Source organism: Crotalus tigris, unplaced genomic scaffold, assembly GCF_016545835.1.
Source record: "Crotalus tigris isolate CLP2741 ecotype Arizona unplaced genomic scaffold, ASM1654583v1 scf7180000024473.799607, whole genome shotgun sequence".
Taxonomy (NCBI): domain Eukaryota; kingdom Metazoa; phylum Chordata; class Lepidosauria; order Squamata; family Viperidae; genus Crotalus; species Crotalus tigris.
The window spans coordinates 360,281-484,126 of record NW_024100644.1 but is presented as its reverse complement, the minus strand read 5'-3'; the positions used below and the strand labels follow the sequence as shown (position 1 = coordinate 484,126).

Sequence of the window (123,846 nt, the reverse complement as noted above, 5' to 3'; positions counted from 1 at the left end):
TGAGGAGATTCTTTGGGTCCAGATGTTTCCTCAATATGTAAATGGCAGTTTGGATATTTAGAAAGATTATTTTGAAGTTTCATTTTCAGATTTCTGCCATGATAGTAAAGGAAAAATGTTACATTTTTTTTTCTCAGAAGTCAGATCACCTTGCCAACAGGGAAGGTAAAACTGGAATTTTGAAGCCATTTTTCTTTATTTTCATTAGAATAGAATAGAATAGAATAGAATAGAATAGAATAGAATGGAATAGAATAGAATAGAATAGAATAGAATAGAATAGAATAGAATAGAATAGAATAGAATAGAATAGAATAGAATAGAATAGAATAGAATAGGTTAGTGGACTGGACTGGACTGGACTGGACTGGAATAGAATAGAATAGAATAGAATAGAATAGAATAGAATAGAATAGAATAGAATAGAATAGAATAGGTTAGTGGACTGGACTGGACTGGACTGGACTAGAATAGAATAGAATAGAATAGAATAGAATAGAATAGAATAGAATAGAATAGAATAGAATAGAGTAGAGTAGAGTAGAGTAGAGTAGAGTAGAGTAGAGTAGAGTAGAATAGAATAGAATAGAATAGAATAGAATAGAATAGAATAGAATAGAATAGAATAGAATAAGTGCAGAAGGAGATTCAGAAGAAATTGAAAACTTGGAGGTCATCTAGTCTAGCCCCCTGCTGAAGCAGGAGAACCTATACCATCTCAAACAAGTGACTGCCTAGTTTCTTCTTAAAAATCTCCAGTGATGGAGTGCCTACGATTTCTAGAGGCAAGCTATTCTACTGGTTAATTGTCCTCACTGTCAGAAAGTTTCTTCTTAATTCCAGGTTGCTTCTTTCTTTGGTTAGTTTCCAACCATTGTTTCTTGTCCTGTCCTCTGATGCTTTGGGCAATAACGTGACCTCCTCTTCTTTGTGGCAGCCCCTCAAATACTGGAATATTGCTGTCAAGTCTCCCCTATTTCTTCTTTTCTTCAGACTAGCCAAATCCAAGTCCCACAAGTATTTTTTGTATGTTTTAGTCTCCAGGCCTTTGATCATCTCAGTTGCTCTTCTCTGAATTTTTTCCAATCTCTCAACATCTTTTTTGTGATATGGTGACCAAAATTGGCTGCAGTATTCCAGGTGTGGTCTTACAAGGGTTTTATAAAGCGGTACTAATACTTTATGTGATCTTGATTCTTTGCCTCTGTTTATACAACCCAGGATTGTGTTAGCTTTTTTGGTTGCTGCTGCACACTGCTGACCCATAGTCAAGTGATCATCCACTAGGACTCCAAGGTCCCTCTCACAGTTACTGTTTTGAGCCAGGTCTCACCCAATCTATACTTGTACATTTGATTTTTTTTCTGCCTAAATGTAAAACTTTGCTTTTCTCTACACTGAAACTCATTTTGTTGGATAGGGCCCATTGTTCAAGTTTGTGAAGTTCTTTTCGGATCCTAAGTTTTTCTTCTGGGGTGTTGGCTATTCCTGTCAGTTTGGTGTCATCTGCAGTTCCCCTTCAATTCCCTCATCTAAATCATTTATGGAGATATTGAAGAGTGTTGAGCCTAAGACAGAACCTTGTGGTACCCCACTGCTTACTTCTCTCCATGTAGATGTAGTGCCATTGAGGACTACTCATTGAGTATGATTTGTCAGCCAGCTACAGATCCATCTGTTGGTGATGTTGTCTATTCCACCTTTTCCTAGCTTATCAAGGAGTAGGTTGTGGTCTACTTTATCAAATGCCTTACTGAAATCTAAGTATACTACGTCCACAGTATTTCGTCACTTTGTCAAAGAATGAAATAAGATCGGTTTGGCATGATCCGTTTTTAACAAACCCATGCTGGCTACTGGTTATAAATTTGTTTGCTTCTAGTTGTTCATAGATCTCCTTTTCCTCTTGCAAAGTGTCTTACTGGATAACCAGAACAAAAGAATCTGGTTCTTGTTGTTGTTAATTGCGAAGTCGTGTCTGATCCATCGCGACCCCATGGACAACTTTCCTCCAGGTCTTCCTGTCCTCTACCATCTTCTGGAGTCCATTTAAGTTCACACCTACTGCTTCAGTGACTCCATCCAGCCATCTCATCTCATCTCATCTGGTAGTGAATCCTAATTAGCTAATCCAGGATCTTGGGCTGAATCAGGTTGCAGAGCTGCTCTGAAGAAAGGAAAGTTTTTGTTTAGCATTGGATTCACTTCCTCTCACTGTGTCCCAGCAGTAATAGACTGCCGTGTCTTCAGCTTTTAGATTGTTCATTTGCAAGTACAGCTGGCTTTTGGCATCATCCCTTGAAGTGGTGAAACGTCCTTTAATTTTGTCTGAGTAGTAAATGCTAGATGAACTTGGATATATCTGTGAAACCCATTCCAGTCCTTTCCCTGGAGCCTGTCTCACCCAGCTCATGTAATAGCTGCTGAAGGTGAATCCAGAGGCTTGGCAGGAGAGACGGAGGGACCCTCCAGGTCTTCTCACATCCCCTCCAGACTCCACCAACTGGACCTCAGATTGGACACCTAAAAGGGAAAGTGTATCAAAAAGCTGTCCTGTATACAAGAATTAAAATGGAAACAACCTGAATACGTAGAGAGAAAACAATTACCTCTGAGGAATGCTAATAGGAACACCATGTTTAGCCACAGAATCATTTTTGCAACCTGTAATGAACTGAGAGGAGTTGATAGGATAGAATTGAGGAAAATGCACAACTTTGTGTTGCTGGGGTGTAGCCTTAAAAGGAAAAGCAATTGGCTCCTTTAAAGGGGAAATTGTGACTCGATTTACATATTGGTTGAGATAAAAGAGCTCGTCAGAGCATTCACCTTATAGTTTCCTTGCACAATTCCCTACAGTGATGATTTTCACATAAGTTTTCAGTTTTAAGAAAAATTAAAACAGCCATTACATTAGAATAATTAAAACCATTGCAGAATAAAGTAAACTGCACTAGCCTATAAAGTCACCAAGAATTGCCCATGACTAAATGATTAAAACAATAATTAAAAGAAAGACTTGGACAATGTCACCACTTTTGAAAAGTGATTCAAGGTTGCAGGTACTGAACTTGGACTAAGAATGTTTGAAAGAGACATGTTATAGGTAGAACATGAGAAGAGCAGCACATCTAAGGTTAGAAAAGATTTTACATTTTCTTCCCCTTTAATATGCCTTTTGAAAAAAACCCCAAAAGAATGGTGCATAGGTCAAGAGACAAGGCACAACTTATAAGTTAGGCCTCGGTTGGAGAAATCAAAGAGAAAATGACTGGTTTCAGCCTGTGGGAAGTTCTTTGCTTATTAAATTGGGTTTTAATTTGACCTTTGTATAAATACTTGTACTGCTTGATATTTTGTTGCTTTGTGTTGTGTTTGCATCAGTAGTTAGTTGCCCAGAGTTGATTTACCAAGATGGGTAGCCATACTCATTGAAATAATAATAATAATAATAATAATAATAATAATAATAATAATAATAATAATAATAATAATAATAATAATAACAACAACAAACAGACAAGCACCTGCAACATAACACCCCAGACTTAACAATTGTCGATAAGAAAGACAAAAAAGTCTGGATAGTGGACGTGGCAGTGCCTGGAGATAGCAGAATAGAAGAGAAAGAACTGGAGAAGATAACAAAATACAAAGACCTACAAATAGAAATAGAAAGACTGTGGCAAAAGCAAGCAAGGGTAGTACCAATAGTCATAGGCTCCTTGGGTGCAATCCCAAAACAACTGGAGCACCACTTGAACACCATTGGCATTGACAAATTTGCTATTAGTCAATTGCAAAAGGCGGCCTTATTAGGAACTGCTTCCATCCTGCGACGATATCTGTAATACCATCAAACATCCACATCTGCCTATCCCAGGTCCTGGGTAAGGATTCGATAGGTAGACAAAATGCCAAATCCAGTCTGAACATCTGGCTGACTGTGCAATGACCCATGATAACAACAACAATAATAATGGCAAGAATAATGGTAATAGCAATTGTAATAAAAATGTCATTTATTTCCTGTAGATTGAAAAAATACTAATAAATAACTTTGTATTAAAAAAAACAATTCATTTTTGCTCTATATTTTATAAAACACAGCTGCTTCACACTGAATTTTTATATATATATATATATGTCAAGAACTGCATATATATATGTGTGTGTGTGTGTGTGTGTATGTGTTTGTGTGTGTGTGTGTGCGTGTGTGTGTGTGTGTTGGGTGGAACATCCAGTCTTCCAAATGTAAAGCAATCTGTTCTGCATTTCACTCCATTCTAGGAGCATCTTTTGCAGGCAGACATCACTACTGTGAACACTGTAAATGTCAGCCACAAAATTTTGAAAAAAAATTGAATATATATATATACATACATACATACATACATACATACATACATACATACATACATAAGGGTTAAAGACCCAAGTGCCGTGCGATAGGGTGAGCTCCCATTACTAGCTGCAGCTCCTGCCCACCTAGCAGTGTTCCGTGCTCTTTGGCATATAGCCATGCTGGTCCCACGAGCGCAGAAATGTCTTTGGACAATGCTGGCTCCCTTGACTAAGAAATGGAGTTGAGCATTGCCCCCTGGAGTCAGAAATGACTGGACAAGGGAAGCCTTTATTATTATTTTTTACACATTATTAAAAGTTGTACAAAAAAAACTAAGAAAGACTAAGAGAAGCAACAAAAAAAGGAAGAAGAAAGGGAAAGATAAAAGTGTATAAAGAGAGAATGAAAAGGACTAGAAAAAAAAAGAAGCTTCTGACTACTTGTGCAGCAAATAAGTACATTAAGGATATTAACTCTTTATGTTTATAAAAAAGAGTACAGATTTTTTATGAAAGGCTTCCTAATCAAAAATATTTAATCAAACATAATCAAAAGATGTTTAACCATCTTTCCAAGCCCTGTCATCTTCACTAAACAGTCCTCCACTATGCTCCATTTCTGAGCATATAATAGTCTAGCTCAGGCGTGTCAACTCAATTTCATTGAGCGTCGCATCAGCATTGTGGTTTCCCTCGGGGTGGGTGGGTGGGTGTGGCCAAGGTGGATATGGCCTACTGGATGGGTGTGGATGGAGTGGGTAAGGCCTACTGGGTGGGTGTAATTTCAGCAGGCAGTGGGGCGCTCTCCTCACAGCACCGAGAGGTTGAGCCAGGAGGTTGAGCCAGGAGAGCTCACCAACTTTGCACCTTGCTGCCTGCTGAAACTGGACAGGTTGGGAGTGGGCGACCTGACATTTCTTTTTGGAGTTGCGCCACCCAGCTCAGCCTCTCGGCACTGTGAGGAGAGTGCCCCGCTGCCTGCCAAAACCCCTCCCCCAGAGCCCATCAAGCCGGATATGTGAAGTAGGCAAGGGCCATTTGCTGGCCATGTCCATTCACAAAAGGAATGCATGCACCTAGGAGGTGGGACTGACATGGCAGGGGCTGGTTCCTCACTGTTTCCAGACGTCCTTGTGGAGCTAAGACTGAATGTGTTTCAGCATATTTGGCCACCACAAAATTGTACATTGGTTCCTGGCCGGCCTGGGCCAGGCCAAGACAGTGGGGGCCGTTCCCTCACTGTTTCCAGGATGGCTTCACAGGCCACATGAAACCACTTCAGGGCCGCATCCGGCACCCGGGCCTTGTGTTTGACATATCTGGTCTAGCTGCAGATACCATATGTAAAAACAAAGACCGTTTTCTAATTGCCTTTCCATTAGTCCAGTGGTTCTCAACCTTTCTAATGCCGCGACCCCATAATACAGTTCCCCATGTTATGGTGACCCCCAACCACTTATACATCACCGGGTGCCAGGGGAGCTGGCCAAAGAAAAGGGGGGAAAAATGGCGGAAAGCCTTGTTTGGCGACCCCCGTGAAATGGTCGTTCGACCCCAAATGGGGTCCCGACCCACAGGTTGAGAACCACTGCATTAGTCCCAAAATAAAACTCTCTGGCTTCAATTCAATTTTAACATTTAACATCATGGGGATAGGTCCATGTATGTGTATACAGCATTTTTTTTGCATGTCCATCAAACTTTATAAATATTCCCTTCCTTTATAAATGTTACTTTATACATTCTATAGCTTTGCTGGTGACAAACACCAGATAAATCATTTTGCTCAATTGCATGGTTAGGACAGTAGCCTTGGAGAGGTGAAATTTTCAGAGAGATTTTCAGTGAACTATTATGGAAATAATATACATAAAAAAGATCATGCCTCCAAAATAGAAAATAAATAAATAAATGAGATTTGTTTTATTCCCTACCAACCCCCACCCACGGGGTTTCGTGTGACAACATTGCCCCCTAGTGTGAAAAATGAGGAGGGGATACAGACGTATCCTCAAAATGTGAATGGCTGTTTAGCTATTTAGAAAGATTATCCTGAACTTTCACGTTTAACTATTAGCACATAGGACAGTAGAAATGATTACATTTGAACAAATGTATATCTTGCTTTCCAATGTGGACTTTCTGTGGCTGATTTTTATCCAAAACTACAAAGTCTACAAGATGAAACTGTCAGATCCCCCCCCCACACACACACTTTTATTTCCCTGTTAAGCAAGGTGCTTGAGGGATTTCACCTGTTTTCACTCCCAGTTGTTAGTGGGAGGTAGGCCAAGTCAAGACACCCTTCTGTTTGGTATGAAGTTGTAGCTGAAGCTATCAAGGCAGGAAGACCGTCCAACATATTCAGTCCCAGAGAGCTTCTAGGAGAGGTGATTTTCAATGACCAATGTTTACCTCCCTTGGTTCAGCCAGACCTTCAGGATTAAGGGAAGAAGAGGGAGTCAAGCTATTTTCCAAGGGGCCTGAAGGCAGGACAAGAAGCAACGGGTGGAAACTAAGCAAGGAGAGAAGCAACCTAGAACTAAGGAGAAACTTCCTGACAGTGAGAACAATTAACCAGTGGAACAACTTGCCTTCAGAAGCGGTGAATGCTCCAACACTGGAAGTTTTTAAGAAGAGACTGGACAGCCATTTGTCTGAAATGGTATAGGGTTTCCTGCCTGAGCAGGGGGTTGGACTAGATGACCTCCAAGGCCCCTTCCAACTTTACTACTACGATTATTATTATTATATTAATGTAGGCAAAATGAAAAAGGAGCAACATATACAAATGAATTAAACCGAGGAGAGTTGTTAATACTGGGAATCAAAGAGGACTGAACTGCAAAATATACCAAGGATGAATTGTGGGACATGAGTCCATATTTGTACCTTTAAATAAATTTTAAGTTTTTTAAAGTACCCAGTTTCAAATACTGACCATAGATTTTTTTTTTCTTCCTACCAAACTGCTAACCAGGTTCCACACTGCTTATTCCAAGGCCAGTCCTGCACTTCCACTTGCCATCATGGAGATTTATTGGCTGCTCCAATTACACAAATTTAGCTCTCTGTAAGGAATTCAATTTGAACAGCTGCTCTGATGAGAAGGTTCTTGCTTGGCGTCAGATTCACTTCCTCTCACTGTGTCTCTAGCACAGTAATAAACTGCCGTGTCTTCCAGTTTCAGACTGTCCATTTGCAAATACAGCTGGCTGCGGGAATCGTCCCTGGAGATAGTGAAACGTCCCTTGACTTTGTCCAAGTAGTTAATCGGAGATGAGGATGTACCTATCTCTGCCACCCATTCCAGTCCTTTCCCTGGAGCCTGTCTCACCCAGTCCATGTAATAGCTGCTGAAGGTGAATCCAGAGGCTTGGCAGGAGAGACGGAGGGACCCTCCAGGGCTTCTCACATCCCCTCCAGACTCCACCAACTGGACCTCAGATTGGACACCTAAAATTGAAAGAGTTTCAGTGAGCTCTCCTTTATACAAGAATTAAAATGGAAAGGAGTTGAATAGGAGAAAACAATTACCGTGGAGGACTGCTAGTAAGGACACCAAGTTTAGCCACAGAAGCATTTCTGCTCTGTGTAATGAATGGTAGGGAGTTGATCAGAAAGGATTCGGGAATGCGCACAAATTTTGTTGTGGTGGGTGTAGCCTGAAATGGAAAACCAGCCAGCTCTTTTAAAGAGGGAAATTGTGACTTGATTTACATGTTGGTTGACATAAAAGAACCCACCAGTGCATTCCCCTTGGAGTTTCCTTGCAGTCTTGGTTTAACTTTAAAACTTTTCCGTTTTAAGACAAGTGAAAGCAACCTTTAAATCAGAGTATTAAAAACAAAGACTTGCAAAATTTTACCACTTCTCCAAAGCGATTTAAGGGAACAAATCTTGAACTAAGGACATTTGAAAGAGGCAGCACATCTAAGCTCAAGAAAGGTTTTATACATTTTTCTCTTTAAAATGACCTTTTGAAGAAACCCCAAAGAGCTGAATGCAGACCAAGATCATTTATTTTTTTGTTTTAGATGCTACTTTGTGCAGTGTTTTTATCACCTGTTACTTGCCCAGGGTTTATTCGCCAAGATGGACAGCCGTAAAAAATGAAATAATAACAGTTACAATAATAATGAATAATAACAACTGTAATTAAAAATGTTACTAGAAACGCATAGTGTAGACTATAATATAATAAACTAATCTTTGAAAGGATGGATGAATGGATGGATGGATGGATGGATGGATGGATGGATGGATGGATGGAGAGAGGAGGAGGGAGGGAGGGAGGGAGTAAGGAAGGAAGGAAGGAAGGAAGGAGGGAAACTTCAGAGTTCAGAATGAGACTGAAAAGAAACAGAAAAAAAGAATCTTGATATTTCTTCTGCAGCAAATATAAGCACATTTATAATATTAAGTGTGATTACAAAAAAAGAGCTCATGTTTTTCTATTATCCATTTTTTTCTAATCATCAAAACCACAAATCATGACTGTATGTTTTTTTCTGTTTCATGCAAAATTTATAAAGAATTTTCTAACACAGAATTTTAGTTTAGTGTGAAGATTCCATCATCTTCATTTTCTATCACTCCATTGTGGGTGGTGTTGAGTCTTTCCATTTGTGAGCATGTAATAATCTCCTTGCAGTTATCATATATAAAAGCAAAGTTTTATTAGTTTTTTTTTCTAGTTGCTTAGGTATTAGTCCAAAGAGAAAACTCTCTGCTTTCAATTATAGTTTTATCCTCAAAATTTTCTGGATTAGTGTACATATCTATTGTCATTTTTTAAAGCTTTTTTTCATGTTCACCAAACCTAGTAAAACATCCCTTTACATTTTTTTTTTCATTTCCATCAAAGATTTGAACTATCTTGACAGTTATTCTGATGACAAAACCAGAAATGATACACATCCTTTTATAAAAATTCACTGCTTCACAGGGAGGATTATAGCTTCCTGAGATGTGGAATTTTCTTGAGAGATTTTCAGGGAACAATTACAGAAATAATAACCAGTTATCACTCTTCCAAAATTAGACAATATCTGTTTAGAATTGACTTATTCCCTACCCCACCCTCATCCATAGGCCGGGGGGGTTTTGTGTGTCAACATTGCCCTCCAGTGTCAAAACTGAGGAGAGGGCACATCTTACCAATTCTCTGAGGAGATTTTTTGGGTCCAGATGTTTCCTCAATATGTAAATGGCAGTTTGGATATTTAGAAAGATTATTTTGAAGTTTTATTTTCAGATTTCTGCCATGATAGTAAAGGAAAAATGTTACATTTTTTTTTTCTCAGAAGTCAGATCACCTTGCCAACAGGGAAGGTAAAACTGGAATTTTGAAGCCATTTTTCTTAATTTTCATTAGAATAGAATAGAATAGAATAGAATAGAATAGAATAGAATAGAATAGAATAGAACAGAATAGAATAGAATAGAATAGTTAGTGGAGTGGACCGGAGTGGAGTGGAATAGAATAGAATAGAATAGAATAGAATAGAATAGAATAGAATAGAATAGAATAGAATAGAATAGAATAGAATAGAATAGAATAAGTGCAGAAGGAGATTCAGAAGAAATTGAAAACTTGGAGGTCATCTAGTCTAGCCCCCTGCTGAAGCAGGAGAACCTATACCATCTCAAACAGGTGACTGTCTAGTCTCTTCTTAAAAATCTCCAGTGATGGAGTGCCCACAATTTCTAGAGGCAAGCTATTCTACTGGCTAATTGTCCTCACTGTCAGGAAGTTTCTTCTTAATTCCAGTTGCTTCTCTCTTTGGTCAGTTTCCAACCATTGTTTCTTGTCCTTTCCTCTGATGCTTTGGAGAATAATGTGACCTCCTCTTTTTTGTGGCAGCCCCTCAAATACTGGAATATTGCTGTCTAGTCTCCCCTATTTCTTTTTTTCTTCAGACTAGCCAAACCCAAGTCCCATAGTTATTCTTTGTATGTTTTAGTCTCCAGGCTTTTGATCATCTTAGTTGCTCTTCTCTGAATATTTTTCCAATCTCTCAACATCTTTTTTATGATATGGTGACCAAAATTGGCTGCAGTATTCCGGGTGTGGTCTTACAAGGGTTTTATAAAGCGGTACTAATACTTTGTGTGATCTTGGTTCTTTGCCTCTGTTTATACAACCCAGGATTGTGTTAGCTTTTTTGGTTGCTGCTGCACACTGCTGACCCATAGTCAAGTGATCATCCACTAGGACTCCAAGGTCCCTCTCACAGTTACTGTTTTGAGCCAGGTCTCACCCAATCTATACTTGTACATTTGATTTTTTTTCTGCCTAAATGTAAAACTTTGCTTTTCTCTACACTGAAACTCATTTTGTTGGATAGGGCCCATTGTTCAAGTTTGTGAAGTTCTTTTCGGATCCTAAGTTTTTCTTCTGGGGTGTTGGCTATTCCTGTCAGTTTGGTGTCATCTGCAAAGTTCCCCTTCAATTCCCTCATCTAAATCATTTATGGAGATATTGAAGAGTGTTGAGCCTAAGACAGAACCTTGTGGTACCCCACTGCTTACTTCTCTCCATGTAGATGTAGTGCCATTGAGGACTACTCATTGAGTATGATTTGTCAGCCAGCTACGGATCCATCTGGTGGTGATGTTGTCTATTCCACCTTTTCCTAGCTTATCAAGGAGTAGGTTGTGGTCTACTTTATCAAATGCCTTACTGAAATCTAAGTATACTACGTCCACAGTATTTCGTCACTTTGTCAAAGAATGAAATAAGATCGGTTTGGCATGATCCGTTTTTAACAAACCCATGCTGGCTACTGGTTATAAATTTGTTTGCTTCTAGTTGTTCATAGATCTCCTTTTCCTCTTGCAAAGTGTCTTACTGGATAACCAGAACAAAAGAATCTGGTTCTTGTTGTTGTTAATTGTGAAGTTGTGTCCGACCCATCGCGACCCCATGGACAACGTTCCTCCAGGTCTTCCTGTCCTCTACCATCTTCTGGAGTCCATTTAAGTTCACACCTACTGCTTCAGTGACTCAATCCAGCCATCTCATCTCCTCTCATCTGGTAGTGAATCCTAATTAGCTAATCCAGGATCTTGGGCTGAATCAGGTTGCAGAGCTGCTCTGAAGAAAGGGAGGTTTTTGTTTAGCATTGGATTCACTTCCTCTCACTGTGTCCCAGCAGTAATAGACTGCCGTGTCTTCAGCTTTTAGATTGTTCATTTGCAAGTACAGCTGGCTTTTGGCATTGTCCCTGGAGATGGTGAAGCGTCCCTTCACTTTGTCTGAGTAGTAATTGCTAGATGTACCCATGCGTGCAACCCATTCCAGTCCTTTCCCTGGAGCCTGTCTCACCCAGCCCATGTTATAGCTGCTGAAGGTGAATCCAGAGGCTTTGCAGGAGAGACTGAGGGACCCTCCAGGTCTTCTCACATCCCCTCCAGACTCCACCAACTGGGCCTGTGACTGGACACCTAGAAAGAAATGGATTTCAGTGACATCTCTGTATATAAGAACAGCAAATTAAAGGAAATTCTAGAGAGGGAAGCATTACCTCGAAGGACTGCTAGTAAGAAGACCAATTTTGGCCACGGAGTCATTTTTGCTCTTTCTAATGAATGCAGGGGAATAGACAGTAAAAGACTGAGGAAAGAGTTCAAACTTTGTGTTACGGGAAACCACCTGGCTACTTGAAAGGAGAAATTGTGCCCTGATTTACATATTGTTTCAGATAAAAGAGCCCCTCAGGGCATTCACCTATAAATTTCTTTGCACACACATTACAAACATGATTTTCATGGCACATTATAGAAACACAGAGAGAGAGAAAGAGGTCGCTGTCTAGGGAGACCTTCAGTATGTTTTTTTCTAGGTATCAAAGACTTTGCTGTAAGAAAATGAAACATTCAAAGTTCCTCTTCCCTGTTTACAAGGTGATTCGGTTTCAGGAAAAAAAAAAAAGAGAGAGAGAGAGAGAACTGGAATGGAATGGAATGGAGTGGAGTGGAGTGGAGTGGAAGGGAAGGGAAGGGAAGAGAAGAGAAGAGAAGAGAAGAGAAGAGAAGAGAAGAGAAGAGAAGAGAAGAGAAGAGAAGAGAGTGCAGAAGGAGATTCAGAAGAAATCGAAAACTTTTTTTCTGCCACAATTATAAGTACATGTTCATAGTGACTCATACTTTATGATTACAAAAGAGTTCACCTTTCTCTATTATCCATTTTCTTTCTAATTTCAGAATCACAAATCATGAGTGCATTTTTTTTCTGTTTTATGAAAAATGTTTATAGAAACATAGTTTCCAATCAACAATGAATATATATTTTCTTTTTCCTAAACAAATAAGCTAGTAAGCCATCTCTGCAACTTCCATCATCTTCCCAGACAATCTTCCATTGTAGTCCGTGCTGAATTTTTCCATTTTTGAATTGGTTGTAGTTGCCCTGCAGTTATTGCATATAAAAACAAAGATCCAGGATCTTTTCTTTTCTTTTTTCTTTTGTTCTCTTTTGTTTCGTTTCGTTGTTTTCTTTCTCTTTTCTTTTCTTTTCTTTTCCACTGTCCATTAGTCTGTCTCTTCTTTCAATGATTCTTTATCCTTTAAAATCTTCTAGATGTTAAGAGGTCAATGAAAGCCCTTACATTTGAGTAAGTATATAGCTCTGTGATCTGGACATTATGGGATTGATTTTCCTTAGACACATGCAAAAACTACAACTACAAAGGATGAAGGCACCATATTTGTTTTCCACATTAAATTCCTTATTAAACAAGGTAGATGAGGGATTCCAATTTTACTCACCCCCCAGAGGTTAGTGGGATTGTAGAAGAAACTACCAAGCAACTACACCAAGACAGGAATACAGTCCAAAATATTTTATCTCAAAAGGGGAGGTTAGAAATTACCAACAATTCCCTCCCTTGATTCAGCCCAACTGATTAAGGGCATTGAGTGTATATCAATGCACAAGGAATAAAAAAGGAACAACATTGAGAAAGTAGCTAAACTCAGGAGAGTTGGCAGTACTAAGAATTAAAGATGCCTGAACTGCAAAATATATCAAGAAAGACCTGTAGGATATAATTCCATATTACTACCTGAAATTAACCTTTTTTATAAACTAATCAGTTGATTCTACTATCCAGAGACCTCCTTTTTTTTCCCAGGTGGCACACTGCTTACTCCAAGATCAGTTCTCAGTTTCTACCTAGTATCATGAAAATTTACTCACTGCTTCTCATTTCAATTAGACAAACTTAACCATCTACTGTATAATTGACACAATTTGGAAAATTGCTCTTGTGAGAAGTTTTTGATTGGCTTCAGATTCACTTCCTCTCATTGTGTCTCCCGCACAGTAATAGACTGCTGTGTCTTCAGCTTTGAGGCTGTTCATCTGCAGATATATCTGGCTTTTGGCATTGTCTCTGGAGATGGTGAAGCGACCCTTCACTTTGTCACAGTAGTAAATAGTACGAGAACTGGAGCTTATGTAAGCCACCCATTCCAGTTCTTTCCCTGGAGCCTGTCTCACCCAGCTCATGTAATAGCTGCTGAAGGTGAATCCAGAGGCTTGGCAGGAGAGACAGAGGGACCCTCCAGGTCTTCTCACATCCCCTCCAGACTCCACCAACTGTCCTTGAGACTGGACTCCTAAAAAGAAAATATTTTTTTTAAAATGAGATCTCCTGCTTAGAGGAGTAGAACATGGAAATAAACTGTATGTGGGGGAAATAATTACCTTTGAGGACCACTAGAAAGGACACAAGGTTGAGCCACATTTTCACTGAATGAATGGAGGGAATTGACAAGAGACAAGAGAGAAAATTGCACAAGGTTTATGTTCCTGGGTGTTGTCTGAAGAGGGAAACCATGGGGCTCCTTTAAAGGGGAAATGGTGCCTCGATTTACATATCTGTTGGGATAAAAGAGCCCTTGACAAACACACTTCTGTGAGCATCACTTGCATGTGCATTTTGTAATTAACATTGCACCCCTAAGAAAAGGATTGGGAGCCATTTATATTTCTGTGAATTAACAGGTGGAAGAGCAAATTTATTGTGTATTAAATAAAAGAAAAACCTGAAAAATACACAAAATGTATTAGTATCTGTAGTTTTTTAACTGTTTTATATGATAACTAAATATGATAACATGATCCTTTCACTTTGTTTCCACTTCCAGTCCAAGGTTTGAAATACCTAGATAAGTTTTTTCTGGTGGCTTAAATGCAAAATCTTTTAATAAAATTTCTCAGTTACACACTGAGTACTCCTACAATTTTCTTGATCATGTTTCAAGGAATTATTACAGAAATAGAATAAAATAAAAATATCCGATCTCCAAAACTGTTTTATATGTTCACTAAATATGATAATATGATTCCTTCATCTTGTTTTTATTTCCAACAAAGATTTGAAAGACCTAGACAGTTTCTCTGGCGACCAAAACCAACAACCCACCATTATATATATTTGTTTTCTGAGATTTTTGCGGGTGTTTGTTTGTAGGTCTTTGGTTATTTGGATTTTCTCCTATGCAAAATTGGAAGTGTCTTGGCAACGTTTCGATGAAGTCCTGCAGATGACGAATGGGGCTTCGTCGAAATGTTGCCAAGAAACTTCCAATTTTACGCTGGAGAAAACCCGAATAACCAAAGACCTACAAATATATATATCAGGCTCACTGTGAAGACTGTAGCCCACTGAGATGTTAAATTTTCTTGAGAACTTTTCAGTGAATTAATACAAAAATATTTTTTTTTAAAAATAATTATTATCAGTCCTCCAGAATTAGACAATATCTAATGACATTTGTTTTATGAATTGTGGGAAGATTTCCCTTGATTTGGGTCTCCAGCTGGGAAGCAGACCTTCGGCTCAGGCGGAAGAAATGATACAGAATGCCAGAAAGTAGGTTTGTTTACAGAAACCAGACGGAGTAATGGTACAGGGATGGTTTCTGGACTAGCTAGTAGTTTCCCAAGGTGAGGGGTCCTCTTCTTATACTCCTCAAGTTATTGAGATTATGATTTGGCTTTTGAAAAAAAAAGGTTCTTTTAATTCCATCTAGTTTGTGTCTGCATGGACCAGTAGCGATTAATATTGTCCTTGGGAAATATTTCTTTGTTCATGCAAATGTGTTTCTCTATATGGTTTATGTCTGTCTTGTTAGTGTTACAAAAGTTTTACCTAGTGAGGTTGATGGGTTTAATTGTTTTCTAAGACACGTGTTTCTTTTAGTTTGACAGTTTGCCCAGAATTGGTCACGACAGGGAAGGAAGAATGAGAGACAGGGAAAAAAAAAACAAAAAACTTTTCTTTCGACTTTAAAGTTTGGTTTGGCTTATCTCTTAAATGGTTCTTTTCCTGAGGTACCCCATCCTTCCTGGGTGCATCTACATCTGGGATGCCAGGTTTATGGGTCTGGATTTCCTTTGTAATATTTAATTGTAAAATTTCTTTTTCCAAAGGAAATTGCCCACTTGTTTCAGGGTTTGGACTAATTTTGATGTCTAAAGTGTTTCCTTTGGGTGCTCATGGGTAGCTATCTCCGACCCCACCACATGCATCCACAGTGGGATTTTATGTTACAACATTGCCCCCTAGTGTCATAAATGAGGAGGGAGAGCATGTTCCTAATTCTCCAAGGAGAATTAGGTGTTTCCTCAATTTGAGAATGGCAGTTTGGATATTTAGAAGGTTCACCCTGAGGTTTCATTTCCAGGCTTCTGCCATGATATTAAAGAACAATATTCCATTCCATCTTTTTTCTAGAACATAAATCACCTTGTAAACAGGGAAGATGAAGCAGATTTTCAAGCCATTTTCATCATCCTATATTTTCTTAGAGCAAACTCTCTGATGCCCAAAATAAACCATTCTGAAGTTCTCTCTAGACAGAGATCAATCCTCAATGACTAATCTAGTCAAGTTGAAGAGCTGCTCTGAAGAAAGGAAGGTTCTTGTCTGGCTTCAGATTTACTTCCTCTCACAGTGTCAGCCATGCAATGATAGACTGCTGTGTCTTCAGCTTTGAGGCTGTTCATTTGCAGATACAGCTGGCTTTTGGCATTGTCCCTGGAGATGGTGAAGCGACCCTTCACTTTGTCACAGTAGTAAATAGTACCAGAACCGGAGCTTATGTATGCCACCCATTCCAGTCCTTTTCCAGGAGACTGTCTCACCCAGTGCATTTCATAGCTACTTAGGGTGAATCCAGAGGTTTGGCAGGAGAGACGGAGGGACCCTCCAGGTCTTCTCACATCCCCTCCAGACTCCACCAGCTGGACTTGAGAATGGACTCCTAAAAAGAAATATTTTTTTTTTTAAAATGAGATCTCCTGCTTAGAGGAGCAGAACATGGAAATAAACTGTACATGGGGGAAATAATTACCTTTGAGGACTACTAGTAAGGACACAAGGTTGAGCCACATTTTCACTGAATGAATGGAGGGAATTGACAAGAGACAAGAGAGAAAATTGCACAAGGTTTGTGTTCCTGGGTGTTTTCTGAAGAGGGAAACCATGGGGCTCCTTTAAAGGGGAAATGGTGCCTCGATTTACATATCTGTTGGGATAAAAGAGCCCTTGACAAACACACTTCTGTGAACATCACTTGCATGTGCATTTTGTAATTAACATTGCACCCCTAAGAAAAGGATTGGGAGCCATTTATTTTTCTGTGAATTAATAGGTTAGAGGGCAAATTGATTGTGTATTAAATAAAAGAAAAGCCTGAAAAATACACCATATGAACTCTTATACATATGGTGTATACATTAAATGGCAGCTCAACTGCAAGGAATACTGTTTCAGCTAGACTAGTTAGCTCAACTCACAAAGTCAAACTTAAATCATATTATGACCAAATACACCCCCTTATTTGAAAAAGAATGATAAATAATTATCTTTGTATTATCCAAAATATATGTCTTTTCTTTGCTTTAGATTATCTGTCATAAAACCAGATGGGGCTTTCCAGTAAGGATTTTGGTGTCTTGAGAAATTAAATTCTTTTCAGATCCATTGAAAGAAACTTTAAAATCTTCTGGATTGCTGTATGTATTAATATCTGTATTTTTTTTAACTGTTTTATATGTTCAGTGAATATGACAATGTGATCCTTTCACTTTGTTTCCATTTCTAGGCAAAGATTTGAAATAACTAGATAAGTTTTTCTGGTGACTTAAACACAAAATCTATCTTTTTATGAAATTTCTCAGTTTCACACTGAGTAACCCTACAATTTTCTTCAGAATGTTTTAATGATTTATTAAGGAAATAATAATAATAAAAATACCTGGCCTCCAAAACTGTTTAATATGTTAACTGAATATGATAATATAATCCCTTCATTTTGTTTTTATTTCCAACAAAGATTTGAAATACCTAGACAGTTTCTCTGGAGGCCAAAACCAACAATCCACCAATGTGTATATATATAGATATGTATGTATGTATGTATGTATGTATGTATGTATGTATGTATGTATATCAGTTTCACTGTGAAGACTGTAGCCCACTGAGATGTGAAATTTTCTTGAGAACTTTTCAGTGAATTATTACAAAAATATTTTTTAAAAAATAATAATTATCAGTTCTCCAGAATGAGACAATATCTAATGACATTTGTTTTATGAATTGTGGGAAGATTTCCCATGATTTGGGTCTCCAGCTGGGAAGCAGACCTTCAGCTCAGGCGGAAGAAATGACACAGAATGAAAAAAGCTGCCAGAAAGTAGGTTTATTTACAGAAACCAGACGGAGTAATGGTACAGGGATGGTTTCTGGAGTAGCTAGTACTTTCCCAAGGTGAGGGGTCCTGTCCTTATACCCCTCAAGTTATTGAGATTATGATTTGGCTTTTGAAAAAAAAATGTTCATTTAATTCCATCTAGTTTGTGTCTGTTTGGACCGGTAGTGATTAATACTGTCCTTGGGAAGTATTTCTTTGTTCATGCAAATGTGTTTCTCTACATGGTTTATGTCTGTCTTGTTAGTGTTAGAAAAGTTCTATCTAGTGAGGTTGATGGGTTTAATTGTTTTCTAAGACACGTTTCTTTTAGTTTGTAGTTTGCCCAGAATTGCTCATGGCGGGGAAGGAAGAATGAGAGACAGGGGAAAAAACAAAAACAAAAACAAAGAAACCTTTTCTTTGGACTTTAAAATTTGGTTTGGCTTATCCCTTAAGTGGTTCTTTTCCTGAGGTGTCCCCCATCCTTCCTGGGTGCATCTACATCTATGATGCCAGGTTTATGGGTCTGGGTTTCCTTTGTAATATTTAATTTTAAAATTTCTTTTTCCAGAGGAGATTCCCCACTTATTACAGGGTTTGGACTAATTCTGATGCCTCAAGTGTTTCCTTTGGGTGTTAATGGGTAGCTAATGGTGCTAATGGGTAGCTATCTCTGAAGTTCTCTCTAGACAGAGATCAATCCTCATTGACTAATCTAGTCAAATTGAAGAACTGCTCTGAAGAAAGGAAGGTTCTTGTCTGGCTTCAGATTCACTTCCCTCACTGTGTCTCTCGCACAGTAATAGACTGCTGTGTCTTCAGCTTTGAGGCTGTTCATTTGCAGATACAGCTGGCTTTTGGCATCGTCCCTGGAGATGGTGAAACATCCCTTCACTTTGTCTGAGTAGTAAGTGCTAGATGTACCCATGCTTGCAACCCATTCCAGGCCTTTTCCTGGAGCCTGTCTCACCCAGCCCATCCAATAGCTGCTGAAGGTGAATCCAGAGGCTTGGCAGGTGAGACCGAGGGACCCTCCAGGTCTTCTCACATCCCCTCCAGACTCCACCAGCTGCACTTGAGACTGCACTCCTAAAAGGAAGATTTTTTAATGAGATCTCCTGCATCTAAGAACAGAATTTGGAAATAAAACATATAGTGGAAATCATTACCTTTGAGGATTACTAGCAAGGACACAAGGTTTAGTAACATTTTTGATTGCTCTAATGAATGGAGGGAAGCGATAGGAGAAGATTTGGGAAATATCATAAGGTTTATGCTTCTGGGTGTTGTCTTAAAAGGGAAACCATGGGGCTCCTTTCAAGGGGAAATGGTGCCTCGATTTACATATCTGTTGGGATAAAAGAGTCCTTCAGCGCATTGACAAGCACACTTTGTAAACATCATTTCCATGTGCATTTTGTAATTAATATTCTAGTCCTAAGAAAAGGGTTGGGACCATTTTTTTGTGAGATAATAGGAATGCTGCACATTAACTAACAGAAAAGACTGAAAAAATTTTATGGAAAATAAATGGCAGCTAAATTTCAAGGAACATTGTATCATTAGAATAGTTGGGCCACTCAACTCACAAAATCAAATTGAAGTGACATTGTGACCAAATACACCCTCTTATTTGAAGCAAAATGATAAATAATTCTCTTTGTATTATCCAAAACATTTTGTTTGCTCTAGGTTTTCTGTCATAAAGCCAGATAGGGCTACCCAGCAAGGATTTTAGTGCCTTGAGAAATTAAATTATTTTGAGATCCATTAAGAGAAATTGTAAAATTTTCTGGGTTGGTGTATGTATTCACCTCCATAATGTTTTAACTGTTTAAACGTTCAATGAATATGATAATATAACCCATTTCATTTTGTTTTCATTTTCAGCAAAGGTTTGAAATGTTTAAACAGTTTCTCTGGTGACAAAACCAACAATATATTATTTGATGAAAATTCTCAGCTTCCCAATGCACACTGTACCATCTTGAGACATGAAATTTTCTTGAGATATTTTCAGAGAATTATTACAGAAATAAAATAAAAACATAACTGGCCTCCAAAATATGTAATTACAGGTTTTTTTTACACCATACCTCACCCCTGCACACACAATGGGATTTCATGTAGCAACATTGCCCCCCATTGTCAAAAATGAGGAGGGGAAGCATGTTCCTAATTCTCCAAGGATTTTTTTTTTTTTTTTTAGTGCAGGTGTTTCCTCCATATGTGAATGGCAGTTTGGATATTTAGGAGGTTCACCATGACACTAATTTCCAGACTTCTGCTGTGATATTAAAGGACAATATTCCATTCCTTGTATTTTTTTTCCCTCAACATAGATCACCTTGTAAACAGGGAAGATGAAATGGGAATTTTTAAGCCATTTTCATCATCCTACATTTTCTTACGGCAAACTCTCTGATACCCAGAATAAAATATTCTGAAATTCTCTCTAGAGAAAGATCAATCCTCATTGACTAATCCAGTCAACTTGAAGAGCTGCTCTGAAGAAAGGAAGGTTCTTGTCTGGATTCAGATTCACTTCCTCTCACTGTGTCTCTCGCACAGTAATAGACTGCAGTGTCTTCAGCTTTGAGGCTGCTCATCTGCAGATACAGCTGGCTTTTGGCATTGTCCCTGGAGATAGTGAAGCGGCCCTTCACTTTGTCGGAGGAGAACTTTCCACTGGAATCATGATAGATGCGTGCAATCCATTCCAGTCCTTTCCCTGGAGCCTGTCTCACCCAGCTCAAGCTGTAGCCACCAAAGTTGTATCCAGAACCTTGGCAGGAGAGACGGAGGGACCCTCCATGTCTTCTCACATCCCCTCCAGATTCTACCAACTGTCCCTGAGACTGCACTCCTAAGAAGAAAAAGTTATTTTATTTCATTTTTTTAATGAGATCACCTGCATACAGGAGCAGAACGTGGAACTATATGGGGGAAATAATTACCTTTGAGGACTAGTAGTATGAAGAGAATGTTTCGCCACATTTTGCTCACTCTAATGAGTGGAGGGAATTGTCAAGAGAGGATTCTGGAAATAGCACAAGATTTATGTTGATGGGAGTTGTCTGAAAAGGAAATCTATGGGGCTCCTTTAAAGGGGAAATTGTGTCCTGATTTACATATTTATTGGGATAAAAGAGCCCCTCAGGGCATTGACTAATACATTTGTGTGAGCATCACTTCTATGTGCATTTTGTAATTCACATTCCAATCCTAAGAAAATGGTTCATTTCCAGCAAAGATTTAAAATATGCAGACATTTTTTTCTGGTGCCAATCATCAATGATACATTATTTTATTAACATTCTCAGCTTTTTGGTGAGTGTAAGGAGAAATTTCCTGACAGCGAGAACAATTAATCAATGGAACAACTTGCCTCCAGAGTTTGTGGATGTTCCAATGCTGGAGATTTTGAAGAAGTGATTGGACAACCTTTGTATGAAATGGAATACGGTCTCCTCCTTGAATGGGGGGTTGGAGTACAAGGTCCCTTCCAACTCTTTTATCCTCCTCATCCTCCCCCTCCCCCCTCCTCCTCCTTTTCTAAGAACAGACTATACAACCATTTGTCTGGAATGGTATAACGCAATGGTGGCGAACCTATGGCACAGGTGACAGAGGCAACACTTAGAGCCCTTTCTGTGGGCCTGTGCACTGTCATCCCTGTCCTAGGCCTTCAGCTGGGTTTTATAAAACCTTTTTGCTTTAGGCCTCTGCTGCTGTGTGCAAAAATAAAAAAGTTTCAATCAATCAGTCAATTTCAACTTCTCATGAGAAAAAATAATCTTGCAAAGTTAGAATTCATTGATTGAACTTTTTAGTCACACCCAGTCTGCCATTACTACCACAGCCACACCCACCCAACTGGCCACGCCCAGCCAATGGGCCACACCCAGCCAATGGGCCACACCCACCCAGCACCCAAAGATGCATCAGTGGGTTTTGGGTTACAGTTTGGGCACTCAGTCTCTAAAAGGTTCGCCATCACTGGTATAAGGTCTGCTGCTTGAGCAGAGGGATGGACTAGACAATTCCAAAATAAGAAAATATACAATTATACATATTTTATTCCCGAAAATACCTCTTCCAGATGTGTAGACAGTTTGGATTTTGAGACAATATTGCCTCCAGAATTAAAACTGAGGAAAGGACACATCAACCTCATTTTCTAAGGAGTTTCATTGAGAGTGCATATTTCCCCAATGTGTGTTTGGCAGTTTGAATATTTTGTTGTTGTTGTTAATTGCGAAGTCGTGTCCGACCCATCGCGACCCCATGGACAATGTTCCTCCAGGTCTTCCTGTCCTCTACCATCTTCTGGAGTTCATTTAAGTTCACACCTACTGCTTCAGTGACTCCATCCAGCCATCTCATTCTCTGTTGTCCCATTCTTCTATTGCCCTCAGTCTTTCCCACCATTAGATCCTTCTCCAGTGAGTCCTTCCTTCTCATTAGGTGGCCAAAGTATTTAAGTTTCAACTTCAGGATCTGGGCTTCTAAAGAGCAGTCGGAGTTGATATCTTCTAGGACTGACCAGTTTGAATGCCTTGCAGTCCAAGGGACTCACAGGAGTCCTAAAGTTCCATTTCCATCCTTCCACCATGATACTAAAAGATTACATTCCCTTCCAATGAAGCCAAATCATCTTGTAAATAGGGACAGGGTACTTGGATTTTTTTTTTTTTTGTTGTTGTTGTTGTTGTTTTCTTACAACATACTTTTTGAAACCCAGAATAAAACATCCTGAAGTTCTCTTTAGAAATCAATCAATGTTCATTGACTAATCCAGGATTTGGGACTCAGTCAAGTTGAAGAACTGCTCTGAAGAAAAGAAGGTTCTTGTTTGGCTTCAGATTCACTTCCTCTCACTGTGCCTCTTGCACAATAATAGACGGCTGTGTCTTCAGCTGTGAGGCTGTTCATTTGCAGATACAGCTGGCTTTTGGCATCATCCCTGGAGATGGTGAAGCGTCCCTTCACTTTGTCTGAGTAGTAAGTGATAGATGAACCCATGTGTGCAACCCATTCCAGTCCTTTCTCTGGAAACTGTCTCCCCCAGCTCATGCTAAAGCTGCTGAAAGGGAATCCAGAGGCTTGGCAGGAGAGACGGAGGGACCCTCCAGGTGTTTGCAGATCTCCTCCAGACTCCACCAACTGGACTTGAGACTGGACTCCTAAAAAGAAAGTTTTTTTTTTTAATGAGATCTCCTGCATAGAGGAATAGAACATGGTAATAAACTCTATGTAGGGGAAAACAATTACCTTTGAGGATTACTAATAAGGACACAATGTTTAGCCACATTTTTGCTCACTCGAAGGATTTGGCAACTAGCACAAGGTTTATGTTGATGGGAGTTGTCTGAAAAGGGAAACTATGGGGCTCCTTTGAAGGAGAAATTGTGTCTTGATTTACATATCTGTTGGGATAAAAGAGCTTCATATGACATTGACTAACACATTTTGGTGAACATACTTTCCATGCGTGTTTTTCAATTAATAATCAAACCCTAAGAAAAAAGTAGGGACTCGTTGTTTTTCTTATGAGTTTACTGAATATTCAATAAAACAAAGTCTTTTAAAATTTCAACGTTTCTCAAAGTGATGCAAGTACTTTTGAGTTCCATTGAGGAAAATTTTGAAATCTTCTTGTTTGGTGTATATATTAGTATCTATATTGTTTTAAGTGTTTTATATGTTCACTGAGTGTGATAATATAATCCTTTCATGTGCTTTCCATTTCCAGAAAAGATTTGAAATACCTAGATAAATTTTCTGGGATCAAAAACCCAAACTCTGTTTTTAATAACATTTCTCAGTTTCATATTGAAGCCTTCTGTGTTGTAAAATTTTCTTGAGAACTTTTATTTACAGAAATCAAATAAAAAAGGTATCTGGCCTCCAAAATGAGACACTATATAATGACATTTGTTTTATTCCCTTCCCCACCACCACCAGGGGCATAGAAAATGGGATTTCATGTAGCAACATTTCCCCCCAATGTCAAAAATTTGGAGGGGAAGCTTGTTCTTAATTCTCCAAGGAGATTCTTTGGGTCCAGATGTTTCGTCAATACATGAATTGCAGTTTGGATGTGTGGAAGGTTACTCTGATGTTTCTTTTCCAGACTTCTACCGTGATTCTAAAGGTCAATATTCCATTCCATTTTTTTTCTGAAGATAGATCACCTTATAAAGATGAAACTGGACTTTTCAAGCCACTTTCATCATCTTACATTTTCTTACAGAAAACTGTCTGATACCCAGAAGGAAACATCCTGAAGTTCTCACTAGACATCGATCAATCCTCATTGACTAATCCATGGTTTGTGGCTCTGTCAAGTTGAAGAACTGCTCTGAAGAAAGGAAGATTCTTCTTTGGCTTCAGATTCACTTCCTCTCACTGTGTCTCTCATACAGTAGTAGACTGTTGTGTCCTCTGGTTTGAGGCTGTTCATTTGCAGATACAGCTAGCTTTTGGAATTTTCCCTGGAGATGGCGAAGCATCCCTTCACTTTGTCTGATTAGTAAATGCTAGATGTACTCGTGCCTGCAACCCATTCCAGTCCTTTTCCTGGAGTTTGTCTCAACCAGTGCTTGTTATGATTGCTGAAGGTAAATCTAGATCAGTGGTTCTCAACCTGTGGGTCGGGACCCCATTTGGGGTCGAACGACTATTTCACGGGGGTCGCCAAACAACGCAGTCCACCATTTTTCCCCCCTTTTCCTTAGCTGTGCTACTCCCTTTTATTCTATTGGCTTTTGAAAGCCAATAGAATAGACTCTCTTGAATAAATTCTAATTCTATTGGCTTTCAAAAGCCAATAGGAATTGTCCAGGCTGTCTCTGCCCTGCTGAGCCCGCCAAAAGTCCCATTCTGCAAACATTGCTGCACCAGTTGAGTAGTCCTCGACTTACGACTGGTTGAGTATTCCTCAACTTACGACCGGTTGGGGGTCGCGGCATTAAAAAGGTTGAGAACCACTGATCTAGATCCTTGGCAGGAGAGATGGAGGGACCCTCCAGGCCTTCTCACATCCCCTCCATACTCCAAAAACCGGACTTGAGACTGGACTCCTTTTTTTTTTTTAATGAGATCTCCTGCATACAAGAGCAGAACATGGAAATAACTTTTACGTAGTGAAAATAATTACCTTTGAGGACTACTAGCAAGGACGCAAGGTTTAGCCACATTTTTGCTCACTCTAATGAATGGAGGGAATTGACATGGGAAAATGCAGGAAATTGCATATCTTGGTGGAATTTGTCTGAAATGGGAAACTATGGGGCTCCTTTAAAGGGGAAATTGTGTCTTGATTTACATATCTGTTGGGATAAAAGAGCTCCTCAGGGCATTGACTAATACATTTGTGTGAGCATCACTTCTATGTGCATTTTGTAATTAACATTCCAATCCTAAGAAAATGGTTCAGACCCATTTTTTTCCCTCTGTGGGTTAGGAGAAAGGGACAGTTTGCTAATACATTTCAGGGAACTTCCATTTGTGTTTTTCAATTAATCAATGGAACAACTTGCCTCCAGAAGTTGTGGATGTTCCAACACTGGAGGTTTTTAAGAAGTGATTGGACAACCCTTTGTGTGAAATGGAATACGGTCTCCTTCTTGAACGGGGGGGGGGGTTGGACTAGAAGATTTACAAGGTCCCTTCCAACTCTGTTATCCTCCTCATCCTCCCCCCTCCCCGCTCCTCATACTTTTTAAAGAAGAGACTGTACAACCATTTGTCTGGAATGGTATAAGGCAATGGTGGCGAACCTATGGCATGGGTGACAGAGGCGGCACTTCGAGCCCTATCTGTGGGCATGTGCACCATTGCCCCTGTCCTAGGCCTTCAGCTGGGTTTTATAATACCTTTTCGCTTTAGGCCTCCGCTACTGTGGGCAAAAAAAAAAAAAAAAAAGGTTCAATCAATCAGTCAATTTCAATTTCTCATGGGAAAAAAAATCTTGCAAAGTTAGAATTGATTGATTGAACTTTTTAGTCCCACCCAGTCTGCCATTACTACCACAGCCACACCCAGCCAATGGTCCACACCCACGCAGCACCCGACGATGCATAAGTGGGTTTTGGGTTGCAGTTTGGGCACTCAGTCTCTAAAAGGTTTGCCATCACTGGTATAAGGTCTGCTGCTTGAGCAGGGGGATGGACTAGACACTTCCAAAATAAGAAAATATGCAATTATACATATTTTATTCCCGAAAAAACCTCTTCCAGATGCGTAGACATTTGGAGTTTGAGACAACATTGCCTCCAGAATCAAAACTGAGGAGAGGACACATCAACCTCATTTTCTAAGGAGTTTCATTCAGAGCGCATATTTCTCCAATGTGTGTTTGGCCGTTTGAATATTTAGGATTATCCTAAAGTTCCATTTCCATCCTTCCACCATGATACTAAAAGACTATATTCTGTTCCAATGAAACCAAATCACCTTGTAAATAGGGACAGGGTACTTGGATTTAATTTTTTATTTTTTTCTTACAACACACTTTTTGAAACCCAGAATAAAATATCCTGAAGTACTCATTAGAAATCAATCAATCTTCATTGACTAATCCAGGATGTGGGACTCAGTCAAGTTGAAGAACTGCTCTGAAAAAAGGAAGGTTCTTGTTTGGCTTCAGATTCACTTCCTCTCACTGTGTCTCTCGTACAGTAATAGACTGCTGTGTCTTCAGCTTTGAGGCTGCTCATCTGCAGATACAGCTGGCTTTTGGCATTGTCCCTGGAGATGATGAAGCGGCCCTTCACTTTGTCTGAGTAGTAAATAGTACCTGAAGCAGTGCTTATGAATGCCACCCATTCCAGGCCTTTCCCTGGAGCCTGTCTCACCCAGTTCATGTCATAGCTGCTGAAATCAAATCCAGAGGCTTGGCAGGAGAGACGGAGGGACCCTCCAGGTCTTCTCACATCCCCTCCAGACTCCACCAACTGAGATTGGACTTGAGACTGGACTCCTAAAAAGAATATATATATATATTTGTAAATGAGATCTCCTGCTTAGAGGAGCAGAACATGAAAATAAACTGTATATGGGGGAAATAATTACCTTTGGGGACTACTAGTAAGGACAAAAGATTGAGCCACATTTTCACTGAATGAATGGAGGGAAATGACAAGAGACAAGAGAGAAAATTGCACAAGGTTTGTGTTCCTGGGTGTTTTCTGCAGAGGGAAACCATGGGGCTCCTTTAAAGGGGAAATGGTGCCTCGATTTACATATCTGTTGGGATAAAAGAGCCCTTGACAAACACACTTCTGTGGACATCACTTGCATGTGCATTTTGTAATTAACATTGCACCCCTAAGAAAAGGATTGGGAGCCATTTATTTTTCTGTGAATTATTAGGTGGAAGGGCAAATTTATTGTCTATTAAATAAAAGAAAAGCCTGAAAAATACACCCTATGAACTCTCTTATTTATTTATTTTATGGAAAAATCCCAAATACATTAAATGGCAGCTGACCTGCAAGGAATACTGTTTCAGCTAGGCTAGTTAGCTCAACTCACAAAGTCAAACTTAAATCATATTGTGACCAAATACAAACCCTTATTTTAAAAAAAAAAGATAAATAATTATCTTTGTATTATCCAAAATATATGTATTTTCTTCGCTTTAGGTTATCTCTCATAAACCAGGTTTATCGGTCTGGGTTTCCTTTGTAATATTTAATTGTAAAATTTCTTTTTCCAAAGGAAATTGCCAACTTGTTTCAGGGTTTGGACTAATTCTGATGCCTCAAGTGTTTCCTTTGGGTGCTAATGGGTAGTTATCTCTGACCCCACCACAGGCATCCACAGTGGGATTTTATGTTACAACATTGCCCCCTAGTGTCATAAATGAGGAGGGGAAGCATGTTCCTAATTCTCCAAGGATTATTTGTGCAGGTGTTTCCTCAATATGAGAATGGCAGTTTGGATATTTAGAAAGTTCACCCTGAAGTTTCATTTCCAGGCTTCTGCCATGATATTAAAGAACAATATTCCATTCCATCTTTTTTCCAGAACATAAATCACCTTGTAAACAGGAAAGATGAAACAGATTTTCAAGCCATTTTCATCATCCTATATTTTCTTACAGCAAACTCTCTGATGAATGAAACAAGCTGCCAGAAAATAGATTTATTTACAGAAACCAGATGGAATAATGGTAAAGGGATGGTTTCTGGACTAGCTAGTAGTTTCCCAACATGAGGAGTCCTGTTCTTATACCTCTCAAGTTATTGAGATTATGATTTGGCTTTTGAAAAAAAATGTTCATTTAATTCCATCTAGTTTGTGTCTGCATGGACCAGTAGCGATTAATATTGTCCTTGGGAAGTATTTTTTTGTTCATGCAAATGTGTTTCTCTGTATGGTTTATGTCTGTCTTGTTAGTGTTAGAAAAGGTCTACCTAGTGAGGTTGATGGGTTTAATTCTTTTCTAAGACACATGTTTCTTTTAGTTTGCAGTTTGCCCAGAATTGCTCAGGGCGGGGAAGGAAGAATGAGAGACAGGGGGAAAAAAAACAAAAAACTTTTCTTTGGACTTTAAAATTTGGTTTGGCTTATCCCTTAAATGGTTCTTTTCCTGAAGTGTCCCCCATCCTTCCTGGGTGCATCTACATCTGTGATGCCAGGTTTATGGGTCTGGGTTTCCTTTGTAATATTTAATTGTAAAAATTCTTTTTCCAAAGGAGGTTGCCCACTTGTTTCAGGGTTTGGACTAATTCTGATGTATAAAGTGTTTCCTTTGGGTGCTAATGGGTAGCTATCTCTGAAGTTCTCTCTAGCCAGAGATCAATCCTCATTGACTAATCTAGTCAAATTGAAGAGCTGCTCTGAAGAAAGAAGGTTCTTGTTTGGCTTCAGATTCACTTCCTCTCACTGTGTGTCTTGCACAGTAATAGATTGCTTGTGTCTTCAGCTTTGAGGCTGTTCATTTGCAGATACAGCTGGCTTTTGGCATTGTCCCTGGAGATGGTGAAGCGACCCTTCACTTTGTCTGAGTAATAAACAGTGCTAGAACCAGAGCTTATGTATGCCACCCATTCCAGTCCTTTTCCAGGAGCCTGTCTCACCCAATCCATCCAATAGCTGCTGAAGGTGAATCCAGAGGCTTGGCAGGAGAGACGGGGGGACCCTCCAGGTCTTCTGAGGTCCCCTCCAGACTCCACCAGCTGGACTTGAGACTGGACTCCTAAAAGGAATATTTTTTTTAATGAGATCTCCTGCATCTAAGAACAGAATTTGGAAATAAAACATATAGTGGAAATCATTACCTTTGAGGATTACTAGTAAGGACACAAGATTTAGTAACATTTTTGATTGCTCTAAAGAATGGAGGGAAGCGATAGGAGAAGATTTGGGAAATATCACAAGGTTTATGCTTCTGGGTGTTGTCTTAAAAGGGAAAGCATGGGGCTCCTTTAAAGGGGAAATGGTGCCTCGATTTACATATCTGTTGGGATAAAAGAGCCTTTCAGCGCATTGACAAGCACACTTCTGCAAATATCATTTCCATGTGCATTTTGTAATTAATATTCTAGTCCTAAGAAAAGGGTTGGGACCATTTTTTGGGTGAATTAATAGGAATGCTGCACATTAACTAACAGAAAAGACTGAAAAATTTCAGCCCTTCTCAAAATGATTCAAGGTAATAGAGATGAAACTAATTTACTTATTAGAGAAGATATAAAAAGGCTAGCACATCAGACTACAAGATAGCCTCCTTACACTTCCTTTGTTTTATGGAAAATAAATGGCAGCTAAACTTCAAGGAACATTGGTTCATTAGAATAGTTGGGCCACTCAACTCACAAAATCAAATTTAAGTCACATTGTGACCAAATACACCCTCTTATTTGAAGCAAAATGATAAATAATTCTCTTTGTATTATTCAAAACATTTTGTTTGCTCTAGGTTTTCTGTCATAAAGCCAGATAGGGCTACCCAGCAAGGATTGTAGTGCCTTGAGAAATTAAATTATTTTGAGATCCATTAAGAGAAACTGTAAAATTTTCTGGGTTGGTGTATGTATTGACCTCCATAATGTTTTAACTGTTTAAATGTTCAATGAATGTGATAATATAACCCATTTCATTTTGTTTTAATTTTCAGCAAGGGTTTGAAAGGTTTAAGTTTCTCTGGTGACAAAACCAACAATATATTATTTGATGAAAATTCTCAGCTTCGCAGTGCACACTGTACCATCCTGAGACATGAAATTTTCTTGAGATATTTTCAGAGAATTATTACAGAAATAAAATAAAAACGTAACTGGCCTCCAAAATATCTAATTACAGGTTTTTTTACACCCTAGCTCACCCCTGCACACACAATGGGATTTCATGTAGCAACATTGCCCCCCATTGTCAAAAATGAGGAGGGGAAGCATGTTCCTAATTCTCCAAGGATTTTTTTTTTTTTTTTTAGTGCAGGTGTTTCCTCCATATGTGAATGGCAGTTTGGATATTTAGGAGGTTCACCATGACACTAATTTCCAGACTTCTGCTGTGATATTAAAGGACAATATTCCATTCCTTGTATTTTTTTCCCTCAAGATAGATCACATTGTAAACAGGGAAGATGAAATGGGAATTTTTAAGCCATTTTCATCATCCTACATTTTCTTACGGCAAACTCTCTGATACCCAGAATAAAATATTCTGAAATTCTCTCTAGAGAAAGATCAATCCTCATTGACTAATCCAGTCAACTTGAAGAGCTGCTCTGAAGAAAGGAAGGTTCTTGTCTGTCTTCAGATTCACTTCCTCTCACTGTGTCTCTCGCACAGTAATAGACTGCTGTGTCTTCAGCTTTGAGGCTGCTCATCTGCAGATACAGCTGGCTTTTGGCATTGTCCCTGGAGATGGTGAAGCGTCCATTCACTTTCTCGGAGGAGAACTTTCCACTGGAATCATGATAGATGCGTGCAATCCATTCCAGTCCTTTCCCTGGAGCCTGTCTCACCCAGCTCAAGCTGTAGCCACCAAAGTTGTATCCAGAACCTTGGCAGGAGAGACGGAGGGACCCTCCAGGTCTTCTCACATCCCCTCCAGATTCCACCAACTGTCCCTGAGACTGCACTCCTAAGAAGAAAAAGTTATTTTATTTCATTTTTTTTAATGAGATCACCTGCATAGAGGAGCAGAACATGGAACTATATGGGGGAAATAATTACCTTTGAGGACTAGTAGTATGAAGAGAATGTTTCGCCACATTTTGCTCACTCTAATGAGTGGAGGGACTTGTCAAGAGAGGATTCTGGAAATAGCACAAGGTTTATGTTGGTGGGAGTTGTCTGAAAAGGGAATCTATGGGGGTCCTTTAAAGGGGGAATGGTGTCCTGATTTACATATTTATTGGGATAAAACAGCTCCTCAGGGCATTGACTAATACATTTGTGTGAGCATCACTTCTATGTGCATTTTGTAATTCACATTCCAATCCTAAGAAAATGGTTCATTTCCAGCAAAGATTTAAAATATGCAGACATTTTTTTCTGGTGCCAATCATCAATGATACATTATTTTATTAACATTCTCAGCTTTTTGGTGAGTGCAAGGAGAAATTTCCTGACAGTGAGAACAATTAATCAATGGAACAACTTGCCTCCAGAGGTTGTGGATGTTCCAATGCTGGAGATTTTTAAGAAGTGATTGGACAACCTTTGTATGAAATGAAATACGGTCTCCTCCTTGAATGGGGGGTTGGAGTACAAGATTTACAAGGTCCCTTCCAACTCTTTTATCCTCCTCATCCTCCCCCTCCCCCTCATCCTCCTTTTCTAAGAACAGACTGTACAATCATTTGTCTGGAATGGTATAACGCAACGGTGGCGAACCTATGGCATAGGTGACAGAGGCAACACTTAGAGCCCTTTCTGTGGGCCTGTGCACTGTCGTCCCTGTCCTAGGCCTTCAGCTGGGTTTTATAAAACCTTTTTGCTTTAGGCTTCTGCTGCTGTGTGCAAAAATAAAAAAGTTTCAATCAATCAGTCAATTTCAAATTCTCATGAGAAAAAATAATCTTGCAAAGTTAGAATTCATTGATTGAACTTTTTAGTCACACCCAGTCTGCCATTACTACCACAGCCACACCTACGCAATCGGCCACGCCCAGCCAATGGGCCACACCCAGCCAATGGGCAACACCCACCCAGCACCCAAAGATGCATAAGTGGGTTTTGGGCTACAGTTTGGGCACTCAGTTTCTAAAAGGTTCGCCATCACTAGTATAAGGTCTGCTGCCTGAGCAGGGGGATGGACTAGACAATTCCAAAATAAGAAAATATACAATTATAAATATTTCATTCCCGAAAATACCTCTTCCCGATGTGTAGACAGTTTGGATTTTGAGACAATATTGCCTCCAGAATTAAAACTGAGGAAAGGACACATCAACCTCATTTTCCAAGCAGTTTCATTCAGAGTGCATATTTCCCGAATGTGCGTTTGGCAGTTTGAATATTTAGGATTATCCTAAAGTTCCATTTCCATCCTTCCACCATGAAACTAAAAGACTACATTCCGTTCCAATGAAGCCAAATCATCTTATAAATAGGGACAGGGTAACTGGATTTTTTTTTTTTCTTACAACACACTTTTTGAAACCCAGAATAAAATATCCTGAAGTTCTCTTTAGAAATCAATCTATGTTCATTGACTAATCCAGGATTTGGGACTCAGTCAAGTTGAAGAACTGCTCTGAAGAAAGGAAGGTTCTTGTTTGGCTTCAGATTCACTTCCTCTCACTGTGCCTCTTGCACAGTAATAGACTGCTGTGTCTTCACCTTTGAGGCTGCTCATTTGCAGATACAGCTGGCTTTTGGCATCATCCCTGGAGATGGTGAAGCGTCCCTTCACTTTGTCTGAGTAGTAAGTGATAGATGAACCCATGTGTGCAACCCATTCCAGTCCTTTCTCTGGAAACTGTCTCCCCCAGCTCATGCTAAAGCTGCTGAAAGGGAATCCAGAGGCTTGGCAGGAGAGACGGAGGGACCCTCCAGGTCTTTGCAGATCTCCTCCAGACTCCACCAACTGGACTTGAGACTGGACTCCTAAAAAGAAAGTTTTTTTTTTAATAAGATCTCCTGCATAGAGCAATAGGACATGGTAATAAACTCTACGTAGGGGAAAACAATTACCTTTGAGGATTACTAATAAGGACACGATGTTTAGCCACATTTTTGCTCACTCGAAGAATTTGGCAACTGGCACAAGTTTTATGTTGATGGGAGTTGTCTGAAAAGGGAAACTATGGGGCTCCTTTGAAGGAGAAATTGTGTCTTGATTTACATATCTGTTGGGATAAAAGAGCTTCATATGACACTGACTAACACATTTTGGTGAACATACTTTCCATGTGTGTTTTTCAATTAATAATCAAACCCTAAGAAAAAAGTAGGAACTTATTGTTTCTCTTACGAGTTTACTGTATATTCAATAAAACAAAGTCTTTCAAAATTTCAACACTTCTCAAAGTGATGCAAGTTCTTTTGAGTTCCACTGAGGAAAACTTTGAAATCTTCTTGTTTGGTGTATATATTAGTATCTATACTGTTTTAAGTGTTTTATATGTTCACTGAGTGTGATAATATAATCCTTTCATGTGCTTTCCATTTTCAGAAAAGATTTGAAATACCTAGATAAATTTTCTGGTATCGAAAACCCAAACTCTGTTTTTAATAACATTTCTCAGTTTCATATTGAAACCTTCTCTGTTATAAAATTTTCTTGAGAACTTTTATTTACAGAAATAAAATAAAAAAAGGTATCTGGCCTCCAAAATGAGACACTATATAATGACATTTGTTTTATTCCCTTCCCCGCCACCACCAGGGGTATAGAAAATGGGATTTCATGTAGCAACATTGCCCCCCAGTGTCAAAAATTTGGAGGGGAAGCCTGTTCTTAATTCTCCAAGGAGATTCTTTGGGTCCAGATGTTTCGTCAATACATGAATTGCAGTTTGGATGTGTGGAAGGTTACTCTGACGTTGCATTTCCAGACTTCTACCGTGATTCTAAAGGTCAATATTCCATTCCATTTTTTTCTGAAGATAGATCACCTTATAAAGATGAAACTGGACTTTTCAAGCCACTTTCATCATCTTACATTTTCTTACAGAAAACTGTATGATACCCAAGAAGAAAACATCCTGAAGTTCTCACTAGACATCGATCAATCCTCATTGACTAATCCATGGTCTGTGGCTCTGTCAAGTTGAAGAACTGCTCTGAAGAAAGGAAGATTCTTCTTTGGCTTCAGATTCACTTCCTCTCACTGTGTCTCTCATACAGTAGTAGACTGTTGTGTCCTCTGGTTTGAGGCTGTTCATTTGCAGATACAGCTGGCTTTTGGAATTTTCCCTGGAGATGGCGAAGCATCCCTTCACTTTGTCTGATTAGTAAATGCTAGATGTACTCGTGCCTGCAACCCATTCCAGTCCTTTTCCTGGAGCTTGTCTCACCCAGTGCTTGTCATTGTTGCTGAAGGTGAATCTAGATCCTTGGCAGGAGAGATGGAGGGACCCTCCAGGCCTTCTCAAATCCCTTCCAGACTCCAAAAACTGGACTTGAGACTGGACTTCTATTTTTTTTAATGAGATCTCCTGCATACAAGAGCAGAACATGGAAATGAATTTTACATAGTGAAAATAACTACCTTTGAGGACTACTATCAAGGACGCAAGGTTTAGCCACATTTCTGCTCACTCTAATGAATGGAGGGAATTGACAGGGGAAAATGCAGGAAATTGCCCAAGGTTTTTCTTGGTGGAATTTGTCTGAAAAGGGAAACTATGGGGCTCCTTTAAAGGGGAAATTGTGTCCTGATTTACATATCTGTTGGGATAAAAGAGCTCCTCAGGGCATTGACTAATACATTTGTGTGAGCATCACTTCTATGTGCATTTTGTAATTAACATTCCAATCCTAAGAAAATGGTTCAGACCCATTTTTTTCCCCACTGTGAGTTAGGAGAAAGGGACAGTTTGCTAATACATTTCAGTGAACTTCCATTTGCGTTTTTCAATTGAAATCCCAGCCCTATAAAAAGAGTTGGAGTTTGAAACAACATTGCCTCCAGAATCAAAACTGAGGAGAGGACACATCAACCTCATTTTCCAAGGAGTTTCATTCAGAGCGCATATTTCTCCAATGTGTGTTTGGCCGTTTGAATATTTAGGATTATCCTTAAGTTCCATTTCCATCCTTCCACTATGATACTAAAAGACTACTTTCTGTTCCAATGAAACCAAATCACCTCCAAATCGGGACAGGGTATTTGGATTTTTGTTTGTTTGTTTGTTTGTTTTCTTACAACACACTTTTTGAAATCCAGAATAAAACATCCTGAAGTTCTCATTAGAAATCAATCTTCATTGACTAATCCAGGATCTGGGACTCAGTCAAGTTGTAGAACTGCTCTGAAAAAAGGAAGGTTTTTGCTTTGCTTCAGATTCACTTCCTCTCACTGTGCCTCTCGCACAGTAATAGACTGCTGTGTCTTCAGCTTTGAGGCTGCTCATTTGCAGATACAGCTGGCTTTTGGCATCGTCTCTGGAGATGGTGAAGCGTCCCTTCACTTTGTCTGAGTAGTAAGTGCTAGATGTACCCATGCTTGCAACCCATTCCAGTCCTTTCCCTGGAGCCTGTCTCACCCAGCTCATGTAATAGCTGCTGAAGGTGAATCCAGAGGCTTGGCAGGAGAGACGGAGGGACCCTCCAGGTCTTCGCACATCCCCTCCAGACTCCAACAACTGCACTTGAGACTGCACTCCTAAAAGGAATATTTTTTTAATGAGATCTCCTGCATCAAAGAGCAGAATTTGGAAATAAAACATATAGTGGAAATCATTACCTTTGAGGATTACTAGTAAGGACACAAGGTTTAGTAACATTTTTGATTGCTCTAATGAATGGAGGGAAGCGATAGTAGAAGATTCGGAAAATATTACAACGTTTATGCTTCTGGGGGTTGTCTTAAAAGGGAAACCATGGGGCTCCTTTAAAGGGGAAATGGTGTCTTGATTTACATATCTGCTGGGATAAAAGAGCCCCTCAGCGCATTGACAAGCACACTTCTGTAAACATCATTTCCATGTGCATTTTGTATTTAATATTCTAGTCCTAAGAAAAGGGTTGGAACCATTTTTTTTGTGTGAGTTAATAGGAATGCTGCACATTAACTAACAGAAAAGACTGAAAAATTTCAGCCCTTCTCAAAATGATTCAAGGTAATAGAAATGAAACTAATTTACTTATTAGAGAACATATAAAAAGGCTAGCACATCAGACTTAGAATCTTTACTACAAGACAGCCACCTTACCCTTCCTTTGTTTTATGGAAAATAAATGGCAGCTAAACTTCAAGGAACATTGTGTCATTAGAATGGTTGGGCCACTCAACTCACCAAATCAAATTTAAGTCACATTGTGACCAAATACACCCTCTTATTTAAAACAAAATGATAAATAATTCTCTTTGTATTATCCAAGGTGTTATGTCCCGAGCCTTGCAAACGGCTCGGGGCGTTTGCAGGCAGTCCCGGGCAGGTGCAAAGCTGCCCGGGACCAGACAGGCTGTCGCCAGCGCCGTGCGCATGCGCGGGGGCTGGCACGGGAAAAGTATCGCATTGACCCGGGAAATGCCTATGTAAGAAGCTGGGAGGTTTTGGGAGCTGCTAAGCCATCTACTTGTAAGCTGAACGCAGAATAAAGAAAACTGAGAACTACAACTGCTTCTCGTGTCTTGCATTCCCGCAAAGGACTCAACACTGCTGATGAAGGTGGGATTTCCATACATCGCCTGGAAAGGAAGAAGTGTAAGCTTACCCAAGTGAGTCCTGAGCGGCGGAACGGCGTCGACGCGGCAGCTACTCACCAATCCAGTGCGCATTCGGGGGTAGGCTGGCTGATAGACCCGTCTCCTGAAGATGGCAAAGGTTGGAAGGCTTTCGGAGTTTGACGTCTCACATCCAGAGCGGTGGGAGTCCTACGTAGCCAGGGTGGAGAACTACTTCAAGGCAAACCAAGTGAGAGAAGAGAGCTTGAAGGCTGCCACCCTGCTTTGTGTTTGTGGTCAAGACGCCTTCGAAATCGCAGAAAACCTTGCAGCACCTGTTCCAGTAGAGTCTGTCAGCTACGCAGATCTGAAGAAGCTACTGAAGGAGCACTTCCAGCCCAAGAAGTCCGTCATCACATGGCGCCACACCTTCGAGCAGAGGGATCAACGATCCGGTGAGTCGGCCAAAGAATACATCGCCGCATTAAGGAAGGCCGCCAAGCACTGCGAGTTCAAGGACCTCGAAGAACGACTGAGGGACCGATTCGTGTGTGGGTTAAGGCATCGAGATCTACAACAGAGACTTTTCGCTAAAGAAGAATTGTCCTTCCAAGATGCCTTAAGAGAAGTCACCGCAGAAGAAGCAGCAGGCGGCGCCGTAAAGAACATGCGGCCGATCAGAAACAGTCCAGAGGTTGCATCCGTGCACCAGGAAGACGTCCAAGGAAACTCCGAGGAGGATCTGGACGAGGAAGTCGACCGTCTCCACCCCACGAAGGAAGGAAATCAGAAGGGAAGCTCTTCAGCTCCACTCAAGTGCATTGGCTGTGGAGGTCGCCACAGGAGAACCGATTGCAAGTTCCGCTCCACTACCTGCCGGGCATGCGGCAAACAAGGACACATTGCAGCTGTGTGTCTGGGCCAACGAAAGGTACAACCTCAGGAAGAACTGAGCCTGAAAGGTACCAGGGTCCCCAGCCAGAATAGGGTAGGGTTTTGCGCTTCGCGAAGAAGCATCCTTAGGATAGGCACACACAAGCCCATTAAGAAAAAGCTGTCACTCAAGGTGAAGCTACAAGGGGTTCCATTAACTATGGAGCTAGACACAGGGTCTTCCCTTTCAATCATCTCCTTGCATACATTTAGGAAGACTTGTTCCGGTAGTGGGACTCAGGCCAAGTTAAGGCCTTCTGACATTGTGTTAACAGATTTTCAAAATTCAAGAGTGTGTGTTAAGGGGGAGGCCACCCTTAACGTGCAATACAAGAGTTTTGAAGGTCCACTAGACTTTTTAGTAGTAGGGGGTGAACGAACGAGTCTCATAGGACTCGATTGGTTTGAGGCCCTGGGGATACACGTCACAGGACTCAACAGCTTACAAACACTCGACCTACAGGAAGTCTGCAAAGAATTTGCAGATGTTTTCAGCCCCAGCTGGGCACATTCAAAGGACCACCTGTGTCCTTAAAGCTAGACCCCACTGTCACTCCCATTAGGATTAAAGCAAGAAGGGTCCCTTTTGCTTTAAAAAGTAAGATTGACACTGAACTAGACAAACTAATCCAACAGGGAATCCTAGAACCTGTTGATTCCAGCCCGTGGGAGACCCCCATTGTCACGCCTCTAAAGTCAAATGGGGACATTCGCATTTGTGCTGATTACAAATGCACACTCAATAAGGCATTGCAGCAACATGCCTATCCTGTTCCTGTGGTCAGTCACATCCTGGCCTCCCTCAAGGGGGGGGCGTGTTTTTGCAAAGCTTGACCTATCTCCAGCATATCAACAGCTGCCTGTTGATGATGATGCTGCTATAGCTCAGACTATTGTGACCCACAGAGGGGCCTTCAAGGTAAAAAGGCTACAGTTTGGAGTGAATGTCGCTCCTGGGATTTTCCAAAGCGTAATGGAAAACACACTACGGGGCATACCGGGGGTTTGCCCCTACTTTGATGATGTCTTAATTGCAGGAGACTCCACACAAATTCTAGCTGAAAGGCTAAGGGCTGTTCTGTTAAGATTCAGGAAAACAGGCCTCAAGCTCAAAAGAGACAAATGCAAAATTGGGGTGCCTTCTACTGAATTTCTGGGGTTCAAAATTGATGCTGCTGGGATTCACCCTGCTGAATCCAAACTAACTGATATTTTAGAAGCACCTAGGCCAAAGTCTAAGGCCGAACTTCAGGCCTTCCTGGGCCTCCTGAATTTCTACAATTCCTTCCTTCCACATAAAGCCAGTGTGGCTGAGCCTCTTCACAGGCTCCTAGACAAGCAAGCAGTGTGGCAGTGGTCACAAACGCATGAGGCTTGTTTTAACAAAGTCAAGGCCTTGCTCACTTCTAACAGTGTACTTGCACATTTCAACGAGTCACTTCCTATGTGCATCGCTTGTGATGCATCCCCTTACGGGGTTGGAGCTGTCCTGAGCCACCTCAGGTCTGATGGAACTCAGGTTCCTGTTGCATATTACTCCAGAACATTGTCTTCTGCTGAGCGCAACTACGCTCAGATAGACAGGGAGGCTCTGGCTGTGGTTGCTGGAATTAAAAAATTCCATGATTTTCTATATGGCAGGCATTTCACGGTCTTCACTGACCATAAGCCTCTGCTGGGACTGTTTACCACACGTAAGCAGACTCCCCAAATCATTTCCCCTAGAATGCTTAGGTGGTCTATTTTTTTGTCTGCATATGCTTTTTCTTTACTCCACAAGCCTGGGAAAGAAATGGGCCATGCTGATGGCCTCAGTAGATTGCCTCTGCCAGTAGTAGAAGCTGACCCTGCGCCAGCTGTCAACATTCTATCAATCCAAGCCTTGCCCGAGCTCCCTCTTAGTGCCAGGGATGTTGCCGCTGAAACAGTACAGATCACACACTTTCACGTGTCCGTTCCTGGGTTTTGTCTGGTTGGCCTGAGCACTGCCCTAGTCCTGAGTTTCAGAGTTTCTGGTCCAAAAGGAACGAGCTGTCCCTTTCTCAGGGTTGTCTGCTTTGGGGAAACAGAGTTGTGGTGGCCTGGTTTACATAAAGATATTGAGGCTAAGGTGCATGCATGCCACCTGTGCCAACGATCTCGCCCAGAGATGCCCCAAGCTCCCGTGCATAGATGGGAGGAAACACAGTCCCCATGGTCTAGGGTGCACATTGACTACGCTGGGCCCTTTCAGGGCCAGTTCTTCTTGGTTCTCGTTGACAGCCATTCCAAATGGCTTGAGGTTGTACCTGTCTCATCCACCACCACTGCAAAGACTATTCAGGTACTGAGGGGGATTTTTGCTGCACACGGGCTTCCAGATGTCATTGTGTCTGACAATGGCCCTCAATTCACTTCCTCCGAATTCCAAGCTTTCTTACAGGCTAACATGATTCGTCATGCTATGTCTGCACCCTTCCACCCGTCCACCAATGGTATGGCTGAATGTATGGTGCGCATCACAAAGGACACCTTGAAAAGACTCACCTACGGAGACTGGCATCACAGGTTGGCTGACTTTCTCCTTTCTTATCGCACCACACCGTCCACTTCTACAGGGAGAAGCCCAGCTGAACTTCGTTGGGGGCATCAACTTACTACTAAACTTGACCGGTTGCATCCAGACAGATTGCCTTCATCTACCTCACATCTTAGGGCACCTAGACAACTACTTGAGGGTGCCCCGGTCTGGACTCGCAATTACGGGCCTGGTCATACATGGGTCCCCGCTTCTGTCTCCAGGGTCACGGGTCCTCTATCCTACGAGGTAGCCCTAGACAATGGTCGTCTTGCGCAGGCACATCGACCAACTCCGCCCTAGGTGGCATCTTCCAGCTGAGACTCCTGGGTCTTTTCCAGGGGGGGAGGGGGACCCTTTGGAGCAAAGGGAAGGGCACGAGTTGCTGCCCATCTCCACTGATGGAGCCACTGACGGCACATTTCAAGCTTCCGCAAGTGCTCCGAAAAGGAATTCATGGAGCTTACCCACACAACAGGCACTCACGCCTACTCCAGCCAGGGAGTCACCCCGGGGGCATACTCACTGTCCACACACATCACACAGCACTCCAGTCACGGAGGATACCCGGGAGCATCCCAATAAATCATTCCCCGCAAGAGAGCTGGCACACAATCCCCAGAGTTGGCCTGACCTTACCCCAAATCCTACAGGGGGTCAAACATACAGGGAGGTGGTCGAGGAACCAAGTCCCAACTACAACACCTCTAGCCCAAATCAGGAAGTAACTGAATTTTGGGAAGGTACAGAATCCCACACAAGCCCGGATACAGAACGGGACTTAAGGGATGGACAACCCTCTGAAAGGTCTTGGTTGGACTTAGGAGGGTCTGCAGAAACGCCTAGCAGTGGCTATCACTTCAAGGGGCCCGAGGGCCTACAGCTAGGCGGGTCAACCAGGTCACAAAGTGACAGGAGCCCTGGCCTGACGAGCCCGGTGGGCAAGCAAGCAGGCCAGGCATTGGGGCAAAGTCCTTGGAAGGCACCAAGGCTTGATAAGGGGAACAGGCTCTTGTCACCCCTCAGTCAGGGAACACCTTTCAGAAACCCAGAACTGAGAAGGTCACAGAGAGCAAGGAAATCTCCTAAATACTTAGAAGATTACATAACATTGTTGGCTAAACAAAAGCCAGGTAACGATAGGAGCACTGGGAAGCAGAACGCTGCATAAAATAAATGATTATATGTTGGTAGTAGTTTTAGCCCGGGGGAAAGGGGTGTTATGTCCCGAGCCTTGCAAACGGCTCGGGGCATTTGCAGGCGGTCCCGGGCCGGTGCAAAGCTGCCCGGGACCAGACAGGCTGTCGCCAGCGCCGTGCGCATGCGCGGGTGCTGGCGCGGGAAAAGTATCGCATTGACCCGGGAAATGCCTATATAAGAAGCTGGGAGGTTTTGGGAGCTGCTCAGCCATCTACTTGTAAGCTGAACGCAGAATAAAGAAAACTGAGAACTACAACTGCTTCTCGTGTCTTGCATTCCCGCGAAGGACTCAACACAAAACATTTTGTTTGCTCTAGGTTTTCTGTCATAAAGCCAGTTAGGCCTTCCCAGCAAAGATTTTAGTTCCTTGAGAAATTAAATTATTTTGAGATCCATTAAGAGAAACTGTAAAATTTTCTGGGTTGGTGTATGTATTCACCTCCATAACGTTTTAACTGTTTAAACGTTCAATGAATATGATAATAAACCCATTTCATTTTGTTTTCATTTTCAGCAAAGGTTTGTAATGTTTAAACAATTCTTCTGGTCACAAAACCAATAATATATTATTTGATGAAAATTCTCAGCTTCCCAGTGCACACTGTACCATCCTGAGACGTGAAATTTTCTTGAGATATTTTCAGAGAATTATTACAGAAATAAAATAAAAACATTACTGGCCTCCAAAATATCTAATTACAGGTTTTTTTACACCCTACCTCACCCCTGCACACACAATGGGATTTCATGTAGCAACATTGCCCCCCAGTGTCAAAAATGAGGAGGGGAAGCATATTCCTAATTCTCCAAGGATTTTTTTTTTTTTTTTTAGTGCAGGTGTTTCCTCCATATGTGAATGGCAGTTTGGATATTTAGGAGGTTCACCATGACACTAATTTCCAGACTTCTGCTGTGATATTAAAGGACAATATTCCATTCCTTGTATTTTTTTTCCCTCAACATAGATGACCTTGTAAACATGGAAGATGAAACAGGAAATTTTAAGCCATTTTGGTCATCCTATATTTTCTTACAGCCAACTCTCTGATACCCAGAATAAAATATTCTGAAGGTCTCTCTAGACAAAGATCAATCCTCATTGACTAATCCAGTCAACTTGAAGAGCTGCTCTGAAGAAAGGAAGGTTCTTGTCTGGATTCAGATTCACTTCCTCTCACTGTGTCTCTCGCACAGTAATAGACTGCCGGGTCTTCAGCTTTGAGGCTGTCCATTTGCAGATACAGCTGGCTTTTGGCATTGTCCCTGGAGATGGTGAAGCGTCCCTTCACTTTGTCGGAGTAGAACTTTCCACTGGAATCATGATAGATGCATGCAACCCATTCCAGTCCTTTCCCTGGAGCCTGTCTCACCCAGTCCATGCTGTAGCCAACAAAGTTGTATCCAGAACCTTGGCAGGAGAGACGGAGGGACCCTCCAGGTCTTCTCACATCCCCTCCAGATTCCACCAACTGTCCCTGAGACTGCACTCCTAAGAAGAAAAAGTTATTTTATTTCATTTTTTTTAATGAGATCACCTGCATAGAGGAGCAGAACATGGAACGATATGGGGGAAATAATTACCTTTGAGGACTAGTAGTATGAAGAGAATGTTTCGCCACATTTTGCTCACTCTAATGAGTGGAGGGACCTGTCAAGAGAGGATTCTGGAAATAGCACAAGGTTTATGTTGGTGGGAGTTGTCTGAAAAGGGAATCTATGGGGCTCCTTTAAAGGGGGAATGGTGTCCTGATTTACATATTTATTGGGATAAAAGAGCTCCTCGGGGCATTGACTAATACATTTGTGTGAGCATCACTTCTATGTGCATTTTGTAATTCACATTCCAGTCCTAAGAAAATGGTTCATTTCCAGCAAAGATTTAAAATATGCAGACATTTTTTTCTGGTGCCAATCATCAATGATACATTATTTTATTAACATTCTCAGCTTTTTGTTGAGTGTAAGGAGAAATTTCCTGACAGCGAGAACAATTAATCAATTGAAAAACTTGCCTCCAGAGTTTGTGGATGTTCCAGCGCTGGAGGTTTTTAAGAAGTGATTGGACAACCTTTGTGTGAAATGGGATATGGTCTCCTCCTTGAATGGGGGGTTGGAATAGAAGATTTACAAGGTCCCTTCCAACTCTGTTATCCTCCTCATCCTCCCCACTCCCCCCCATTTTTAAGAAGAGACTGTACAACCATTTGTCTGGAATGGTATAAGGCAGTGGTGGTGAACCTATGGCACGGGTGCCAGAGGCAGCACTTAGAGCCCTCTCTGTGGGCCCGTGCGCTGTCGTCCCTGTCCTAGGCCTTCAGTTGGGTTTTATAAAACCTTTTCTCTTTAGGCCTCCGCTACTGTGTGAAAAAAAAAAAGGTTCAATCAATCAGTCAATTTCAGCTTCTCATTGGAAAAAATATCTTACAAAGTTAGAATTGATTGATTGAACTTTTTAGTCCCACCCAGTCTGCCATTACTACCACAGCCACACTCACCCAATGGGCCACGCCCAGCCAATGGGCCCCACCCAGCCAATGGGCCACACCCACCCAGCACCCAAAGATGCATAAGTGGGTTTTGGGTTACAGTTTGGGCACTCAATTTCTAAAAGGTTCGCCATCACTGGTATAAGGTCTTGCTCACTCTAATGAGTGGAGGGAATTGTCAAGAGAGGATTCTGGAAATAGCACAAGGTTTATGTTGGTGGGAGTTGTCTGAAAAGGGAATCTATGGGGCTCCTTTAAAGGGGAAATGATGTCTTGATTTACATATTTGTTGGGATAAAAGAGCCCTCAGTGCTTTGACAAACACACTTCTTGGAACATCACTTGCATGTGCATTTTGTAATTAACATTGCAGTGCTAATGTGAGTTAATAGGCGAAAGGGCAAATTTATTATGTATTAAATAAAAGAAAAGCCTGAAAAATACACCAAATGAACCTTCTTATTTGAAAAAGAATGATAAATAATTATCTTTGTATTATCCAAAATATATGTATTTTGTTTGCTTTAGCTTATCTGTCATAAAACCAGATAGGACTTTCCAGTAAGGATTTTGTTCTCTTGAGAAATTAAATTCTTTTCAGATCCATTGAGAGAAACTTTAAAATCTCCTGGACTGATGTATTTATTAGTATCTGTAGTGTTTTAACTGTTTTATATGTTCACTGAATATGATAATGTGATCCTTTCACTTTGTTTCCATTTCCAGGCAAAGATTTTAAATAGCTAGATAAGTTTTTTCTGGTGACTTAAACACAAAATCTTTTAATAAAATTTCTCAGTTTCACGTTGCGTTATCCTACAATTTTCTTGAGAATGTTTTAAGGAATTATTACAGAAATAAAATATACATATACATACATACATACATACACACATATGTATGATTAATAATGTCTGTAAAGATGTGACTCCTGGGTATATTCATAATAAAAATATAAATAACTTACGACCACCAGGAGGATCCAAGTAAGAAAATACTTTAATAAAACCAAGCTTTTGTTGGGCACTCCCAACATCGTCAGGGTTAAAAGCCGATTAGAAAAAACGCCTTAAATAAGGTTAGCTAATGCTTGTGCCCAGCTCCTAGAGCGTGTCATCGGTCCTAGCCAACTAATCTGTGTTCTGGTCGTTTCTGTGGCCTTTGCACTCCGCTCTCTTCTATCACTCTTTCGAATATTCCTACTTGTCCTCTCAATATTAGTTCTTAGATTCGTTAGAATCATTTCACCCTCTTCCTCTTCATTGATATTTTCTCCCATGCTATCTTTCCCTCTGCTGTGGGTTATGGGGGGGGGGTCATTTGATTTTATACTACCATGTGTTGCATTAGGATTCCAAACCTCTTTTCCCACCAACAATTGTGAGTCGATGGTCTCTCTTTGCTCCCCCTCCCCCATCCTCTTCCCCTTTCTTATATGGGCAGTATTAGTCCGGGTATCCTGCAGCTCAGCACCTCCGCTTTGTCCCCCACCTTCACACACTCTGTGTCAACTGCCCCTTGCTGTCCTGTCCATTGCTGGTGGTTGTCACCCCTATTTGGGGCAAATCCCTTGTATACCATCAGGGAAGCTGCCAGTTGTGGGTGTGAATGTATCCCATCTGTGATCTTCCGTTTGCTGACAGGGCGAGGGGGGGAGACATCTCCTTCTCTCTTGCAGCCCAAGCGAGTCGTAATTCTGCATCCTCTTCCTCTCCATACGGATCACTCATCTTGATTGGTATGGGCACCAGGCTCAAAAATCCCATTGCCAGCTCTCCTGGATCTCCTGCCAACACAGTCGGCCTCGCTCTTACACTCGGAGGGCGAGGATCTATTAAGATGTTGTCGGAAAGCACATGAATCTCCCACCCAGTGAGCTCTCCCTCCTCTGCCTTCCGAGGAGCACTCAGCTCTTAACGGATGCCTGTCCATCTTCGGCATCAATGGGCTCCTCAGCTGTGTGTCCGAGTGAGTCTGCTGTTGGCTGGATGCCAAGGGGATGTCCGTGGGCTGTTGAGGATCAATCAAAGTTTCATGTGTCCGTCCATACCGGGGGTTAAATACATTATTATTTCCTCGGTCTTGTAAGCCTTGGCTGGGTTGTTTGCAGCAAGTGGGGTGACGTTTCATACTCCATTTCCTCAGCGCCTGCTGTGTTGGGCAGAGATCTACGTGGCGATCGATTGAGTCCTTATCTGAAAACCAGGCTTCCTTTAATAGCCGGCCCCCTTTCATAGCATCACTGGATATAAACCGTGTGTTGTCAAAATCAAAATGGTGACCATGTTCCGCCATATGCGTCCACACTTGCAAATGTTGCTCGCCCCTTCTTACAGCCAGTCTGTGCTCATGTAAATGGGTTTTTAGCCATTTGGATATCTCGCCCACATAGTTACTTTGACAGTTTTTACAGTCAATTTTGTAAACCACCGCAGATTTTTCCATAGCGGGGAGTGGGTCCTTGGGGTGCATAATTTCGAACATAGTGTTTGATTGGGCTTATGGGTCACTTCTATATTATAGGGGGCCAACAGTCTGGCTGCTGCTTCAGAGACGTTATTAATATATGGCAAAGAGATACGTGTCTTCTGTGGTAGTGACCCATCCCTCTGCTGATTGCTTCGGGTTTGGGTATTGTGCCATGCCACTTTATAATTCTTAAAGGATACCCGTTCTGTTGACAAGCACAGAGGAGATGTTTCCTTTCCTTCGTTTTGGACTCAACTGTGCTGCAGTGGGAGTCAACGTGCTTAAATAACGTTCTAATGCAGCTGACCTTATGAGACACCGGGTGATTACTCCTGCAGTGGAGAATCCTGTCCGTATGGGTGGGTTTATGGTAAACACTTACTGCAGGCCACTTTAGCTGACTGTGTTCATATATATATATATATATATATATATATATATATATATATATATATATATATATATATATATGTTTTCTGAGGTTTTTGCGGGTATTTGTATGTAGGTCTTTGGTTGTTCGGGTTTTCTCCCACGTAAAATTGGAAGTGTCTTGGCGACGTTTCGACGAAGTCCCATTCGTCATCTTCAGGCTGGTGCTTTCAGCTTCGTGCCTCGAGCAGCAGTGTGTGGTCTTGGCTGTTTCTTCCTTTTAACTGCCAGTGGAGGTATGAACTGATTGGGTGGGAGCTTGGCTGTGTTCTGATTGGGTGGAGGTGTGTTCTGATTGGTTAGGGGCTTGGCTGTGCTCTGATTGGCTGGGGGGCTGGCTGTGCTCTGATTGGCTGGGGGGTTGGCTGTGCTCTGATTGGCTGGGGGAGTGTTCTGTTTGGTTGTGCTCAGGTTAGTCTGAGTTGCAGAGGGATTCAAGATTTTGGGCTGCCCTGCCATTCCTTGGCTTCGCGTTCGTGGTCGTGCTTCCTCTTCATGGAGGGTGTCAGTTTGCTTCATGTATGGATTGGGGGGGTTTAAAGTGGCTAATGATGCAGCTGTGGTCTGGCTTCTGGTTTGTGGTCGTGCCTCATAGTCAGTGTGGCTTTGGGTTTGTTTTTTGCGTGGATGTTTGGTGGTGACATCCTGTGTGGTTTTTGTGAGTGTGGGTCTGGTATCATTTTTTGTGTTAGGGAGTCGTTTGTCAATAAGGGCGGGTTTCCAAATGGCTGGTAGGCGGGAGGTATCATCTCGCTTGTTCATGCTGTGTGGGCGTTTTTCTATCTCGATGGCTTCTCTGATTATTCTGTTATTAAAATGTTCACTTTTGGCAATGGTTCTGGTATTTTTAAAGTCAATTTCATGTCCTGTGGCTTTAAGGTGTTGGACCAGGGAAGATGTTGGTTCCTCTTTTTTGACTGAGTTCTTATGTTCTTCAATGCGTGCACTTATTCTTCTGTTGGTTTGTCCGATGTATGTGGTGGGACAAGTGGTGCATGGGATTTCGTATACTCCTTGATTTTCTAATTCAATTTTATCTTTGGGGTTTCTAAGGATGGTGGATATTTTTCTGTTTGTGCAGAAAACAGAAAACCCCCCCAGCCAATCAGAGCACAGCCAACCCCCAGCCAATCAGAGCACACAGCCAAGCTCCCACCCAATCAGTTCATACCTCCACTGGCAGTTAAAAGGAAGAAACAGCCAAGACCACACACAGCTGCTCGAGGCACGAAGCTGAAAGCACCAGCCTGAAGATGACGAATGGGACTTCGTCGAAACGTCGCCAAGACACTTCCAATTTTACGTGGGAGAAAACCCGAACAACCAAAGACCTACATATATATATATATATATATATATATATATATATATATATATATATATATATATATACACACATTGCTTACTGGTGTACACCGCTTAGAGAGTGCTTGCACTTAAAGCGGTATATAAGTCTCATAAATAAATAAATAAATAAATATCTAAAGACATTTGTTTTATTCCCCCACGACATGTATCCACAATGGGATTTTATGATACAATATTGCCCACTAGTGTCAAAAATGAGGAGGGGAAGCATATTCCTAATTCTCCAAGGATTTTTTTTTTTTTTTGATGAAGTTATTTTCTCAGTATAAGAATGACAGTTTGGATATTTAGAAGGTTTACCCTGAAGTTTGATTTCCAGGCTTCTGCCATGATAATAAAGGACAATATTCCATTTCATGGTTGTTGTTTTTTTTCAGAACATTAATCACCTTTTAAACAGGAAAGGTGAAACTGGAATTTTCAAGCTATTTTCATCAATTTGTATTTTCTTACACCAAACTCTCTAATACCCAGAAGAAAACATCCTGAAGTTCTCTCTAGACAAAGATCAATCCTCAATGACTAATCCAGTCAAGTTGAAGAGCTGCTCTGAAGAAAGGAAGGTTTTTGTCTGGCTTCAGATTCACTTCTCTCAGTGTGTGTCTCGTACAGTAATAGACTGCTGTGTCTTCAGCTTTGAGGCTGTTCATTTGCAGATACATCTGGCTTTTGACATTGTCCCTGGAGATGGTGAAGCGCCCCTTCACTTTGTCGGAGTAGAACTTTCCACTGGAATCATCATAGATGCCTGCAACCCATTCCAGTCCTTTCCCTGGAGCCTGTCTCACCCAGTTCATGTGGTAGCTTCCGAAGTTGTATCCAGACCCTTGACAGGAGAGACGGAGGGACCCTCCAGGTCTGCTCACATCCCCTCCAGACTCCACCAACTGTCCTTGAGACTGCACTCCTAAAAAGAAAGGGTTTTATTTTTGTTTCATTTTTTTAAATGAGATCACCTGCATAGAGGAGCAGAACATGGAACTATATGGGGGAAATAATCACCTTTGAGGACTAGTAGAATGAAGAGAATGTTTTGCCACATTTTGCTCACTCTAATGAGTGGATGGAATTGTCAAGAGAGGATTCTGGAAATAGCACAAGATTTATGTTGATAGGAGTTGTCCAAAAAAGATAACCATGGGGCTACTTTAAAGGGGAAATGGTGTCTTGATTTACATATCTGTTGGGATAAAAGAGTCCCTCAGTGCTTTGACAAACACACTTCTTTTGAACATCACTTGCATGTGCATTTTGTAATTAACATTGCAGTGCTAAGAAAAAAGATTGGGACCCATTTATTTTTCTGTGAGTTAATAGGCGAAAGGGCAAATTTACTGTGCATTAAATAAAAGAAAAGCCTGAAAAATACACCAAATGAACTCTCTTATTTGTTTATTTTATGGAAAATCCCAAATATATTAAATGGCAGGTGAACTGTAAAGAATACTGTTTCAGCTAGACTAGTTAGCTCAAGTCACAAAGTCAAACTTTAATCATATAGTGACCATATAAACCCTCTTATTTGAAAAAGAATGATAAATAATTATCTTTGTATTATCCAAAATATATGTATTTTCTTTGCTTTTGCTTATCTGTCATAAAACCAGATCCCCTCCAGTAAGGATTTTGGTGTCTTGAGAAATTAAATTCTTTTTAGATCCATTGAGAGAAACTTTAAAATCTTCTAGATTGGTGTATGTATTCATATCTGTAATGTTTTAACTGTTTTATAAGTTCACTGAATTTGATAATGTGATCTTTTCACTTTGTTTCCATTTCTGGGCAAAGGTTTGAAATCTTTTTATGAAATTTTTCAGTTTTACATTGAATGATCCTACAATTTTCTTGAGGATGCTTCAATGAATTATTAAGGAAATAAGAATAATAAATAATATCTGGCCTCCAAAACTGTTTAACATGTTAACTGAATATGATAATATAATCCCTTCATTTTGTTTTTATTTCCAACAAGATTTGTGGTAGCTGCTGAAGGTGAAAACAGAGGTTTGGCAGGAAAGATGGAGGGATTCTCCAGGTCTTCTCACAACCCCTCCAGTCTCCACCAGCCTTACTTGAGATTGGACACCTAAGAAGAAAATGATATTTTTTTAAAAAAAAATGAAATCTCCTTCATACAAGAGCAGAATGTGGAAATAAACTCTATATAATGGAAATAATTACCTTTGAGGATCACTAGTAAGGACACAAGATTTAGCCACATTTTTGCTCTCTCTGATAAAATGGAGGGAATTGACAGGGCAGGATTCAGGAAATAGCACACGTTTTATGTTGGAAGGTGTTGTCTGAAAAGGGAAACCATGGGGAAGGGGAAATTGTGTCTCAATTTACATATATGTTGGGATAAAAGAGTGCCTCCAAACATTGACTAACTTGTTTCTGTGAACACAAGTTGCATGTATATTTTTCAATTAACTTTCCAATCCTCAGAAAAGGGTTTGGACCCATTTGTTTCTCTATTAGTCAGTGGTGGGATTCAAACATGTGAACAACTGGTTCTCTGTGTGGATGCCGCTTCCAGAAGTCCATTCTGGGCCTGGGCAACAAAAAATAGCTACCGGTTCTGCCGAAGGGGTGCGAACCAGCTGAATCCCACCACTTCTATATTTGTTGTACATTGACTAAAAGAAAAACCTGAAATATTTCAGCCCTTCTCAAAATGATTCAAGGTATTAGAAAATAAACTTACTTATTACACACCATATAGAAAGCTAGAACATCAGAGTTAGAATGTTTGCTACAAAATTGCTTCCTTAACCTTTGTTTATTTTATGGAACATCCCAGATACATTAAATGGCAGTTAAGCTTCAAGGAACACATTGAATGCTAGACTAGTTGTGTCCACTCAACTCAGAAACTTAATTCATAATGTGGCTAAAGACAGTCTCTCAACTGAAATAGAATAAAAAATAATTCTCTTTGTATTATCCAAAATATTTTGGTTGCTTGGGTTATCTGGTGTAAACCCAGCAGGCCTTTCCCAGTAAGGATTATACTCTCTCAGGAAGTTGTTATTTTGAGTTCCATTGAGGAAAACTTTGAAATCTTCTCGTTTGGTGTATATATTAGTATCTATAATGTTTTAACTGTTTCATATGTTCACTGAGTGTGATAATATAATCCTTTCATGTGGTTTCCATTTCCAGAAAAGATTTGAAATACCTAGATCAGGGGTAGGCAACCTCGGCTCTTTTATGACTCACGGACTTCAACTCCCAGAATTCCTGAGTCAGCTGACTCAGGAATTCTGGGAGTTGAAGTCCGTGAGTCATAAAAGAGCCGAGGTTGCCTACTCTTGACCTAGATCAAGGCTTTTCAACCTTTTCACCCATTGTACCACTTTTAAGATATGGCAATATCCGAGTACCACCAGTCGCCTAGCAAGGTGTCAAAAACTTGATGACCCCCCCAAAAAAGGAAAAAAGTGATAAAGTACAGGTAGTCCTCGACTTACAACAGTTCACTTAATGACTGTTTGAAGTTCCAATGGCACTGAAAAAGTGCCCCCCAAGCCACAGACGAGCAAGACACCTGTCTGCCCACCCAGCAGTGCTCTTCCTCCTGTCTGAGGTTTTCATTGTTGTGAGCATTTCTGTTGGGGATTGGCAGTGGAGGTGGGGTGGGGGGTGTTTAGTTTTTATTCCACCCATCTGCTGGGTGGTTGCAGCAGGTTTTGGTCACTTCACATAACCCTGGGACACTGTGACCATCATAAATATGAATCAGTTGCCAAGCATCTGAATGTAAATCACAAGACTCTGGAGATGCTGCAACATTCAAGCTGATTGGTGCTTCTTCTGGGCTCAGCAGAAGTGCCAGGATCAGCGCCGAGCTCCAGCTGGAGCCTGGCACTGATCCTAGCACTTCCGTTGAGCCCTGACAGCCCTGCAGCTCCAGACATCTCTCGCTCAGTCTTGTGCGGTGCTGTCACTGGTTCAGCTCATTCCCCTCCCCCGCCAATACTTTTCTAGGATGGTCGCATACCACCTGCCAGGTGCCAATGTACCACAAGTGGTACCCGTACCACTGGTTGAAAAGCCCTGCTCTAAACCACAATGAAATTAAAAACAATTTTGATGACATAAAAGGACATAACTTTACATTAACCTCACAACATAAGGATTTTCAGAAAATGAAAGAATTTAACACAGATGGAGGAAAACACACAAGACGTGACTGAAGCCTTGGAACTGGAAGAGATAGTCCACACCCTAGAATCACAAAACAAAGCTGAAGATAAGAAGAAAAGCCTGACAAAATGGATTATAGAGATACTAAAAATCTACGACTTAAGAGACAAAAAAAGATAAAAGAAATCAACATCTTACTTGATTTGTCTCTCCCATCCTTAACAACATCCACAAGAAAATGGCAAGACTTTTTAACTAAGTGGAATAGATGGATGAGAAAAGCCATTTGGTGAAAGAAAAAGGCTAAAATCAGATCCAAGGGATTAGAAGATTGGACTTATCAGAAGCAATTTTTAAAGATTAAGCATTTGTTTGAATATGGTTAAAATATAATAAGGTCTGCTCAACCAGCGATGAATGGAATACAGTGAAAATATTTTTTAATGATATGAGAAATGTAACTGTCTTATCAGATGCATTTTTTAAAGATTAAGTATTTGTTTGAATATGTTTAAAATATAACATGGATTACTTAATTAGTAAATATTGAATGGCATAGGGTTAAAAATAAAAAAATGGGGGATATAAATGAATTTTAGTTGGAGAGAAATGTTTTTCTTTCTCTTTCACTTCTTTCTTATTCTTTGTAGTATTGTATTGTGTTGTATTTATTTATTTATTATGATATGAGAAATGTAATTGTTGGGAGAATTATTGTGAGGGGAAACAGCTTAGATATTTAACCGTAAATTAATTTTGAGAAAATCTTGACAGATAAAAATGACTTCAGTTTTGTGGGGAAAAAGTCTAAATGAGAATGTTGAAAACAGGACATATAATGCAACCAAGAGGACTAACTAGAAAAGAGGTTTTGTATTGATGCTATTACTAATTGGATAAATGTTAGAAAAAATGTTTATATTTAACCTCTTTGTTACGAAAAATATTAAGAACTGTATTAACCTAATGTTTGCAAAAGAGAATAATATGGGAAGGAGAGAAAATCAAGGAAAGCTGTTATATAGAGTACGATATGATAGAAATTGACTATTATTGATTGTTGTGAAATGTGAACCCAGACAACATGCTGTTTACTAAGCACCAGGTTGTTAGTTTTTTTAAAAAAATCAAATATATATATATGAAATACCTAGATAACTTTGTCTGGTTTCGAAAACCAAAACTCCATCTTTTAATAAAATTTCCCAGTTTCATATTGAAGTCGCTTGCAATGTAAATTTCTCTTCAAAACTTTTCATTGAATTATTACAATTTCTAGCAGAGGTTTGAAATGCCTAGACAGTTTTCTGCTACGCTAACAAACATCAATTCTACATTATTTTATAAAACTTTGCACCTTCCTCATGAGCATTGTACTCTCCTGACATGGAACATTATCTTGAAATATTTTCAGGAAATTATTAAGGACATAACAAACAAACAAACAAAAAGTTATTGAGAACTTTTCAGTGAATTAATACAAAAATATATATATATATATCAAGCATCCACAATGAGACAATATCTAATTACATTTGTTTTATTTCCTTCCCCACCCCCACCAGGTGCATAGAAAATGGATTTCATGTAGCAACATTGCCCCCTAGTGTCAAAAAATGAGGTGAAGCCTGTTCCTAATTCTCCAAGGAGATTCTTTTGGTCCAGATGTTTCCTCAACAGGTGAATGGCAGTTTGGATGTTGAGAAGGTTTATCCTGAAGTTTCATTTCCAGGCTACTGCCATGAGGCTAAAAGACAATATTCCATTCCATGTTTTGTTTTGTTTTTTCTTGAACATAAATCACCTTGTAAACAGGGAAGATGGAACTGGAATTTTCAAATCATTTTCATTACCTCACATTTTCTTCCAGCAATCTCTCTCATACCTAGAACAAAAAAGTCCCGAGGTTCTCAATCAAAGGTGATCAATCTTAATTGGCTAATCAAGAGTCTGAGCATTGTACTCTCCTGAGATGGCAAATTTTCTTGAGACTCAGAGAATTATGATGGAAATAACAAAAATCAATCCTCATTGAGTAATCCATGGTCTGGGGATCAGTCAAGCTGAAGAGCTGCTCTGACGAAAGGAAGGTTCTTGCCTGGCTTCAGATTCACTTCCTCTCACTGTGTCTCTCGTACAGTAATAGACTGCCGTGTCTTCAGCTTTGAGGCTGTTCATTTGCAGATACAGCTGGCTTTTGGCATTGTCCCTGGAGACGGTGAAGCGACCCTTCACTTTGTCGGAGTAGAACTTTCCACTGGAATCAGTATAGATGAGTGCAACCCATTCCAGGCCTTTTCCTGGAGCCTGTCTCACCCAGCTCATGTGGTAGCTACTGAAGGTGAATCCAGAGGCTTGGCAGGAGAGGCGGAGGGACCCTCCAGGTCTTCTCACATCCCCTCCAGACTCCACCAACTGGACCTGAGACTGGACTCCTAAAAAGAATTTTTTAAAAATGAGATCTCCTGCATAGAAGAGCAGAACATGAAAAGAAACTCGACATAGGGAAAATAATTACCTTTGAGGACTACTAGTAAAGAGACAAGGTTTAACCACATTTTTGCCCTGTAATGAATGGAGGGAAGGAGAGATTTCAGGAAATAGCACAAGGTTTATGTTGGGGGTTGTTCTTTGAAGAAGGAAACCATGGGCTCTTTAAAGGGGAAATTGTGTCTCAATTTACATAACAGTTGGGATAAAAGAGCCCCTCAGGGCATTGACTAATATATTTCAGTGAATGTAACTTTCACGTGCATTTTGCAATTAATATTCCAATCCTAAGAAAAGGCATAGGAACTTTCCCCCCCCCTACAGGTTAGTAGGAGAAAGGGCCAGTTTGTTGTGCATTAAGTAAAAGAAAAGATTGAAAATATTCATCCTTTCTCAAAATGATTCAAGGTAATATAGAATAAAGTTACTCATTATAGATCATATAAAAGGCTTAGAAGATCAGAGTTAGAATCTTTGCTACAAAACTGCTTCCTTAACTTTTATTTATTTTATGGGACATTGCAAATACACTAAATGGCAAATGTCTATGGAGGTTGTCTGTCCTGGTTGTTCCTGGTTGTTCCAAACGTCCTTTTTTTGGGGGGAGGCAACTGGACTTTCTTGTGTTTGGACTGAGAACCTCCACAGGACTGAGAACCTCCATAGACATTTAGCGATGCACTTTGGGATGAACACCCTTCGAATGGTGAGAGAGTATGAATTGGATTTCCAGAAAACATTGCAGGCTACAGGAACCATTTGTGCTTCATTAGGAGATTCAGAAAGCACAGATTCATCCCCAAGAGCCCGTGCCTGTCTTCAACAGTGAAGGGACACAGGGCAGAAAACATCCTGCAGCCAGAAGGCTCCACACACATTTGCACTACTCAAGTGCCCCTGGTTTCAATGCGTCTCTAAAGCAGGAGTCTCTAACTTGTGGGCCGTGGGCCGACAGTGGGCCAAGGCCTGTTGGACAGCGGGCCATGGGAATGGCTGGTGAGTGTACGCATTTGTGCATGCAACCCCCCCACTTGCACTAATGGCCCCATTTGTGCATGTGTAGGAGTGCTAGTGTCACCGCCACCATCACACGGTCACTAGCAGCCCATTTGCAGGTGCTAGCGTCCCACTTACATGGATGTGCAGGCAGCAATGCCGAGGGTGTGCACAGTCTACTTGCACATGTACATGGATGCTGGCACTGCCATCGTGCATGCACTGTTTGCGCATGCCCATGCACACACTCATTTCTCTGCACTTTGCTTTCCCTCCAGGCAGTCCACCCAAAAGGTTGGTTAACTCTGCTCTAGAGGAATACAAATGAACATTTGTCTGCAAGCAATATAAATCCTTCCACTCGGTATCATCTAGTCAGAGCTGAAGAAGCTTCTTGGATGAGAAGCGAAACGTCTTCAAAAGAAACACAAGAAAGTCTAGTTGCCTTCTGAAAAAAGAAAAAAAAAGTATCTTTGGGACATTAAATGGCAGTTAAGCTTCAAGGAACACTTTGAATTCTAGACTAGTTGTATCCAGTCGACTCAGAACTTTAAGTCATATTGTGACCAAATACAATCTCTCAGTTCAAACAGAATGATAAATATCTATGTATTATCCAAAATATTTTGGTTGCTTTAACTTATCTGGTGTAAACCCAGACATGGCTTCCCAGTAAGGATTATTCTGTCTCAGGAAGTTAAGTTCTTTTGAGTTCCATTGAGAGAAACTTTGAAATCATCTGGATTGGTATAACATCTATAATGTTTTAATTGTTTTATATACTCACTGAATATGATAATCTAATCCCTTCATTTTGTTTTTATTTCCAAAAAACATTTGAAATATGTAGAAAATTTCTCTGGTGACAAAACCATCAATTCGCCATTTTATAAAGATTATCAGCTTCTCTGTGAAGATTGTAGCTCACTGAGATGTGGTATGTTCTTGATAGCTTTTCAGTGAATTAATAAACTGATACATTATTTTATTTTATACAGTTTTATTCCATTTATTTTATACAAATTCTCAGCTTCCCTTTGAGTATGGTGCCCTCCTGAAATGGCATTTTTTTCTTGAGACTCAGTGAATTATGATGAAAATAACAACAACAAACAAACAAACAAAAAGTCTGTGGTGTCAAGCACCAATGATACATCAAGGAGCGTTATAGGATCCAGAGAAGTGAAATTTTCTTGAGACCTTTTCAGTAAACTCTTATGGTCATTAAAAAAAAAAAAAAGCAAAACATTTTTTTGGGGCCACATAGAAGAGGGGGGTTAACCTATTTTCCAAAGCAGCTGCAGGCCGAAGAAGAAACAATGAATTTGGGTGGCAAATAATTTTAATAAATAAATAATCCAAATGATTCAATTTGTTCTTTTATCCATTCTAAACTCAGACATGGCTTCCGAGTAAAGATTGTAGTCTCTTGAGAAGTAAAGTTCTGTTGAGATCTTTAAAACTTCAAAATCTTCTGGATTGACATATACATTTGTATACATGTTTTTTTAGCATGTTTTCATGAAAACCAAAAATCATAATCTGTCCCTCTATGATCTCATTTACAACAAACATTTGAAATACACAGAAACTTTCTATGGTAACAAACACTGAGGATAAATCATTTTATAAAAATTCTCAGCTTCTAAGTGAGAGTTATAGGATCCTGAGAAGTGAAATTTTCTTGAAACCCCTTCAGTGAATATTATGGAAATAATAAAAAAAATAATTTTGCTACATAGAAGAGGGGGTGAACCTATTTTCCAAAGCAGCTGAAGGCAGAACAAGAAGCAATGGATTGAAACTAATCAAGGAGAGAAGCAACCTAGAAGTTAGGAGAGAATCCCCGATAGTGAGAACAATTAATCAGTGGAATAATTTGTCTCCAGAAGTTGTTCCAATACTTCAGGTTTTTAAGAAGAGATTGGACAACCATTTTTCTGAAAAGGTATAGGGTCTCCTGCCTGAGCAGGGGTTGGACTAGAAAGCCTCCAAGGTCTTGTCCAATTATATATGTTTTATTTCCTAACACACCACCTCTGGGTGTATACGCAGTTGGATTTGGTTACAACATTGCCCCCAGAATAAAACTGAACTGTTGACATATCTTCTTAATTCTCAATGGAGATTCTTTCAGAGCAGATGTTTCCCCAGTGAATGTCTGACAGTTTGGATATTTAGAACAATTATACTAAAGTTTCATTCTGATCCTTCCACTATGATACTAAAAGACTACATTCCAGAAGCCGAATCAACTGGTCCTTCCTAGTTGGTCTCGGCTGCCAAGGAGATGACATGAGGCTGGCTCCAGGTGTTGATCAATGCTTCATTGAGGGAGGGGTCTTTCCCACAATCCTTGAAGGAGGCGGTTGTGAGGCCCCTTCTCAAGAAGCCTACCCTGGACCTGTCTGACTTAAATAACTTCCGTCCAGTCTCCAATCTCCCCTTTTTGGGGAAGATTGTAGAGAGAGTGGTGGCGCTCCAGCTCCGACGGTCTCTGGATGAAGCAGATTATCTAGACCTTTTTCAATCTGGCTTCAGGCCCGGCTTCAGCACAGAAACCGCTTTGGTCGCGATGATGGATGATCTCTGGCCGGCCCGAGACAGGGGTTATTCCTCTGTCTTGGTGCTACTTGACCTCTCAGCGGCTTTTGATACCATCGATCATGGTATCCTTTTGCGACGACTTAAAGGGGTGGGAGTGGGAGGCACCGTTTTACGGTGGTTCTCCTCCTACCTCTCTGGCCGGTCGCAATCAGTATTGGTGGGAGGGCAGAGGTCAACCCCGAGGCCCCTTGAATGCAGTGTGCCACAGGGGTCAGTCCTCTCCCTCCTCCTATTTAACATTTATATGAAGCCGCTGGATGAGATCATCAGACAGCACGGGGTGAGGTTTCATCAGTATGCTGATGATACCCAGTTATATATCTCCTCCCCAAGCTCTCTCAGTGAAGCGGCCGATGTGATGGGCCGTTACCTCAAAGCCGTGAGGGTATGGATGGGGGTTAACAGACTCAGGCTCAATCCTGACAAGACCGGTGGCTTTGGATGTTGCCTCCCAAGGATCATGTTGACTGTCCAGTGTTGACTCTTGCGGGGGAAAATATACCCCCTTCGGAATGGGTTCGCAACTTGGGTGTCCTCCTTGATCCACAGCTGAATTTGGAACATCATTTGACGGCTGTGGCTGGGAGGACCTTTGCACAAGTTTGTCTGTTGCACCAGTTGCGACCCTACCTGGACCGGGAGGCTCTCCTTACAGTCACTCATGCCCTTGTCACCTCATGTCTGGAGTACTGCAATGCGCCTACATGGGGCTACCCTTGAAAAGTATTCGGAGACTACAGTTGGTCCAGAATGCAGCTGCGCGAGTGATAGTGGGTGCTCCTTGATACACCCACGTTACACCTATTCTCTGTGAGCTGCACTGGTTGCCTTTTGGTCTCCGGGTCCAATTCAAGGTGTTGGTTATTACCTTTAAAGCCCTATATGGCTCAGGGCCAGGCTATTTGCGAGACCGCCTACTACCTCATAGTTCCCTGCGTCCGATTAGATCCCACAGGCTGGGCCTCCTTCAGGTCCCATCGGCCAAGCAGTGCCATTTGGTGGGGCCGCGGAGGAGGGCTTTCTCTTTGATGGCGCCCACGTCTTGGAATCAGCTCCCCCCGGAGATTAGGACCGCTCCCACCCTGTTGGTTTTCCGTAAGCTGCTTAAGACCTGGATTTTCCGGCAGGCCTGGGGTTTATAACATCTGACCCCTGGATGACTGTAATTGTACTGTTTGTTTGTCATGTTTTATGTTGTTTTTATTGTTAGCCGCCCAGAGTCCTACGGGAGTGGGGCGGCTTATAAATTTTAAAAATAAAATAAAATAAATAAAAAGAGAAGTGGACTTGGATTTTTTCTTTATTTTTTTTTTCATTTTGTTACAGAAACCATTTTGATACCTAGAACAAAACACGCTGAAGTTCTCACTAGACAATGACCAAGCCTCTTTGATTAATACAGGACCTGAGTCTTAGGCAACTTCAAGAGCTGCTATGAAGAAAGGGAGTTTTTTGTTTGGCTTCAGATTCACTTCTTCTCACTGTGTCTCTGTCACACAATAATGGACTGCCATGTCTTCAGGTTTGAGGCTTTTCCTTTGCAGACATAACTGGCTTCTGGCATTGTCCCTGGAGATGGTGAAGCATCCCTTCACTTTGTCTGAGTAGAACTTTCCACTGGAAACAGTATTAATCCCTGCAACCAATTCCAGATGTTTCCCAGGAGCCTGTCTCACCCAGTGCAGATAATAGACGAAGAAGGTGAATCCAGAGGCTTGACAGGAGAGATGGAGGGACTCTCCTGGTCTTCTCACATCCCCTCCGGACTCCACCAACAGTGCTTGAGATTAGATTCCTTAAAAAGAGGGTTGTTTTTGTTTGTTCGTTTGTTTTTTATGTAATCTCTGCATACAAGAGCAGAACATGAAAATAAACTCTACACTGGGATAAAGTTACCTTTGAGGACTACTAGTAAGAAGACAAGATTTAGCCACATTTTTGCTCTGTATAATGAATGGAGGAGAGTTGACAGGAAGGGTTTCAGGAAACAGCACAATGTTGTATTTGTGGGTGTCTGAAAAGGAAACCAAAGGTGTCCTTTAAAAGGGAAATTGTGCCTCGATGTACATATCTGTTGGAATAAAGAAACTCTCAGGGCATTGACCAATACATGTTGGTGAACTAACTTGCATGTCCATTTTGTAATTAACAATCCAGTCCTGAGAAAAGGGTTGATCCCCATTTTTTTTCCTGTGAGTTAATAGGAGAAAAGGTTTGTCCCTAGTTTGCTGTACATTAGCTAAAACAAAAGCCTGAAGAGAAGGACCAGGGGAGATATGATAGCAGGGTTCCAATATTTGAGGGCATTTCACAGAGAAAAGGGGATCAACCTATTTTCCAAGGCACTTGAAGGCCAGACAAGGAATAACAGATGGAAATGGATCAAGGAGAGATTCAACCTAGAAATAAGGAGGAATTTTCTGACAGTGAGAACAATCAACCAATGGAACAGATTGCCTTCAGAAGTTGTAGGAGCTTCATCACTGGAGACTTTCAAGGATTGCCATCTGTCAGAAATGGTGTAGGGTTTCCTGCCTGGGCAGATGGTTGGATGAGCTGACCTACAAGGTCCCTTCCAACTCTGCTATTCTATTCTATTCTATTCTATTCTATTCTATTCTATTCTATTCTATTCTATTCTATTCTATTCTATTCTATTCTGTTCTGCACGTCTTAAAATGATTCAGGGTAATAGAGAATAAATTTGTTTTTAGAGAGGATATTATAAGGCTAGCACATCTGATGTTTGCTACAATATTATTCCCTTAACATTTCTTTGTTTTACGGAAAACCCCAAATACATTAAATTGCAGGTAAACTTCAATATGCTCTGTTTTCTGTTCTAAACTGAGACATGGCTTCCAAGTAAGGATTATAGTCTTTCAAGAAGTTACGTTTTTTTGTGATCCATTGAGGCAAACTTTAAAATATTATGGATTGGTATACATCTTTGTATGCATTTTTTAAGCATTTTTGCATTGTTCGCCAAATATGATAATATGTTGCACAATATTTTTTTCAAATCCAGCAAAGATCTGAAATTATATAGAACTAAGGAGAAATTTCCTGACAGTGAGAGCAATTAATCAGTGGAACGACTTCAGGTAATCTTGATGCTATCCCTCTGTTAATGCAGCCTAGTTTTAAACAGACTGATCAACCTGGATTTTTTTTTCATTTTCTTACAGTAATCTCTCTGATACTTAGAACAAAACAGTCCTACCTGAAGCTCTCAGTAGACAGAGATCAATCCTCATTGACTAATTTAGGACATGAGACTTAATAAAGTTAATGAGTGAAGAAAAGAAGGTTTTTGCTTTGCTTCAGATTCACTTCTTTGCACTGTGACTCTCTTGCACAATAATAGACAGCTGTGTCTTCAGCTTTGAGATTGTTCATCTGCAGATGCAGCTGGCTTTTGGCATTGTCCCTGGAGATGGTGAAGCGTCCCTTCACTTTGTTTGAGTAGTAAGTACCAGAACTAGTGTCTATGGATGCCACCCATTCCAGTCCTTTCCCTGGAGCCTGTCTCAGCCAGCCCACGTCAAAGCTCCTGAAGGTGAATCCAGAGGCTTGGCAGGAGAGACGGAGGGACCCTCCAGGGCTTCTCACATCCCCTCCAGACTCCACCAACTGTATTTGAGATTTGACTCCTAAAAAGAAAGGAGAGTTGTTTTTTTTTTTTGTTTAAAAAAAAAATAGATCTCCTGCTTTCCAGAGCAGAACATAGAAATAAACTATGTAGTGGCAATAATTACCTTTGAGGACCACAAGTATGGACAGAAGATTTAACCACATTTTTGCTCCCTGTAACAAATAGACAAAATTGATAGAGAGGATTCTGGAAATGGTACAAGGTTTATGTTGGTGGGAGTTGTCTGAAAAGGGAAACCATGGGGCTTCTTTAAAGAGGAAGTTGTGTCTTGATTTACATATCTGTTGGCATAAAAGAGCCATTGACTGATTCATTTTGGTGAACATAATTGCATGTGCATTTTGCAATTTACATTCCAGTCCTAAGAAAAGTGTCAGGACCCATTTTTTTTTTCCTATGTTAATAGGAGAAAGGACCAGTTTATTGTAGATTAAGTAAAACAAAGGCTTGAAAAAAATTAACACTTCTCAAAATGATGCAAGGTAATAGAGAATAAACTTAATTATTAGAGAGGATTTCGGAAGGCTAGCACATCTCAAGTTTGCTACAAGATTACTTTTCTTATATTTTACAGAAAACTCCAAATACATTAAATTGCAGGTAAGCTCATAGTTCCCTTCGTCCGGTTAGATCCCACAGGCTGGGCCTCCTTCAGGTCCCATCGGCCAAGCAGTGCCATTTGGTGGGGCCGCGGAGGAGGGTTTTCTCTGTGATGGCGCCCATGTCTTGGAACCAGCTCCCCCCCTGGAGATTAGGACCGCTCCCACTCTGTTGGTTTTCCGTAAGCTGCTTAAGACCTGGCTTTTCCGGCAGGCCTGGGGTTTATAAAATCTGATCCCTGGATGACTGTTATTGTACTGTTTGTTTTGTCATGTTTTATGGTGTTTTTATTGTTAGCTGCCCAGAGTCCTACAGGAGTGGGGCAGTTTATAAATTTTAAAAATAAAATAAAATAAATAAAATAAGCTTCAGTATGCTCTGTTTTCTATTCTAAACTCATGGCTTTCCAGTCAGGATTATAATCTCTTAAGAAGTTAAATTCTTTTGTAACCCATTGAGGCAAACTTTACAATCTTCTGGATTGGTGTATATATATTTGTATGGTGACAAATGTCAATGATTCATCGTTTTATAAAGATTCTCAACTTCTCAGTGAGCATTATAGATGTGAAGTTTTCTTGAAACTTTTTCAATGAACTATGATGGAAATAATAATAAAAAATGTTATGCTTCCAGAATTAGACAACATATAATTATACATTTTATTCCTTAACACACCTCATCTGGGTGCATAGGCAGTTGGATTTTCTGTGACAACTGTGTCCTCCAGGATCAAAAGTGAGGAGAGGACACATTTTCCTAATTTTCCAAGGAGATTCTTTCTGAGGAGATATTTCCCCAACTGCTTGGCAGTTTGGAAACTTGGAAAAGTTATCCTAAGGTTTCGTTTCCATCCTCCATCCTGCATCCTGCCATGGTACTTCGTTTCCATCCTCCATCCTGCCATGGTACTTAGAGGATTCCATTCCATTCCAGTGAAGCCAAATCAACTGGTAAAATCCATATGCATTTTCCAAGAAATTCAATTTCTTCCAGATTTAGGAATTTGTATTTGTAAATTGAGACATGGTTTCAGAGTGATATTATCATTCTCTTGAAACACATTGGAGAAGCTGTTAAGGAAGTAGCTGAAGCTATAATCAGCCTTGGAAATGAGGCCACATTTGTGCATGCTGATTTTATTTTCCTGCCCTCCTCTTCCCACATGTCCATCCTGACTGAATGTGAAAAGGGTACCTCCTGGTATCCTGGTGCTAGTGATGAAAACTATATGGAGACATCTAATTCTCAAAGGCATTCTTATGTTCCAGGGGTGGAAGAGAAGCTGAGAACAAATGAACAAAGCTGAGAACAAATCAGATCACAGTAGGATTCAGTTATCGGTGTCCTGTATTGAAGCTGAGAGGAGGACATTTTTCAGTGTGTTATGTGATCGCTATCAAGTTGGTGGGGTTTTTTTGTGTTCTTTCATTTAGTGAGCTTGCAAAACGTAATAAAATTAAAGAAATGGTGCAAAGAGTTGACTGGTTTCCCAGAAAGTGATGTAAAATAGTATTATTAAGTGAACAAGGCTACAGTTATAAAGAAATTAGAAGAAAAAATGGTGGAAACTTAACCAAAGGTGGCATTTCTACTGTACACTTTTCCCAAAATGTTTCCACAATTTTGGCCACTACTGTACATGTTAGAGATACAACAGGAAAAGAACAGCACATCTGAGTTCAAGAAAGATGTTGTAACTTTTTTTCTCCTTTCATTGGCTCTTTTGAAAAAAACTCAAATGAACTAAATGCAGACCAAGATCATTTTTATTTTGGTTAATAGTTTTTATTTATTAATTAAGTATCTATAGCCTCTCATCTCAATCAATGACTCTGGGCAGCTGGCAATTCCATATTTTGCTACTTTGTGTGGTGTTTTGATCATTTGTGAGTTGCTCAGGGTTAAGTCACCAATATGGGCAGCCATAAAAATTGAAATAATAGTAATAATACCCATAGTAATCCCTCCGTGTGAAAAAAATCCTTTCATTTTCTTTGCATTTTAATCAAAGATTTGAAGAACATTTATACATTTATGCACTTAAATATGAGCCAGCAGTGTGCTGCAGCTGCCAAAAAGGCCAACACAGTGGTGGGCTTCATTAACAGAGGGATAGAATCAAGATCTCATGAAGTATTAATACTACTTTACAATGCCTTGGTAAGGCCACACTTGGAATACTGCATCCAGTTTTGGTCACCACAATGTAAAAAAGATGTTGAGACTCTAGAAAAAGTACAGAGAAGAACAACAAAGATGATTAGGGGACTGGATGCTAAAGCATATAAGGAAAGGTTGATGGAATTGGGTATGTCTAGTTTAATGAGGAGAAGGACGAGGGGGGACATGATAGCAGTCTTCCAATATCTCAGGGGCTGCCACAAAGAAGAGGGAGTCAAGCTATTTTCCAAGGTGCCTGAAGTCAGGACAGGAAGCAACAGATGGAAATTAATCAAGGAGAGAAGCAACCTAGGACTAAGGAGAAACTTCCTGACAACTAGAACAATTAACCAGTGGAACAACCTGCCTCCAGAAGCTGTGAATGCTCCAACACCGGAAGTTTTTAAGAAGAGACTGGACAGCCATTTGTCTGAAATGGTGTAGGGTTTCCTGCCTGAGCAGAGGGTTGGACTAGATAGCCTCCGAGGTCCCTTCCATCATCATCATCATCATCATTATTATTATTATTATTATTCCAGACAGTTTCTCTGGTGACAAACCAGGTTCATCATTTTATAAAAACTCTCAGCTTCATGGTCAAGACTGAAGACTCCTGAGATTCAAAATTTTCTTGAACTATTACAGAAATATTGCAAAATAATAATAATAAAAAAAACATTTCTCCAAAATGAAACAATATCTAATGATCCTTGCTTTATTCCCTTTCCCACTGTGGCTGGGTACATAGGCCATGGGGTTTGGTGTGACAAGATTGCCCTCCAGTGTCAAAAGTGAAGAGAAGAAACATCTTATCAATTATCTGAGGAGTTATTTTGGCAAAGATGCTTCTTCAATATCTGCATGGCAGTTTGGATATTTAGAAAGGTCATCTTAATATTTCATTTCCTACCTTATGTCACAGTACTAAAAAAAAGAATATTCCATTCCAGACTTCTTCTTTTTTATATAAAGGTTTTTATTGAGTTTTATAAGGTTGGGGAAGGGACCAGGATAGGGATTAAGGTTTGGGGTGGGATTAGGATTGGGGTTGGGACAGGATTGGGAACAACATTGGGGTTGCCCCCCAGTAACATTTTCAAGTTTTAGCAAACAGACTATTATTTGGGTACATATGTTCAGTTAACACTAATTAATATAATAGTAAATAGCTGTAGTGAATATGATAAAACAATAATCATAAACAGTATCAGATCGTCAATACATATCGTTCTTCTTACTAATATATATTCAAAATAACAGATCACGTTCATTTCTCACTAGTTTGTTTTCCTAACCATTGGTAAAAATTTATCTCATGTTTCTGAAGCCAGATCATCGGTGATAGCCAAATCTGGCCCTAAGTTCTGCCTCAATTTACCTTCCCAATAAGCAACCGAGTTGGAAGATCATTTAAAAGTAGTTTTTTAGGATATCTTGATAAAATGGGATCTCTCTCTCTCTCTCTTTCTCTCTCTCTCTCTCTGAAAAAGGATAGAGAGAACCCCAAGACCCATCTTATATTCCCTGTTAGAGTTAACACAACAAAGAAAATGCAGGAGGAAAGTTGATGGGGCAGGATAAAAGTAATCTCCCCTTTACATAGGGAATCAGTTACATGTAGTCAAACCTGTTACATATTTGCAACCTATACTATCACACATGTTCATTAAAATGAAGTCTGATGTCAGAAGGGGCATACATTGCAAGGCAAAAGATTGCTTGGAGTTCACAAAAGAGAAAAAAAAACAGACCTCAATTTGTAGTAACAAACTTTTTTTTTCTTATCTGGAGATAATCTCAAGCCTATTTATCAATTTAGGGATGTTAAAAGCTAATAAACCTGAACATCATTTTAAAAAAAGCGAAAATAAATCAAATGAAAATGCAAAGTAACTGTGTTAGTTAACAAATTACAAAATAAATAACTGTGTTAGTTAACAAATTACAAAATCCACATTAGGTTTACCCTCACCTGGTAAACAAGGAAGCTGAAACTGGAATTTTCAAGCCATTTTTATCATTTTTCAGTTTTGGTGGGTAAAGTCTCTAACTGGATTCCTAGAACAAAAGATTCCTAAAATTCTCAATGGATGGTGATCCATCCTTATTGACTAAACCAGGATCCACAATTGAATCAAGTTGCTGAGCGGCTCTGAGGAAAGGAAGGTTTTTGTCTGGCTTCAGATTCACTTCCCCTCACTGTGTCTCTAGCACAGTAATAGACAGCCGTGTCTTCAGCTTTGAGGCTGTTCATCTGCAGATACAGCTGGCTTTTGGCATTGTCTCTGGAGGTGGTGAAGCGTCCCCTCACTTTGTCTGAGTCGTAAATGCTAGATGAACTTGGATGTATCTCTGAAACCCATTCCAATCCTTTCCCTGGGGCCTGTCTCACCCATTCCATATAATAGCTGCTGAAGGTGAATCCAGAGGCTTGGCAGGAGAGGCGGAGGGACCCTCCAGGGCTTCTCACATCCCCTCCAGACTCCACCAACTGGACCTGTGACTGGACACCTAGGAAGAAAGATGTTTCATTGACATCTCCTGCACACAACAATAGGAATTGGAAGGAAATGCTGTAGAGAGGGAAGCCTCACCTCCAAGGAGTAGTAAGAACACCAACTTTGGCCACAGAGTCATTTTTTGATAGGAAAGCATTCAAGAAAGTGCACAAGCTTTGTGTCAATGGGTGTGGCCTGAAAGGGGCAACCTGCAAGCTTCTTTAATGGGGAGTTTGTGTCCTGATTTACATATCACTTTGGATAAAAGAGCCCCTCAAGACATTCAGTTATACATTTATTTACACACCAGAAGCATGCTTTTTAAATTGCATTATATATGGACAAAGGGACACAGATAGACAGACATACACATACAATCAAAGCAGGCATGCTTTGTTATTATGGTTCTTCACATGACGAGCCAGATGCTTAAACTTAATTTGGCATTTTTATCTACCTACTGTATCCTTTCATTTCCAGGCTTCTGCCATGATATTAAAGAACAATATTCCATTACATCTTTTTTCCAGAACATAAATCACCTTGTAAACAGGAAAGATGAAACAGATTTTCAAGCCATTTTCATCATCCTATATTTTCTTACAGCAAACTCTCTGATAGCCAGAATAAAAAATTCTGAAGTTCTCTCTAGACAGAGATCAATCCTCATTGACTAATCTAGTCAAATTGAAGAGCTGCTCTGAAGAAAGGAAGGTTTTTGCTAAGCTCCAGATTCATTTCCTCTCACTGTGTGTCTCGTACAGTAATAGACTGCCGTGTCTTCAGCTTTGAGGCTGTTCATTTGCAGATACATCTGGTTTTTGGCATTGTCCCTGGAGATGGTGAAGTGGCCCTTCACTTTGTCTGAGTAGTAAATAGTACCAGAAGTGTAGCTTATGTATGCCACCCATTCCAGGCCTTTTCCAGGAGCCTGTCTCACCCAGCTCATGCCATAGCTGCTGAAATCAAATCCAGAGGCTTGGCAGGAGAGACGGAGGGACCCTCCAGGTCTTCTCACATCCCCTCCAGACTCCACCAACTGAGATTGGACTTGAGAATGGACTCCTAAAAAGAAAATATTTTTTTTTAAATGAGATCTCCCGCTTAGAGGAGCAGAACATGGAAATAAACTGTATATGGGGAAATAATTACTTTGAGGACTACTAGTAAGGACACAAGATTGAGCCACATTTTCACTAGATGAATGGAGGGAATTGACAAGGGCCAAGAGAGAAAATAGCAAAAGGTTTATGTTCCTGGGTGTTTTCTGAAGAGGGAAACCATGGGGCTCCTTTAAAGGGGAAATGGTGCCTCGATTTACATATCTGTTGGGATAAAAGAGCCCTTGACAAACACACTTCTGTGAACATCACTTGCATGTGTATTTTGTAATTAACATTGCACCCCTAAGAAAAGGATTGGGAGCCATTTATATTTCTGTGAATTAACAGGTGGAAGGGCAAATTTATTGTGTATTAAATAAAAGAAAAACCTGAAAAATACACAAAATGTATTAGTATCTGTAGTTTTTTTAACTGTTTTATATGATAACTAAATATGATAATATGACCCTTTCACTTTGTTTCCGCTTCCAGTCCAAGGTTTGAAATACCTAGATAAGTTTTTTCTGATGGCTTAAATGCAAAATCTTTTAATAAAATTTCTCAGTTACACATTGAGTACTCCTACAATTTTCTTGAGCATGTTTCAAGGAATTATTATAGAAATAGAATAAAATAAAAATATCCGGTCTCCAAAACTGTTTTATATGTCCACTAAATAAGATAATACGATTCCTTCATTTTGTTTTTATTTCCCACCAAGATTTGAAAGACCTAGACAGTTTCTCTGGCGACCAAAACCAATAATCCACCATTATATATATATTTGTTTTCTGAGATTTTTGCAGGTGTTTGTATGTAGGTCTTCAGTTATTCAGATTTTCTCCCATGTAAAATTGGAAATGTCTTGGCGACGTTTCGACAAAGTCCTGAAGATGACAAATGGGACTTCATCAAAACGTTGCCAAGAAACTTCCAATTTTACGCAGGAGAAGACCCGAATAACCAAAGACCTACATATATATATCAGGCTCACTGTGAAGACTGTAGCCCACAGAGACGTGAAATTTTCTTGAGAACTTTTCATTGAATTAATACAAAAATATTTTTTTAAAAAATAATAATTATCAGTCCTCCAGAATGAGACAATATCTAATGACATTTGTTTTATGAATTGTGGGAAGATTTCCCGTGATTCGGGTCTCCAGCTGGGAAGCAGACCTTCAGCTCAGGCGGAAGAAATGATACAGAATAAAAAAAGATGCCAGAAATTAGATTTATTTACAGAAACCAGATGGAGTAATGGTACAGGGATGGTTTCTGGACTAGCTAGTAGTTTCCCAAGGTGTGCGGCCCTGTCCTTATACCATTCAAGTTATTGAGATTATGATTTGGCTTTTGAAAAAAAATGTTCATTTAATTCCATCTAGTTTGTGTCTGCATGGACCGGTAGCGATTAAAATTGTCCTTGGGAAGTATTTCTTTGTTCATGCAAATGTATTTCTCTATGTGGTTTATGTCTGTCTTGTTAGTGTTAGAAAAGTTCTACCTAGTGAGGTTGATGGATGTTGAGTCCGTTGCGAAATGGTAAGACACGAGAAGCAGTTGTAGTTCTCAGGAAACCTTTATTCTTCAGTTCAGTTTACATTGGAATATGGCGGCAATGCCCAACTCTCTCGGCCTCCTTTTATAGGCCTTTCCCGGGTCAATCTGCTACTTTTGGCACGCCAGCACCCCCGCATGCGCATACGTACTGGCGACAGCCTGTCTGGTCCCGGGCAGCTTGCACCTGCCCGGGACCGCCTGCAATGCCCCGAGCCTGCTTGCAAGGCTCAGGACATAACACCCCTTTCCCACGGGCTAAAACTACAACCAATGCCATAATAATACACAACCCACTCTTAGTACAATGCTCTGCTCCCCCAATGTTCGGAGTTCCCCCCGTTTCCATTGCCTTAGTGTTTCTACCCTTCTACTGGCTCTGTTTAGCCAATAGTGTTATGTAATCCTCTAAGTACTTAGGAGATTTCCTCGCTCTCTGTGACCTCCTAAGCTCTGGGTGTCTGACAGGTACCCCTTGACTGAGGGGTGATGTGTGCCTGTTCCCCTTGTTAAGCCTTGGTGACTCCCAAGGACTGTGCTCCAATGCCTGGCTTCTTGCTTGCCCACTGGGCTCGTCAGGCCAGGGCTTCTTCCAGTGTATGACCTGGTTGTCCTGCCTAGCTGTAGGCTCTCTGGCCCTTCTAAATGACTGTCACTGTTGGGCATTTCTGTAGAACTTCCTAGGTCCATCCAAGACCTGTCAGGAGGCTGTCTATCCCCTGAATCCCATTCTGTGTCCGGGCTTGTGTGGGGTTCAGTACTGTCCCAAAACTCAGTTGTCCCCTGAGTGTAGTCACAGGTGTTGTAGTCGGGATTTGGTTCCTCGACCACCCCCCTGTATGTTTGCCCCCTTCTAGGGACAGGGTTTAAGTCAGGCCAACTAGGAGGAGTGTGTGCCAGCTCTCTTGCAGGGAATGGATTGTTGGGATGCTCCCGGGGATTCTCTCTGACTGGAGTACTGAGTGATGCGGGTGAGAAGTGATCATGCCCCCGGGGTGACTCCCTGGCTGGAGTAGGCATTGATGCCTGGGTTCTAGTTGGGCTCCATGACTTCCTGTTGGGAGCAATTGTGGAATCTTGGGATGGGCTGATTGTGGCTTCCCCATTGATGATGGGCATCATTCCATGCCCCTCCCTTTGCCCAAAGGGCTCCCCCTCCCCCCTGGAAAAGACTCAGGGGTCTCAGCGGGAAGAGCCGAGGTGGCACAGCAGTTAGAGTGCAGTACTGCAGGCCACTTTAGCTGACTGTGTTCAGCAGGTCAGCGGTTCAAATCTCACCGGCTCAAGATTGACTCAGCCTTCCATCCTTCCGAGGTAGGTAAAATGAGGACCCAGATTGTTGGGGGCAATGTAAAATATATATACATTGCTTACTGGTGTACACCGCTTAGAGAGTGCTTGCACTTAAAGCGGTATATAAGTCTCATAAATAAATAAATAAATAAATAAGGTCCCGTCTAGGGCGAAGTTGGTCAATGTGCCGATGCAGGACACGACCGTTGTCCAGGGATACCTCATAGGATAGAGGACCTGTGACCCTGGATATAGATGCGGGGACGCATGTATGACCAGGCCCGTAGTTACGAGTCCAAACCGGGGCACCCACAAGTAGTTGCCTAGGTGCCCTGGGGTGTGAGGCAGAAGGAGGCAGTCTATCCGGATGCAACCGGTCAAGCTTGGTAGTCAGTTTGCGCCCCCAATGAAGTTCAGCTGGGCTTCTCCCTGTAGAAGTGGACGGTGTAGTGCGATAAGAAAGGAGGAAGTCAGCCAACCTGTGATGCCAGTCCCCGTAGGTGAGCTTCTTCAAGGCGTCCTTGGTGATGCGAACCATGCGTTCAGCATACTGTTGGTGGATGGGTGGAAAGGTGCAGAAGTGGCATGACGAATCATGTTAGCCTGCAAGAAAGCTTGGAATTCGGAGGAAGTGAATTGAGGGCCGTTGTCAGACACAATGACGTCTGGGAGCCCGTGTGCAGCAAAAATCCCCCTCAGTACCTGAATAGTCTTTGCAGTGGTGGTGGAAGAGACAGGTACAACCTCAAGCCATTTGGAATGGCTGTCAACGAGGACCAAGAAGAATTGACCCTGAAAGGGCCCAGCGTAGTCAATGTGCACCATAGACCATGGAGACTGTGTTTCCTCCCATCTATGCACAGGAGGCATTTGGGGCATTTCAGGGTGTGAGCGTTGACAAAGGTGGCAAGCATGCACCTTAGCTTCTATGTCTTTGTCTACACCAGGCCACCACAAGTGGCTGCGTGCAAGAGCCTTCATTCGAACAATGCCAGGATGACCCTCGTGGAGGGAATCTAAGACCCTAGTCCTCATTGAGGTGGGGATGACAACTCTGTTTCCCCAAAGCAGACAACCCTGAGAGGTGGACAACTCATTCCTTTTAGACCAGAAACTCTGAAACTCAGGACTAGGACAGTGCTCAGGCCATCCAGACAAAACCCAAGAAAGAACATGTGAAAGTGTGTGATCTGTGCCTGATTCAGCGGCTACATCCCTGGCATTCAAAGGGGACTCGGGCAAGGCTTGAATGGAGAGAATATTGATGGCTGGCGCGGGGTCAGCCTCTATTACCGGCAGGGGTAATCTACTGAGGCCATCAGCATGGCCCATTTCCTTCCCAGGCTTGTGAAGTAGGGAAAAATCATATGCAGACAAAAAGATAGACCACCTGAGCATCCTGGGGGAGATGATTTGGGGAGTCTGTTTACGTGTGGTAAACAGTCCCAGCAAAGGCTTATGGTCAGTGAAGACCGTGAAAAATCATGGAATTTTTTAATTCCTGCAACGACAGCTAAGGCCTCCCTGTCTATCTGAGCGTAGTTGCGCTCAGCAGAAGACAATGTTCTGGAGTAATATGCAACAGGAACCTGAGTTCCATCAGATCTGAGGTGGCTCAGAACAGCATCTACCCCATAAGGGGAAGCATCACAAGCGATGCACACAGGAAGGGACTCATTGAAGTGAGCAAGTACACTGTTAGAAGTGAGCAAGGCCTTGACCTCATTGAAACGAGCCTCATGTGTTTGTGACCACTGCCACACTGCCTGTTTATCTAATAGCCTGTGAAGAGGCTCAGCTACACTAGCCTTGTGTGGAAGAAAGGAATTGTAGAAATTCAGAAGGCCCAGAAAAGCCTGTAGTTCGGCCTTAGACTTTGGTCTAGGGGCTTGCATAATGGCTTTTAGTTTGGATTCAGCAGGATGAATCCCAGCAGCATCAATTTTGAACCCCAGAAACTCAGTAGAAGGCACCCCAATTTTACATTTGTCCTTCTTGAGTTTGAGTCCCGTTTTCCTGAACCTTAATAGGACAGCCCTTAGCCTTTCAGCTAGAATGTGTGTGGAGTCTTCTGCAATTAAGACATCATCAAAATAGGGGCAAACCCCTGGTATACCCCGTAGTGTGTTTTCCGTTACGCTTTGGAAAATCCCAGGAGCGACATTTACTCCAAATTGAAGTCTCTTTAACTTGAAAGCCCCTCTGTGGGTCACAATAGTCTGAGCTATGGCAGCGTCATCATCAACAGGCAGCTGTTGATATGCTTGAGCTAGGTCAAGCTTTGCAAAAAAGCGCCCCCCCTTGAGGGAGGCCAGGATATGACTGACCACAGGAACAGGATAGGCATGTTGCTGCAATGCCTTATTTAGAGTGCATTTGTAATCAGCACAGATGCGAATGTCCCCATTTGCCTTAAGAGGCATGACAATGGGGGTCTCCCATGGACTGGAGTCAACTGGTTCTAGAATTCCTTGTTGGATCAGTTTATCCAATTCAGTGTCAATATTACTCTTTAAAGCAAAAGGGACCCTTCTTGCTTTAATTCTAATGGGAGTGACAGTGGGGTCTAGCTTTAAGGACACAGGAGCTCCTTTGAACGTGCCCAGCTGGGGGCTGAAAACATCTGCAAATTCTTTGCAGACTTCCTGTAGGTCGAGCATTTGTAGGCTGTTGAGCCCTGTGACGTGTATTCCCAAGGCCTCAAACCAATCGAGTCCTATGAGACTCGTTCGTTCACCCCCTACTACTAATATGTCTAGTGGACCTTCAAAATCCTTATACTGTACGTTAAGGGTGGCCTCCCCCTTAACACACACTCTGGAGTTTTGAAAGTCTGTTAACACAATATCAGAAGGCCTCAGCTTGGCCTGAGTTCCACTACCAGAACAAATCTTCCTAAAAGTGTGCATAGAAATGATCGATAGTGCGGACCCCGTGTCCAGTTCCATAGTTAATGAAACCCCTTGTAGCTTCACCTTAAGCGACAGCTTTTTCTTGATGGGCTTGTGTGTGCCTGTCCTGTAGATGCTTCTTCGTGAAGCGCAAAACCCCACCCTATTCTGGCTGGGGACCCTGGTACCTTTCAGGCGCAATTCTTCCTGAGGTTGTACCTTCTGGCAGCCCAGGCACACAGCTGCAATGTGTCCTTGTTTTCCGCACGCCCGGCAGATAGCGGAGCGGAACTTGCAGTCGGCTCTCTTGTGGCGACCTCCACAACCGATGCACTTGGGAAGAGCTGAAGAGCTTCCTCTTGGTTTTCCTTCCTTTGTGGGGTGGAGACGGTCCACTTCCTCATCCGGATCCTCCTCGGAGTTCCTTTGGACTTCTTCCTGGTGCACGGATGCAGCATCTGGGCTGTTCCTGATCGGCCGCATGTTCTTGATGGCGCCGCCCGCTGCTTCTTCTGCGGTGACCTCTCTCAAGGCATCTTGGAAGGACAAGTCCTCCTTGGCGAAAAGTCTCTGTTGCAACTCTCGATGCCTTAGCCCGCATACGAACCGGTCCCTCAATCGTTCTTCGAGGTCCTTGAACTAACAATGTCTGGCGGCTTTCCTCAGTGCGGTGATGTACTCCTTGACTGATTCTCTGGGTCATTGATCCCTCTGCTCGAAGGTGTGGCACCACGCGATGACGGACATCTTAGGTTGGAAGTGCTCCTTCAGTAACTTCTTTAGATCTGCGTAGCTGACAGACTCTAAAGGAACAGGTGCTGCGAGGTTCTCAGTGATTTCGAAGGCGTCTTGACCGCAAACGCACAGCAGGGTGGCAGCCTTCAAGCTCTCTTCCCTCACCTGGTTCACTTTGAGGTAGTTTTCCACCCTGGCTGCGTAGGACTCCCACCTCTCTGGATGTGAGACATCGAATTCCGAAAGCCTTCCAATCTTTGCCATTTTTGTATCAGGAAGGGTCTATCAGCCAGCCTACCCCCGAATGCACGCTGGATTGGCGGGTAGCTGCCGAGTCAACGCCGTTCCTGCCGCTCCGGACTCACTCGGGTAAGCTTACACCTTCTCTTTTCCGATGTAAGGCAATCCCACCTTCGTCGCCAGTGTTGAGTCCGTCGCGAAATGGTAAGACACGAGAAGCAGTTGTAGTTCTCAGGAAATCTTTATTCTTCAGTTCAGCTTACATTGGAATATGGCGGCAATGCCCAACTCTCTCGGCCTCCTTTTATAGGCCTTTCCTGAGTCAATCTGCTACTTTTGGCGCGCCAGCACCCGCGCATGCGCACACGTACTGGCGACACCCTGTCTGGTCCCGGGAAGCTTGCACCTGCCCGGGACCGCCTGCAATGCCCCGAGCCTGCTTGCAAGGCTCAGGACATAACAATGGATTTAATTGTTTTCTAAGACACGTGTTTCTTTTAGTTTGGCAGTTTGCCCAGAATTGCTCAGGGCGGGGAAGGAAGAATGAGAGACAGGGGAAAAACAACCCTTTATTTTCGACTTTAAAGTTTGGTTTGGCTTATCCCTTAAATGGTTCTTTTCCTGAGGTGTCCCCCATCCTTCCTGGGTTCATCTACATCTGTGATGCCAGGTTTATGGGTTTGGGTTTCCTTTGTAATATTTAATTGTAAAATTTCTTTTTCCAAAGGAAATTGTTTCAGGGTTTGGACTAATTCTGATGCCCCAAGTATTTCTTTTGGGTGCTCATGGGTAGCTATCTGTGACCCCACCACATGCATCCACAGTGGGATTTTATGCTACAACATTGCCCCCTAGTGTCATTAATGAGGAGGGGGAGCATGTTCCTAATTCTCCAAGGAGAATTAGGTGTTTCCTCAATTTGAGAATGGCAGTTTGGATATTTATAAGGTTCACCCTGAGGTTTCATTTCCAGGCTTCTGCCATGATATTAAAGAACAATATTCCATTCCATGTTTTTTTTTCCAGAACATAAATCACCTTGTAAACAGGAAGATGAAACAGACTTTCAAGCCATTTTCATCATCCTATATTTTCTTACAGCAAACTCTCTGATGCCCAGAATAAAACATTCTGAAGTTCTCTCTAGACAGAGATCAATCCTCAATGACTAATCTAGTCAAATTGAAGAGCTGCTCTGAAGAAAAGAAGGTTTTTTCCAAGTTCCAGATTCACTTCCTCTCACTGTGTGTCTCGTACAGTAATAGATTGCCGTGTCTTCAGCTTTGAGGCTGTTCATTTGCAGATACAGCTGGCTTTTGGCATTGTCCCTGGAGACGGTGAAGCGGCCCTTCACTTTGTCTGAGTAGTCAATAATACCAGAAGCGGAGCTTATGTATGCCACCCATTCCAGGCCTTTTCCAGGAGCCTGTCTCACCCAGCTCATGCCATAGCTGCTGAAATCAAATCCAGAGACTTGGCAGGAGAGACGGAGGGACCCTCCAGGTCTTCTCACATCCCCTCCAGACTCCACCAACTGAGATTGGACTTGAGACTGGACTCCTAAAAAGAAAATATATATATTTTTAAATGAGATCTCCTCCTTGGAGGAGCAGAACGTGGAAATAAACTGTATGTGGGGGAAATAATTACCTTTGAGGACTACTAGTAAGGACACAAGGTTGAGCCACATTTTCACTGAATGAATGGAGGGAATTGACAAGAGACAAGAGAGAAAATTGCACAAGGTTTGTGTTCCTGGGTGTTGTCTGAAGAGGGAAACCATGGGGCTCCTTTAAAGGGGAAATGGTGCCTCGATTTACATATCTGTTGGGATAAAAGAGCCCTTGACAAACACACTTCTGTGAACGTCACTTGCATGTGCATTTTGTAATTAACATTGCACCCCTAAGAAAAGGATTGGGAGCCATTTATATTTATGTGAATTAACAGTTGGAAGGGCAAATTTATTGTGTATTAAATAAAAGAAAAGCCTGAAAAACACACAAAATGTATTAGTATCTGTAGTTTTTTTAACTGTTTTATATGATAACTAAATATGATAATATGACCCTTTCACTTTGTTTCCACTTCCAGTCCAAGGTTTGAAATACCTAGATAAGTTTTTTCTGGTGGCTTAAATGCAAAATCTTTTAATAAAATTTCTAAGTTACACATTGAGTACTCCCTCTTCACACTGCAATTCTGCCCTTAAAGGTTGCTCCAAAAAGTTTATAAACCCTGCTTCTCCCGCAAATTCAGGAACCAATACTTGTGAAACTTCCTTGACCTTCTTCTGTTGATCCTTTTCTTTACAATTGTATGTTACACAGGTTGTCTTCTGCTCCTCCATATCTACTTGTTGAGGCCTCTCAAACTGAAGTTTCCCAATTTTCATAAATGTAAGCAATTCAGACTGCAATTCTGCCTTTTTATCTTCCAAAGCTTTAAACGTGGTAGGTAGCGATGAGCATATCACCAGGACCGAAGTATAAAAGTCTTTTGCTTTAGAAACAGTATTAAGACTATAACGTGTCCCCAAGTAACTCACCACCATTCCAGTCGGGACGTCCCATCTAAACAAAATTTGTCTCTTTTTAAGTTCATCTGCTAAAAAAGCAAACTCCTTTCTTCTTCTTAAAATTTTAGATGGGATCTCCTTTATTTATTTATTTATTAGACTTATATACCGCTTTAAGTGCAAGCACTCTCTAAGCGGTGTACACCAGTAAGCAATGTATGTATGTATATATATATATATATATATATATATATATATATATATATATATTTACATTGCCCCCAACAATCTGGGTCCTCATTTTACCTACCCCGGAAGGATGGAAGGCTGAGTCAACCTTGAGCCAGTGAGATTTGAACCGCTGACCTGCTGAACACAGTCAGCTAAAGTGGCCTGCAGTACTGTACTCTAACTGCTGCGCCACCTCGGCTCTTCCTTTGCACCACTAAGAAAAGGATGGGGAGCCATTTATATTTCTGTGAATTAACAGTGGAAGGACAAATTTATTGTGTATTAAATAAAAGAAAAACCTGAAAAATACACAAAATGTATTAGTATCTGTAGTTTTTTAACTGTTTTATATAATAACTAAATATGATAATATGATCCTTTCACTTTGTTTCCACTTCCAGTCCAAGGTTTGAAATACCTAGGTAAATTTTTTTCTGGTGGCTTAAATGAAAAATCTTTTAATAAAATTTCTCACTTACACACTGAGTACTCCTACAATTTTCTTGAGCATGTTTGAAGTAATTATTACTGAAATAGAATAAAATAAAAATATCAGATCTCCAAAACTGTTTTATATGTTCACTAAATATGATAATATGATTCCTTCATTTTGTTTTTATTTCCAACAAAGATTTGAAAGACCTAGACAGCTTCTCTGGTGACCAAAATCAACAATCCACCATTATATATATATTTGTTTTCTGAGATTTTTGTGGGTGTTTGTATGTAGGTCTTTGGTTATTCGGATTTTCTCCCGCGTAAAATTGGAAGTGTCTTGGCGACGTTTCGATGGTCCTGCAGATGACGAATTGGACTTCGTCGAAACGTCGACCAAAAACTTCCAATTTTACGTGGGAGAAAACCCGAATAACCAAAGACCTACATATATATATATATTAGGCTCACTGTGAAGACTGTAGCCCACTGAGATGTGAAATTTTCTTGAGAACGTTTCAGTGAATTAATACAAATTTTTTTTAAAGAATAATAATTATCAGTCCTCCAGAATGAGACAATATCTAATGACATTTGTTTTATGAATTGTGGGAAGATTTCCCGTGATTTGGGTCTCCAGCTGGGAAGCAGACCTTCAGCTCAGGCGGAAGAAATGATACAGAATAAAAAAAGCTGACAGAAAGTAGATTTATTTACAGAAATCAGATGGAGTAATGGTACAGGGATGGTTTCTGGACTAGCTAATAGTTTCCCAAGGTGAGGGGTCCTGTCCTCATACCCCTCAAGTTATTGAGATTATGATTTGGCTTTTGAAAAAAAAAATATGTTCATTTAATTCCATCTAGTTTGTGTCTGTTTGGACCGGTAGTGATTAACATTGTCCTTGGGAAGTATTTCTTCCAAGGAAAATTAGGTGTTTCCTCAATATGAAATGGCAGTTTGGATATTTAAAAGGTTCACCCTTAGGTTTCATTTCCAGGCTTCTGCCATGATATTAAAGAACAATATTCCATTTCATCTTTTTTCCAGAACATAAATCACCTTGTAAACAGGGAAGATGAAACAGATTTTCAAGCCATTTTCATCATCCTATATTTTCTTACAGCAAACTCTCTGATAGCCAGAATAAAAAATTCTGAAGTTCTCTCTAGACAGAGATCAATCCTCATTGACTAATCTAGTCAAGTTGAAGAGCTGCTCTGAAGAAAAGAAGGTTTTTGCTAAGCACCAGATTTACTTCCTCTCACTGTGTGTCTCGTACAGTAATAGATTGACGTGTCTTCAGCTTTGAGGCTGTTCATTTGCAGATACAGCTGGCTTTTGGCATTGTCCCTGGAGATGGTGAAGTGGCCCTTCACTTTGTCTGAGTAGCGAATAGTAGCAGCAGCATTGCTTATGTATGCGACCCATTCCAGTCCTTTCCCAGGAGACTGTCTCATCCAGCTCATGCCATAGCTGCTGAAATCAAATCCAGAGGCTTGGCAGGAGAGACGGAGGGACCCTCCAGGTCTTCTCACATCCCCTCCAGACTCGACCAACTGAGATTGGATTTGAGAATGGACTCCTAAAAAGAAAATATATATATATTTTTAAATGAGATCTCCTGCTTAGAGAAGCAGAACATGAAAATAAACTGTATGTGGGGGAAATAATTACCTTTGAGGACTACTAGTAAGGACACAAGGTTGAGCCACATTTTCACTGAATGAATGGAGGGAATTGACAAGGGCCAAGAGAGAAAATAGCACAAGGTTTGTGTTCCTGGGTGTTGTCTGAAGAGGGAAACCATGGGGCTCCTTTAAAGGGGAAATGGTGCCTCGATTTACATATCTGTTGGGATAAAAGAGCCCTTGACAAACACACTTCTGTGAACATCACTTGCATGTGCATTTTGTAATTAACATTGCACCCCTAAGAAAAGGATTGGGAGCCATTTATATTTCTGTGACTTAACAGGTGGAAGGGCAAATTTATTTGTATTAAATAAAAGAAAAACCTGAAAAATACACAAAATGTATTAGTATCTGTAGTTTTTAACTGTTTTATATGATAACTAAATATGATAATTTTAATTTGTCCAAGGTTTGAAATACCTAGATAAGTTTTTTTCTGCAATAATAAATATTTTCAGGTACACATTGAGTACTCCTACAATTTTCTTGAGCATGTTTCAAGGAATTATTACAGAAATAGAATAAAATAAAAATATCAGATCTCTAAAACTGTTTTATATGTTCACTAAATATGATAATGTGATTCCTAGACAGTTTCTCTGGTGACCAAAACCAACAATCCACCATTATATATATTTGTGTTTTTTTTAAAAAAAAATTATCAGTCCTCCAGAATGAGATAATATCTAATGACATTTGTTTTATGAATTGTGGGAAGATTTCCTGTAATTCGGGTCTTCAGCTGGGAAGCAGACATTCAGCTCAGGCAGAAGAAATGACGCAGAATAAAAAAAGCTGCCAGAAAGTAGGTTTATTTACAGAAACTAGATGGAGTAATGGTACAGGGATAGTTTCTGGACTAGCTAGTAGTTTCCCAAGGTGAGGGGTCCTGTCCTTATACCCTTCAAGTTATTGAGATTATGATTTGGCTTTTGGAAAAAAAAAAAGTTCACTTAATTCCATCTAGTTTGTGTCTGTTTGGACCGGTAGTGATTAATATTGTCCTTGGGAAGTATTTTTTTGTTCATGTAAATGTGTTTCTCTGCATGGTTTATGTCTGTCTTGTTAGTGTTACAAAAGTTCTACCTAGTGAGGTTGATGGGTTTGTTTTCTAAGACACTTGTTTCTTTTAGTTTGTAGTTTGCCCAGAATTGCTCAGGGCGGGGAAGGAAGAATGAGAGACGGGGATAAAAAAAACCTTTTTTTTCGACTTTAAAGTTTGGTTTGGCTTATCCCTTAAATGGTTCTTTTCCTGAGGTGTCCCCCATCCTTCCTGGGTGCATCTACATCTGTGCTGGCAGGTTTATGGGTCTGGGTTTCCTTTGTAATATTTAATTGTAAAATTTCTTTTTCCAAAGGAGATTGCCCACTTATTACAGGGTTTGGACTAATTCTGATGTCTAAATGTTTCCTTTGGATGTTAATGGGTAGCTAATGGTGCTAATGGGTAGCTATATCTGAAGTTCTCTCTAGACAGAGATCAATCCTCACTGACTAATCTAGTCAAATTGAAGAGCTGCTCTGAAGAAAGGAAGGTTCTTGCCTGGCTTCAGATTCACTTCCTCTCACTGTGTCTCTCGCACAGTAATAGACTGCCGTGTCTTCAGCTTTGAGGCTGCTCATTTGCAGATACAGCTGGCTTTGGGCATCATCCCTGGAGATGGTGAAGCGTCCCTTCACTTTGTTTGAATAGTAAGTACCAGATGAGCTTGGAGTTATGTAGGCCACCCATTCCAGTCCTTTCCCTGGTGCCTGTCTGGCCCAGTGCATTCCATAGATGAAGAAGGGGAATCCAGAGGCTTGGCAGGAGAGACGGAGGGACCCTCCAGGTCTTCTCACATCCCCTCCAGACTCCACCAACTGCACTTGAGACTGGACTCCTAAAAGGAATATTTTTTAATGAGATCTCCTGCATCTAAGAGCAGAATTTGGAAATAAAACATATAGTGGAAGTCATTACCTTTGAGGACTACTAGTAAGGACACAAGGTTTAGTAACATTTTTGATTGCTCTAATGAATGGAGGGAAGTGATAGGAAATATATAAGATTTAGGAAATATTACAAGGTTTATGCTTCTGGGTGTTGTATTAAAAGGGAAACCATGGGGCTCCTTTAAAGGGGAAATTGTGCCTTGATTTACATATCTGTTGGGATAAAAGAGCCCCTCAGCGCATTGACAAGCACACTTCTGTAAACATCATTTCCATGTGCATTTTGTAATTAACATTCCAGTCCTAAGAAAAGGGTTGGGACCTTTTTTTTTTTTGTGAGTTAATAGGAAAAAGGACCAGTTTGCTACACGTTAACTAACAGAAAAGACTGAAAAAATTCGACCCTTCTCAAAATGATTCAAGGTAACAGAGATGAAACTAATTTACTTATTAGAGAACATATAAAAAGGCTAGCACATCAGACTTAGAATCTTTACTAAAAGATATCCTCCTTAACCTTCCTTTGTTTTATGGAATATAAATGATAGCTAAAGTTCACTAGAACATCACTAGAATAGTTGGGCCACTCAATGCAGAAAATCAAACTTAAGTGATATTGTGACCAAATACACCCTCTTATTTGAAACAGAATGATAAATAAATATCTTCGTATTATTTAAAATATTTTGTTTGCTCTGGGTTATCTGTCATAAAGCCAGAGTGGGCTTCCCAGCAAGGACTTTAGTGCCTTGAGAAATTAAATTCTTTTGAGATCCATTAAGAGAAACTGTAAAATTTTCTGGGTTGGTGATGTATTCACCTCCATAATGTTTTAACTGTTTAAACGTTCAATGAATATGATAATATAATCCATTTCATTTTGTTTTCATTTTCAGCAAAGGTTTGAAATGTTTAAACAGTTTCTCTGGTGACAAAACCAACAATATATTATTTGATGAAAAGTCTCAGCTTCCCAGTGCACACTGTACCATCCTGAGACGTGAAATTTTCTTGAGATATTTTCAGAGAATTATTACAGAAATAAAATAAAAAACGTAACAGGCCTCCAAAATATCTAATTACAGTTGTTTTACTCATTACCTCACCCGGGCACCCACAATGGGATTTCATGTAGCAACATTGCCCCCCAGTGTCAAAAATGAGGAGGGGAAGCATGTTCCTAATTCTCCAAGGATTTTGTATTAGTGCAGGTGTTTCCTCCATATGTGAATGGCAGTTTGGATATTTAGGAGGCTCACCATGAGACTAATTTCCAGACTTCTGCTGTGATATTAAAGGACAATATTCCATTCCTTGTATTTTTTTTCCCTCAAGATAGATGACCTTGTAAACAGCAAACTCTCTGATAACCAGAATAAAATATTCTGAAGTTCTCCCTAAACATTAATCAATCCACATTGACCAATCCAGTGAAGTTAAAAAACTGCTCTGAAGAATGGCTGGTTTTTGCCAAGCTTCAGATTCACTTCCTCTCACTGTGTCTCTTTCACAGTAATAGATTGCTGTGTCTTCAGCAATCGATATTTGGAAGGTTTACCCTGAAGTTTGATTTCCAGGCTTCTGCCATGATAATAAAGGACAATATTCCATTTCATGTTTTTTTTTTCTTCAGAACATTAATCACCTTTTAAACAGGAAAGGTGAAACTGGAATTTTCAAGCTATTTTCATCATCCTATATTTTCTTACAGCAAACTCTCTGATACCCAGAATAAAACATCCTGAAGTTCTCTCTAGATAGAGATCAATTCTCATTGACTAATCCAGTCAAGTTGAAGAGCTGCTCTGAAGAAAGGAAGGTTCTTGTCTGGCTTCAGATTCACTTCTTCCCACTGTGCGTCTCGCACAGTAATAGACTGCTGTGTCCTCTGGTTTGAGGCTGTTCATTTGCAGATACAGCTGGCTTTTGGCATCCTCTCTGGAGATGGTGAAGCGTCCCTTCACTTTCTAGGAGTAGAACTTTCCACTGGAATCATCATAGATGCCTGCAACCCATTCCAGTCCTTTCCCTGGAGCCTGTCTCACCCAGTCCATGCTGTAGCTACCAAAGTTGTATCCAGAGGCTTGGCAGGAGAGAAAGAAGGGACTCTCCAGGCCTTCTCACATCCCCTCCAGATTCCACCAACTCTCATTGAGACTGCACTCCTAAAAAGAAAAAGTTATTTTATTTCATTTTTTTTAATGAGATCACCTGCATAGAGGAGGAGAACATGGAACTATATGGGGGAAATAATTACCTTTGAGGACTAGTAGTATGAAGAGAATGTTTTGCCACATTTTGCTCACTCTAATGAGTGGAGGGAATTGTCAAGAGAGGATTCTGGAAATAGCACAAGGTTTATGTTGGTGGGAGTTTTCTGAAAAGGGAATCTATGGGGCTCTTTTAAAGGGGGAAATGGTGTCTTGATTTACATATCTGTTGGGATAAAAGAGCCCCTCAGGGCATTGACTAATACATTTGTGTGAGCATCACTTCTATGTGCATTTTGTAATTAACATTCCAATCCTAAGAAAATGGTTCATTTCCAGCAAAGATTTAAAATATGCAGACATTTTTTTCGGGTGCCAATCATCAATGATACATTATTTTATTAATATTCTCAGCTTTTTGGTGAGTGTAAGGAGAAATTTCCTGACAGCAAGAACAATTAATCAATGGAACAATTTGCCTCCAGAGGTTGTGGATGTTCCAACGCTGGAGATTTTTAAGAAGTGATTAGACAACCTTTGTGTGAAATGGAATACGGTCTCCTCCTTGAATGGGGGGTTGGAGTACACGATTTACAAGGTCCCTTCTAAATCTTTTATCCTCCTCATCCTCCCCCTCCCCCCTCCTCCAGCTTTTCTAAGAACAGACTGTACAAGCATTTGTCTGGAATGGTATAAGGCAATGGTGGTGAACCTATGGCACAGGTGACAGAGGCAACACTTAGAGCCCTTTCTGTGGGCCTGTGCACTGTCGTCCCTGTCCTAGGCCTTCAGCTGGGTTTTATAAAACCTTTTTGCTTTAGGCCTCTGCCGCTGTGTGCAAAAATAAAAAAAGGTTCAATCAATCAGTCAATTTCAAATTCTCATGAGAAAAAAAAATCTTGCAAAGTTAGAATTGATTGATTGAACTTTTTAGTCCCACCCAGTCTGCCATTACTACCACAGCCACACCCACCCAATGGGCCACGCCCAGCCAATAGGCCACACCCAGCCAATGGGCCACACCCACCCAGCACCCAAAGATGCATAAGTGGGTTTTGGGTTACAGTTTGGGCACTCAATTTCTAAAAGGTTCGCCATCACTGGTATAAGGTCTGCTGCTTGAGCAGAGGGATGGACTAGACAATTCCAAAATAAGAAAATATACAATTATACATATTTTATTCCCGAAAATACCTCTTCCAGATGTGTAGACAGTTTGGATTTTGAGACAACTTTGCCTCCAGAATTAAAACTGAGGAAAGGACACATCAACCTCATTTTCCAAGGAGTTTCATTCAGAGTGCATATTCCCCCAATGTGTGTTTGGCAGTTTGAATATTTAGGATTATCCTAAAGTTCCATTTCCATCCTTCCACCATGATACTAAAAGACTACATTCCGTTCCAATGAAACCAAATCACGTTGTAAATAGGGACAGGGTACTTGGATTATTGTTTTTCTTTTCTTACAACACACTTTTGACATCCAGAATAAAACATCCTGAAGTTCTCTTTAGAAATCAATCAATCTTCATTGACTAATCCAGGATCTGGGACTCAATCAAGTTGAAGAACTGCTCTGAAGAAAGGAAGGTTCTTGTTTGGCTTCAGATTCACTTCCTCTCACTGTGCCTCTCGCACAGTAATAGACTGCTGTGTCTTCACCTTTGAGGCTGCTCATTTGCAGATACAGCTGGCTTTTGGCATCATCCCTGGAGATGGTGAAGCGTCCCTTCACTTTGTCTGAGTAGTAAGTGATAGATGAACCCATGTGTGCAACCCATTCCAGTCCTTTCTCTGGAAACTGTCTCCCCCAGCTCATGCTAAAGCTGCTGAAAGGGAATCCAGAGGCTTGGCAGGAGAGACGGAGGGACCCTCCAGGTCTTTGCAGATCTCCTCCAGACTCCACCAACTGGACTTGAGACTGGACTCCTAAAAAGAAAGTTTTTTTTTTAATGAGATCTCCTGCATAGAGGAACAGAACATGGTAATAAACTCTACGTAGGGGAAAACAATTACCTTTGAGGATTACTAATAAGGACACGAAGTTTAGCCACATTTTTGCTCACTCGAAGGATTTGGCAACTAGCACAAGGTTTATGTTGATGGGAGTTTTCTGAAAAGGGAAACTGTGGGGCTCCTTTGAAGGAGAAATTGTGTCTTGATTTACATATCTGTTGGGATAAAAGAGCTTCATATGACATTGACTAACACATTTTGGTGAACATATTTCCATGTGCGTTTTTCAATTAATAATCAAACCCTAAGAAAAAAGTAGGGACTCGTTTTTCTTATGAGTTTACTGAATATTCAATAAAACAAAGTCTTTCAAAATTTCAACGTTTCTCAAAGTGATGCAAGTACTTTTGAGTTCCACTGAGGAAAACTTTGAAATCTTCTTGTTTGGTGTATATATTAGTATCTATATTGTTTTAAGTGTTTTATATGTTCACTGAGTGTGATAATATAATCCTTTCATGTGATTTCCATTTCCAGAAAAGATTTGAAATACCTAGATAGGTTTCTCTGTGATCGAAAACCCAAATTCCATTTTTAATAACATTTCTCAGTTTCATATTGAAGTCTTCTGTGTTGTAAAATTTTCTTGAGAACTTTTATATACAGAAATCAAATAAAAAAGGTATCTGGCCTCCAAAATGAGACACTATATAATGACATTTGTTTTATTCCCTTCCCCGCCACCACCAGGTGCATAGAAAATGGGATTTCATGTAGCAACATTGCCCCCCAGTGTCAAAAATTTGGAGGCGAAGCCTGTTCTTAATTCTCCAAGGAGATTCTTTTGGTCCAGATGTTTTTTTTCAATACATGAATTGCAGTTTGGATGTGTGGAAGGTTACTCTGAAGTTTCATTTCCAGACTTCTGCCATGATTCTAAAGATCAATATTCCATTCCATTTTTTTTTTGATGATAGATCACCTTATAAAGATGAAACTGGACTTTTCAAGTCACTTTCATGATCTTACATTTTCTTACAGAAAACTGTATGATACCCAAGAAGAAAACATCCTGAAGTTCTCACTAGACATCGATCAATCCTCATTGACTAATCCATGGTCTGTGGCTCTGTCAAGTTGAAGAACTGCTCTGAAGAAAGGAAGATTCTTCTTTGGCTTCAGATTCACTTCCTCTCACTGTGTCTCTCATACAGTAGTAGACTGTTGTGTCCTCTGGTTTGAGGCTGTTCATCTGCAGATACAGCTGGCTTTTGGCATCATCCCTGGAGATGGTGAAGCGTCCCTTCACTTTGTCTGATTAGTAAATGCTAGATGTACTCGTGCCTGCAACCCATTCCAGTCCTTTTCCTGGAGCTTGTCTCACCCAGTGCTTGTCATGGTTGCTGAAGGTGAATCTAGATCCTTGGCAGGAGAGATGGAGGGACCCTCCAGGCCTTCTCAAATCCCCTCCAGACTCCAAAAACTGGACTTGAGACTGGACTTCTATTTTTTTTAATGAGATCTCCTGCATACAAGAGCAGAACATGGAAATAAATTTTACGTACTGAAAATAATTCTCTTTGAGGACTACTAGCAAGGACGCCAGGTTTAGCCACATTTTTGCTCACTCTAATGAATGGAGGGAATTGACAGGGGAAAATGCAGGAAATTGCCCAAGGTTTTTCTTGGTGGAATTTGTCTGAAAAGGGAAACTATGGGGCTCCTTTAAAGGGGAAATTGTGTCCTGATTTACATATTTGTTGGGATAAAAGAGCTCCTCAGGGCATTGACTAATACATTTATGTGAGCATCACTTCTATGTGCATTTTGTAATTAACATTCCAATCCTAAGAAAATGGTTCAGACCCATTTTTTCCCCCACTGTGAGTTAGGAGAAAGGGACAGTTTGCTAATACATTTCAGTGAACTTCCATTTGTGTTTTTCAATTAAAGTCCCAGCCCTATAAAAAGAGTTGGGACCCATTGTTTTCCTATGAGTTTATTGTACATTCAGTAAAACAAAGGCTTACAAAATTTCAATACGTCTCAAAGTGATGCAAGAGAATAGAGAATAAACTTTATTGGACAACCCTTTGTGTGAAATGGAATACGGTCTCCTCCTTGAATGGGGGGTTGGACTAGAAGATTTCCAAGGTCCCTTCCAACTCTGTTATCCTCCTCATCCTCCCCCCTCCTCCCTCCTCCTCCTTTTTAAAGAAGAGACTGGACAATCATTTGCTGGAATGGAATATAGTCTCCTGCTTGAGTAGGGAGATGGATTGGACACTTCCAAAATTAGAAAATATACAATTATACATATTTTATTCCCGAAAATACCTCTTCGAGATGCGTAGACATTTGGATTTTGAGACCACATTGCCTCAAGAAACAAAACTGAGGAGAGGACACATCAACCTCATTTTCCAAGGAGTTTCATTCAGAGCGCATATTTCTCCAATGTGTGTTTGGCTGTTTGAATATGTAGGATTATCCTAAAGTTCCATTTCCATCCTTCCACCATGATACTAAAAGACTACATTCCCTTCCAGTGAAGCCAAATCATCTTGTAAATAGGGACAGGGTACTTGGATTTTTTTGTTTGTTTGTTTGTTTTCTTACAACACACTTTTTGAAACCCAGAACAAAACATTCTGAAGTTCTCTTTAGAAACCAATCAATCTTCATTGACTAATCCAGGATCTGGGACTCAGTCAAGTTGAAGAACTGCTCTGAAGAAAAGAAGGTTCTTGTTTGGCTTCAGATTCACTTCCTCTCACTGTGCCTCTCGTACAATAATAGATGGCCGTATCTTCAGCTTTGAGGCTGTTCATTTGCAGATACAGCTGGCTGTTCGCATCGTCCCTGGAGATGGTGAAGCGTCCCTTCACTTTGTCTGAGTAGTAAGTGCTAGATGTACCCATGTATGTAACCCATTCCAGTCCATTCCCTGGATCCTGTCTCATCCAGCCCATGTTATAGCCGCTGAAGGTGAATCCAGAAGCTTGGCAGGAGAGACGGAGGGACCCTCCAGGTCTTCTCACATCCCCTCCAGACTCCACCAACTGGACTTGAGACTGGACTCCTAAAAAGAAAGTTTTTTTTTTAATGAGATCTTCTGCATACAGGAGCAGAACATGGAAATAAAAGATATAGTGGAAATCATTACCTTTGAGGATTACTAGTAAGGACACAAGGTTTAGCCACATTTTTTATTGTTCTAATGAATGGAAAAGGGACAGGGGAGGATTCAGGAAACATCGCAAGGTTTATGATTCTTGGTGTTGTCTGAAAAGAGAAACTATGGGGCTCCTTTAAAGGGGAAATTGTGCCTTTACATATCTGTTTACATATCTGTTGGGATAAAAGAGTCCCTCAGGGCACTGACAAACACACTTCTGTAAACATCACTTCCATGTGCATTTTGTAATTAACATTCCAATCTTAAGAAAATGGTTCAGACTCATTTCCCCCCCCCTGTGATTTAGGAGATTGGGACAGTTTGCTGATACATTTCAGTGAGTTTTTCAATTAAAATTCAAGCCCTATAAAAAGAGTTGGGACCCATTGTTTTTCCTATGAGTTTACTGTACATTCAGTAAAACAAAGACTTACAAAATTTCAATACTTCTCAAAGTGATGAAAGGGAATCAAGAATAAAATTATTTTTTAGAAACTGTATAAAAAAGCTAATAAAATTGCTACATACTTGCATTCTTAACCTTTCTTTATTTTATGGAAAACCACAAACACATGAACTGGTAGTTAACCTTCTAAGAACACCTTGTGAGCCAACGTGACTGGGTTCACCCAACTCATAATGTCAAACTCAAGTCATTTCATGAAAAAAAATACACTCTCTGAGTTCAAAAATAATGATAAATGATTCTCTTTGTATTATCTGAGTGATTTCAATAAGAGGTAGGCTCCAAAGTATTTTAATAAATAAATAATCCAAAATATTCAATTTGTTCTTTTATCTGTTCTAAATTCAGCTATGGCTATCCAATAAGATTGTAGTCTCTTGAGAAGTTCTTTTGAGATCTTTAAAACTTTATAATTTTCTGAACTGATGTCTATGTTTGTATACAATCTTTTGGCATTTTTGCATTTCAGCCAAATATGATAATACTGTATGTCTCTCTATGTTTTCATTTCCAGCAAATTTTTAACATACGCAGCCATTTTTTTTAATGCCAAACATCAATGATACATTATTTTATTAAAATTCCCAGCATTTTGGTGAGGGTAAGGAGAAATTTCCTGACAGCGAGAACAATTAATCAATGGGATAACTTGCCTCCAGAGGTTGTAGATGTTTCAACGCTGGAGGTTTTTAAGAAGTGATTGCTGGCTGTGGAATTCTGGGAGTTGAAGTCCACATGCCTTAAAATTGTCAAGGATGAGAAACACTGGTCACTAGACACTTCCAAAATAAGAAAACTGCAAGCTGTTGTTTTTTTTTTTTAAATGAAGTTATTTCCTCAGTATGAGAATGATAGTTTGGATATTTAGAAGCTTTATCCTGAGGTTTGATTTCCAGGCTTCTGCCATCATAATAAAGGACAATATTCCATTTCATGAGTTTTTTTTCCAGAACATTAATCACCTTTTAAACAGGAAAGGTGAAACTGGAATTTTCAAGCTATTTTCATCAATTTGTATTTTCTTACAGCAAACTCTCTAATACCCAGAATAAAACATCCTGAAGTTCTCCCTAGACCGTGACCAATCCTCATTGACTAATTCAAGGTCTGTGGCTCAGTGAAGTTGAAGACCTGCTCTGGAGAAAGGAAGGTTCTTGTCTGGCTTCAGATTCACTTCCTCTCACTGTGTCTCTCGTACAGTAATAGACTGCTGTGTCCTCTGCTTTGAGGCTGTTCATTTGCAGATACAGCTGGCTTTTGGCATTGTCCCTGGAGGTGGTGAAGCGTCCCTTCACTTTGTCGGAGTAGATTTTTCCACTGGAATCATGATAGATGCGTGCAATCCATTCCAGTCCTTTCCCTGGAGCCTGTCCCACCCAGTCCATGCTGTAGCCACCAAAGTTGTATCCAGAACCTTGGCAGGAGAGACGGAGGGACCCTCCAGGTCTTCTCACATCCCCTCCAGACTCCACCAACTGTCCTTGAGACTGCACTCCTAAGAAGAAAAGGTTATTTTTTAAAAAATGAGATCACCTGCACAGAGGAGCAGAACATGGAACTATATGGGGGAAATAATCACCTTTGAGGACTAGTAGTATGAAGAGAATGTTTTGCCACATTTTGCTCACTCTAATGAGTGGAGGGAATTGTCAAGAGAGGATTCTGGAAATAGCACAAGGTTTATGTTGGTGGGAGTTGTCTGAAAAGGGAATCTATGGGGCTCCTTTAAAGGGGAAATTGTGTCTTGATTTACATATTCATTGGGATAAAAGAGCCCCTCAGGGCTTTGACAAACACACTTCTTTGAACATCACTTGCATGTGCATTTTGTAATTAACATTGCAGTGCTAATGTGAGTTAATAGGCGAAAGGACAAATTTATTGTGTATTAAATAAAAGAAAAGCCTGAAAAATACACAGAATGAGCCCTCTTATTTGAAAAAGAATGATAAATAATTATCTTTGTATTATCCAAAATATATGTATTTTCTTTGCTTTAGCTTATCTGTCATAAAACGCGATAGGGCTTTCCAGTAAGGATTTTGGTCTCTTGAGAAATTAAATTCTTTTCAGATCCATTGAGAGAAACTTTAAAATCTCCTGGACTGGTGTATGTATTAGTTTTAACTGTTTTATTAGTTTTAACCGTTTTCAAGACTACTGAGATGTGAAATTTTCTTGAGAACTTTTCAGTAAATTAATGCAGAAATATTGTTTTTAATATATATATATATCAGGCCACCACAATGAGACAATATCTAATGACATTTGTTTTATTCCCCCATGACATGTATCCACAATGGGATTTTATGATACAATATTGCCTGCTAGTGTCAAAAATGAGGAGGGGAAGCATATTCCTAATTCTCCAAGGATTTATTTTTTTTTTGATGAAGTTATTTCCTCAGTATAAGAATGACAGTTGGATATTTAGAAGGTTTACCCTGAAGTTTGATTTCCAGGCTTCTGCCATGATAATAAAGGACATTATTCCATTTCATGTGTTTTGTTTTTTTTTCAGAACATTAATCACCTTTTAAAGAGGAAAGGTGAAACTGGAATTTTCAAGCTATTTTCATCAATTTGTATTTTCTTACAGCAAACTCTCTGATATCCAGAAGAAAACATCCTGAAGTTCTCTCTAGACAGAGATCAATCCTCACTGACTAATCCAGTCAAGTTGAAGAGCTGCTCTGAAGAAAGGAAGGTTTTTGTCTGGCTTCAGATTCACTTCTCTCATTGTGTGTCTCGTACAGTAGTAGACTGCGGTGTCCTCTGCTTTGAGTGTATTCATCTGCAGATAAAGCTGGCTTTTGGCATTGTCCCTGGAGATGGTGAAGCGGCCCTTCACTTTGTCGGAGTAGAACTTTCCACTGGAATCATCATAGATGCCTGCAACCCATTCCAGGCCTTTCCCTGGAGCCTGTCTCACCCAGTTCATGTGGTAGCTTCCGAAGTTGTATCCAGAACCTTGGCAGGAGAGACGGAGGGACTGTCCAGGTCTTCTCACATCCCCTCCAGATTCCACCAACTGTCCTTGAGACTGCACTCCTAAGAAGAAAGGTTTTTTTTTTGTTTTATTTTTTTTAATGAGATCACCTGCATAGAGGAGCAGAACATGGAACTATATGGGGGAAATAATCACCTTTGAGGACTAGTAGAATGAAGAGAATGTTTTGCCACATTTTGCTCACTCTAATGAGTGGAGGGAATTGTCAAGAGAGGATTCTGGAAATAGCACAAGATTTATATTGATAGGAGTTGTCCGAAAAGGATAACCATGGGGCTCCTTTAAAGGGGAAATGGTTTCTTGATTTACATATCTACTGGGATAAAAGAGTACCTCAGTGCTTTGACAAACACACTTCTTTTGAACATCACTTGCATGTGCATTTTGTAATTAACATTGCAGTGCTAAGAAAAAAGATTGGGACCCATTTATTTTTCTGTGAGTTAATAGGCGAAAGGGCAAATTTACTGTGCATTAAATAAAAGAAAAGCCTGAAAAATACACCAAATGAACTTTCTTATTTGTTTATTTTATGGAAAATCCCAAATACATTAAATGGCAGGTGAACTGCAAGGAATACTTTTTTAGCTAGACTAGTTAGCTCAATTCACAAAGTCAAACTTAAATCATATTGTGACCAAATAAACCCTCTTATTTGAAAAAGAATGATAAATAATTATCTTTGTATTATCCAAAATATATGTATTTTCTTTGCTTTTGCTTATCTGTCATAAAACCAGATCCCCTCCAGTAAGGATTTTGGTGTCTTGAGAAATTAAATTCTTTTAAGATCCATTGAGAGAAACTTTAATATCTTCTAGATTGGTGTATGTATTCATATCTGTAATGTTTTAACTGTTTTATAAGTTCACTGAATTTGATAATGTGATCTTTTCACTTTGTTTCCATTTCTGGGCAAAGGTTTAAAATCTTTTTATGAAATTTTTCAGTTTTACATTGAGTGATCCTACAATTTTCTTGAGGATGCTTCAATGAATTATTAAGGAAATAAGAATAATAAATAATATCTGGCCTCCAAAACTGTTTAACATGTTAACTGAATATGATAATATAATCCCTTCATTTTGTTTTTATTTCCAACAAAGATTTGTGGTAGCTGCTGAAGGTGAAAACAGAGGTTTGGCAGGAAAGATGGAGGGATTCTCCTGGTCTTCTCACAACCCCTACAGACACCTAAGAAGAAAATAATATATTTAAAAAAAAAAAAAAACCAAGACCTCCTTCATACAAGAGCAGAACGTGGAAATAAACTCTATATGGTGGAAATAATTACCTTTGAGGATCACTAGTAAGGACACAAGATTTAGCCACATTTTTGCTCACTCTGATGAAATGGAGGGAATTGACAGGGAGGATTCAGGAAATAGCACAAGTTTTATGTTGGAAGGTGTTGTCTGAAAAGGAAACCCATGGGATTCCTTTAAAGGGGAAATTTTGTCTCAATTTACATATATGTTGGGATAAAAGAGTGCCTCCAGACATTGACTAATATGGTTCTGTGAACACAAATTGCATATATATATTTCAATTAACTTTCCAATCCTCAGAAAAGGGTTTGGACCCATTTGTTTCCCTATTAATCAGTGGTGGGATTCAAATATGTGAACAACCAGTTCTCTGTGGATTCCGCTTCCGGAAGTCCATTCTGGGCCTGGGCAACAAAAAATTAGTTACCGGTTCTGCGTAAGTGATGCAAATCAACTGAATCTCGCCACTACTATTACTTAATAGGAAAAAGGGCAAATTTGTTGTGGAATAGATGGATGAGAAAAGCCATTTGGTGAAAGAAAAAGGCTAAAATCAGATCCAAGGGATTAGAAGATTGGACTTATCAGAAGCAATTTTTAAAGATTAAGCATTTGTTTGAATATGGTTAAAATATAATAAGGTCTGCTCAACCAGCGATGAATGGAATACAGTGAAAATATTTTTTAATGATATGAGAAATGTAACTGTCTTATCAGATGCAATTTTTAAAGATTAAGTATTTGTTTGAATATGTTTAAAATATAACATGGATTACTTAATTAGTAAATATTGAATGGAATAGGGTTAAAAATTAAAAAATGGGGGATATAAATGAATTTTAGTTGGAGAGAAATGTTTTTCTTTCTCTTTCACTTCTTTCTTATTCTGTGTAGTATTGTATTGTGTTGTATTTATTTATTTATTATGATATGAGCAATGTAATTGTTGGGAGAATAGCTTAGATATTTAACCGTAAATTAATTTTGAGAAAATCTTAACAGATAAAAATGACTTCAGTTTTGTGGGGAAAAAGTCTAAATGAGAATGTTGAATAGAGGACATATAATGCAACCAAGAGGACTAACTAGAAAAGAGGTTTTGTATTGATGCTATTACTAATTGGATAAATGTTAGGAAAAAAATGTTTATATTTAACCTCTTTGTTACGAAAAATATTAAGAACTGTATTAACCTAATGTTTGCAAAAGAGAATAATATGGGAAGGAGAGAAAATCAAGGAAAGCTGTTATATAGAGTACGATATGATAGAAATTGACTATTATTGATTGTTGTGAAATGTGAACCCAGACAACATGCTGTTTACTAAGCACCAGGTTGTTAGTTTTTTTTAACAAATCAAATATATATATATGAAATACCTTGATAACTTTGTCTGATTTCGAAAACCAAAACTCCATCTTTTAATAAAATTTCTCAGTTTCATATTGAAGTCTCTTGCAATGTAAATTTCTCTTCAAAACTTTTCATTGAATTATTACAATTTCTAGCAGAGGTTTGAAATGCCTAGACAGTTTTCTGCTACACTAATAAACAACAATGCTACATTATTTTATAAAACTTTGCAGATTCCTGGTGAGCATTATACTCTCCTGACATGGAACATTATCTTGAAATATTTTCAGGAAATTATTAAGGACATAACAAACAAACAAACAAAAAGTTATTGAGAACTTTTCAGTGAATTAATACAAAAAGAAAAAAATATATATCAAGCATCCACAATGAGACAATATCTAATTACATTTGTTTTATTTCCTTCCCCACCCCCACCAGGTGCATAGAAAATGGATTTCATGTAGCAACATTGCCCCCTAGTGTCAAAAAATGAGGTGAAGCCTGTTCCTAATTCTCCAAGGAGATTCTTTTGGTCCAGATGTTTCCTCAACAGGTGAATGGCAGTTTGGATGTTGAGAAGGTTTATCCTGAAGTTTCATTTCCAGGCTACTGCCATGAGGCTAAAAGACAATATTCCATTCCATGTTTTGTTTTGTTTTTTCTTGAACATAAATCACCTTGTAAACAGGGAAGATGGAACTGGAATTTTCAAATCATTTTCATTACCTCACATTTTCTTCCAGCAATCTCTCTCATACCTAGAACAAAAAAGTCCCGAGGTTCTCAATCAAAGGTGATCAATCTTAATTGGCTAATCAAGAGTCTGAGCATTGTACTCTCCTGAGATGGCAAATTTTCTTGAGACTCAGAGAATTATGATGGAAATAACAAAAATCAATCCTCATTGAGTAATCCATGGTCTGGGGATCAGTCAAGCTGAAGAGCTGCTCTGACGAAAGGAAGGTTCTTGCCTGGCTTCAGATTCACTTCCTCTCACTGTGTCTCTCGCACAGTAATAGACTGCAGTGTCTTCAGCTTTGAGGCTGTTCATCTGCAGATACAGCTGGCTTTTGGCATTGTCCCTGGAGACGGTGAAGCGACCCTTCACTTTGTCTGAGTAGCGAATAGTACCAGAATTGGTGCTTATGAATGCCACCCATTCCAGGCCTTTTCCTGGAGCCTGTCTCACCCAGTTCATGTGGTAGCTGCTGAAGGTGAATCCTGAGGCTTGGCAGGAGAGACGGAGGGACCCTCCAGGTCTTCTCACATCCCCTCCAGACTCCACCAACTGGACCTGAGACTGGACTCCTAAAAAGAATTTTTTAAAAATGAGATCTCCTGCATAGAAGAGCAGAACATGAAAAGAAACTCGACATAGGGAAAATAATTACCTTTGAGGACTACTAGTAAAGAGACAAGGTTTAACCACATTTTTGCCCTGTAATGAATGGAGGGAAGGAGAGATTTCAGGAAATAACACAAGGTTTATGTTGGGGGTTGTTCTTTGAAGAAGGAAGCCATGGGGCTCTTTAAAGGGGAAATTGTGTCTCAATTTACATAACTGTTGGGATAAAAGAGCCCCTCAGGGCATTGACTAATATATTTCAGTGAATGTAACTTTCATGTGCATTTTGCAATTAATATTCTAGTCCTAAGAAAAGGCTTAGGAACTTCCCCCCCCCTTACAGGTTAATAGGAGAAAGGGCCAGTTTGTTGTGCATTAACTAAAAGAAAAGCTTGAAAATATTCATCCTTTCTCAAATGATTCAAGGTAATATAGAATAAAGTTACTTATTATAGATCATATAAAAAGGCTTAGAAGATCAGAGTTAGAATCTTTGCTACAAAACTGCTTCCTTAACTTTTGTTTATTTTATGGGACATTGCAAATACACTAAATGGCAAATGTCTATGGAGGTTGTCTGTCATCAGACAACCTCCATAGGTTGTCTGATGACAGACAACCTGGTTGTTCCAAAGGTCCTTTTTTTTTTTTAGGAGGCAACTGGACTTTCTTGTGTTTGGACTGAGAACCTCCATAGGACTGAGAACCTCCATAGACATTTAGCGATGCACTTTGGGATGAACACCCTTCAAAGGGTGAGAGAGTATGAATTGGATTTCCAGAAAACATTGCAGACTACAGGAACCATTTGTGCTTCACTTTCAGATTCAGAAAGCACAGATTCATCCCCAAGAGCCCGTGCCTGTCTTCAACAGTGAAGGGACACAGGGCAGAAAACATCCTGCAGCCAGAAGGCTCCACACACATTTGCACTACTCAAGTGCCCCTGGTTTCAATGCGTCTCTAAAGCAGGAGTCTCTAACTTGTGGGCCGTGGGCCGACAGTGGGCCAAGGCCTGTTGGACAGCGGGCCATGGGAATGGCTGGTGAGTGTACGCATTTGTGCATGCAACCCCCCCACTTGCACTAATGGCCCCATTTGTGCATGTGTAGGAGTGCTAGTGTCACCGCCACCATCACACGGTCACTAGCAGCCCATTTGCAGGTGCTAGCGTCCCACTTACATGGATGTGCAGGCAGCAATGCCGAGGGTGTGCACAGTCTACTTGCACATGTACATGGATGCTGGCACTGCCATCGTGCATGCACTGTTTGCGCATGCCCATGCACACACTCATTTCTCTGCACTTTGCTTTCCCTCCAGGCAGTCCACCCAAAAGGTTGGTTAACTCTGCTCTAGAGGAATACAAATGAACATTTGTCTGCAAGCAATATAAATCCTTCCACTCGGTATCATCTAGTCAGAGCTGAAGAAGCTTCTTGGATGAGAAGCGAAACGTCTTCAAAAGAAACACAAGAAAGTCTAGTTGCCTTCTGAAAAAAGAAAAAAAAAGTATCTTTGGGACATTAAATGGCAGTTAAGCTTCAAGGAACACTTTGAATTCTAGACTAGTTGTATCCAGTCGACTCAGAACTTTAAGTCATATTGTGACCAAATACAATCTCTCAGTTCAAACAGAATGATAAATATCTATGTATTATCCAAAATATTTTGGTTGCTTTAACTTATCTGGTGTAAACCCAGACATGGCTTCCCAGTAAGGATTATTCTGTCTCAGGAAGTTAAGTTCTTTTGAGTTCCATTGAGAGAAACTTTGAAATCATCTGGATTGGTATAACATCTATAATGTTTTAATTGTTTTATATACTCACTGAATATGATAATTTAATCCCTTCATTTTGTTTTTATTTCCAAAAAAACCTTTGAAATATGTAGAAAATTTCTCTGGTGACAAAACCATCAATTTGCCATTTTATAAAGATTATCAGCTTCTCTGTGAAGATTGTAGCTCACTGAGATGTGGTATGTTCTTGATAGCTTTTCAATGAATTAATAAACTGATACATTATTTTATTTTATACAATTTTATTCCATTTATTTTATACAAATTCTCAGCTTCCCTTTGAGTATGGTACCCTCCTGTTAGGAGAGAATCCCCGATAGTGAGAACAATTAATCAGTGGAATAATTTGTCTCCAGAAGTTGTTCCAATACTGGAGGTTTTTAAGAAGAGATTGGACAATCATTTGACTGAAAAGGTATAGGGTCTCCTGCCTGAGCAGGGGTTGGACTAGAAAGCCTCCAAGGTCTTGTCCAATTATACATGTTTTATTTCCTAACACACCTCCTCTGGGTGTGTACGCAGTTGGATTTGGTTGCAACATTGCCCCCAGAATCAAAACTGAACTGATGACACATCTTCTTAATTCTCAATGGAGATTCTTTCAGAGCAGATGTTTCTCCAGTGTGTGTCTGACAGTTTGGATATTTAGAACAATTATACTAAAGTTTCATTCTGATCCTTCCACCATGATACTAAAAGACTACATTCCAGAAGCCGAATCAACTGGTAAAAAGGGAGGTGGACTTGGATTTTTTTTTTAAATTTATTTTTTTTTCATTTTGTTACAGCAACCGTTTTGATAGCTAGAACAAAACATGATGAAATTCTCACTAGACCATGATCAAACCTCCTTGATTAATACAGGATCTGAGTCTTAGACAGGTTGAAGAGCTGCTATGAAGAAAGGAAGTTTTTTGTTTGGCTTCAGATTCACTTCTTCCCACTGTGTTTCTGTCACACAATAATGGACTGCCATGTCTTCAGGTTTGAGGCTGTTCCTTTGCAGACATAATTGGCTTTTGGCATTGTCCCTGGAGATGGTGAAGCATCCCTTCACTTTGTCTGAGTAGAACTTTCCACTGGAAACAGTATTAATCCCTGCAACCCATTCCAGATGTTTCCCAGAAGCCTGTCTCACCCAGTGCAGATAATAGACGAAGAAGGTGAATCCAGAGGCTTGGCAGAAGAGATGGAGGGACTCTCCTGTCTTCTCACATCCCCTCCAGATTCCACCAACAGTGCTTGAGATTAGATTCCTTAAAAAGAGGGTTGTTTTTGTTTGTTTGTTTTTTATGTGATCTCTGCATACAAGAGCAGAACATGAAAATAAACTCTACACTGGGATAAGGTTAATAGTGGAAAAGGGCCAGTTTGCTGTACATTAACTGAAACAAAAGCCTGAAGAGAAGAACCAGGGGAGATATGATAGCAGGGTTCCAATATTTGAGGGCATTTCACAGAGAAAAGGGGATCAACCTATTTTCCAAGGCACTTGAAGGCCAGACAAGGAATAACAGATGGAAACGGATCAAGGAAAGATTCAACCTAGAAATAAGGAGGAATTTTCTGACATTGAGAACAATCAATCAATGAAACAGATTGCCTTCAGAAGTTGTAGGGGCTTCATCGCTGGAGACTTTCAAAGACTGCCACCTGTCAGAAATGGTGTAGGGTTTCCTGCCTGGGCAGATGGTTGGATGAGCTGACCTACAAGGTCCCTTCCAACTCTGCTATTCTATTCTATTCTATTCTATTCTATTCTATTCTATTCTATTCTATTCTATTCTGTTCTGTTCTGTTCTGTTCTGTTCTGTTCTGTTCTGTTTTGTTTTGTTCTGTTCTGTTCTGTTCTGCACTTCTTAAAATGATTCAGGGTAATAGAGAATAAATTTGTTTTTAGAGATCATCATCTCTAAAACATCATCTGATGTTTGCTACAATATTATTCCCTTAACATTTCTTTGTTTTACGGAAAACCCCAAATACATTAAATTGCAGGTAAACTTCAATATGCTCTGCTTTCTGTTCTAAACTGAGACATGGATTCCAAGTAAGGATTATAGTCTCTCAAGAAGTTATGTTTTTTTGTGATCTATTGAGGCAAACTTTAAAATATTATTGATTGGTATACATCTTTGTATGCATTTTTAAGCATTTTTGCATTGTTCGCCAAATATGATAATATGTTGCACAATATTTTTTCAAATCCAGCAAAGATCTGAAATTATATAGAACTAAGGAGAATTTTCCTGACAGTGAGAGTAATTAATCAGTGGAATGACTTCATGTAATCTTGATGCTATCCCTCTGTTAATGCAGCCTAGTTTTAAACAGACTGATCAACGTGGATTTTTTCATTTTCTTACAGCAATCTCTCTGATACTTAGAACAAAACAGTCCTACCTGAAGCTCTCAGTAGACAGAGATCAATCCTCATTGACTAATCTAGGACATGTTACTTAATAAAGTTAATGAGTGAAGAAAGGAAGGTTCTTGTCTGGCTTCAGATTCACTTCCTCTCACTGTGTCTCTCGCACAGTAATAGACTGCCGTGTCTTCAGCTTTGAGGCTGTTCATCTGCAGATACAGCTGGCTTTTGGCATTGTCCCTGGAGATGGTGAAGCGACCCTTCACTTTGTCGGAGTAGAACTTTCCACTGGAATCAGTATAGATGAGTGCAACCCATTCCAGGCCTTTCCCTGGAGCCTGCCTCACCCAGCTCATTTGGTAGCTGCTGAAGGTGAATCCAGAGGCTTGGCAGGAGAGACGGAGGGACCCTCCAGGGCTTCTCACATCCCCTCCAGACTCCATTAACTGGACCTGAGACTGGACTCCTAAAAAGAATTTTTTAAAAATGAGATCTCCTGCATAGAAGAGCAGAACATGAAAAGAAACTCGACATAGGGGAAATAATTACCTTTGAGGACTACTAGTAAAGAGACAAGGTTTAACCACATTTTTGCCCTGTAATGAATGGAGGGAAGGAGAGATTTCAGGAAATAACACAAGGTTTATGTTGGGGGTTGTTCTTTGAAGAAGGAAACCATGGGGCTCTTTAAAGGGGAAATTGTGTCTCAATTTACATAACTGTTGGGATAAAAGAGCCCCTCAGGGCATTGACTAATATATTTCAGTGAATGTAACTTTCACTGGAATATTAATTGCATTTTGCAATTAATATTCCAATCCTAAGAAAAGACATAGGAACTTTCCCCCCCCCCCTTACAGGTTAGTAGGAGAAAGGACCAGTTTGTTGTACATTAACTAAAAGAAAAGCTTGAAAATATTCATCCTTTCTCAAATGATTCAAGGTAATATAGAATAAAGTTACTTATTATAGATCATATAAAAGGCTTAGAAGATCAGAGTTAGAATCTTTGCTACAAAACTGCTTCCTTAACTTTTGTTTATTTTATGGGACATTTTGTGTTTGGACTGAGAACCTCCATAGGACTGAGAACCTCCATAGACATTTAGCAATGCACTTTGGGATGAACACCCTTCAAAGGGTGAGAGAGTATGAATTGGATTTCCAGAAAACATTGCAGACTACAGGAACCATTTATGCTTCACTTTCAGATTCAGACAGCAGAGATTCATCCCCAAGAGTCCAGGCCTGTCTTCAACAGTGAAGGGACACAGGGCAGAAAACATCCTGCAGCCAGAAGGCTCCACACACATTTGCACTACTCAAGTGCCCCTGGTTTCAATGCGTCTCTAAAGCAGGGGTCTCTAACTTGTGGGCCATGGGCCGACAGTGGGCCAAGGCCTGTTGGCCAGCGGGCCATGGGAATGGCTGATGAGTGTACACATTTGTGCATGCAACCCCCCCACTTGCACTAACGGCCCCATTTGTGCATGTGTAGGAGTGCTAGTGTCACCGCCACCATCACACGGTCACTAGCAGCCCATTTGCAGGTGCTAGTGTCCCACTTGCATGGATGTGCAGGCAGCACTGCCGAGGGTATGCACAGTCTACTTGCACATGTGCATGGATGCTGGCACTGCCATCATGCATGCACTGTTTGCGCATGCCCGTGCACACACTCATTTCTCTGCACCTTGCTTTCCCTCAAGGCCATCCACCCAAAAGTTTGGTTAACTCTGCTCTAGAGGAATACAAATGAACATTTTTCTGCAAGCAATATAAATCCTTCCACTCGGTACCATCTACTCAGAGCTGAAGAAGCTTCTTGGATGAGAAACGAAACGTCTTCAAAAGAAACACAAGAAAGTCTAGTTGCCTTCTGAAAAAAGAAAAAAAAAGTATCTTTGGGACATTAAATGGCAGTTAAGCTTCAAGGAACACTTTGAATTCTAGACTAGTTGTATCCAGTCAACTCAGAACTTTAAGTCATATTGTGACCAAATACAATCTCTCAGTTCAAACAGAATGATAAATAATTATCCAAAATATTTTGGTTGCTTTAGGTTATCTGGTGTAAACCCAGACATGGCTTCCCAGTAAGGATTATTCTGTCTCAGGAAGTTAAGTTCTTTTGAGTTCCATTGAGAGAAACTTTGAAATCATCTGGATTGGTATAACATCTGTAATGTTTTAACTGTTTTATATACTCACTGAATATGATAATCTAATCCCTTCATTTTGTTTTTATTTCCCAAAAAACCTTTGAAATATGTAGAAAATTTCTCTGGTGACAAAAACCAACAATTCGCCATTTTATAAAGATTATCAGTTTCACTGTGAAGATTGTAGCTCACTGAGATGTGGTATGTTCTTGATAGCTTTTCAGTGAATTAATAAACTGATACATTATTTTATTTTATACAATTTTATTCCATTTATTTTATACAAATTCTCAGCTTCCCTTTGAGTATGGTACCCTCCTGAAATGGCAATTTTTTCTTGAGACTCAGTGAATTATGATGGAAATAACAACAACAAACAAACAAACAAACAAAAAGTCTGTGGTGTCAAGCACCAATGATACATCAAGGAGCATTATAGGATCCAGAGAAGTGAAATTTTCTTGAGACCTTTTCAGTAAACTCTTATGGTCATTAAAAAAAAAAAAAACCAAAAAAGCAAAACATTTTTTTTTTTGCCACATAGAAGAGGGGGGTTAACCTATTTTCCAAAGCAGCTGCAGGCCGAAGAAGAAACAATGAATTTGGGTGGCAAATAATTTTAATAAATAAATAATCCAAACTATTCAATTTGTTCTTTTATCCATTCTAAAATCAGACATGGCTTCCGAGTAAAGATTGTAGTCTCTTGAGAAGTAAAGTTCTGTTGAGATCTTTAAAACTTCAAAATCTTCTGGATTGACATATACATTTGTATACATGTTTTTTTTAGCATTTTTTCATGAAAGCCAAAAATCATAATCTGTCCCTCTATGATCTCATTTACAACAAACATTTGAAATACACAGAAACTTTCTATGGTAACAAACACTGAGGATAAATCATTTTATAAAAATTCTCAGCTTCTAAGTGAGAGTTATAGGATCATGAAAAGTGAAATTTTCTTGAAACCCTTTCAGTGAATATTATGGAAATAATAATAATTAAAAAAAATGCTACATAGAAGAGGGAATGAATCTATTTTCCAAAGCAGCTGAAGGCAGAACAAGAAGCAATGGATTGAAACTAATCAAGGAGAGAAGCAATGGATTGAAACTAATCAAGGAGAGAGATTCCTTGACAGTGAGAACAATTAATCAGTGGAATAATTGTGGAATTATTGGAATAACTATTAGAGGAATAACTAACAGAACAAGAAGCAATGGATTGAAACTAATCAAGGAGAAAGATTCCCTGACAGTGAGAACAATTAACCAGTGGAATAATTTGTCTCCAGAAGTTGTTCCAATACTGGAGGTTTTTAAGAAGAGATTGGACAATCATTTGACTGAAAAGGTATAGGGTCTCCTGCCTGAGCAGGGGTTGGACTAGAAAGCCTCCAAGGTCTTGTCCAATTATACATGTTTTATTTCCTAACACACCTCCATTGTGTACGCAGTTGGATTTGGTTACAACATTGCCCCCAGAATCAAAACTGAACTGATGACACATCTTCTTAATTCTCAATGGAGATTCTTTCAGAGCAGATGTTTCCCCAGTGAATGTCTGACAGTTTGGATATTTAGAACAATTATACTAAAGTTTCATTCTGATCCTTCCACCATGATACTAAAAGTCTACATTCCAGAAGCTGAATCAACTGATTAAAAACGGAGGTGGACTTGGATTTTTTTTTTTTTTTTCATTTTGTTACAGCAACCGTTTTGATACCTAGAACAAAACATGCTGAAGTTCTCACTAGACAATGATCAAACCTCCTTGATTAATACAGGACCTGAGTCTTAGACAAACTCAAGAGCTGCTATGAAGAAAGGAAGTTTTTTGTTTGGCTTCAGATTCACTTCTTCTCACTGTGTCTCTGTCACACAATAATGGACTGCCATGTCTTCAGGTTTGAGGATGTTCCTTTGCAGACGTAACTGGCTTTTGACATTATCCCTGGAGATGGTGAAGTGTCCCTTCACTTTGTCTGAGTAGAACTTTCCACTGGAAACAGTATTAATCCCTGCAACCCATTCCAGATGTTTCCCAGGAGCCTGTCTCACCCAGTGCAGATAATAGATGAAGAAGGTGAATCCAGAGGCTTGGCAGGAGAGACGGAGGGACCCTCCAGGTCTTCTCACATCCCCTCCAGACTCCATCAACATTGCTTGAGATTAGATTCCTTAAAAAGAGTGTTTTGTTTTTTTTTGTTTGTTTTTTATGTAATCTCTGCATACAAGAGCAGAACATGAAAATAAACTCTACACTGGGATAAAGTTACCTTTGAGGACTACTAGTAAGAAGACAAGATTTAGCCACATTTTTGCTCTGTATAATGAATGGAGGAGAGTTGACAGGAAGGGTTTCAGGAAACAGCACAATTTTGTATTTGTGGGTGTTGTCTGAAAAGGGAAACCAAAGGTGTCCTTTAAAAGGGAAATTGTGCCTCGATGTACATATCTGTTGGAATAAAGAAACCCTCAGGGCATTGACCAATACATGTCAGTGAACTAACTTGCATGTCCATTTTGTAATTAACAATCCAGTCCTGAGAAAAGGGTTGATCCCCATTTTTTTTCCTGTGAGTTAATAGGAGAAAAGGTTTGTCCCTAGTTTGCTGTACATTAACTAAAACAAAAGCCTGAAGAGAAGGACCAGGGGAGATATGATAGCAGGGTTCCAATATTTGAGGGCATGTCACAGAGAAAAGGGGATCAACCTATTTTCCAAAGCACTTGAAGGCCAGACAAGGAATAACAGATGGAAATGGATCAAGGAGAGATTCAACCTAGAAATAAGGAGGAATTTTCTGACAGTGAGAACAATCAATCAATGAAACAGATTGCCTTCAGAAGTTGTAGGGGCTTCATCGCTGGAGGCTTTCAAGGACTGCCATCTGTCAGAAATGGTGTAGGGTTTCCTGCCTGGGCAGATGGTTGGACGAGCTGACCTACAAGGTCCCTTCCAACTCTGCTATTCTATTCTATTCTATTCTATTCTATTCTATTCTATTCTATTCTGTTCTGTTCTGTTCTGTTCTGTTCTGTTCTGTTCTGTTCTGTTCTGTTCTGTTCTGTTCTGCTCTGCTCTGCTCTGCTCTGTTCTTCTTAAAATGATTCAGGGTAATAGAGAATAAATTTATTTTTAGAGAGGATATTATAAGGCTAGCACATCTGATGTTTGCTACAATACATTAAATTGCAGGTAAACTTCAATATGCTCTGCTTTCTGTTCTAAACTGAGACATGGCTTCCAAGTAAGGATTATAGTCTCTCAAGAAGTTATGGTTTTTTTTTGTGATCTATTGAGGCAAACTTTAAAATATTATGGATTGGTATACATCTTTGTATGCATTTTTTAAGCATTTTTGTTCGCCAAACATGATAATATGTTGCACAAAGTTTTTTCAAATCCAGCAAAGATCTGAAATTATATAGAACTAAGGAGAATTTTCCTGACAGTGAGAGTAATTAATCAGTGGAACAACTTCAGGTAATCTTGATTCTACCCCTCTGTTAATGCAGCCTGGGATTGCACTGGCTTTTAAACAGACTGATAAATGTGGAATTTTTCATTTTCTTACAGCAATCTCTCTGATACTTAGAACAAAACAACCCTTCCTGAAGCTCTCAGTAGACAGAGATCAATCCTCATTGACTAATCTAGGACATGAGACTTAATAAAGTTAATGAGGGAAGAAAGGAAGGTTCTTGTCTGGCTTCAGATTCACTTCCTCTCACTGTGTCTCTCGCACAGTAATAGATGGCTGTGTCCTCTGGTTTGAGGCTGTTCATTTGCAGATACAGCTGGCTTTTGGCATTGTCCCTGGAGATGGTGAAGCGTCCATTATCTTTGCTTGAGTAGTAAGTACCGGAACTAGTGTCTATGGATGCCACCCATTCCACTCCTTTCCCTGGAGCCTGTCTTATCCAGCCCATCCAATAGCTGCTGAAGCTGAATCCAGAGGCTTGGCAGGAAAGACGGAGGGATTCTCCAGATATTTTCACCTCTCCTCCAGACTCCACCAACTGTATTTGAGATTTGACTCCTAAAAAGAAAGAAGGGTTTAAAAAAAAAAAAAAAAAAAAAAAATAGATCTCCTGCTTTCCAGAGCAGAACATAGAAATAAACTATGTAGTGGCAATAATTACCTTTGAGGACCATAAGTATGGACAGAAGATTTAACCACATTTTTGCTCCCTGTAACAAATAGACAAAATTGATAGAGAGGATTCTGGAAATGGTACAAGGTTTATGTTGGTGGGAGTTGTCTGAAAAGGGAAACCATGGGGCTTCTTTAAAGAGGAAATTGTGTCTTGATTTACATATCTGTTGGCATAAAAGAGCCATTGACTGATTCATTTTGGTGAACATAATTGCATGTGCATTTTGCAATTTACATTCCAGTCGTAAGAAAAGTGTCAGGACCCATTTTTTTCCTATGTTAATAGGAGAAAGGACCAGTATATTGTAGATTAAGTAAAACAAAGGCTTGAAAAAATTTAACAGTTCTCAAAATGATGCAAGGTAATAGAGAATAAACTTAATTATTAGAGAGGATTTCAAAATGCTAGCACATCTCAAGTTTGCTACAAGATTACTTTTCTTATATTTTACAGAAAACTCCAAATACATTAAATTGCTGGTAAACTTCAGTATGCTCTGTTTTCTATTCTAAACTCATGGTTTCCCAGTCAGGATTATAATCTCTTGAGAAGTTAAATTCTTTTGTAACCCATTGAGGCAAACTTTACAATCTTCTGGATTGGTGTATATATATATTTGTATGGTGACAAATATCAATGATTCATCATTTTATAAAGATTCTCAACTTCTCAGTGAGCGTTATGAAGTTTTCTTGAAACTTTTTCAATGAACTATGATGGAAATAATAATAAAAAATGCTATGCTTCCAAAATTAGACAACATATAATTATACACTTTATTCCTTAACACATCTCCTCTGGGTGCATAGGCAGTTGGATTTTCTGTGACAACTGTGTCCTCCAGGATCAAAAGTGAGGAGAGGACACATTTTCCTAATTTTCCAAGGAGATTCTTTCTGAGGAGATATTTCCCCAACATCTGCTTGGCAATTTGGAAACTTGGAAAAGTTATCCTAAGGTTTCATTTCCATCCTCCATCCTGCATCCTGCCATGGTACTTCATTTCCATCCTCCATCCTCCATCCTGCCATGGTACTTAGAGGATTCCATTCCATTCCAGTGAAGCCAAATCAACTGGTAAAATCCCTATGCATTTTCCAAGAAATTCAATTTCTTCCAGATTTAGGAATTTGTATTTGTTGTAAATTGAGACATGGTTTCAGAGTGATATTATCATTCTTTTGAAACATATTGGAGAAGCTGTTAAGGAAGTAGCTGAAGCTATAATCAGCCTTGGAAATGAGGCCACATTTGTGCATGCTGATTTTATTTTCCTGCCCTCCTCTTCCCACATGTCCATCCTGATTGAATGTGAAAAGGCTATCTCCTGGTATCCTGATGCTAGTGATGAAGACTATATGGAGACATCTAATTCTCAAAGGCATTCTTATGTTCCAGGGGTGGAAGAGAAGCTGAGAACAAATGAACAAAGCTGAGAACAAATCAGATCACAGTAGGATTCAGTTATCGATGTCCTGTATTGAAGCTGAGAGGAGGACATTTGTGCTATGTGATCACTATCAAGTTGGTGGGGTTTTTTTGTGTTCTTTCATTTAGTGAGCTTGCAAAACGTAATAAAATTAAAGAAATGGTGCAAAGAGTTGACTGGTTGCCCAGAAAGTGATGTAAAATGATATTATTAAGTGAACAAGGCTACAGTTATAAAGAAATTAGAAGAAAAATCGGTGGAAACTTAACCAAAGGTGGCATTTTTACTGTACCCTTTTCCCAAAATGTTTCCACAATTTTGGCCACTACTGTACATGTTAGAGATAGAACAGGAAAAGAACAGCACATCTGAGTTCAAGAAAGATGTTGTAACTTTTTTCTCCTTTCATTGGCTCTTTTGAAAAAAACCCAAATGAACTAAATGCAGACCAAGATCATTTTTATTTTGGTTAATAGTTTTTATTTATTAATTAAGTATCTATAGCCTCTCATCTCAATCAATGACTCTGGGCAGCTGACAATTCCATATTTTGCTACTTTGTGTGGTGTTTTGATCATTTGTGAGTTGCTCAGGGTTAAGTCACCAATATGGGCAGCCATAAAAATTGAAATAATAGTAATAATACCCATAGTAATCCCTCCGTGTGAAAAAAATCCTTTCATTTTCTTTGCATTTTAATCAAAGATTTGAAGAACGTTTATACATTTATACACTTAAATATGAGGCAGCCGTGTGCTGCAGCTGCCAAAAAGGCCAACACAGTGCTGGGCTTCATTAACAGAGGGATAGAATCAAGATCTCATGAAGTATTAATACCACTTTACAATGTCTTGGTAAGGCCACACTTGGAATACTGCATCCAGTTTTGGTCACCACAATGTAAAAAAGATGTTGAGATTCTAGAAAGAGTACAGAGAAGAACAACAAAGATGATTAGGGGACTGGATGCTAAAGCATATAAGGAAAGGTTGATGGAATTGGGTATGTCTAGTTTAATGAGGAGAAGGACGAGGGGGGACATGATAGCAGTCTTCCAATATCTCAGGGGCTGCCACAAAGAAGAGGGAGTCAAGCTATTTTCCAAGGTGCCTGAAGTCAGGACAGGAAGCAACAGATGGAAATTAATCAAGGAGAGAAGCAACCTAGGACTAAGGAGAAACTTCCTGACAACTAGAACAATTAACCAGTGGAACAACCTGCCTCCAGAAGCTGTGAATGCTCCAACACCGGAAGTTTTTAAGAAGAGACTGGACAGCCATTTGTCTGAAATGGTGTAGGGTTTCCTGCCTGAGCAGAGGGTTGGACTAGATAGCCTCCGAGGTCCCTTCCATCATCATCATCATCATCATTATTATTATTATTATTATTCCAGACAGTTTCTCTGGTGACAAACCAGGTTCATCATTTTATAAAAACTCTCAGCTTCATGGTCAAGACTGAAGACTCCTGAGATTCAAAATTTTCTTGAACTATTACAGAAATATTGCAAAATAATAATAATAAAAAAAACATTTCTCCAAAATGAAACAATATCTAATGATCCTTGCTTTATTCCCTTTCCCACTGTGGCTGGGTACATAGGCCATGGGGTTTGGTGTGACAAGATTGCCCTCCAGTGTCAAAAGTGAAGAGAAGAAACATCTTATCAATTATCTGAGGAGTTATTTTGGCAAAGATGCTTCTTCAATATCTGCATGGCAGTTTGGATATTTAGAAAGGTCATCTTAATATTTCATTTCCTACCTTATGTCACAGTACTAAAAAAAAGAATATTCCATTCCAGACTTCTTCTTTTTTATATAAAGGTTTTTATTGAGTTTTATAAGGTTGGGGAAGGGACCAGGATAGGGATTAAGGTTTGGGGTGGGATTAGGATTGGGGTTGGGACAGGATTGGGAACAACATTGGGGTTGCCCCCCAGTAACATTTTCAAGTTTTAGCAAACAGACTATTATTTGGGTACATATGTTCAGTTAACACTAATTAATATAATAGTAAATAGCTGTAGTGAATATGATAAAACAATAATCATAAACAGTATCAGATCGTCAATACATATCGTTCTTCTTACTAATATATATTCAAAATAACAGATCACGTTCATTTCTCACTAGTTTGTTTTCCTAACCATTGGTAAAAATTTATCTCATGTTTCTGAAGCCAGATCATCGGTGATAGCCAAATCTGGCCCTAAGTTCTGCCTCAATTTACCTTCCCAATAAGCAACCGAGTTGGAAGATCATTTAAAAGTAGTTTTTTAGGATATCTTGATAAAATGGGATCTCTCTCTCTCTCTCTTTCTCTCTCTCTCTCTCTGAAAAAGGATAGAGAGAACCCCAAGACCCATCTTATATTCCCTGTTAGAGTTAACACAACAAAGAAAATGCAGGAGGAAAGTTGATGGGGCAGGATAAAAGTAATCTCCCCTTTACATAGGGAATCAGTTACATGTAGTCAAACCTGTTACATATTTGCAACCTATACTATCACACATGTTCATTAAAATGAAGTCTGATGTCAGAAGGGGCATACATTGCAAGGCAAAAGATTGCTTGGAGTTCACAAAAGAGAAAAAAAAACAGACCTCAATTTGTAGTAACAAACTTTTTTTTTCTTATCTGGAGATAATCTCAAGCCTATTTATCAATTTAGGGATGTTAAAAGCTAATAAACCTGAACATCATTTTAAAAAAAGAGGAAATAAATCAAATGAAAATGCAAACTAACTGTGTTAGTTAACAAATTACAAAACAAATAACTGTGTTAGTTAACAAATTACAAAATCCACATTAGGTTTACCCTCACCTGGTAAACGAGGAAGCTGAAACTGGAATTTTCAAGCCATTTTTATCATTTTTCAGTTTTGGTGGGTAAAGTCTCTAACTGGATTCCTAGAACAAAAGATTCCTAAAATTCTCAATGGATGGTGATCCATCCTTATTGACTAAACCAGGATCCACAATTGAATCAAGTTGCTGAGCGGCTCTGAGGAAAGGAAGGTTTTTGTCTGGCTTCAGATTCACTTCCCCTCACTGTGTCTCTAGCACAGTAATAGACAGCCGTGTCTTCAGCTTTGAGGCTGTTCATCTGCAGATACAGCTGGCTTTTGGCATTGTCTCTGGAGGTGGTGAAGCGTCCCTTCACTTTGTCTGAGTATGTAATCCCAGATGAACTTGGATGTATCTCTGAAACCCATTCCAGTCCTTTCCCTGGGGCCTGTCTCACCCAGTGCATGTAGGAGCTGCTGAAGGTGAATCCAGAGGCTTGGCAGGAGAGGCGGAGGGACCCTCCAGGTCTTCTCACGTCCCCTCCAGACTCCACCAACTTCTCCTCTGACTGGACACCTAGGAAGAAAGATGTTTCATTGACATCTCCTGCATACAACAATAGGAATTGGAAGGAAATGCTGTAGAGAGGGAAGCCTCACCTCCAAGGAGTAGTAAGAACACCAACTTTGGCCACAGAGTCATTTTTGGATAGGAAAGCATTCAAGAAAGTGCACAAGCTTTGTGTCAATGGGTGTGGCCTGAAAGGGGAAACCTTCAAGCTTCTTTAATGGGGAGTTTGTGTCCAGATTTACATATTGCTTTGGATAAAAGAGCCCCTCAAGACATTCAGTTATACATTTATTTACACACCAGAAGCATGATTTTTAAATTACATTATATATGGACAAAGGGACACAGATAGACAGACATACACATACAATCAAAGCAGGCATGCTTTGTTATTATGGTTCTTCACATGGCGAGACAGATGCTTAAACTTAATTTGGCACTTTTATCTACCTACTGTATCCTTTAGGATAAAAGGGAGATTTGCACTTCAGTAAGTAAAAGCTTTAGGAATAGAAATATTATTTATTAGCCAAGAGTGTCTGCACATATAAGGAATTTGTCTGCAGTGCATAAGCTCTCAGTGTACCTACAAAGAACAAAGTTGACAATAGAATAGAGCTGGAAGGGACCTTGAAGTTTTTCTAGTCCAACCCCCCATTCAAACAGGAGAACCATCTCAGACAAGTGACTGTCTAGTCTCTTCTTAAAAACCTTCAGTAATGGAGCACCCAGAATTTCTGGAGGCAAGCTGTTCCACTGGTTGATTGTCCTCACTGCTAGGAACTTTCTCCTTAATTCCAGGTTGCTTCTCTCTTTGATCAGTTTCCTTCCATTGTTTCTTGTCCTACCCTCTGGTGCTTTGGAGAATAATTTGACTTCCTCTTCTTTGTGGCAGCCTCTCAAATACTAGAATATGGCTATCATGTTATCCCTATTTCTTCTTTTCTTTAGACTAGCCCAGTGATGGCGAACCTATGGCATGGGTGGCAGAGGCGGCATTCAGAGCCCTCACTGTGGGCACACACACCATTGCCCCAGTCCTAGGCCTTCAGCTGGGTTTTATAAAACCTTTTTGTTTTAGGTCTCGGCCACCATGTACAAAAAAAAAAAGGTTCAATCAATCAGTCAATTTCAACTTCTCGCGGGAAAAAAAAAGATCTTGCAAAGTTGGAATTGATTGATTTAACTTTTTAGTCCCACCCAATCTGCTGTTACCATCACAACCACGCCCACCCAATGGGCCACACCCACCCAATGGGCCATGCCCACCCAATGGGCCATACCCACCCGGCACCCGACGATGCATAAGTGGGTTTTGGGTTGCAGTTTGGGTACTCGGTCTCTAAAAGGTTCGCCATCACTGGACTAGCCAAACCCAAGTCCTGCAGCCGTTCTTCATATAAACCATAAGATACAATCATAAATCATAAGATACAAACAACAAGTGATAAATCATAAGATATCAATAGGAGAAGGCAGTAGGAAAGATGAGAAGATGAAAAAAGATCAGAAGATCAGAAGGATAACAGCAATGCAGCCCTACTACATGAATAAATATCCTTAGGCATAAGACAGTGCTGTGGGAGTTAGGTGTTTAGCAGATTGATGGCATGGGGAAAAAAACAACAACTATCTTTATGTCTAGTTGTTTTGATGTGCAATGCCTTATAGTGGCATCCTGAGAGAGGCATTGAAACAGTTTATGTCCAGGATGTGAGGGATTTGTAAATATTTTCTCAGCCTTCTTTCTGGCTGATGCAGTATGCAGGTCCTCAGTGGAAGTCAGGCAGATTGCAATGTTGTTATTGGTTTTTTTTTCCATAGTTCTAACTATTGTTGAGACTCTAGAAAGAGTACAGAGAAGAGCAACAAAGATGATTAGGGGACTGGAGGCTAAAACATATAAGGAACGGTTGCTAGAATTGGGTATGTCTAGTTTAACGAAGAGAAGAACAAGGGGGGACATGATAGCAGTATTCCAATATCTCAGGGGCTGCCAAAAAGAAGAGGGAATTAAGCTATTTTCCAAAGCACCTGAAGGCAGGACAAGAAGCAACGGGTGGAAACTCATCAAGGAGAGAAGCAACCTAGAACTAAGGAGAAACTTCCTGACAGTGAGAACAATTAATCAGTGGAACAGCTTGCCTCCAGAAGCAGTAAATGCTCCAACACTGGAAGTTTTTAAGAAGAGACTGGACAGCCATTTGTCCGAAATGGTGTAGGGTTTCCTGCCCGAGCAGGGGGTTGGAATAGATGACCTCCAAGGTCCCTTCCAACTTTACTATTATTATTATTATTATTCCTGAGTAGGATAGACAGATCTAAATTGTTCTTTTGTTTTGCGATAGTAAATATGTTTTGAAGAATTACCCTACTTTGAATTGAATTTCCTGGGGTGCTGGAATTCTCTTATTTCCTTTTTAATCTCATACAACCATGGACTGAATTAGTTGACTTCCAGGTCATTTAGTAGAAAGCAACCCTAACATTTGACAACCAGGTTTCTCTGCACACCTCTAACCAAAAGAGACTTTTCTAGCTAAACTGATATCAGGATCCCCTGTTCTTTTTTCATTATAGATTTATTCTACATGGTGGGGATTGCACGGGTACATTATTTATCCAAATCTGTTCAATACCAGTCTCAGGTTCTTTTAATAGGAGTTTCATTCCTATTGTCACTTGTTATAAATAACTCAGAGCAACAAATATACTGTATTTTCCAGTGCATAAGACGACTTTCTAAACCATGCAAATCTTCTCCAAAGTCAGGGGTCATCTTATACGCTGAGTCATCTTATACGCTGGAAAATACCGTATTTTCCAGCGTATAAGATGACTTCTAAACCATGCAAATCTTCTCCAAAGTCAGGGGTCATCTTATATGCTGAGTCGTCTTATACGCCAGAAAATACCATATTTTCCAGCGTATAAGACGACTTTCTAATCATGCAAATCTTCTCCAAAGTCGGGGATTGTTTTATACACCCAGTTGTCTTATATCCTGAGAAATGCTAACACAGTTGAGTTAGCAAGTTAGCAAAGGAGGAGAGCTTCAGGAAACAGGGGACTGAAAGTAAATTAATTTAGAAAGAATGAAAATTGAATATCCTATAGAAAGGGATAAGACAATTGAGTATTGGAAATATTACAATATTGTAATATAAGCTGCCCAGAGTCGCTCTCAATGGCAAGATAGACAAGGTATAAATCAATTAATTAAATAAATATTGAGACAAATAAGAAGGATTGAACGTGAAAATAATATGGAGAAGAAGCCTTCTAAGTAATTAAAATCTGGCCCCCATTTTTTTTTTTTTTGCTTTATTACAAGTCCATCAGAGATGATAAAAAAGATATCAACAAACATTTTAGAACCCTTAATATATCATTTATAGTTTCTTGAATATTACATAATAATGATAGAGAACTAGTACAGGTCGTTCTTGTGACGACCTGTGACCCCAATTGAGCCCACCATTTCTTTTACTAAGGGAAACATTTGTTAACTGAGTTTTGCCTCACGTTACAATCGCTCTTTCCACAACCGTTAAGTAGATGACTCTAATTGTAACCTAAAATGGGAAGCCAACTGGTTCAATTAAAGGAGAAATGGTCCTTTGATTTACATATTACTTTGTATAAAAGAGTCCCTTGATGCATTGATCTCATAAGTTTCCTTCCACACTCATTTTATGCCTGATTTTCTCATGACTTTCTGGTCCTATGAAAAATAAAGGTAGGTTCTTCTTCTTCTTCTTCTTCTTCTTCTTCTTCTTCTTCTTCTTCTTCTTCTTCTTCTTCTTCTTCTTCTTCTTCTTCTTCTTCTTCTTCTTCTTCTTCTTCTTCTTCTTCTTCTTCTTCTTCTTCTTCTTCTTCTTCTCCTTCTCCTTCTCCTTCTCCTTCTCCTACTCCCTTTTCTTTTCTTTTCTTTTCTTTTTTTTCTTTTCTCTTGTCTCCTGTCTTCTGTCTCCTATCTCCTGTTTCCTGTTTCCTGTCTCCTTTCTTCCTTCTCTTATGGAAATAACATAAAAAGTTATCATGCTTCCAAAACAAGACAATAAATTTAATGACACTTGTTCTATTCTATACCCAGTGGTGGGATTCAGCTGGTTCACACCACTTTGGAAAAACCAGTAGCTAATTTTTTCTTGCCAATGCCCAGAATGGACTTCTTGAAGCAGCATCCACACAGAGAACCGGTTGTTAACATATTTGAATCCCACCACTGTCCCTACCCCACCCCATTGGCTACATAGAGGCCATTGGGCTTCATATGAAAACATTGCCCCTCCCCCCGGTATCAAAAGTAAGAAGAGAACGTATCTTCCTAATTCTCCGAAGAGATTCTTTGGGTTCAGTGTTCTATTTCCTCAATATTTATATGACAGTTTGGATATTTAGAAAGATTATCATAAAATTATATTTCCTGCCGTAATGCTAAAGGACTACATTCCATTAGAGTTTCTTTGTGTGTGTGTGTGCATGTGTGTATGTGTGTTTATGAAGCATAATCACTTTGTAAATGATGAAGCTGGCACGGGAACTTTCTAAGCAGTGTTTAACATGTTCATGCAATTCCAGCAAACTGGATAACTAAAGCAAAAGAGTCTGAAATTTCTCCGTAAATGGTGATTAATTATCCTTCAGCAACCCAGAATCTGGAGCTAAACCAAGTCATCAAGCTGCTCTGAACAACGGCAGGTTTTTGTTAGGCTTCAGATTCACTTCCTCTCACTGTGTATCTAGCACAGTAATAGACTGCTGTGTCTTCAACTTTGAGGCAGTTCATTTGCAGATACAGCTGGCTTTTGGCATCGTCCCTGGAGGTGGTGAAACGGCCCTTCACTTTGTCTAAGTAGTAACCGCCAGTTGTAGAAACCCATTCCAGTCCTTTCCCTGGAGCCTGTCTCACCCAGTTCATGTAATAGCTGCTGAAGGTGAAGCCAGAGGCTTGGCAGGAGAGATGGAGGGACTCTCCAGGTCTTCTCACACCCCCCTCTGACTCAACCAACTGTACTTGAGATTGGGCTCCTAAAAAGAAAAGGATTTTAATGAGATCTCTTGCATATAAAATGAGAATATGGGCACAAAATCTCTATATTGAGAAAATAGTTACCTCTGAGGACTACTAGTAAGGACACGAAGTTTAACCACATTTTGCTCCTTGTAAGGAAGTGAAGAAATGGATAGAAAAGGATTTGGGACAGTGAGCAAAATTTGTACTTCCTCTTTTAAGAGGAAATTGTGTCTCAATTTGCCTATTGGATGAGATAAAAGAGCTCCTTCATGCATTCAGCTCATTCCCCCCTTTATGTCATTTTCCAGCCCTAAATAAAGCAAAGGAAACCTCTACATTTTAGTAATTAAAATTTAATTAAATCAATTAAAATAAAAGTTCTTCTGTTTATTAATCATGTACAATTCTTTTGCACATAAAGTACATGTCTTATTCTCAAATAAAAATAAAATAAGATAAATAAGATCACACAGAAATATCTGCACATGGATTAGTAGAGAACAAATGAAAGTATATATCATCAAAAGAGTAAAAGAACCAGATAAAGATAAATAACCTTTATCATTTTTTCCCCAGTGGGCATTCTGGCATACATTAAAAATTAAATTCTGTTGCTTACTCTCAAAGTGTACACATGCATAACACATACAAATATGCTACATACAACATATGTATATATCTACACCCTTACATATAAACTAACCAAAAAGAGAAGCAACCTAGAACTAAGAAGAAACTTCCTGACAGTTAGAACAACTGTCAGTGGAACATCTTGCCTCCAGAAGCTGTGAATGCTCCAACACTGGAAGTTTTAAAGAAGAAATTGGACAGCCATTTGTCTGAAATGGTATAGGGTTTCCTAACTGAGCAGGGGGTTGGACTAGATGACCTCCAAGGTCCCTTCCAACTTTATTATTATTATTATTATTGTTGTTGTTGTTGTTGTTGTTATTTATTTATTTATTTATTTATGAGACTTATATACCGCTTTAAGTGCAAGCACTCTCTAAGCGGTGTACACCAGTAAGCAATGTATATATATATTTACATTGCCCCCAACAATCTGGGTCCTCATTTTACCTACCCCAGAAGGATGGAAGGCTGAGTCAACCTTGAGCCGGTGAGATTTGAACCGCTGACCTGCTGAACACAGTCAGCTAAAGTGGCCTGCAGTACAGCACTCTAACTGCTATGCCACCTTGGCTCATTGTTGTTGTTATTATTATTATTGTATACATATACATATAAATTGAAACAACTGAAATACAAATGGACTGGTCACATAGCAAGAAGAACTGATGGCTGATGGACCAAGGTAGTCATAGAATGGATCGCATTTGATCAAAGGCATCCACAAAAGAGACCTAAAACAAGATGGAGTGTATAAATCAATTAATTAATTAAATAAATATTGAGAGAAATAAGAGAGATTGAACTTGAAAATAATATGGAGAAGAAGCCTTCTAAGTAATTAAAATCTGGCCCCCATTTTTTTTTTTTTTTTTTTTTGCTTTATTACAAGTCCATCAGAGATGATAAGAAAAAATATCAACAAACATTTTAGAACCCTTGATATATCATTGATAGTTTCTTGAATATTACATAATAATGATACAGAACTAGAACAGGTTGTCCTTGTGACGACCTGTGATCCCAAATGAGCCCACAATTTCTTTTGCTAACGGAAACATTTGTTAACCGAGTTTTGCCTCACTTTACAACCTTACTTTCCACAACTGTTAAGTAGATGACTGTAATTGTTACGTTGGGAAAACCAGGGCTTTTTTTCTCATAGAACGCCCAGAATGGAGTTCCGGCACCTGTTTTGGATGGAACCTTGCAGGGTAGGCAAGGCGGGTTGTATGACATGTGTGAGTTCCAGCACCTTTTTTTTTTTTTTTTTTTTTTTTTAAGAAAAGAAGCACTGAGGAACACAATTCTTTAGGGAATCTGGCTTCCTCATAGATTTTGCTTGTCTAAAGGTCTCAAAAGGGGATCTTGTGATCTGTGGACACTGCAACCATCATAAATATGAGTCAGTTGCCAAGTGTCTGAATTTTGATCATATGATCATGGGGATGGCACAAGTGTAAAACATGGTCATAAGACACTTTTTTTACTGCCCTTTCAACTTCAAATAGTCACTAAATGAAGTGCTGTAAGTCAAAAACTACCTGAACAGCCAATTTTTTTTTCAGTTCATCATCTACCATACAGCTAAACAGGTTCCCTATTGCTTATTCAGAGAATAGCTCAGAAATAAGCAATGATGGAGTTTTATATGCCGCTTTTTCAATGACAGTATACCAGTTCAACCTTCTGTGACTAAATCAACTTGGAAAGCTGCTCAAAGGAAGAGAAGGTTTTTGCCTGGTGTCAGATTCACTTCCTCTCACTGTGTCTCCTGCACAGTAATAGATGCCCATGTCCTCTGGTTTGAGGCTGTTCATTTGCAGATACAGCTGGCTTTTGGCATTGTCCCTGGAGATGGTGAAACGGCCCTTCACTTTGTCTGAGTAGAACTTTCCACTGGAATCATAATAGATGCCTGCAACCCATTCCAGTCCTTTTCCAGGAACTTGTCTCACCCAGTTCATGTCATAGCTGCTGAAGGTGAATCCAGAGGCTTGGCAGGAGAGATGGAGGGTCTCTCCAGGTCTTTTCACATCTCCCCCGGACTCCACCAATTGGGCCTGAGATTGGACACCTAAAATGAAAGGAGTTTCAGAGATCTCTCCTCCATACAAGAATTTAAATGGAAAGAAACACAATATAGAACAAATTACCTCTGAGGACTGCTAGTAAGGATAACACATTGACCCACAGGATCATTCTTGCTCTCTCTAAAGACTAGAGGGGAATTGATGGCAAAGGACTTGGAGAAGTGCACAAACTTTGCGTTAGTGGGTGTAGCCTAGAAAGGAAAACCAACTGCCTCCTTTTAAAGGGAATATTGTGTCTCTATTTGCATATCTCTGCATATAAATGCACCTCATTATTGTCTTCAATTATATATTTCTTTGCACATGGATTTCACGCATGCTTTTCAAATGAGGTTCCAGACTGAAGAACAGTCAAGACCATTGGGTATTTTGTTGTGGGTACATAAAGGTGAAGGTCAGATTTGCACTGGAGTATATAAAGCAAGGTCTGGCAGAATCTCCTCATTTCATAAAAATATTCTATGGTGAGAAAAGGAAATCATGGGGTGAAAATTCCTTAATTAGCCATGTTAGTGACTCAACATGATAAAGGTGGTACATAGGAATTAGAGTATTTGTTTCACAGTTATTACTTTGACCACATTCTTTTGAAGAAACCCAAAACAACAGTGCAGACCAAGCTATAAGACACAGTTTGAATCCCACAGTTGAATTACATATATACCTCTGAGTTTCAAAGTAGGAATCAAAGATATTATATTAGAAGCCTGTGAGGTGTTCCTTATTAATTCAGTTCTTAACTTGGCAATGAATGAATGCCAAATGAATATCCTGTAGGAAAGAAATAAACAGTGGCATTATTGTCAATATTATATTACTGAAGTGTAAGCAGCCTAGAGTTGCTCTCAATTGCAAGATGGGCAATAAAAAAATTAAGAAAGAAAGAAAGAAAGAAAGAAAGAAAGAAAGAAAGAAAGAAAGAAAGAAAGAAAGAAAGAAAGAGAAGGAAGGAAGGAAGGAAGGAAGGAAGGAAGGAAGAAAGAAAGAAAGAAAGAAAGAAAGAAAGAAAGAAAGAAAGAAAGAAAGAAAGAAAGGAAGAAAGAAAGAAGGGGGATTGAACTAGAAAATAATATCTGACCAATATGGGGGCCAGATTTCAAGTAATTGAAATTACATTTCCAACAAACATTTAAGAAACCTTGGTCTTTCACTGACAGTTTCCTGGACACTAAGTACCAAAGTTATTTCATTTATACTGCCATGAAATTTTCAATACATACCCTGCCCTACAGCTAAACAGGTTCTCTAGAGGTTTTTCCAAGATTAGCTCTGGAATAAACAATGATGGAACTTCATCTGCTGCTTTTCAGTGATAATATACAAATTCAATCTTCTGTGATTAAATCAAGTTGGAAAGTTGCTCAGAGGAAGAGAAAGTTTTTGCCTGGTGTCACGGTGTCCTCTCAGGGTGTCTGCCATGCAAGAATAGACTGCCCTGTTTTCTGGTTTCAGGCTGCTCATTTGAAGATACAGCTGATCCTGGAGGTGATAAAGCATCCCATCACTTTGTCTGAATAATAAATGTTAGCTGAATCTGGATGTATATGTGAAACCCATTTCAGGACTTTTCCAAAAGCTTGTCTCACCCAGTGCATGTAGTAGGCACTTAAAGTTAATCTAGAGGCCTTGCAGGACAGATGGAGGGATTTTCCAGGTATTCTAACAGCCCCTCAAGACTCCACCAACTGCCCAGACTCAGATCAGACACCTAAAAAAAGATGTTTTAGTGACATCTCCTGTAAACAGAAACAGCAAATGGAAGGACACTCTACATATAGGGAAACATTAAGTCCAAGGGATGCAAATAAAAATAACAAGTTTAGCCAGAGGATCATTTTTGCACCATCTAATAGATGGAAGGAAATTGATAGGAAAGACTTCACGAAAGTGCCCCTATTTTTTTTTTCTGGGTGTTATCTTGAAAAGGAAGGCCAACTCATCCAAAGATGTTGAAGAGCACTGGGCCCAGAACAGAGCCCTAGGGCACCCCACTACACACTTCCCTCCATCTAGATGCGGTTCCATTGAGGACCACACGGCTGAGTACGGCCAGTCAGCCAGCTACGGATCCATCTGGTGGTGATGCTGTCTAAGCCACATTTTTCTATCTTATCTAGTAAGTTGTGATTTATTTTACCAAATGCCTTACTGAGTCCAAGAAAATTATATCCACAGCATTCCTCTGATCCACTAATTTTGTCACTTGGTCAAAGAATGCAACAAGATTTGTCTGGCATGATTTGTTTTTGACAAACCCATGTTGGCTTTTAGTAATGACTTTGTTTGCCTCTAGGTGTTCGCTGATTCATTGTTTGATTATCTTTTCCAGAATCTTCCCAGGTATTGAGGTCAGGCTGATAGGTCTGTAATTTCCTGGATCCAATTTTTTCCCCTTTTTTTGAAGATAGGAACTACATCAGCTCTTTTCCATTTCTCTGGTAGTTCCCCAGTGCTCCAGGAGCTTTTAAAAATATAGTTCAGTGGTTCTGAGATCACATCTGCAAGTTCCTTGAGAACCTTGGGGTGTAATGCATCTGGTCCTGGTGATTTGAACTCGTCTAGACTGGATAGGTGCTCACTTACCATTTTCTTGCCTGTCTTAATTTGTGTTTCTATTCTGTTTTTTATGGCACTATTTTTGATAGGTTGGTCTGTGTTTTTTCCCTTTGTGTAAAGGCAGATGCAAATGAGACAATATTTGATGATACTTGTTCTATTCCCTACCCCACCCTCACAGGGTGCAGAGTCCATGGGTTTTCATGTGACAACATTGTCCCCTGGTGTCACAAGTGAGGAGGGGAGTCATCTTCCTAATTCTCCAAAGAGATTCTTTAGGTCCAGATGTTTCCTCAAGAGTTGAATGGGAGTTTGGATTTTTAGAAAGATTATTCTAAAGTTTCCTTTTCTGTTGGTGTAGGTGAGCGCAGCCGAAAAAGGGAAGCCAGCTGGTTCAATTAAAAGAGAAATGGTCCTTTGATTTACATATTACTTTGTATAAAAGAGTCCCTCAGTGGATTGATCTCATAGGTTTCTTTCCACACTCATTATATGCCTGATTTTCTCATGACTTTTTGGTCCTATGAAAAATAAAGGTAGTTTTTCTTCTTCTTCTTCTTCTTCTTCTTCTTCTTCTTCTTCTTCTTCTTCTTCTTCTTCTTCTTCTTCTTCTTCTTCTTCTTCTTCTTCTTCTTATTCTTCTTATTCTTCTTCTTATTCTTCTTCTTCTTCTTCTTCTTCTTCTTCTTCTTCTTCTTCTTCTTCTTCTTCTTCTTCTTCTTCTTCTTCTTCTTCTTCTTCTTCTTTTCTTTTCTTTTTTCTCCTGTCTCCTGTCTCCTTTCTTCCTTCTCTTATGGAAATAACATAAAAAGTTATCATGCTTCCAAAACAAGACAATATATTTAATGACACTTGTTCTATTCCATACCCAGTGGTGAGATTCATCCGGTTCACACCACTTTGGCAAGACCAGTAGCTAATTTTTTGTTGCCCAGGCCCAGAATGGACTTCTTGAAGCAGCATCCGCACAGAGATTCGGTTGTTAACATATTTGAATCCCACCACTGTCCCTACCCCACCCCATTGGATACATAGAGGCCATTGGGCTTCATATGAAAACATTGCCCCTCCCCCCGGTATCAAAAGTAAGAAGAGAACATATCTTCCTAATTCTCCGAAGAGATTCTTTGGGTTCAGTCTTTTTGTTCCTCAATATTTATATGACAGTTTGGATATTTAGAAAGATTATCATAAAATTATATTTCCTGCCGTGATGCTAAAGGACTACATTCCATTAAAGTTTCTTTGTGTGTGTATGTGCGTGTGTGTGTGTGTGTGTTTATGAAGCATAATCACTTTGTAAATGATGAAGCTGGCACGGGAACTTTCTAAGCCGTGTTGGATAACTAAAGCAAAAGAGTCTGAAATTTCTCTGTAAATGGTGAT

At 40.0% G+C, this 123,846-nt stretch overlaps 3 protein-coding genes and 20 gene segments (V, D, J or C); all 23 read right to left on the bottom strand.

The window, feature by feature from the left end:
- Positions 1 to 2,149: 2,149 nt before the first annotated feature.
- On the bottom strand, positions 2,150 to 2,759 carry LOC120303625. The segment is given in 2 exon segments: positions 2,150 to 2,523; positions 2,610 to 2,759. Coding segments are annotated over 2 exon segments (420 nt in total).
- Positions 2,760 to 7,426: 4,667 nt separating this feature from the next.
- On the bottom strand, positions 7,427 to 11,919 carry LOC120303624. The gene is made up of 5 exons (XM_039333334.1): positions 11,874 to 11,919; positions 11,492 to 11,793; positions 9,283 to 9,308; positions 7,882 to 7,934; positions 7,427 to 7,800 (listed from the first exon to the last, which is right to left on the bottom strand). The coding sequence occupies exons 1-5, from the start codon at positions 11,917 to 11,919 to the stop codon at positions 7,427 to 7,429; spliced, it is 801 nt and encodes a 266-aa protein (XP_039189268.1).
- A 1,660-nt stretch (positions 11,920 to 13,579) lies between these two features.
- LOC120303623 lies at positions 13,580 to 14,262 on the bottom strand. The segment is given in 2 exon segments: positions 13,580 to 13,968; positions 14,057 to 14,262. Coding segments are annotated over 2 exon segments (429 nt in total).
- A 1,981-nt stretch (positions 14,263 to 16,243) lies between these two features.
- LOC120303622 lies at positions 16,244 to 16,815 on the bottom strand. The segment is given in 2 exon segments: positions 16,244 to 16,620; positions 16,711 to 16,815. Coding segments are annotated over 2 exon segments (417 nt in total).
- A 2,150-nt stretch (positions 16,816 to 18,965) lies between these two features.
- On the bottom strand, positions 18,966 to 21,123 carry LOC120303621. The segment is given in 3 exon segments: positions 18,966 to 19,175; positions 20,619 to 20,917; positions 21,009 to 21,123. Coding segments are annotated over 3 exon segments (549 nt in total).
- A 1,743-nt stretch (positions 21,124 to 22,866) lies between these two features.
- Positions 22,867 to 27,225, bottom strand: LOC120303619 (immunoglobulin alpha-2 heavy chain-like). The gene is made up of 3 exons (XM_039333332.1): positions 27,130 to 27,225; positions 26,709 to 27,037; positions 22,867 to 23,271 (listed from the first exon to the last, which is right to left on the bottom strand). The coding sequence occupies exons 1-3, from the start codon at positions 27,167 to 27,169 to the stop codon at positions 22,867 to 22,869; spliced, it is 774 nt and encodes a 257-aa protein (XP_039189266.1). The 5' UTR covers positions 27,170 to 27,225.
- A 1,708-nt stretch (positions 27,226 to 28,933) lies between these two features.
- LOC120303618 lies at positions 28,934 to 29,441 on the bottom strand (the record flags this gene model as incomplete). The annotated part of the segment is given in 2 exon segments: positions 28,934 to 29,260; positions 29,343 to 29,441. Coding segments are annotated over 2 exon segments (367 nt in total), but the record flags the coding sequence as incomplete, so codon positions are not given.
- Positions 29,442 to 30,850: 1,409 nt separating this feature from the next.
- LOC120303681 lies at positions 30,851 to 31,350 on the bottom strand (the record flags this gene model as incomplete). The annotated part of the segment is given in 2 exon segments: positions 30,851 to 31,152; positions 31,245 to 31,350. Coding segments are annotated over 2 exon segments (342 nt in total), but the record flags the coding sequence as incomplete, so codon positions are not given.
- A 1,401-nt stretch (positions 31,351 to 32,751) lies between these two features.
- LOC120303617 lies at positions 32,752 to 33,285 on the bottom strand. The segment is given in 2 exon segments: positions 32,752 to 33,122; positions 33,210 to 33,285. Coding segments are annotated over 2 exon segments (411 nt in total).
- Positions 33,286 to 35,473: 2,188 nt separating this feature from the next.
- LOC120303616 lies at positions 35,474 to 36,036 on the bottom strand. The segment is given in 2 exon segments: positions 35,474 to 35,844; positions 35,926 to 36,036. Coding segments are annotated over 2 exon segments (411 nt in total).
- A 6,690-nt stretch (positions 36,037 to 42,726) lies between these two features.
- Positions 42,727 to 45,606, bottom strand: LOC120303615 (the record flags this gene model as incomplete). The annotated part of the segment is given in 3 exon segments: positions 42,727 to 43,028; positions 43,121 to 43,187; positions 45,517 to 45,606. Coding segments are annotated over 3 exon segments (459 nt in total), but the record flags the coding sequence as incomplete, so codon positions are not given.
- A 3,200-nt stretch (positions 45,607 to 48,806) lies between these two features.
- On the bottom strand, positions 48,807 to 55,064 carry LOC120303614 (immunoglobulin gamma-1 heavy chain-like). The gene is made up of 4 exons (XM_039333331.1): positions 54,959 to 55,064; positions 54,539 to 54,875; positions 49,294 to 49,343; positions 48,807 to 49,198 (listed from the first exon to the last, which is right to left on the bottom strand). The coding sequence occupies exons 1-4, from the start codon at positions 54,996 to 54,998 to the stop codon at positions 48,807 to 48,809; spliced, it is 819 nt and encodes a 272-aa protein (XP_039189265.1). The 5' UTR covers positions 54,999 to 55,064.
- Positions 55,065 to 61,821: 6,757 nt separating this feature from the next.
- LOC120303613 lies at positions 61,822 to 62,401 on the bottom strand. The segment is given in 2 exon segments: positions 61,822 to 62,186; positions 62,292 to 62,401. Coding segments are annotated over 2 exon segments (405 nt in total).
- A 4,592-nt stretch (positions 62,402 to 66,993) lies between these two features.
- On the bottom strand, positions 66,994 to 77,015 carry LOC120303678. The segment is given in 3 exon segments: positions 66,994 to 67,448; positions 68,501 to 68,514; positions 76,922 to 77,015. Coding segments are annotated over 3 exon segments (417 nt in total).
- Positions 77,016 to 84,673: 7,658 nt separating this feature from the next.
- On the bottom strand, positions 84,674 to 86,398 carry LOC120303611. The segment is given in 3 exon segments: positions 84,674 to 84,733; positions 85,918 to 86,222; positions 86,310 to 86,398. Coding segments are annotated over 3 exon segments (405 nt in total).
- A 2,562-nt stretch (positions 86,399 to 88,960) lies between these two features.
- LOC120303610 lies at positions 88,961 to 89,510 on the bottom strand. The segment is given in 2 exon segments: positions 88,961 to 89,331; positions 89,416 to 89,510. Coding segments are annotated over 2 exon segments (411 nt in total).
- A 1,483-nt stretch (positions 89,511 to 90,993) lies between these two features.
- On the bottom strand, positions 90,994 to 91,595 carry LOC120303609. The segment is given in 2 exon segments: positions 90,994 to 91,388; positions 91,473 to 91,595. Coding segments are annotated over 2 exon segments (435 nt in total).
- A 957-nt stretch (positions 91,596 to 92,552) lies between these two features.
- Positions 92,553 to 93,153, bottom strand: LOC120303608. The segment is given in 2 exon segments: positions 92,553 to 92,944; positions 93,039 to 93,153. Coding segments are annotated over 2 exon segments (432 nt in total).
- A 3,306-nt stretch (positions 93,154 to 96,459) lies between these two features.
- Positions 96,460 to 97,031, bottom strand: LOC120303607. The segment is given in 2 exon segments: positions 96,460 to 96,836; positions 96,920 to 97,031. Coding segments are annotated over 2 exon segments (417 nt in total).
- Positions 97,032 to 101,122: 4,091 nt separating this feature from the next.
- Positions 101,123 to 101,708, bottom strand: LOC120303606. The segment is given in 2 exon segments: positions 101,123 to 101,511; positions 101,595 to 101,708. Coding segments are annotated over 2 exon segments (429 nt in total).
- A 5,161-nt stretch (positions 101,709 to 106,869) lies between these two features.
- Positions 106,870 to 107,464, bottom strand: LOC120303605. The segment is given in 2 exon segments: positions 106,870 to 107,255; positions 107,359 to 107,464. Coding segments are annotated over 2 exon segments (426 nt in total).
- A 3,228-nt stretch (positions 107,465 to 110,692) lies between these two features.
- On the bottom strand, positions 110,693 to 112,351 carry LOC120303677. The segment is given in 2 exon segments: positions 110,693 to 112,167; positions 112,251 to 112,351. Coding segments are annotated over 2 exon segments (438 nt in total).
- A 4,521-nt stretch (positions 112,352 to 116,872) lies between these two features.
- On the bottom strand, positions 116,873 to 120,089 carry LOC120303604. The segment is given in 3 exon segments: positions 116,873 to 117,195; positions 119,568 to 119,888; positions 119,968 to 120,089. Coding segments are annotated over 3 exon segments (690 nt in total).
- Positions 120,090 to 123,846: the final 3,757 nt, after the last annotated feature.

Coding starts and splice junctions, on each gene's coding strand:
- LOC120303624 (XM_039333334.1), bottom strand. CDS start 11,919: ATGACTCCGTGGCCAAAATTGGTCTTCTTACTAGCAGTCCTTCGAG. Junction 9,309..11,491: donor TCTATTACTGCTGGGACACA/GTGAGAGGAAGT, acceptor TCCACATCTCAG/GAAGCTATAATCCTCCCTGT. Junction 7,935..9,282: donor ATAATCCTCCCTGTGAAGCA/GTGAATTTTTAT, acceptor TTCATTACACAG/AGCAGAAATGCTTCTGTGGC.
- LOC120303614 (XM_039333331.1), bottom strand. CDS start 54,998: ATGTGGTTAAACCTTGTCTCTTTACTAGTAGTCCTCAAAG. Junction 49,344..54,538: donor GGAAGTGAATCTGAAGCCAG/GCAAGAACCTTC, acceptor TCCACTCATTAG/AGTGAGCAAAATGTGGCAAA. Junction 49,199..49,293: donor CATTCTACTAGTCCTCAAAG/GTGATTATTTCC, acceptor CTTTCTTTTTAG/GAGTGCAGTCTCAAGGACAG.
- LOC120303619 (XM_039333332.1), bottom strand. CDS start 27,169: ATGTGGCTCAATCTTTTGTCCTTACTAGTAGTCCCCAAAG. Junction 27,038..27,129: donor CTTACTAGTAGTCCCCAAAG/GTAATTATTTCC, acceptor TATTCTTTTTAG/GAGTCCAGTCTCAAGTCCAA. Junction 23,272..26,708: donor GAGACACAGTGAGAGGAAGT/GAATCTGAAGCC, acceptor TCCTCTATGCAG/GAGATCTCATTAAAAAAAAA.